The sequence below is a fragment of the Pollachius pollachius genome, assembly GCF_949987615.1.
Source record: "Pollachius pollachius genome assembly, chromosome: 14".
In the NCBI taxonomy this organism is placed as follows: domain Eukaryota; kingdom Metazoa; phylum Chordata; class Actinopteri; order Gadiformes; family Gadidae; genus Pollachius; species Pollachius pollachius.
Window position 1 is genome coordinate 14048769 of NC_136947.1, and position 139705 is coordinate 14188473.

General features: G+C 47.0%; 11 protein-coding genes across 21 annotated transcripts; 8 read left to right on the forward strand and 3 right to left on the reverse strand.

Annotated features, from left to right (window-relative positions):
* Positions 1 to 880: 880 nt before the first annotated feature.
* slc4a2a (solute carrier family 4 member 2a) lies at positions 881 to 16837 on the forward strand (the record flags this gene model as incomplete). The annotated part of the gene is made up of 22 exons (XM_079750615.1): positions 881 to 937; positions 2094 to 2250; positions 2662 to 2746; positions 3498 to 3610; positions 5544 to 5683; positions 6289 to 6342; positions 9106 to 9286; positions 9566 to 9701; positions 9853 to 10027; positions 10149 to 10249; positions 10393 to 10573; positions 10731 to 10941; positions 11440 to 11643; positions 12168 to 12316; positions 12856 to 13050; positions 13297 to 13506; positions 13844 to 13933; positions 14251 to 14417; positions 14701 to 14954; positions 15400 to 15569; positions 15970 to 16143; positions 16757 to 16837. 22 exons carry the CDS (start codon positions 881 to 883, stop codon positions 16835 to 16837), a joined length of 3285 nt encoding a protein of 1094 aa, XP_079606741.1.
* Positions 16838 to 19175: 2338 nt separating this feature from the next.
* On the forward strand, positions 19176 to 29146 carry ubtfl (upstream binding transcription factor, like). 3 transcript variants are annotated; one of them, XM_079750485.1, is made up of 20 exons: positions 19176 to 19315; positions 20559 to 20653; positions 20757 to 20932; positions 21308 to 21391; positions 21833 to 21988; positions 22263 to 22327; positions 22467 to 22587; positions 22708 to 22818; positions 23081 to 23208; positions 24535 to 24676; positions 25171 to 25212; positions 25669 to 25782; positions 25867 to 26025; positions 26377 to 26505; positions 26921 to 27006; positions 27158 to 27347; positions 27700 to 27747; positions 27883 to 27996; positions 28242 to 28349; positions 28594 to 29146. In XM_079750485.1, exons 2-20 carry the CDS (start codon positions 20596 to 20598, stop codon positions 28666 to 28668), a joined length of 2106 nt encoding a protein of 701 aa, XP_079606611.1. In that variant the 5' UTR covers positions 19176 to 19315; positions 20559 to 20595; the 3' UTR covers positions 28669 to 29146. The 3 variants fall into 3 exon arrangements, with proteins under 3 accessions (XP_079606611.1, XP_079606612.1, XP_079606613.1); XM_079750486.1 differs by having other exon boundaries at positions 28245 to 28349; XM_079750487.1 differs by having other exon boundaries at positions 26377 to 26487.
* A 961-nt stretch (positions 29147 to 30107) lies between these two features.
* Positions 30108 to 38611, reverse strand: fastk (Fas-activated serine/threonine kinase). 3 transcript variants are annotated; one of them, XM_079750945.1, is made up of 12 exons: positions 38470 to 38611; positions 37993 to 38081; positions 35629 to 36649; positions 34690 to 34993; positions 33859 to 34046; positions 33115 to 33263; positions 32490 to 32706; positions 31935 to 32094; positions 31462 to 31553; positions 30560 to 31211; positions 30358 to 30472; positions 30108 to 30207 (listed from the first exon to the last, which is right to left on the reverse strand). In XM_079750945.1, exons 3-12 carry the CDS (start codon positions 36605 to 36607, stop codon positions 30121 to 30123), a joined length of 2943 nt encoding a protein of 980 aa, XP_079607071.1. In that variant the 5' UTR covers positions 36608 to 36649; positions 37993 to 38081; positions 38470 to 38611; the 3' UTR covers positions 30108 to 30120. The 3 variants fall into 3 exon arrangements, with proteins under 3 accessions (XP_079607071.1, XP_079607069.1, XP_079607070.1); XM_079750943.1 differs by having other exon boundaries at positions 37993 to 38085; XM_079750944.1 differs by lacking the exon at positions 37993 to 38081.
* A 492-nt stretch (positions 38612 to 39103) lies between these two features.
* afg3l2 (AFG3-like AAA ATPase 2) lies at positions 39104 to 50045 on the forward strand. Its single transcript, XM_079750315.1, has 17 exons — positions 39104 to 39312; positions 40074 to 40173; positions 40302 to 40361; positions 40479 to 40612; positions 40827 to 40973; positions 41215 to 41286; positions 41813 to 41934; positions 42466 to 42742; positions 43258 to 43395; positions 44257 to 44410; positions 44996 to 45103; positions 45490 to 45615; positions 45738 to 45848; positions 46781 to 46896; positions 47473 to 47673; positions 48298 to 48492; positions 49091 to 50045. Exons 1-17 carry the CDS (start codon positions 39217 to 39219, stop codon positions 49331 to 49333), a joined length of 2400 nt encoding a protein of 799 aa, XP_079606441.1. The 5' UTR covers positions 39104 to 39216; the 3' UTR covers positions 49334 to 50045.
* Positions 50046 to 50664: 619 nt separating this feature from the next.
* On the forward strand, positions 50665 to 57612 carry klhl18 (kelch-like family member 18). The gene is made up of 10 exons (XM_079750674.1): positions 50665 to 50978; positions 52177 to 52307; positions 52601 to 52741; positions 53328 to 53526; positions 53685 to 53845; positions 54170 to 54306; positions 54832 to 55054; positions 55702 to 55806; positions 56111 to 56222; positions 56619 to 57612. Exons 1-10 carry the CDS (start codon positions 50844 to 50846, stop codon positions 57003 to 57005), a joined length of 1731 nt encoding a protein of 576 aa, XP_079606800.1. The 5' UTR covers positions 50665 to 50843; the 3' UTR covers positions 57006 to 57612.
* A 380-nt stretch (positions 57613 to 57992) lies between these two features.
* Positions 57993 to 63338, reverse strand: bfsp2 (beaded filament structural protein 2, phakinin; the record flags this gene model as incomplete). Its single annotated transcript, XM_079751605.1, has 7 exons — positions 57993 to 58301; positions 58624 to 58865; positions 59372 to 59497; positions 59941 to 60102; positions 60586 to 60742; positions 61238 to 61320; positions 62883 to 63338. The coding sequence occupies 7 exons, from the start codon at positions 63336 to 63338 to the stop codon at positions 58226 to 58228; spliced, it is 1302 nt and encodes a 433-aa protein (XP_079607731.1). The 3' UTR covers positions 57993 to 58225.
* Positions 63339 to 65800: 2462 nt separating this feature from the next.
* ccr9a (chemokine (C-C motif) receptor 9a) lies at positions 65801 to 67996 on the forward strand. 2 transcript variants are annotated; one of them, XM_079750863.1, is made up of 3 exons: positions 65801 to 65882; positions 66083 to 66190; positions 66459 to 67996. In XM_079750863.1, the coding sequence occupies exons 2-3, from the start codon at positions 66149 to 66151 to the stop codon at positions 67560 to 67562; spliced, it is 1146 nt and encodes a 381-aa protein (XP_079606989.1). In that variant the 5' UTR covers positions 65801 to 65882; positions 66083 to 66148; the 3' UTR covers positions 67563 to 67996. The 2 variants fall into 2 exon arrangements, with proteins under 2 accessions (XP_079606989.1, XP_079606990.1); XM_079750864.1 differs by having other exon boundaries at positions 65833 to 65882; positions 66149 to 66190.
* Positions 67997 to 70494: 2498 nt separating this feature from the next.
* tmub1 (transmembrane and ubiquitin-like domain containing 1) lies at positions 70495 to 75488 on the reverse strand. The gene is made up of 3 exons (XM_079750768.1): positions 75400 to 75488; positions 72817 to 73400; positions 70495 to 71667 (listed from the first exon to the last, which is right to left on the reverse strand). The coding sequence occupies exons 2-3, from the start codon at positions 73341 to 73343 to the stop codon at positions 71316 to 71318; spliced, it is 879 nt and encodes a 292-aa protein (XP_079606894.1). The 5' UTR covers positions 73344 to 73400; positions 75400 to 75488; the 3' UTR covers positions 70495 to 71315.
* A 1278-nt stretch (positions 75489 to 76766) lies between these two features.
* On the forward strand, positions 76767 to 98381 carry asap1a (ArfGAP with SH3 domain, ankyrin repeat and PH domain 1a; the record flags this gene model as incomplete). The annotated part of the gene is made up of 29 exons (XM_079750312.1): positions 76767 to 76825; positions 77845 to 77971; positions 80147 to 80219; positions 80440 to 80585; positions 81902 to 81976; positions 82294 to 82343; positions 82827 to 82956; positions 83396 to 83481; positions 84405 to 84480; positions 85525 to 85611; positions 87062 to 87162; positions 87289 to 87358; positions 87559 to 87646; positions 88621 to 88669; positions 89076 to 89248; positions 89367 to 89500; positions 90089 to 90180; positions 91123 to 91309; positions 91767 to 91852; positions 92037 to 92152; positions 92374 to 92441; positions 93446 to 93553; positions 93956 to 94193; positions 94641 to 94805; positions 94947 to 95043; positions 95194 to 95258; positions 95421 to 95848; positions 97692 to 97814; positions 98272 to 98381. The coding sequence occupies 29 exons, from the start codon at positions 76767 to 76769 to the stop codon at positions 98344 to 98346; spliced, it is 3372 nt and encodes a 1123-aa protein (XP_079606438.1). The 3' UTR covers positions 98347 to 98381.
* A 4203-nt stretch (positions 98382 to 102584) lies between these two features.
* Positions 102585 to 112331, forward strand: fam49ba (family with sequence similarity 49 member Ba). Of its 2 annotated transcripts, none has more exons than XM_079751313.1 (11): positions 102585 to 102690; positions 105912 to 105985; positions 106341 to 106462; positions 106645 to 106750; positions 106981 to 107117; positions 107694 to 107771; positions 107994 to 108113; positions 108221 to 108300; positions 109095 to 109221; positions 109470 to 109540; positions 110357 to 112331. In XM_079751313.1, the coding sequence occupies exons 2-11, from the start codon at positions 105913 to 105915 to the stop codon at positions 110424 to 110426; spliced, it is 984 nt and encodes a 327-aa protein (XP_079607439.1). In that variant the 5' UTR covers positions 102585 to 102690; position 105912; the 3' UTR covers positions 110427 to 112331. The 2 variants fall into 2 exon arrangements, with proteins under 2 accessions (XP_079607439.1, XP_079607440.1); XM_079751314.1 differs by having other exon boundaries at positions 107997 to 108113.
* Positions 112332 to 130459: 18128 nt separating this feature from the next.
* Positions 130460 to 134285, forward strand: LOC307085786 (uncharacterized protein). Of its 5 annotated transcripts, none has more exons than XM_079750647.1 (5): positions 130460 to 130525; positions 130618 to 131559; positions 132399 to 132689; positions 132872 to 132970; positions 133488 to 134285. In XM_079750647.1, exons 3-5 carry the CDS (start codon positions 132491 to 132493, stop codon positions 133703 to 133705), a joined length of 516 nt encoding a protein of 171 aa, XP_079606773.1. In that variant the 5' UTR covers positions 130460 to 130525; positions 130618 to 131559; positions 132399 to 132490; the 3' UTR covers positions 133706 to 134285. The 5 variants fall into 5 exon arrangements, with proteins under 5 accessions (XP_079606773.1, XP_079606776.1, XP_079606775.1 ...); XM_079750650.1 differs by having other exon boundaries at positions 132872 to 132949; XM_079750649.1 differs by having other exon boundaries at positions 132875 to 132970.
* Positions 134286 to 139705: the final 5420 nt, after the last annotated feature.

Consider the following 139705-nt stretch of genomic DNA (forward strand, 5'->3'; position numbering starts at 1 on the left):
ATTTAAGTTAACTTAGCCTAACTTAACTATCCTTTCCTTGAGTCTCTGTGCAGTAGTTTTGCACTGGTCTGGTACAGGCACTGTTGTGTGTTACAATCTGGACAGACGCTTCCTCTCCGCTTCAGCGATAGCATCCACACCAATCTGGGATTCACGTATTTACAATCGTCAAGGTCAGGGTGCTGGAACACAGACATCAGCCGTTGTACCTAGCAGGTCGAGAAAGAGCCCTCTCCAGACCTTTACACCAAAAGACCAAGTCTCAACCTGGCTGGAAGTAGCTACCTCCAGAACCTTTTGTACAGACACCGTTTCCACCTGTCTGGCTCTAATGTATCTATTACTCTGAGCCACACTGACACTGATTCAGTTTGCTCGTGGTGGAAACAAATCACTTGGCAGCGCATCCATATACACGGCTCCTTTATAATACGTTTAAAAAATGATCAATTACTTAGCGATTTTTTTTATATCTTTTGCAGAAATGCATCACCGGATATCGGTAGCATATAAGTGAGCAACCCCAAACACAAGGTTGAGAACAACAGATTCGGTCAAAGCCAGCCGATAAAACATGAAGAGAGAAATAGAAATGCAAAACCAAACATGTTCGAACAACACATAACATATAAAGTATGTGCTTTAACAGCCAGATCCATATTTTGCAGTGAGATAAACACACGCCCCCTTTCTTGAGAGTTGTGCCATAGGACTCACTCAATGAAACCTAGACTGGTTGTCTACTATAGACTGCCAAAGGAAAACTGATCCCAGAACCATGGAATGATGGACTCCCCAATCTCTTTCCTTCCAGGGGTCACAATCGATTCCTCAGGGGTAATCCACCATAACCTGCTGACCTCCGACCTTAACCAGAGCAATGAGCCAGAAGGACCCCGACTCCGCCGGCTCCACGGCTCCCCGGGGCATCACCATGGTGACGGAAACATTTAAACACAGATTAAGCCATACTGGAGACAGAGTGACTCATTCACATCAACCTGTTACCTTTTGTAGGTCTGTCTGGCTCATGACTGCTCTTCTATCTCTTCTTATCGACTCTGCTCCCCACTTCTGTCCTCTCCTCTCCTCTCTCCTCTCTCATCCTCTCCTCTCCGTCCTCCCCCCTCCTCTCTCCTCTCTTCTCTCATCCTATTTCCTTCTCTCCACATCTCCATATTTTCTAGTCCCTCTCCTCCTCCCCCTCTCCTCTCGCCTCTTCCCTCTTCTCTCCTCTCCACTCCTCCACTCCTTCCTTCTACTCCTCCGCCTCCTCTCTCCTCTCCTCCGCCTCCTCTCCCTCTCCCCCTCCTCTCATCCACTTTTCATCCTCTCCTCCTCTTTCCCATCCTCCCCCCACCTCCTCTCCTCCCTCCTCTCTCCTCTTTCTTCTCCTCCTTCTCCCCCCACCTCCTCTCCTCCCTCCTCTCTCCTCTTTCTTCTCCTCCTTCTCCCCCCACCTCCTCTCCTCCCTCCTCTCTCCTCTTTCTTCTCCTCCTTCTCCCCCCACCTCCTCTCCTCCCTCCTCTCTCCTCTTTCTTCTCCTCCTTCTCCCCCAACTCCTCTCCTCTCTCTTCTTTCTTCTCCTCTTCCTCCTCTCCTCTCTCCTCTCCCCTCTCCTCTCCACTCCTCCACTCCTCCCTTTTACTCCTCCCCCTCCTTCCCATCCTCCTTCTCCTCCTCCTCTTCACCTCTCTGCTCTTTCTTCTCCTCTTTCTCCTTCTCCTCCTCCTCTTGTTCTCTGTCCTCTACCTCTCCTCCCTCCATCCCCTCCTCCTCCTCCACCTCCTCTCCTCCCTCCTCTCTCCTCTTTCTTCTCCTCCTTCTCCCCCCAACTCCTCTCCTCTCTCTTCTTTCTTCTCCTCTTCCTCCTCTCCTCTCTCCTCTCCCCTCTCCTCTCCACTCCTCCACTCCTCCCTTTTACTCCTCCCCCTCCTTCCCATCCTCCTTCTCCTCCTCCTCTTCACCTCTCTGCTCTTTCTTCTCCTCTTTCTCCTTCTCCTCCTCCTCTTGTTCTCTGTCCTCTACCTCTCCTCCCTCCATCCCCTCCACCTCCTCCACCTCCTCTTCCTCCTCCTCCTCCTCTCTGACAGCCGTTCCCGACCCCCCCACACTCTGCTGTTCGTGATGATGAGGATGATGAAGAGCAGGAGCTGGATAAGACTCTGGGCCTGCCGTGCTTCCAACAGATACTCCAGACGAGCGGTACCCCCGAGAGATACAGAGCTGTTCACCCCAAAGACATAGAGGGTAGGAGGGCCTGTGTTCTCATTACTATTGGCATTAGTCCACAGCATGGTTGAATAATTGATTCTGATTGGTCCATCAAAACAGGATAACTCTGCATTCAGTTACAAATTAATTCGCTTCAAATTCAACATCGAAAACAACAGAAAAGTAAAAAGAAGATGTTTCCTTTACAACGTAAAAACAATGGGCTCAAAGCGCCACAGAAAAATATCAATGATATTTAATTCCATAATTAATTTTGAGTTTTACTCTGGTTGATGAGAATGGTTGAGGAGGTGGGGAGAATGGGGATGAATGTGAAGTCGATGAAGATGATGAGGATGATTATGGTAATGATGATGATGATGATGTGACGATGATGATAAATGATGATGATGATTTGATGGTGATGAAGGTGTCTTGTGTCCCCAGAGCATCGCCACAGCGTGCTCCATGTTCACCAGCCAATCGCCAGGCCTCCTGAGCAGAAGAAGGCCCGTGGCAGGGAGGGGGCGGGGTCACGCAGAGGCTCCGCCTCCAGCACCACGGCCCCCCCCATAGAGGAAGAGGAGGAGGAGCAGGTGACACACACACGCACACACAAACATACACGCATGCAAACACACACACATAAACACACACACACACAGATGCAACCGTCGGCACACACATTCATCCGCACACAAACACGCATACGCACCAAGAAACGCACAAATACATACACACAGACACAAACACAGACACAAACACACACACACACACACACATACACACAAACACACACCCACACAAAAACACACACACACAAACACACACACAAAAACAAACACGCACACACACACAAATAAATGCACACACACACTCACACAAATATGAAAACAATTGACAAATAATCTGTGTGTGTGCAGTTAACACACATGCGTGCACACACGCACACACACACACACTCACACAGATGACAATGTGTTTTTCCCCAGGCCATCAGTGCGTCTCCATCCCACCCGGTCACCGTGGCAACAGTGAGAGCACCAGGTGACCATCAGCCATTGAACAACAGACAAACTGAGTGAGTCGGACACTCAAAAACATCCCATAGTTCTAGTGCTATAAAACAGTCCAAGGTAACCCCACAAGCATGCTGATTTAGAGTAGGACAGGACTTCCAGATGGAGTCTGTTATACATACAGTGGACGAGCACTGACACAGCACAACGCCTGTTGTACTGGTCAGGATGCAAATCATATGTTCATGTTGTTGTGTCCTCCAGGGCAGCGCCCCCTAATGGCCGGTGTGGCAGCTACATGCTGCAGGGCAGAGAGACCTGGGGCCTTCCAGATGAGAGTGAGACCCTGGCCTCCATTGACCTGGATGGGATCAAGAGTGAGTCTCAACGTACATCAGGCAAACAGGTCAACTTGTAGCAGACAGTAGCTAGCAGGAAGCAGGTGAACTTGTAGCTAGCCAGTAGTGGCTGAACTTTTAGCTGGCAGTTAGGAGGTGAACTTGTTGCCAGCAGGTAGCAGGTGAACTTATAGCTAATAGAGAGCAGGTGAACTTGTAGATAGCAGGTAGTATGTGACCTTGTACCCAGTAGGTTACAGGTGGACTTATAGCTACCTGTTAGCAGCTAAACTTGTAGCTAGCTAGCCAGCAACAAGTTAATTCGTAGCTAGCAGGTAACAGGTGATCTTCGAGCTAGCCAGAGCGGCTAAACCAGGAGCTACCGGTTAAAGGGTAAACTTTTAGCCAACAGGTGAACGCGTGGCTAGCCAGTAGCAGGGGGATAATCTCATTTGCTGCCAAGCTTGAGGCGTTTTGTTGAGTGGTTTGTCTGTTGTTTGTGCATGTGTATTTGTGTGTTTTGTTTTGTGTGTCAGATGTTTGTCATATGATCCCTTGTTGAGAAACAATGGTCATCCTACACACTCCATCACAAGGACCTCTCTCATGCCTGATTCTGTTTGTGTAAGTGTATAGTGTGTGTGTGTGTGTGTGTGTGTGTGTGTGTGTGTGTGTGTGTGTGTGTGTGTGTGTGTGTGTGTGTGTGTGTTTGTGTGTGAGTGTTTCTGCATGTGTGCATGTGCGTGTACTCGTGTTTGTGTATTCATGAGTGGGTGTGTGTGTTCATGAGTGTGTGTGTGTGTGTGTGTGTGTGTGCGTTCTTGTGTATGAGATAGTGTGAGTCTGTGTGTGCCTGCGCGTGTATGCGAGTGCCTGTCTGTGTGTGTTTGTATTTGCACTGGGGACTAGGGCGGTCTTTCTGATTATGATTAAGTGGTGACTCAGCTCTGCCAGAGATGAAAACATGCAATGATCTATGAGACATTAAAGAGATTTGTAAGAACAAGTTTTTGCCCAGAGGGACGCCTAATGCTGTTAGTACCAGAATAAGTTCTGCTGGAAGGATGAGGCGTGTGCCTGTTGTATTCATGGCTTAGTAAACTGGGGATACCACATGTATATATAAAATTCCGAATGGTCAAATCTGAATGTTCTACAATCTGTAGTAAAAACTATTTTTGAGAAGGGATTCGCTCAAAGGTGAGTTCATGCTCCTTGTTTTCTGTGATGTTTGTAAGAAATGTTTAGCTATTTTCCTACCTGTCTGTGTTTCTAAATCTCTCTAATTGCATGCTTTTTGCGTTAAACGTGTTTTGGTTGGAGACTTGCTCCTAGACCTCGGCATCGGATAGGTCTCTTCTGCTCTCGCTGGAGCAGTCCCTGCGTGGTGTTCCGACCCGCGGGTTAGAGGGGGAAGAGAGTTTATATCCCAACCTTGTCCCTGGCGATGTGGGAATGTGTTGTCTGAGGCTTGGAGGTCCAGGCCAGGTCTTTGTGTCCGGAGAGATGCGTGTGAAAGGACAGATTAGAAGACCTGCGTCATCGTGGCTCAACGCTAAATGATGCTCAGCCAAGCCTGAGAACCACTCACCTGTCTCAGAACACCTTCCCATGAAGGGTGTGTGTGTTTGTTTGTTGCTGTATGTGTGTGTTTGTGTTTGTGTGTGTGTGTGTGTGTGTATTTTTGAGCGTGTTTGTGTGCATGTGTTTGTATGCGGGTACGTGTGCATTTGTGTGTATGTGTGTGTGTGTGTGTGTGTGTGTGTGCGCGTACATACACAAATGTTTGTGTGCAGTTTGTATTTGTGTTTGTGTGTGTGTGTGCGTACGTACACGAGTGTATGTGTGCAGTGTGTGTTTGTGTGAGTGTGTTTGTCTGTGTGTATTTGTATTTGTGTGTGTGTCTCTGTGTGTGTGGTCCTTTCTCATACCTTCCCACCAATGTTATCCCGGTTGACCTCATCCCGCCCAGGTCACCGATTGGATGATGTCTCGGCCATGCGACGTCACCTGGTCAGCAAGAGCGCCAGGGGACCGCTTGTTTACGTCTCCGGGGACCCCCGCTCAGAGACCGCCGGCCACAACCCCAAACCGGACCGCTCTCCGCACGAGGTCAGTCCTCCCCCCCCCCCAGCCCCGCCCCGAGGCCAAGATCACCTCTGGAATCGGCCAAATAGAGTGGTCTGATGTGGGATTCCAAGTCAGTTTGATTCCGAATCAGTTTGATTCCAAGTCAGTTACATTCCAAATCAGTTACATTCCAAATCAGCTTGAATATCCTAGCTTACAGAGTGTTCCTCAAGTTAAACAAAGTGCCGTGTGAAAGATTGCATTCTCCCAAAGCTAGCCCAATGTTTCCTATTCTCATAACGCCACCAACAAAGCAGAGATTTAGTTGGTGGTGTTTGGGTGCAGTGTTGAACCCTTCCCACCGGTGTTCCCCCTCCGGTTCCCACCTGATGGGGCGCTTGTTTACAGGTGTGAACGGGGGGGGGGGAGAGCAGGATCAAGAGTCTTAACCTGAGTCTTAAGCGGCTGAATAGGAGGTCTGGGTGGTGAGTGTCGGGTTGAGATGATGAGGGTGGGGTTCGAGAGATAGAGAAAGAGGAGAGGGGGAGATAAAAGTGGAGAGAGAGGCTAGAGGGGAGGGATAGGGGTCGTGTTGGGGTCCAAACCCTCAGACCCTGCAGGTATCTGGTCGGACTCACATTGTCCAGGGGTGGAAGATGGTCCAGCTGGATCAGCTCCGGCAAATGGCCCAGGACAGCAAGGTAGGCCCGCTGGAACCCAGTAGAACCACAGAGAACCCAGGCTCTGTCTGGGATATTAACTGTGTGTTATTGTTTGGTTGGGGGATGCTTGTTTGTAGTGTTTTAATCTCTGAGTTGTGTAAATAATTATTTTGTAGGAGTAAGTGTTGACGCCTAAGATAAGGGATTCTGAGCTTGTAATGCTTTTCAACTTTTCAAGTTGTTTCATGAATGAAATAAATTATCCAAATGATCTGAGTTATCTTCATGTGTGTTTGTGTGTTTTTTATGTGTGTGTGTTTGTGTTTGTGTATGTGTGTCTGTTCATCTGTCTATCTGGACGTAATTGTGCATGTGTATATCTCCTTTATGCGTGTGTTTGTTTAACTAAATACAGTATATATATATATATATATATATATACAGGGTGCGATTTGTGAAAAAACCAGAGGGGGGGATAATTTTGAGAAACATTTTAAAATGTTTCAAAATGAAGACGGACCCTGTGTATTTTGGTTGTTAATTATTACGATGTAATGGTGAAAATACTTTGGGTGGGGGGGATAATTTTTATTCCCACCGAGGATAAAAATAATTCAGCAGAGGGTAGGACGTGTAAACCAGAGGGGGGGATAATCCCCACCATCCCCACCGGCAAATCGCACCCTGTATATATATATATATATATATATATGTGTGTGTACTGTGTTTCCCAGGTGTTTGTGTATATATACAGTGGGGCAAAAAAGTATTTAGTCAGCCACCAATTGTGCAAGTTCTCCCACTTAAAAAGATGAGAGAGGCCTGTAATTTTCATCATAGGTAAACCTCAGCTATGAGAGACAAAATGAAAAAAAAAAATCTAGAAAATCACTGTCTGATTTTTAAAGAATTTATTTGCAAATTATGGTGGAAAATAAGTATTTGGTCAATAACAAAAGGTCATCTCAATACTTTGTTACATGCCCTTTGTTGGCAATGACAGAGGTCAAACGTTTTCTGTAAGTCTTTACAAGGTTTTCACACACTGCTGCTGGTATTTTGGCCCATTCCTCCATGCAGATCTCCTCTAGAGCAGTGATGTTTTTGGGCCTTCGCTGGGCAACACAGACTTTCAACTCCCTCCAAAGATTTTCTATGGGGTTGAGATCTGGAGACTGGCTAGGCCACTCCAGGACCTTGAAATGCTTCTTACGAAGCCACTCCTTCGTTGCCCGGGCGGTGTGTTTGGGTTCATTGTCATGCTGAAAGACCCAGCCACGTTTCATCTTCAGTGCCCTTGCTGATGGAAGGAGGTTTTCAATCAAAATCTCACGATACATGGCCCCATTCATTCTTTCCGTCACACGGATCAGACGTCCTGGTCCCTTGGCAGAAAAACAGCCCCAAAGCATGATGTTTCCACCCCCATGCTTCACTGTAGGTATGGTGTTCTTTGGATGCAACTCAGCATTCTTTCTCCTCCAAACACGAAGAGTTGAGTTTTTAAAAAAAGTTCTATTTTGGTTTCATCTGACCATATGACATTCTCCCAATCCTGTTCTGGTTCATCCAAATGCTCTCTAGCAAACTTCAAACGGGCCCGGACATGCACTGGCTTTAGCAGGGGTACACGTCTGGCACTGCAGGATTTGAGTCCCTGGCGGCGTAGTGTGTTAGTGATGGTAGCCTTTGTTACTTTCGTCCCAGCTCTCTGGAGGTCATTCACTAGGTCCCCCCGTGTGGTTCTGGGATTTTTGTTCACCGTTCTTGTGATCATTTTGACCCCACAGGGTGAGATCTTGCGTGGAGCCCCAGATCGAGGAGATTATCAGTGGTCTTGTATGTATTCCATTTCCTAATAATTGCTCCCACAGTTGATTTCTTCACACCAAGCTGCTTACCTATTGCAGATTCAGACTTCCCAGCCTGGTGCAGGTCTACAATTGTGTTTCTGGTGTCCTTTGACAGCTCTTTGGTCTTGGCCATAGTGGAGTTTGGAGTGTGACTGTTTGAGGTTGTGGACAGGTGTCTTTTATACTGATAAGGAGTTCAAACAGGTGCCATTAATACACGTAGCGAGTGGAGGACAGAGGAGCCTCTTAAAGAAGAAGTTACAGGTCTGTGACAGCCAGAAATCTTGCTGGTTTGTAGGTGACCAAATACTTATTTTCCACCATAATTTGCAAATAAATTCTTAAAAAATCAGACAATGTGATTTTCTAGATTTTTTTTTTTCATTTTGTCTCTCATAGCTGAGGTTTACCTATGATGAAAATTACAGGCCTCTCTCGTCTTTTTAAGTGGGAGAACTTGCACAATTGGTGGCTGACTAAATACTTTTTTGCCCCACTGTATATACCTGTATATTCATGTGTATGTGTGTCGCAGGCGTCTTTGTATATACATATATATATATATATATATATATATATATATATTCATGTGTATATGTGTATCCCAGGTGTTTTTGAATATACATATAGATATTGATGTGTATGTGTATCCAGGTGTTTGTGTATATATAGTGTATATATAGTATATGTTCATGTGTATACCCAGTTGTTTGTGTATATATAGTGTATATACAGTATATGTTCATCTGTATACCCAGGTGTTTGTATATATAGAGTGTATATACAGTATATGTTCATGTGTATGTCTGTGTGTACCAGGTGTTAGTGTATATAGAGTGTATATTCAGTATATGTTCATGTGTATGTCTGTGTGTACCAGGTGTTTGTGTATATAGAGTGTATATACAGTATATGTTCATGTGTTTGTGTGTATGTGTGTGTGTACCAGGTGTTTGTGGAGCTGAACGAGCTGGTGGTAGACCAGAACCAGCAGGTCCAGTGGCGCGAGACGGCGCGCTGGATCAAGTTTGAGGAAGACGTGGAGGAGGAGACGGAGAGGTGGGGGCGTCCCCACGTCGCCTCGCTCTCCTTCCGCTCCCTGCTGGAGCTACGCAGGACCCTCTCCCATGGTGCACTGGGGCAGTGGGCCGGGCGGGCTTAGGTTTGGGCGGGGCAGGGTTAGGCGCGGGGGTCATAAATACTACGACCCCAGATGCAGCTAAGGGCAATATATTCTCTTTTTTTTATTCAATGAGATGATGTAAATATCTATATCTAATAATTTATAAGGTGTGCTCATAGTGTAAATGAGTTCCTGTTTGTTCCTCATCCACTTCCTCTCATCCACTTCCTCTCATCCACTTATCACTGAGAGATTGATTAACAGGACAATGGTCCTCTGTGTGTAGGCGCGGTTCTGCTGGACCTGGACCAGAAGACCCTCCCGGGCATCGCCCAGCAGGTGGTGGAGCAGATGGTGATCTCGGACCAGATCAGAGCCGAGGACCGCGGCAACGTCCTGAGAGCCCTGCTGCTCAAACACAGGTACACGCAGCCTCCGTCGCCGGGGTTTTCACCAACTTGTTAAACTCAGCATCTCTTAGCATGGTTACATGAATGTGTCTGTGTGTGTGCGTTCGTGTGTATGTGCGTGTGTGTGCGTGTGTGTGCGTGCATGCATGTGTGTGCTCCCCAGTCATCCGAGCCGTGAGAAGGAGTTCAGCTCCTACAGCAGGAACGTCCCGGCGGCAAGCATGACCCCCCTCAAAGGAGGCGTGGTCACCCACCCCGACCCCTCCCAGAGACAGACCGGGGGATCTGGGGGAGACGGTTACCACGGAGACACAGAACTGGAGCCGGACAGGAATGAGGTGTCTGATGGCCGTCGATAGGGCAAGGGGGGGGGGGTCAAGGATGATGTTGTAGTTTGATACCTACCTTTGACCTCTCTTTGTGCGCATGTGTGTGTGTGTGTCTTTCTGTCTTCTCTAGAGAGAGTTCCACCCTTTGCGTCGCTCAAGGTCCAAACAGGAGCTGAAGTTACTGGAGAAGATCCCTGAGAAGGCTGAAGCCACCGTGGTCCTAGTAGGTACGTAACCACTATCTGCCACTGGAAGGCAACGACGACCACGCAACCGTATCTAGATGTGGTCTACACGTCACCTAGATGTTGCTTAGGTGCCCCCTCAGATGTGGACTGGAGATGTGTGAGCCTGGTCTGTGTCTCTCCAGGCAGCGTGGGCTTCCTGGACCAGCCCTCCATGGCCTTCGTTCGGCTCCAGGAGGCGGTCCCGCTGGAGTCGGTTCTGGAAGTTCCGGTTCCTGTCCGTTTCCTCTTCCTGCTTCTGGGCCCGCCCACCGCCAACATCGACTACCACCAGATTGGACGCTCAATCTCCACACTCATGTCCGACAAGGTCCGAGTCGTCAATCTCACAGAATTCAAGCTGTGTGGATTTGTGGATATAGTCAATACAACTGATAAGCGAATTACTAAATCTGAAGTGAATTTGCACAAAATCTACCACAGTTTATCGTATGTCAAAACCCCAGTTTTCCCCGTTTCTTTTGCAGAAGTTCCACGAGGCGGCCTACATGGCAGACGAACGGCAGGACCTGCTGACGGCCATCAACTGCTTCCTGGACAGCAGCGTGGTCCTCCCGCCATCGGAGATGGAGGGAGACGACATGCTGCGCTCCGTCTCCCACTTCCAGAGAGACATGCTCCGCAAGAGCATTGACGGCGGCGCGGCCACCAAGGAACCCGAAGGCTTCAAGGACGCGGGTGAGAAGAGATACAGAGATACAGAGATACAGAGATACAGTTCTCAGGTCCAGGTATCAGAGGTGACCTAGTCTTGAAGGGCTTTCAGGGGCCCTCCAAGTTCAAAGAAATGTAGGTGGTCTATCTATGTGACTTCTAGGGGTTTTCTAGTCTTAGATTAGTACAGGATTCTGATGAATGCCAAGAAAGGCCCAGATGTGGTCTTCTAGATGTGATCTTGATGTGGTCGAAGTGACTTTAAGATGTGGTTACGTATGGTCTGTCTTCTAGATGCAGGGATCAAATTCGGCTCAGCAAACAGGTTTCAGATCATTTATCACGTAAAAGCCTAATCCAAGCTCAGAGAGAATGTGTTCTAGAAGCCTTCTCGATGTGGACTCAATCTACTGGTCTAGAAATGGTCCAGTGGTCTAGTTTTCCTCAGGTACAGCACCGGTGTTTCCAGATAAACTCTCCACTCCAAAATGAACCCCTCACGGTCTACCCTCCCGTCCCCAGGCGCCCCGGACCCGTCCAAGCCCGGCGACGACCCCCTGAGGCGGACGGGTCGTCTGTTCGGGGGGCTGGTGAAGGACGTGGCGCGGCGGTACCCCCAGTACCTCACCGACATCCGGGACGCCATGAACCCCCAGTGCATGGCCGCCGTCATCTTCATATACTTCGCCGCCCTGTCGCCGGCCATCACCTTCGGAGGCCTCCTGGGTACGTATGGTGCGGCCGGGCTGGCCCCCGAAGGCCCTGGGACTGTTCCTCTCAACAGTCCACCCAGGGCCGGTACCCCAACGCACCGGCACTGTCCCGGTCCACATTCAGTCCACACAGTGATGGAACTCTTTATCTGCTCGTTACGGTTGATTTGAGCCCAAAGGAATGCGAAGGAATAGTCCTCTCTATGTCACTCCTCTGTCTTTCATGGAGGAAATATCACCTGGTCTGAGCAGCAGATTTAGCAGTTATCAAATCACAATCCGGGTGTAGAGTGTGTAGTGGCTCGTTGGTTTCAAACCCATGTAGACCAATCGCGGCCCAGCCAGAAGGATATGAGCCAGACACGATATGATGCAATAGACTTTATTAAACCGGAAATTTCAAAGATATTATCACATACGCATGACATAGACAGCAAGCATTACAGTTGGGAGACACACACGACCAAGACAAGATTAAAATAAATATGAGTATTACATCTATAATATTGTATTAATGGCATTCGGTCATCGTCACAGGTGAGAAGACTGAAGGGCTGATCGGCGTGTCTGAGTTGATCGTTGCCACGGCGCTACATGGCCTGGTGTTCAGCATCCTGGGAGCCCAGCCGCTGCTCATAGTGGGCTTCTCAGGGCCCCTGCTGGTGTTTGAGGAAGCCTTCTACTCGGTGGGTGCAGTACTCTATGTGGCGTTTGGTCGAAGCGACGTTTTTAACAACTTACTTATGGGAACTTCCAAAGAATTGTATTTTAAAACATTGTCAATATTAAAGAAATAGAATATTCCGGTAGTTGTTGCAAATTGTTTTTACCATTTGAATGCAAACACCTAAAAGTTGTGAGTGGGATCAGCCGTTACAAGCCGTTTTGAAAATCGGCCTTTTCTGACATCACAGGTGGGCGTGTCCACCTAGATGTTTGCTGGATGATTCATTCTACCAGCCTACCCAGTGTACTTTAGCCAAATTTGCTAATCTATTCAGCACACATCTAGGCAGACACGCCCACTTGTGATGTCAGAAGAGGCACATTTTTTAAACGGCTTGTTATGGCTTATCACACTCGCACCTGGTTGTGTAATATGTCACCTTTTAACCCTCGGTATGAACTAGTAGCTGATATTAACAAAACAATAACGCAAATACAACGATCTCCACCATGTGTTCACAATTCCACGTGTGAATTGATCTTCTCATGCCGGGTCCAGTTCTGCAAGCAGACTGAGATGGAGTACCTGACGGCGCGGGTGTGGATCGGGTTCTGGTTGGTCCTGATCGTGGTTCTCACCGTGGCCTTCGAGGGCAGCTTCCTGGTCCGCTTCGTCTCCCGCTTCACCCAGGAGATCTTCTCCTTCCTCATCTCCTTCATCTTCATCTACGAGACCTTCTCCAAGCTGGTCAAGGTGGGGTTTGATGGTTCTCATGCAGAGGCTAACCCGGGTACCTTGGCAGAAAGATGAAAGACACCAAACATGTCAGCAGTTTGACCTGTCCATCATTTCTAACCTTTTCCACAATTTCCACTGCCTTTATCATTATATGTTTCTGCGACACAGGGAATGAAACCACTAACCCTTAACCAAAGTGCAGCTAGTGCCTTGCTCAAACTCCTCGTATCTTCAGTGTGTGCTGGCCTATCTGGTCCCCAGATCTTCCAAGAGCACCCTCTGAAAAGCAACTGCTCCGCCCCCATCAACGAGACCTTGTACCCGTTCAACTCCACCCTGGATGTGAGCCCTGCTGGGAAGGTTGTGGGAGAGCCCAACACCGCCCTCCTGTCCCTGGTGCTTATGTCCGGAACCTTCCTCATGGCCTTCTACCTCCGCAAGTTCAAAAACAGCGTCTTCTTCCCCGGCAGGGTGAGTGAGGGGTTGGGCCCATTAGGTGTGTGTTCTGCAATGCTCTGTCCATAACGCGGGAAGGACAGTGCAGTAGTAGCTAAGGTGTTTCCCTTCAAGTCCCAGCCTATCTTCAATGGACCTGTTTGCATCCTGGAGGAAGATGCTCTAACCCCCTTCCTACAATGACGTTTACTAAATGTACTATAATGATGAGTTTGTTCACATATTATGTCGTAAAATGAAGCTTTAAGAATGGAGGTTCATAGGTACTTGGGCAGGATTCAGTCCAATGGTAACCTGACTACTAAATATTGCTTCATGATTTGAATATTAATATTGCTTTGTTGTTCTTCAGCTACGGCGGATCATCGGAGACTTTGGCGTCCCCATTGCTATCCTCATCATGGTGCTGGTGGACTGGAGTATTGCCGACGCCTACACCCAGGTGAGATGACAACATCTGCTCTGAATGTTTGAACCACAGTCCACGACATCATCAACACGCTGAAGGGGTTCCCCTCCTCACTCTTGATATAGATACTCCACAAAAACCTTCTTGAATCCTGGTTGAAACCATGACAACTCAATGGAAATGCTTTTCAATGCTACCTGGTTTGGGAAACGGAATGTAGAACTTTAAATGCCATTGAACTTCTAATGCATCGAGGTTGCCATGGTTTCCAAAGATTCTAGAACCAATATGGCCGCTATGTGAATAAGTCAAGGCAGTTTGACAGTATTTTTCCTGTTTCCTGTTCCCAGAAACTGAGCGTGCCCAGTGGCTTCTCGGTATCCACGCCGGAGAAGCGTGATTGGTTCATCTCCCCGCTGGGCTCCGACGGACAGTTTCCTGTGTGGATGATGTGCGCCAGCGTCCTGCCAGCCATCCTCGTCTTCATCCTCGTCTTCATGGAGTCCCAGATCACCGCGTAGGACCACACACACATTTAAACATCTACACATGCACACACACACGCACATCTACACACACACACACACAAACAGACACTTAAACAATCCTACAGTCACGCATAGGAACACACACACATATACACACACACACACACCCACACACACACATGCATGCACACACATTTGGATGCACACATTGTCCGACTTTGATATGCATATTTGAAAGAAAAAAAAACTGCTAACCACTGACAGCTTACCGTTAACCACTAACAGCTAACCCGCTAGCGCATGTCTCCCCAGGCTGATTTGTAGCAAAAAGGAGCGCATGCTTACCAAGGGGACGGGCTTCCACCTGGACCTGCTGATCATCGTGGCGGTGGGCGGGATCTCCGCCATGTTCGGCCTGCCCTGGCTGTCGGCCGCCACCGTGCGCTCCGTCACGCACACCAACGCCCTAACCGTGATGAGCAAGGCCGTCGCCCCAGGAGACAAGCCCCGTGTCCAGGAGGTCAAGGAGCAGAGGGTGACCGGGTTCCTGGTGGCCGTGCTGGTCGGTGGGTCTGCGGTGCCGTCGCTAACGAGGGGAACCATTAGCGCTGTGTTCTGTTGTTGTCATCCATATCTAATAGTCATGAGCGATGCATGCTGAACGCCGTTAGCTGAAGATGCTCCGAATGCTCCAAGGGATCAGAAGAAAGAGCTCAGTACAATGCAGTACAATAGAGTTAAACAAAATACAGTGCAGAGCAATAGAATACATTACAATATAGTGCAGTAGAGTAAAAAAATTGCATAAAATAGCTCAGTACAATACAATACAGTGCATACAACACAAGCGAAAACCACCAAAACCAGAATGTGGTTATTAAAAAGCTTTGTTTGTAGTCGTGTTTGTAGTTTAAGAGGTGTGTGTGTGTGTGTGTGTGTGTGTGTGTGTGTGTGTGTGTGTGTGTGTGTGTGTGTGTGTGTGTGTGTGTGCGCGTGCACGTGCATGCGCAGGCCTGTCCATCGTCATGGGGGAGGTCCTGAGACAGATTCCTCTGCCCGTCCTGTTCGGGATCTTCCTCTACATGGGGGTCATGTCGCTGAACGGCATCCAGCTGACCGACCGCTTGCTGCTGCTCATGATGCCCGCCAAGTACCACCCTGACCTCAGCTATGTCACCAAGGTCAGACCCCCCCCCCCAGCCCTGGAGCCTGAAACACTGGAGCTTAGTGTTGGGGTGGCGTTTGTGGTCGTATAAAACAGACTAGTCTGTGTGTATCGAGAGTATATATAGTACAGTGTGTGTGTGTTTATATGTGTGCATGACATTTATGTGCTGTGTGTATGTGTGTCAGTGTGTTGCATATGTGTGCATTGAGTGTGTTTGTGTTGGCGTGTGTGCGTTGGCGTGGTTGTGCTTGCGTGGCATGTATGTGTGTGTGTTTACGTTGAGGTAGTTCTTCATCATTACACAGTACATGTGTGTTTGAGTCTGTGCTGTGTCTGTGCATGCCCTCTCTGTGTAGATGTATATGTACGTGTATAAACGTGTGTATTGTGTGTGTGTGTGTGTGTGTGTGCAGGTGCGGACGGTGCGGATGCACCTGTTCACCTGCGTGCAGCTGCTTTGTCTGTCTCTGCTGTGGGTCGTCATGTCCACGGCCGCCGCACTGGCCTTCCCTTTTGTCCTGCTCCTCACCATCCCTGTAAAGAGATTGCTGCTGCCCCGCATCTTCACCCACCGCGAGATACAGTGTGTGAGTTACACACACGCATGCACACACACTCATGTGTCTTCACCCCTGTGAGATACAGTGTGTGAGTTACACACACACATACAGACACACACACACACACACACACACACACATCTGCACCTCCTGTGAGATACAATGTGGGAGTTACACACACACACACACACACACACACACACACGCATACACGCATCTTCACCCCCAGGGAGATACAGTATGTGACTTGCACACACACACGCACTAATACGCATCTTCGGGCGTCAGTAGCTAAGGAGGTAGACTTGTAACCGTAGGGTTGCTAGTTCGATCCCCGGCTTTTCCTGGTGGAGTGTCAAGGTGTCCCCTGAGCAAGAAGCCTCCCCCTAACGGCTCCAGTCGAGCTGTCTGTCGCCCTGTACGGTTGACGCCTCCGTCGGTGTGTGAATGTGTGTATAAATCGCTTTGGACAAAGGCGCCTGCTAAATACCCTCAATTTAAGGTTTAGATATTCGATACATCTTCAGCCCCCTTGAGATACACTGTGTGAGCTACACACTCACAAACACACACCCTTGCTGGTCCCTACCACAGTGCTGTCTGATATTGACCCTTGACCTGCTGGTCCTCTGTGTTCCAGCTTGACGCGGACGACGCTGAGCCTCGTCTGGACGACCTGCAGGTTCAGGACGAATACACACAGATGCAGATGCCTGTGTGACCTTGAACCCCCAACACTGCTGCTGCTCACTGTGGATTAGTTACACACACCTTGTCTTGTGAGGACCACTTATTGGGGACTGCGTTGTGGGGACCGAGGGCGGCTGACAGACCAGAGGCTCCCCCCGTCACAGATCAAGTTTAGCTCCAGACTGCACTGGGCATTTTCTTTTTATTTAGAAGAAATTTACATTTAGTGGAACCGCGTATATATATGCTATTTTTGTTAGAGAATCACCTCACCTTGAGGATATATTCTGTTTGATAATAACCCTTGTTCTAATATGTACTACAAATAAATATTCAAAGTCAAATTTCCTGTGTGAAGCGTGCGCGTTTACCTCATCACAGCAAAATAACGATTCCTGCAAAATGTGGCATTACATGGGGCAAAATTGTTGTGATTATCCTCCTGGGAAAGATTTGTATTCTACATCTTCATCAGAAAAACATTAAAGATTTATTCATTAAATACTAGCTAATGGGTCACTACGGTTTAATGGTGTCGTTCTCTCTGTCAACGACTTCCTAAATAATTTACTGACAGCAGATAAACTTCAGCAAGTTTCAGTCAATCTTGAGCTGTCGTTACCTATTTTTAGCAAGAGATGGCGCTGCCGCTCCAGTCTTGCTTTCTGACGGTTGATATTAGCGATGAAACGCAAAGCATCAGAAAGACACTTTTCTTCACATGTTTTAATCTTATGAACTGGGATTTGGGGGCTTGAGTTGGAAGAAAGGGTAGAGGGTGTGTGTGTGTGTGTGTGTGTGTGTGTGTGTGTGTGTGTGTGTGTGTGTGTGTGTGTGTGTGTGTGTGTGTGTGTGTGTGATGGAGCTAGACAAGGGGCAAGACACAATCACAGGAAGATTGGTCTATCTGTAAGGAGGATGGGGGGAAAGGGGAGAAGACCTTACAGGATGCTTTCTGATCGGCTGGAGAGCAACTGTATAACCAAGGAGGAGCCAGATTACCACGGGTACGTTTAAAACGTTTATTAATAAAAATCTAAAATATATATATTCAAATATTCAAATGTTTGGAATAAGTAACAAAAAAAACCGCTGCATTCCTTAAACACAACATGCAAGTAAAAACAAGCACACAAATAAACGTCATCAACCCAATAAAACCCACAAGTAAACCCCAAAGACAATAAAAGCTTAAACACACTACATGCAAAATACGAAATATAAAAGCACATTAAACATGGTATAAAACCAGAACAACCACCCATAGCCTACGTCCACCTTGCGAAATATTCAGCGAGCCGATCTGCTGATAAGTCAATAAAGAAAGATACATCTATTCCTTTGATTAGATATTTAAAAGTGTGGAATGGAAATATCCACAGAAAAATTGCACACACAATCTAATATAATATTGTGTGTGTGTGTGTGTGTGTGTGTGTGTGTGTGTGTGTGTGTGTGTGTGTGTGTGTGTGTGTGTGTGTGTGTGTGTGTGTGTGTGTGTGTGTGTGTGTGAGAGAGAGACAGATGGAGCGAGACAAGGAACGAGGCACAATCACAGGAAGAAGTCGTTTGGTCTTTTCAGCGAGCCGATCTAAGTCAATGAAGAAATGTACTTATTTTAGGTTAATCTGTCCCATTTTTCTGTGGAGCACATCTACAGACGAATGAAATATGTCATGGTTTTATTGATTGATTGTGTGGAAGGCTTGTCCACGCGTGGTGGGGTGGTCGTGTTGTGGAAGAAGGTGTGTGCGTGCGGAATGATGGCCCTCCCCCGGTTCCCTCGGCTCGGATTCCCCGGGAACATCAGCGGCAGTTCAGCCTCCACCCTTTCTGAGCGGCGTGTTGCTGTCACTCGTACCTTGATAAACATCTCATCCCACTCCCACGCGAGAATATCGCCTCTCAGGATGAAATCCGTGACGGGGAAACCTCTTGTTGAAGCCGACAAGTCTCATGATTCGTGGACATTTCTCCAGTGGACCCGGATAGGGACAGAAGGAGCCCACGGATGCAACGGATGTCGAACGCCGCATCACCTGATTTCTCGTGCCCGCTGACAGACCATCCCGCGGTTGCTTCTGTCGCCCGGTGTGGATGTTCCCTCGCCTGTTCCGCATCTGGAATCGACAAAGGTTATAATAAACATTCATGGGACTTATGTAGCGTAACTATTTAAAAACTATAGTGTTATTCAAGTAAACGTAGTTGGAAAACCCTTAAACCCCGATGTGATTTTTTTTTTAGCCGGGTTTGGTTGGTCTTGTCCCGCTGTCTCTCGTTTCAACCTCCGCCTCTGTGCTCTCAGTCGCATGTTTTCCCTCTGAGTTCCTCCCCCTGCGGCGTTGGGCGGAGTTTCATACCGAACTAGACGCTCCTTTTGTCGGATCCGTTTCGATCTGGCTCCCCGGGGTTTACGACTGACAAATATCCCCCCTAAAACCCCTAAATAATAAAAACAATTCCATAGTTTTGCAGAAATACTTCTGGTTCATATTTGAAGCGAAGGGTGAGTACTAAGCCGTGATTTCAATCCGATATAGACGGTTTTCTAGTTGTCTGTCCCCGAGTGTTCACAAAATTCATGGCGGCTTTGCAGTGAGGGCTTTTGGGCGACAGCAAGTTAGCCAAGGCGCCAGCTGGCTTACTAGTTGGATTATTCAATGATTTTCCACTATTTTCACATTGTCATTTTGGCCACTATCTACTCTTTTCCCTGTGCATATATATTCGAGCAGCTTTGAGCAAAGCATCAATAATTTTACGCGTTTAATCAGTTTTGTTATAATGCGATTATTTGGCATTCGCACGTGTCAAATAGAGCATGACGCTCGGCTACTGTTGAAGTGGTCGTGTGGATAGGTGTGTTTTATGGTGTCTCGTTCAATACAACGTCGTGTTTTTCGCGTGTTGTCGAGAAGTGGCTGGGTCTTGCTGAAGAAGCCCTTGAGTAGCTTGCCAACGGAAGCTGCGTCGGGACTACTGCCGGAGTACGGGCGCCATTACTGGGGCAGCTAATGCTGGGCTGCTCGGCAGATGTCTGTGGCGTATAACCCGGCCACAACATGCCTGTATGTTCCCTATTAAAAGGGCTCAAACTTTTAACCAGCTGGCATTCTTAGAATACACGATTCCCTTTCAACTTGAATGTGCATTAAAGTTGACATTTACAACAGAAAGGGACGTTAAATGTAAACAAACAGCCCTTCGTTTGACCTTCGGGCATCGATGACTGTGCACACCAGGGAAACGTTGCCTTGGCCGGCTACGCAGCCGCGCCTCCCCCCGCTGCACAGGCGGGCGGAGAGAAGCCCGCACACCGGCGGCTCTTAGCGGGTAGCTCAGCCACACATTTAACCGGTTCCGAAACACTACAGCCGCTTTGTATGAGAACACTTCTTGTTGCTTGTTTGGCGTGACAGCTGACAAAGATTCGTGATGCATTTTCTTGACGGCTGCATTAAAACCAGTTTTTCTTTAATCAGACAACAAGAACGAATCCCTGACAATCACGTGAACCTTAACACTCGGGACTGACCAATTCTAATTAAAACAAAAGCTGTCAATATAAACGTTACATCGTTACTCCAGCGTTGCTCTTGTCTGTTATCTCATGCCGTGAATATCTCGGACCAATTCCAGCATTTGAATGAAAGTCTCATGGCATGTTTTGGAACGCGGCCCGGAGGGAACGCAACAGATGGACCCTCAATATTGCAAATTACGATAACAGTTGGTTTATGTTCCTATAGTGACAGCGGACGGCGGGGGCTGTAACCGGTCGTCAGCATGAACGGCAGCGGAGTTTCCACCGCTTCGCACAACTCACGGCTCAAAAACCAAGAAGGTATTCCTACAATAATGGTCCGATTTCATAGTGTTTAAGTAATGTGGGAAGGTAGCAGTATCTTGGTGTATTTTCTTTATAGCCTACTGTGTTTGTGTATCAGATGGGTGGAGCAAGGAGGACTGTGTGGCCCTGTTAGAGAGGATCAGGGGTATCCTCCCTGAAGCAGACTCCATGAAGTACAAGACAACGGAGTCCCACTTTGACTGGGAGAAGGTGTGCTTTGGGAGCTACACCAGCGACATGTGCAAACAGAAGTGGCAGAAGGTCTCCACAGAGGTATGAGTTCTTTAAACACACACAAAGACACATACACTCTTCCACTCATCCTCTTCTTTCTCCTCCTCCGCCTTTATTCTGTCTTCTTCCACATCCTACTGTCGTAATAAACCAAGGGTACTTTGGATATTTCTTAAACTTCTTGTTGAAAATGCTCCATCTAAAGTTGGCTTGTTATGATACAAGTGTGCTGCTATATCTCACCCACTAAGGCGATGTCTAAAGAAGCATTTGTATCTAAAAGTGTGAGGAATGTATCACGTATATTCTAGCACTAGTTGTTCACACACCTTGTCAGACCGGCACACTCGGTTGGATATGACTCTAATCATGGTTGATGGAGGAGGGTGATGAAGGTGGTGTTTCTGTGTGCAGGTGCGGAAGTACCGTACCATGACGGAGCTCCTGGCGGATGCGATGGAGTTTGTGAAGAACCCCTACAAGGGCAAGAAGCTAAAGGTCAGACCGACCTCCTCGCCTCAAGACGAGACCCCTCATGGTGCTGGGGGGACTGACTGTCCACGGTTAGGCCCACGCGGAGGCAACACAACTCTGGGCGTTGTCGATCAGATCGCCGCCTGGAGCTTGAATCATGATTACCTCCGAGGTTACGAAGCGTAGCAGCACTCCGTTTGGGAAGAGGCGCAGAGGCCTCTTGGACACACGGGACAAGCTCTTAGGATCAGCTTGAAGTTCATGGTGGTCGAAATGTCTAAAGCAAAACGTTACAAACGGCACAGACACTAAAGACCGAAAAGGATAGACGATGACCTAACTCCATCATTTAAGACACAACCATTTAGCGGGGCGAGATAATCCAGACTTTGAGATAGAGGTTGCTACCCTTGGCCGATGGGGATGGCGTCGCTCATTTATTATTCGCTGTTGACTCCCTCCCAGACCCACCCAGAATTCCCCAAGAAGCCCTTGACGCCGTACTTCCGCTTCTTCATGGAGAAACGAGCCAAGTACGCCAAGATCCACCCGGAGATGAGCAACCTGGACCTCACCAAGATCCTGTCCAAGAAGTACAAGGAGCTGCCCGAAAAGAAGAAGGTCTGTCTCCCTGCCTGTCTGCATGGTTTGTCCTGTCTGTCTGTCCATCTGGCTGCATGCAATGCCCTGGCATTCCTGCCTGCCTGTCTGTTGGTCTGCATGCTCTATCCTGTCTTTCTGTCTGCCTGTCTGTCTGTGTTTCGGTTTCAATGCTCTGTCCTGTGTGTCTGTCTGCCAGTCTTTATGTGTGTCGGTTTGCATGGTCTCTCCGTTTCTGTCCGTCTGTCCACCCATCTGAATGATGAGCTGAACTCAGTTGTTATCCTTTCTACAGCAAAAGTACATCACAGAGTTCCAGAGGGAGAAGGAGTCGTTTGAGAAGAACATGGCGCGCTTCAAGTACGTCTGGTTCACACCGCAGGCTAATACTCGCAATCGATTGGCTGCTTGATTAGGAACCTCCATTGGCTGCCTGATTAGGGCAAGTCCAATCTGGGAGGGGGCCATCCTATGTTTAATGGGCTGTATGTGTGTGCAGGGAGGACCACCCCGAGCTGATAGAGGAGAAGAAGAAGTCAGACCTCCCGGAGAAACCCAAGACCCCCCAGCAGCTGTGGTACAACCACGAGAAGAAGACCTACATGAAGCTCCACCCGGAGGTACGCACACTCCCACACACACGTGTGTGTGTGTGTGTATTGATAATGTATAATATAAACAGTATGTGTGTGTGTGTGTGTGTTTGTGTATTTCTGTTTAATATAATTTGTGTGTTCCAGGTGAGTCAGAAGGAGCTGAAGGAGGCCCTGAGGAGACAGTGGTCTCAACTGCTGGATAAGAAGAGACTCAAGTGGATCAGCAAGGCTCTTGAGCTACAGAAGGACTACGGGGTGAGAGAGCACCACACACAGAGAGAGAGAGGGCATCACATTCAGAGAGGGAGAGCGGGAATCACATGAAAGAGCATGGGCGAGAGAGAGAGCGTGGGCAAGAGAGAATGCGTGTGAGTGATGGAGAATTTGAAATTAAATGAAACCAAAAACATTAAGTCTGAAAGTCTTTCGAAAGAGAGAGAGAGAGAGACAGACAGTGAGACTGATTGATAGAAAGTGGGATGGTCTAACTGTGTGGGTGTGTGTTTGTGTGTTCCAGGACAGCATGAGAGTGTACCATGAGGCCCACCCAGATCTGACCTCGGAGGAACATGTCAAGTCCGTCCTCACCAAGGCAGAAAGGCAGCTCAAAGACAAGTTTGACGGCCGGCCCACCAAACCTCCACCGTAAGCCTGCAGCTTTAATGCTTTGCCCTGGGTACGACCTCTACTGTGACCCCCCCCCCTCTCCACTAGTCCTCCTGCACCTTTTTTATTGCTTTCCCCTGGGTAAGTCCTCCACATTGAAGCCAGAGTCTTGTCTCAAGGCTCATTACATGCTCTGACCTGGCCGTCCTTTTTTGTTGTCGTTTTAATTTGGTTTTTTATTAAAGGTTTTATGGGTATGATTCTAAAGAGTGAGTAGAAACGGAGAGAAAAAAAATCTCCTCCCTCTCTGCTCCCTGCCTTGTACGCTTCTCCTCTATTCATACGTGTTGCGTTCAGGCGCCTGATTGACAGGAATTATAAGTCAACCGAACCAATCAGAGAAGAGATGCCCTGAAGCCTAAGAAATAAGCCAGGAGCGGTCTAGCATCTAAATGAAGTCTCACACAGAGGCAGGCGCAGTCAACTAGAAACGGATATTCTCACAGTGCTTTTCACTCACTAACAGCTGACAGGTGGCTACGGTCTTACACAATTACTAAAATTAGAGCTCTTAAATCTTGCCTATAGCCCTTTTTTTCTAAGGGTTGTAACACAGTAGATTATGGGCCTACATTTCAGACACTGCTAGAACTCTGTCTGAGCCTACGTCTGGAGCCTTGAATTGCTCTCCCAGATGTGTTCTGTAGTTGAGAAGGTTCTGTCCTGGATGTGGTTCTGTCTTGGATGTGTTCTGTAGTTGAGAAGGTTCTGTCCTGGAAGTGTTCTGTTGTTGAGAAGGTTCTGGATGTGTTCTGTAGTTGAAGGTTCTGTCCTGGATGTGTTCTGTAGTTGAGCAGGTTCTGTCCTGCATGTGTTCTGTAGTTTAAGGTTCTGTCCTAGATGTGTTCTGTAGTTGAAGGTTCTTTCCTGGATGTGGTTCTGTCCTGGATGTGTTCTGTAGTTGAGACGGTTCTGTTCTGTTCTGGATGTGTTCTGTAGTTGAGACGGTTCTGTCCTGGATGTGTTCTGTAGTTGAGACGGTTCTGTTCTGTTCTGGATGTGTTCTGTAGATGAGACGGTTCTGTCCTGGATGTGTTCTTTAGTTGAGACGGTTCTGTCCTGGATGTGTTCTGTAGTTGAGACGGTTCTGTCCTGGATGTGTTCTGTAGTTGAGACTGTTCTGTCCTGGATGTGTTCTGTAGTTGAGACGGTTCTGTTCTGTTCTGGATGTGTTCTGTAGTTGAGACGGTTCTGTCCTGGATGTGTTCTGTAGTTGAGACGGTTCTGTCCCGGATGTGTTTTGTAGTTGAGACGGTTCTGTCCTGGATGTGTTCTTTAGTTGAAGGTTCTCTATGGGTCCTTCAGGAACGGCTACTCCCTGTACTGCGCTGAGCTGATGGTGAACATGAAGGACGTCCCGAGCACGGAGCGCATGGTGCTGTGCAGCAAGCAGTGGAAGATGATGACCCAGAAGGAGAAGGACATGTTCCAGAAACGCTGCGAACAGGTTAGGGAACACTAACTTACTAACTACCAACCCACCTGCCCGCCACAAAAACAACCAGCCACTGACGGCCACCTCCATAAGACTCATTCTTGCCAAATAGCTTTAGACAATGTTTTATTTTTACGAAATAGCTTATACCTTCTGATGCTTTAACTTACTGGCACATCCGTACGTTTTTGGTATTTGGTATTTTTCTGTTTTAATTTAGTTGTTTTATATTTGCTTTTCAAAGGTGACATATCCGAGTTATTATTTATTATTACAATTGCCCAAGTTTTGTTATTACTGTAAAAAAATCTGTTTATCTGTTAAAGACATCTTAACTTTTTTATCTGAACATATTTGAGAAGGATGCATGTCATTAAGGATCGGCTAGACTGGGGACATTGGGCCTTTAAACCCAGAACATTTCACTGGGAGTCCAACCCCTCACCACCAGGCCATCCTGCTGCTATCTCTGGTTTCTGACGTCCTGTCCCCCTCTCCCTCACCAGAGAAAGAAGCAGTACGACGTGGACCTGCAGCGGTTTCTAGAGGTGAGTGCTAGCCTCTGGTCACACGCTATCGGACTAATGCTCCCAGCATGCAACACCTTGGCTGCCCCGTTCAACTAAGAGAGACAAGCCTTTCTGAGTAGGAAAATAACCCACTGGAGTCGATCAGAAGGAAGCCTGTCAAGTTGGCTCTGTCCAGCGCCATCTAGTGATCTAGTAGTTCACCATTGTATCCCACGTGATTTACATTCAATTGTAAAGATACACTTCATTAATGAGCAGGTAGGGTTTGACAATCCGGCTCATGTTGGCCTTCAGGTAGACGCAGGTATTAGGGTTCAAACCCATAACTTAACGTCTTCGTCTCCGAGTCACACACACCATCACTACAATAGCCTGTCCTAAGCCTGTATGGTTTATTCAATAGCTAGCACAGCAATGGCTGACGTGTGTCTGTGTGTGTCTTTGTGTGTCTGTGTGTGTCTGTTACCTCTCCAGAGTCTTCCAGAAGGAGAGAGGGACCGCATCCTGACAGAGGAGAAACTGGGCGGGTCCAAATTGGGTATGGGCGTGGCCGGCAGCCCCCACCGAACCAAAGCCCTCACCGCCAAGGTATGCTTCCTCCCTCCGGGACTCAGGTGAACCCTTTATAGAGCGTCTGGTGGGGGCCAGACCTGATGGTTCTGATGGTTCCAGGAGCGCAGCCGGGAGCCGGAGCCGGAGAACTGGGTCCAGGGGACCACGGCCAAGGAGCGCCGGGAGGCCCGGAAGAGGACCAAGCTCCCGGAGACGCCGCGCACTGCCGAGGACCTGTGGCAGCAGAGCGTGATCGGAGACTACCTGGCCAAGTACCGGGTGAGCCCTCCTCCTCCTCCTCCTCTTCCTTCTATTGCAGCATATTACTCAGCTCCTCCACCTTTTCAGTTCTTCATCGCATCTCCACCACTAACACCTCCTCCTCCATCACTACTATCCCCTCCTCCATCATTAATATCCCCTCCTCCTCCATCACTAATATCCCCCTCCTCCTCCATCACTACTATCCCCTCCTCCATCACTGATATCCCCCTCCTCCTCCATCACTACTATCGCCTCCTCCTCCTCCATCCCCTCCTCCTTCTCCCCCACTACCAGTACTGTCCCACTATAGTAACCCTACTGGTTCACCACAGTAGTAGAACAACGGTGCTGTGTGTCCTGCTGCAGAGCGACCGCAAGAAGGCCCAGGGCGCAATGGAGGGGGCGTGGAGGTCCATGGAGAAGAAGGAGAAGATCCCCTGGATCAAGAAGGCTGCTGAGGACCAGAAGAGATACGAGGTTCAGTATCAAGCTGTGGTCAGTGACCCCCCCCCCCCCCCCCCCCTCCCCTCCCTCCTCCCTCCTCCACCTTCCCCCCCTCCCCCAGTCCAAATCTCCCCTCTCTCCGCGCCGTGGTAGCACTCGTCGTTTCGGTGCGACTTGTTCACCCCTCTCTAAATAGTTCCTAAAATGTAGTAAAACATTGAGCTAGGCGTGGAACGCCCCAGTGTATTCGGACCACATCGGGGCTGCAGCCCTGCAGGTACGGTCCCACACCTGGCGGTGAATGTCACGTCGTAAGCCCCGCGCGTCACCCCCAGCGATGGGACACTCCCCGTGCGGTCACTCTCTCACATGAGGCCGGGGGCCTCGGGTCAGTTGCTGATGTGCTGGGGTTCTAGTGAAGCGGTGTGTGTGTGTATAGTGTGTAACCAGTCCTTCCGTCCTGCAGAGGGAGCTGCTGGAGAACAGGACGCCTGCTGGGGGACAAACCAACAGGAAGCCCAAGTTTGAGGGGGAGCCCAAGAAGCCTCCTGTGTAAGTGAAACGTGTGTGTTTGTGTGTTTGTGTTGTGGGTGCTGGGTGTGGTGTTTGTGTGAATAACATCTGTACGTGTGTGTGTGTGTGTGTGTATATATATATAACGTGTGTGTGTGTGTGTGTGTGTGTACTGCGGTGGCTCTTTTAGGAGCGGCTACCAGATGTTCAGCCAGGAGCTGCTGACGAACGGGGAGCTGAACCGGCTCAGCCTGAAGGAGCGCATGGTGGAGATCGGGAAGCGCTGGCACAAGCTCAGCCTGGCCCACAAGGACAAGTACAAGAAGATGGTGGAGGAGCAGCAGGTGGAGTACAAGGCCGAGCTGGACTCCTGGGTCAAGGTACGCCCAACACACACACACACGCACTGTTACCAAACTAAAAACATAAAGTTGTTGTATGTAAGATTTAAGAGCCTTTAGTCAAGTCTGATTTGTTAGAAGTGCCGTAGCAATCCGTCAGCGTTGAGTGAGTGAAATGCTCTAAGAATACCTCTTCGGTCCGGCTGAGACCGTTTAGATTCCAGGCAGGGCATTTTCTTCTTAACCAAAACAACCCATGCACCCAAATATAAGCGTACATTATTCTGTACATATTTGAGCATTTAAAGACAAGGATCTGAACCTCAATGCTTCGCCCTGCACGACTCTATATATTGTATGTTAAGCGACCCTCCCCCTCTCTCTCCACCAGTCTCTCTCCCCCCAGGAGCGGGCGCTCTACAAAGAGTTCTCGTCCACGGTGAGTAGGACCTGCACCTGTCCTCTCTCACCACGCAGCCTCCGTCAGCCACACATGCTACCATGACCTCAGCCGGCGTGGCGGTGGAAGGTCGCCACATGTCTCACTCACTGTGGGTGTGTATGTGTGTTACAGAAGCGGAGAAGCAGCACCAGGGTTCAGGGGCCCGGGGCCAAGGTGCGGGTCACGGCCAGGGGTCCGGCCCCGGGGGTCGCCGTGGGGAAACGCTCTATGGCGTACCGGGCCAAGGTAAAAAACACAAGCACGCTTTCCCAAGACTATGCTTACAGAAGGACAGGAAGCCACACACACTCAATACTATATATTCAACATGTACACCTTACTCACCAGCCATGTGTGTGTAGTACGGCGTCATAACAGAAGGGTCTCCAACAGGTGTGTGTTGTGTAATTAAAAGCCCACCTGCTCATTGGTGAGCTGGTCAAACAGAAGGGTCTCCTACAGGTGTATGTTTTCTTCAATGTGTTCTCCAGCAGGACACGTCTGAGTCGGACGAGGATGACGACAAGAGCGACTCTTCGGACTCGGACGACGACGACGAGTCGTCAGGAAGCAGCGACAGTGACGAAGACGACGACGAGGTGGGTTCCTCCACCTGTTGCCGGCGGTTTAAAGGGGCCCCGTTTTGAGTGTGTGTCTCATGATAATCTGAAGCTCTGCCAGACGTTCCAGCGTTTTTTCACCCCGAAGCTCTGCCTCAACCAAGTCAGACTAGAACCCCTGTAACCAGATTAGACTAGGCCAAGCCGATGGCTGGCCACCAGACCTACCAGGTCTAGTGTGGCCCGTTATCGTAACCTCTCCCCGTCTTCCTCCCGCCCACAGAACGACGAAGACGACGAGGAGCAGTCGGGCGACAGCAGCTCCTCGGAGGAGAGCAGTGACTCGGACACGGACTAGCAGCACAGGACAGGAGAAGTTGTGCAGGCCACGCCTCCTCACAAGCCATTTTTTGTTTTGGTTTTTCCGGCGGACCAATGGGCAGCGGCGACACCAGACTGCCGTGATCCTGGCCCCGCCCGCAGGACCTACGTTACGCTAACGTTCCTGAAGGACGCTCTGCGCCTCTCGCGGGGGTTGTTACATGTGTTCCCCAAGTGTTTGTTGGGCGTTACCGTTTGTTTGGTTTACATTTTAAGACAAAAAATGGCCTTTAACCTTGATGTGTCACTATTTTTTATCATGACTATAAACTTTAACAAGCGCGTTTAAGCTTTTTGATTTAGTTTTTTTTAAGACTGGGATTTGTACAGTTGAACAGGAAGGGGACTTTTGAGGTCCCGGTTGCTGACTGGTTGTCCAGGGTTGGGAGGAAGTTCTTCAGTTCCCACTCAACCATTTTGGACAAAACGTTAAGAATTAAAATGCACTTTTCTCATCCGGTCTCGGAGGTTTTTGTAATCCAAACGCTTCAAAGCGGCATCACGCCTCAAGGAATGACAAGACACCGGGGTTAGATTTTTATATTTTATATAGACATTTGAGGTCGATAGATTTATATATAGAATATAAACAAGCTTTCCCACATCTGGGCCCCCACCCACCCCCCCTGGCCCGGTACCACAAATAAATAGATTTCCCCCCCCGGGGAGACGGCGTCTTTACCATAGTAACGTCATCCATCCCCCAGCAACAGTGGAACGCAAGGGTCACTCAATGATTTACAAGATTCGTCTCCACACACACATGAATGAGCCACATATAAACCCCCCACATTGATGGATTAGTGTCCCATTGGAAACCCTCTTCCCCATCCAAAGATTACCCTTAACCCAACCCCCCCCCCCCCCACCTTCCCCGGACATGCATCAGCGCGGCGCTAGTTTGCCAGCATGATTAGTCAAAAACCTATTTGGTTGTCCCCAGGTGAAAATTCCTCACGCTTTTTTTTCCCCCAAGCAACCCACAGTTTTGTTTTTTGTCCCTAGAATATCAAATACATGTTTGTTTTTTTATGTCATGAGACTGAAAATGGTTTACCTGTCACGTTAAAAACTCCCAGCCACAAACGTTAGTTTGTCGGATTATTGAGCTGCGAGGTTCCGTCGCAGACAGACGAGAACGGTTTGTGCTACGCTAACCGCCGCCGCAGTGCTAATCCGTCTCGGACCCGCTGTCTCTGGACAGGATGGCGGTTAAAACAAGAAAGCCTATTCCTTTTTTTTATATCCCCCCCCCTCCCCCCGAAAATAACATTTCTACTCGGCTGAACACAAGATAGTTGTCGACTATCTAGAAAAATGTCACTCTAATTTAAGAGTATGATTCTATAAACCCCCTTTAATCTCAAATTCAAATTACCACCAGCAGCCCCCTCATCTGTTCCCCCCCCTCCCCCCGGCCGGTCTGCTGTCATAAGGGCACCGAGAGCAGCTTCTTGTGGAGGTACTGCTTCACCTCTTCGATGCCGTTGAGCTTCTCCAGCTCCTGGTAGGGCAGCTGCAGAGAGGAAGACAGAGGGATGGATCATGCCACTGGGACCCGTTCGGCTGCAATCGGTTAACACGGTTCTAGAATGATCTGCTGCTTCCAGAACCACATTCTGACCTGTTCCAGTGCCTTTTGTACTGGCTACCAGGTGTGTGTTACCTGTAGGATGATGTAGCCGAGGAGCTGCAGGTGGCGGTCCCTCATGGCGCGTGAGCCCACCAGCACCACCGAGTTGTGACAGTAGTGCCACTTGTCGTTCACAGACATCACCACCCTGCACAAACCAGATGCATTGTGGGAAAGGGTCCACCAAAAAGCACCATGAGACCAATGTAGGTGACACTGGGATGTTCCAGCCCACCTGCGGATGGCCCGTAGGTCGCCGGCGGCGACGTCCGCATCGCTCCTCTCCGCAGGGTGCCCCCCGGAGAGGGGGGCTGTGGCCGGCCCCTCGGAGGCGGAGCTCTCAGAATAGGCCACGCCCTCGTAGAACCCCTGCAGCTCGCAGTCCGCCTCCTGCCCGGGGGGAGGAGCCGCCACTCCCCCTGACTCCTCCTCCTCCAGGATCTGACCGATGGAGAACTGGAAGAGGGAGTCGGGCCCCGGGGCCCCGGGCGGCGGCAGCGGCGGCGCCAGGCTGTCAGAGGGGGGGCTGCTCAGCGTGGAGCTGTCCTGGCTCTCCAGGGAGGCGTCCGTGGCCAGGCCAGAGTAGTAGTCGGGCCCCGAGGCGTAGTAGGAGCCGTACTCCGCCAGGCCCCCGGCGCCGTTGGGCCCTGGGGAGCCTCGGAGGTGCGGCGGGAGGAAGGGCTCCGGGACGGCCCCCTCCGTGTCCGGCCCCTCCCCCTTCAGCGGGCTGAACGGGGAGAACTTCTGGAAGTCCGAGGTCAGCGTTGTCAGGGAAACCGCACCGTCGGCCTTGGGCGTAGCCACGGCGATGCAGGTGGGCGGGGGCACGCCGGCTCCGGGCCGAACGGGGAGGATTCGCCCCGACGCGTCCATTAAGATCAGGAAGTCTGCAGGAAGTGACATCACCACACACGAGTGGACTGAAGGCGGGCCCCGAGACGATTCAGATCAGGCAACTTTTAAATATAAATGCATCCAAAGAGCTTTATAATTAAACTGGCATGAACAATCAGCACTATTAACTACCAGACTACTAACGGTAGCATTCATAGTACTAACGATGGTATTCCCAGTACTATCCGTAGTATTCACAGTACTGTTAGTAGTACTGCTCTACTACCCGTATTGGCAGCGTACCTGTGTAGTATCCTGGAGCCAGCACCTCGTCCTGCTTGTAGCTCTGTTCTCCCACCAGCTGCCTCAGCGCTTCAGCCACCAGACCCTTATAACTGACACCCGCAGCAAGCAATCAGAACCCACACACACAACAGCCAATCAGAGAGCAGACACAACATAACAGCCAATCAGAGAGCAGACACAACACAACAGCCGATCAGAGAGAAGACACAATATTGTATTTAACGTCCCTAGCGTACCTGTGTGTTGGACCTCCCCTAGCCTACCTGTGTGTTGGCCCCTACCTGTGTGTTGGCCCCTAGCCTACCTGTGTGTTGGCCCCTAGCCTGCCTGTGTGTTGGCCCCTACCTGTGTGTTGGCCCTCCCCTAGCCTACCTGTGTGTTGGCCCCTAGCCTACCTGTGTGTTGGCCCCTAGCCTACCTGTGTATTTGACGTCCCCTACCATAGCCGTGACCTCATGCCCCCGGCTCACCTGTACTTGCGGTTGACCTCGTCGGCGGTGAGGGCGTGGTCGAACATGAGCACCTTGTGGGCGTCCTGCAGGCGGGGGCCCGTGTAGTCCCGGTACTCCAGCTGCACCGTGGCGTCCAGCAGGGACAGGTAGCGCCGCACGATCAGCGCGTACGGGCTGTCTGCAGGGGGGCGCGACAGGGTTAAGGGTTGTGACGCGGTGTTTCTGCCCGGTGGCCAGACCAAAGCGCTTTACTGTTGGTGCCTCACATTCACCCGTTCATACACACATTCATACTCGCATGCAGAAACACATTCATTCACCCATTCATGCAAGGCGACAGCCAGCAGCTCGGGATCCGTTAGGGTGTCCTGCTCAACACTTTGGTGTATGCATGTGTTGACTGGTATGTGTACTGCTGATTTGTGTAACTGTGTGTGTGTGGTGGTCTGTCCTGCCTGGTGGTCTATCCTGTGTGGGGGTCTATCCTGTGTGGTGGAGTATCCTGTGTGGTGGAGTATCCTGTGTGGGGGTCTATCCTGTGTGGTGGAGTATCCTGTGTGGCGGTGTACTGACTGGTGACGTTGCTGATGAAGCTGGGGGAGAAGACGCGGTGCAGCACCAGGGAGGGGAAGTGGCCCAGCTGGAACAGGGACATGAGGATGTTGACGGTGGCCAGCGGCGAGCTCAGCGCCTTCAGCTCCAGCACCACCTCCAGCTTGGAGAAGAGCTGCTGCTCGTTGGCCGGCCGGTAGCTCATCCTGCTGAAGGGGAACACCAGCTTCTGGATCACCTGGGGACCCATCAGAGAGGGGGTTCAACAGCCAATCAGAGAGGAGGTTCAACAACCAATCAGAGAGGGGGTTCAACAGCCAATCAGAGAGGGGGTTCAACAGTCAATCAGAGAGAGGTATCGACAGCCGATCAGAGAGGAATCCACATCCAACAGCCAGTAAGATTTGCATTTTCAGGAAGAAAACTAACCCAAACAGGTACACTGTTTTGAATCGCTTTGTCACAATGTTAACACGGTTATATCACTTGCATTATCTTTTAATAATATTACGATGATGATTATATAAAAGGGCATATAAATGATACATGACCCAGTTTTAAATTGCTTGGCAACAATGTTAATAAGGTCCCATCAGTTTATACATTCCCACAACAAGGGGTCGTTCCGGGGGCTCCGGCCGCTCACCTTGCTGTCCAGGTACTCTGCCTTCTTGACCAGGAAGTCTGCGATGGTGTCCAGCAACTGGGTCTCCCGCAGGCGGTGGCGGGCCACGTACTTGGCGATGAGGGCCATGGTGTAGGGTGTGATGCTGTCCACCTTCTTAGGAAGCTCCTCTGCAGGGAAGGGCAGCAGACACACAGTCACCTCCGAACGCTCGCAGCCGGCTCCTATTCTCTGCACCTTAACCTAGGCTTCTTCCTGTGCGCAGTGTGTTCTCAACCGGCCAGGTTCCTTGTTCTGAACCAGCCAGGTCGGTGGTTTACAAAACGCGCGGGTCGTCCATTAAGTAGGTCACAGCAGTTGAAAGGATGGCTTTACACAACGATTTGATTTCAAAACTGCATCCGCATGTCTACATGCCTCGTCTGTTCCTATTTCACCATGTCTATGTTTGAAGTATGATCTCACTTTTCGGGTTTGGTAATGAGAACTTATGTGTCCGTAATAATCCTTTCACTGCAAACTTTTCTTTGTTGCTCAACGGTGCCCCCCTTTCAGGGTCGGACATGGCAGGAGAGAGTTTGAGAACCCCCGGGATTAGGTGAACCCACAGTGGACGATGCTATGATTCAACCCTACTAGCCTTCTGCACCACATCCTAGCTATGTTGCGTGTGTGCGTGCGTGTGTGTGCGTGTGTGTGCGTGCGTGCGTGCGTGCGTGCGTGCGTGCGTGCGTGCGTGCGTGCGTGCGTGCGTGCGGTCCGTACTGGCCAGGCTGGCGATGAACCTCTCCTGCCGGTTCTGGTAGAAGAGGTGGGAGCTGAAGATGAGCTCCAGGCTCTTGTTGCTGGCCTCACGGACGCACGCCGCCAGCATCTCGTCCAACAGCGCCATCTCCTGCTCCCGCACGCCGCTCACGCTGCCCAGCGTGTGCTTCACCAGGCGCAGGGTCTTCCTGCGCGGGGAGGGAGGGCGTGAAACGGAGCACGTACACGCACACACACACACACACACACACACACACACACACAGCTTGTATGTAACAAAGTACTACAAACTGACACACACTCAAAGCGCAGAAACAGAGTTCTGCATACTGACACACACACACACACAGTAACAGAGTACTACATACTGACACACACACACACACACACACACACAGTAACAGAGTACTACATACTGACACACACACACACAGTAACAGAGTACTACATACTAACACACACACACACAGTAACAGAGTACTACATACTGACACACACAGTAACAGAGTACTACATACTAACACACACACACAGTAACAGAGTACTACATACTGACACGCACACACACAGTAACAGTACTCCATACTGAAACACACACAGTAACCGAGTTCTGCATACTGACACATAAACAACACAAAACAGACAGCACCAGAGTATGTTCTGACACATCCACCCAACACACGGTAACATAGTGACGTAGTACGTTCAGACACACACACGCTGAGTCATATAGCACCAGAATAGATACTGACCCAATACATAGTATATACTGACCCAGACAGCCCACGGAACCACATCGCCAGCGTACCCAGTACTCCTCCTCACACCCACCTGTTAGCTAGCAGCAGCTCTGGGCTGGAGGCCGCGGGGCCGTTGGCGCCCTCTGGTGGCTGCAGCGTGCGTAGCTTCAGCCGGTAGTAGGACAGCAGTAGGAAGAGGGTCTGGGGGTGGCGCTCGCGCTCCAGGTTCTTCTCCAGCGCCGCCAGGCAGGCCTCCGTCAGCGGGTGCTGGCAGCCCAGGTGGAGCTTCATGCTGGAGCTGAACACCATGGACACGTCCTTCTGGTTGAACTGGCCCAGCCGGGCCTGGCACTCGGCCTCCAGCACCTCCACCACCCTGCAGTCGCTGGGCAGGCCTGGGGGAGCGCACCACCACACAGCGTGTAACGTACACACTGACGTAGACCAGTACAGAGCCACAGAGACCAGTACAGGCCTGAGACAGACACATACAGACCAGTGCATAGAATAGGCAAGGTAGAGGGATCGATAAGGGACATCTTAACTTAGCTTTGCATATGAGATGGGAACTGCGAAACATCTCAGGCCAGAACTAGTGATCTGGTTCCAAAACAGCAATCGCCTACAGGTAGGCTGTGCAGCCTGCGCTCATTGGGGTTTTGAAGCCAAATACACTAAACCCTGCACTGTCCTTCCTTGAGTAGTGACGTGTTGAGCTACAGTAACAGACTCATATCTCTCATCCCTATGTCGTGTGATTTTAATCTCTTAAACTCGAGGTTCCCCAGATTTGGGAAGACCGTGATCACTCTCGCAGCAAAAGGCATACAACACTGCCCTTATTATGTAGAAACAGTCATATCGAATTAAACATGAGAAACTCCGCTACAAGCCCATATAGGTCCTTTTTACACACACCAAACACAACTCAAACACCAAGCATAATAATTAGACAAATTAGACAATTAGAAATAGGCTGGGGCTTAAGAGGTTAAATCTGAGTGCAGTGAGGGCGGGAAGGAGGCCTCACCGAGGGCCGCCACGGCGTACAGACAGTTGACCACGCTGAAGTTGTCGAACTTGGCGCAGTCGCCGATGATGTCGTCGCATAGTGTCTGGAAGTCCTGCTGCTCCAGGATGTCCCGCCCCTCGCCCTCCTCGGCTCCTCCCCCTCCGGGCGGGCACGACGCCACCCCTGCCGGAGCCCCGCCGCCGTCGTCGGAGGCGGCGGCGGCGGCGGCAGTGGTGGAGGTTCCCGTCCACGCCGCTGGGCCGCTGCCGCCGCCGCCGCCACCGGCCTGCAGCAGCTGGCTGATCTTGTGCAGGGCGATGGGGTAGTGGTTGTGGGAGATCTTGCCCGGGTTCTGGGTGACCCAGCGCAGCACCTCGTCAGGCCGGTGCGAGCGCTCGATCAGCCGCTTGAGGGTGAAGAACGTGTCGTAGCTCATCTTCTCCTGGATGAAGTTCCACGTCTTCTTGCGCCCGGAGGCCAGGCCGCCGCCGCCCTGGGCGGGCCCGCCGGGCCCGTGGCTGTAGTGGTGGTGGTGCAGGTGGGCGTGCTGCTGCTGGAAGTGGTGGAGGTGCGGGGGTGGAACCAGGGGAGGAGCCAGGTGTGTGGGCGGGGCCAGGTGTGCAGGGGGCGGGGCGTGGTGGGGTGGGTGATGGCCGTGGAAGTGGGGCCCGCGGTGAGGCTCTGCGCGGCCCTGGTAGAGGGGGTAGGCGGGGCTCTGGGCGGCGGGGTGGTGGTGGTGGTGGAGGTGGTGGTGGTGGTTCTCCATCAAGGTCATAGCTCCGCCTCCACCCGCTGAGAGCTGTGTCCTGCGGGCCGGCTTACCCCCGGCTGGCCCACCACCCCCACCGGCGCCGGCGGAGCTGTAGAGGCGCGTGGTGTACATGGCGGCCAGGGGGAGGGTGCGGAGGGAGGCGGGGGAGGAGGGGGAGGAGGGGGAGGAGGGGAGGTGGAGGCTGCCGGAGCTCAGGAGCTTCCAGCCAGAGAGGAGACGCAGCATAGTCCAGAAGCTGGCCCAGAGGGGCAGCAGCACTCACTACACCTGCACACAGACAAACAGACAGACAGCGAGAGACAGAGATGGAGAGGGTTATTGTGTTGTGGTTTGATCATTTCCATATTTGAAGCCTAATTTTCTTTTTTATACCCATGCTGAATCACCCGCTGCATTGAATTGAGAGAGGAACACTGACAGACAGTTAAGACTAACAGGAGGAGGTGGTTATATGGCTAAAGACATTTAGACAGAGTCTGACAAACAGTCAAGAGGGAATAAATGGTTGAGAGACACTACATCCTGACAGTCAAGAGGTAGTAGAGATTGCGAGAGGCATTGTGATAGAGTCAGAGAGGGTGAGACACACAAAACAATAGCGAACGCAGCAGGACAACAAGAAGAGTACAATAGAAACAGTCATTAACCTGGCAAGTAATCCATTCTTGGAAAGCAGTCCACCTTTCAGCAGAAGATTCAAACACTAATTATGCAAATATTTCCTGTATTGGCTCTAGTATTAAATTGTATTATAGGTTGCTCTGCATTTGTATGTCAAATAACTTGAGTTATAGGATTAGAGTTGATCTTCAGTTGAAACTCTACCATGAAGTCTAATCAGCAGTGTTACTGGTAAAGGATCTGACGTTGATGTTAATGCTGTTAACAATAGTTTCCAACAAAGTATGCTAAAGTATCCTCCTGTTTCCTTATGTTACTGAATCTGGAGATTGAAAGAAGTGGTCCGACACCCACCATGGCAACAGCATCATGGCCACCACAAATCAAATATTACTAAACACACTTATGGTAAACGAGTACCTACATGTCTATGCATTCACGGTTGTAGCTTCTCATATACCCTTCCTATGCATAATCCTCCCAACCAACCGGTATGCATTCACAATCTAGCAACATGTTTCAACACGTATGCATGCATAGATCTCTATTCAATGTTTAACAAAGTCCATTCAAAACCCAAAAATCAACGCGCTGTACTGGGAAAAGTAATAACTAATAATTTGGCTTAATACACATTATTATCGTTCATACAACTCAATATTCGTAATAGACCCCAGGGCGCAGGTCTTTTAATTCTTGTTGGACTAAAGCTGACGTCATTCACTGCAATGAAACACGCGATCGTTTCCATCGGATGGATCCCCTCAACCCCAACCACCGCAGGGTCACATACAGGGTCGATTTAAAATCGGATGTATGTGAAATGATTCACGCTGACAATCAAGGCGTTGGCTGATGCAAGTGAACGTTAGCAGTGAGCTAGGGGACTTAAAGACACAAGTCAAGGAGCTTGACATTTCTGTTAAAGTCATATGTGCAAAGGTAAAGAGAAAAGCGATGCAAAGTGAGCATGTAATGAACATACTTACATTTTTCTCTAAGGCAATCTGAGGTGCTCAACTAGAGAAACGAAGCCTGAGTGCAGCTACTGCTAGCTCGCTGCTAGCCCTGGGCCATTCTTTCTGAAACGTTTCATCAGATTGTTAGTCGATCCAAGCGTGAACTCGAGTTTCTTTGCAAGTGGCACCCACAGCTACAATTCCATTGATGGCCTATTTTTAAATAATTGACGTTTAGCGTCTCTAACTACGTTGGCTCCTTGGTCGTGCAGACTTGTGCATCTTTTCACATTACAAAGTTTCCAGATCCACCCTCCAACCTGGGTCAACAGCCGTGTAGTCATGATCCATTGTGTGGACAAAACGAGTTTGGTTTTATTACTGGTTACCCGGTCTAAAAATACACGAACTGACTTTGGGTTGGAGTGGCTAATGGGCTTCCAGCGGTCGGACATAGGTCGCTGGGTGTCGGTATAGTAATGACAGTGTGTGTTTTGAACAGATTACCTCATAGTTTGCAAACATCCGCACTCGTAAAATGTTGAAGTACGATAGTCTGGTTGCTTGCTATATGAGTAATGAACGGACAGAATAGCCCCGATGACAGCAGCTTCACTTCTGGCGAGCAGCCCCGGCGAACGCCATCTTTTCCTTCCCGAAGTGCAACTGCAACAGCGAACTTCTTCGTCTGGTGTCTTTAGTAGTTTCACGCCGCCGCTTGTCGCCCCCTGCTGGCTAATAGATGAACTGGCACAGTTAGTATGTAACATGTCGGAGTACTTTCACCACCAGAGGGCGCTCTAAAACCATCCATTCTATATAACAGTCACACATTGTTCTACATGGGTAGCAGTGTGTACATGAGTGAATATAGTGGTATGTGTAAAATTAATATCATAATGATGATAATAATAACAATAATAATAATGCTAATTAGAATAAGTAAATGTATTAATAGTAATATGTTTGCTTTAATTTTCTTGATTAATTACCGCTCTTCAGAATTTTCTCACAAAAGTGGCAGACACACTAAATTGTATAACAAAGTGATTCACAAGAGTGTAATGTTAGGTAACAAATGGTTTACGTCACATTGCATACGTCATCGCGCAGCTCACGTCTACATTCGATAACAGTAAAGATGGCGCAGGAGTTGGGCCATGGAAAGGGACTTTTCCTCGGTGTTTGACCGCGACCGTATTGCTCCTGTTATCAAAACGTCTCACTCAAATTAAACAATCTTGAGGGTCCACGATGGCTCACCGGTACCTCCGGCTATCGGAGGGGTGCAGGCACCTGCTGAGACGCCTGCCGCCCCAAGTCGCAGCGGCTCCGAGCACTGCGCGCCTGGTATGTGTCTCGCACGTTTTGAACGATCCGCTTAAGAAATCAAGTGTCCCGTGAATCTAAATGACCCATACCGCGTGTCCGTATTACGGTTACAGCCTTTGCAGAGGTCTGTGTGCGGACGAAACAGGACTTGGCGTGTCCGTGACTTTGTGTTGTCTCGCAGCGTGCTGCCGCTGTGGACCAGAGGCCCCGCATTGACATTGATGCTGTTGTTTTGCTCTGACAAGTGAAGCTGGGTTACACAACAAATGGCCACACTAGACCTGAGATGTGTAATACTGTCTTTTTTCACTGTCAGCAGACAAAACTGCCTATTTGGTATCACTGACGTCTAGTCGGCTCAATAAACATCATGACCTCTGTTAAATAACACCTGTAATACCTGATCTCTGAAATGTTGGAGGACATTCACATTATGATCATGGGGTCGTGTGGTTTCTCCAAGGTAAACGCTGTGTGTTCGCTTCCACCACAGACCGGTGCTCAGAGTGTGACCAGTCATTCATTTTCACATAATGACAGTTGTATAACAGTTGTAACAGTACATTGGCAGGTGTGCAGACTCCGTCTGCAGTCTGCACACCTGCAGTGACTCGTCGAAACGCATGGCACAGCTAATTGTCGACACCTGTCGCATGTGTTAACGTTTTGGACCATATTAATTGACCAGTCTGTAACCTAGAAGCACCTGTTGTGAAACACAGGCGCTTTATCATGGCTATCTACAGAAGGTAACGTCTGTCTTGCGGTGCGGCCCGTAGGTGCTTAGTCCCACCGGGAGCCAGGCCGTAGCGGAGGGAGATACCGTGCTAGCGGCGGTACTAGGAGCTGTGAGACGTTTCTGCGCCAAACCTCCGAAAGGTACGACCCCCACGAAAGGTGGCGGTTTGCCCAATACCTGTGTCTGCCTGCATATGGCTGTTGCCATGACTACACGAGTCGACATTGTTGTCTCTACTGAGGTCATGCTGGGTCTCTTCCTGTCTCAGGGTTCGAGAAGTACTTCCCCGAGGGCAAGAAGACACCGTCCAGCGCTGAAGCGGCCAAAGGTACCCCCCCCCTCAACCACCTTTTTATGGTCTTGCTAAAGACTGCTTCTCTCCACTCTGAATACTGCTTGATGACATACTGACACATACCCCATCTGCCCCGCCCCCTCCCCTCAGAGGCCAAGCCAAGCAATGGGCAGAAGAGCTCTGGGAGATCGGGGGGAGGAGGGGGAGGAGCCTCGGGAGGAGGTGGAGGAGGAAAGAGAGGAGCCCGGAAAGAGGACTCCACTTGGCAGAGTCGTCTGCAGAAGGTGAGACTTCTGAGAGGGATGACGTCACTAGGGCCAGAGTAATAGTGGGATGATGTCATTAAGAATGTAATGATGATGGGCCACGAGGGTCAGAAGGTTAGAGGGACAATGACCCTGTCCCTCAAACATAAACATTAATTACACGTTTATTAACCTGAGTGCCGAAGCTTTGGCCGATATCGTGGCATTGACGCCAAAACACTGTTGTTGCCAGGGTGATGTGCCTTGGGACGACAAGGAGTTCCGACTGGTCCTCCTGAGCGCGGTCGCTTTCGGGGGCACCGTCACCTACCTGCTCCGGGACGGAGGCCGCGAGGTCACCTGGAAGGACTTTGTCAACAACTGCCTCGCCAAAGGAACGGTAAGGTTCCCACGCCCCTTCAAAACCGAAGGCTTTGTCGTGACGCAGTGTCTCATTCTGTTTTAATTCGTTAGTACAATTGGGAGTGGAGCCACCCAAACCACTCATTAGCTAGCCCCTTTCTCACGTTGGAGCTGTGTGATTGGTTCATTTCGTACCGTCTCTAAGGACCATCACTGTGTTGCCGGGCAGGGTTGAGCCAGTTTGTTTCCAGTGATTAACTGGTGTGGTGTCTCCACAGGTGGAGCGGCTGGAGGTGGTGAACAAGCGCTACGTCAAGGTGGTGTCCACTCCGGGGACGCCCGTCGATGGGGTGAGTGATAGTTTCAATATGAGAAGATGACGATGATTAAGATGATACTAATGCATACATCATTGTATACATTTTACCAAGCCTTTTAGGATTTTCCAGGTCACAGTTGTAGAACAGTGTGTGTGTCTATCTATCTATCTATCTATCTATCTATCTATCTATCTATCTATCTATCTGGTAAACATATAAAGTTAGAAGTAATGAGATATGACATCGAAGACACTCTTAAGCAGAAACCAACAGGAGTAAACGGATATAAACAGAGCAGACGGGATACAAACAGAGTTAGATTACTTGTAGAAATTGGGTTTGATAGAGATTTCTTTTGCTTTTTTAAGTAGTGAGTCTCATTGATGGAGGTGTGTGTGTGTGTGTGTGTGTGTGTGTGTGTGTGTGTGTGTGTGGGGGGGGGGGGGAGGGTCCCAGAGCCAGGGTGCAGATTAACCGCATGTCCTACAGCACCCACGGTCCCAGCATCCCTCTGATATACTTTTCCTGTGTTGTTGTGTTGGTGTGTTTCGTCCAGTACGTGTGGTTCAACATCGGCAGCGTGGACACGTTCGAGAGGAACCTGGAGACGGCCCAGTACGAGCTGGGCATCGAAGGGGAGAAGCGTCTGCCCGTGGTCTACTCCACGGAGAGCGACGGGTGAGGAGGCCACTACCCTACTGACGGCACCAGCTGCTCACTACCTATTACCGTCCAGCGGTCGCTTTCATCCAGAGCCACGCTCAGATAGACAGATACACCTCATCCAGGAGCCGGTAGGAGTTAAGGTGTATCGCCAAAGGAGTGTGGACACGGGGTATCGAACCCAGAACCAATCTGCCACTACACTACCCTGCCGCCATACACCTACTATCATTTAATCTTAAAAAGTACCAGACATGTTTGTCCAATACTCACTTACAGTTAATTGGGATTCATCCTCAACTCCGTCCTAAAGCAACAGGTAGACATTGGGGTTCGATCCCAGTGCCTTATGGCCGAGAGGTTGAACCTACCCTAGCCACTGCACTGTCCTGCCACACATGCGCTTCCATCCAGCACTGTAAACCAACCAGCACTGTCAACCTTTTCCTGTCATTCCTACTGGTCCTACTGGTCCGACCGATGGAACTGGATCCAATGATCTAACGCGTGTTCCTCTCCTTCTCTGTCTCTCCGTCTCTCCTCCAGAACGTTCCTACTGAGCATGCTCCCCACGGTGCTGATCATCGGCTTCCTGCTATTCATGGTGCGGCGGGGGCCGGGCGGAGCCGGGCGCCCGGGCCGGGGGGGGATGGGCGGGCTGTTCAGCGTGAGCGAGACCACGGCCAAGGTGCTGCGGGAGGAGATCGAGGTGAAGTTCAAGGACGTGGCGGGCTGCGAGGAGGCCAAGCTGGAGATCATGGAGTTCGTCAACTTCCTGAAGAACCCCAAGCAGTACCAGGACCTGGGGGCCAAGATCCCCAAGGTCAGTCCAGGCCCCACCAACCTCATCCTTGTTTAGGGAAGGGTGTGTGTGTGTGTGTGTGTGTGTGTGTGTGTGTGTGTGTGTGTGTGTGTGTGTGTGTGTGTGTGTGTGTGTGTGTGTGTGTGTGTGTGTGTGTGTGTGTGTGTGTGTGTGTGTGTGTGTGTGTGTGTGTGTGGGGACGGGGGGGACGGGGGCATGTGGAGAGACCAGCTGAAGAGTAAGCTAGAATTTTTTTCAATGTATCAAACCCAACAAAAATCCCTTGAATCCGGCCTCCTTCCAAACCCACTCCCCCTAAACACGGACTAGCTCGCTAGCTTTAGCCGCAGGTCTGCCGGGCCTTGTGGTAGACCTCTGTCCTGTGCGATGAGCGCTCTGGCAGTGTGAGCTCATGTGAATTAAAAGTCGCTGTGTTCTTTGGACTTCACCTTTGTTACTCTCGGCTAACGAAGCTCTTTCTTTCGTTCTTTCTTTCTTTCTTTCTTTCTTTCTTTCTTTCTTTTTCCCCCTATCAGGGGGCCATCCTAACGGGGCCCCCCGGCACGGGGAAGACCCTCCTGGCCAAGGCCACGGCGGGGGAGGCAGACGTCCCGTTCATCACCGTCAACGGCTCAGAGTTCCTGGAGATGTTTGTGGGCGTCGGCCCCGCCCGGGTGAGTAGGGCCCCTGTAGCCTCACATCACCACACACACTGTACTATTATACAATATACACACTGCATTATAATGCAATACACACACTGTACTATTATACAATATACACTGCATTATAATACAATACACACACTGTACTATTATACAATATACACACTGCATTATATGGTAACACACTACCACATACACACACACACTGTACTATTATACAATATACACTGCATTATGTGGTAACACACTACCACATACACACACACACACACACACACACTGTACTATTATACAATATACACTGCATTATATGGTAACACACTACCACATACACACACACACTGTACTATTATACAATATACACTGCATTATAATACAATACACACACTGTACTATTATACAATATACACTGCATTATGTGGTAACACACTACCACGCACACACACACACACACACACACACACACACACACACACACACACACACACACACACACACACACACTGTACTATTATACAATATACACTGTATTATATGACCACATACACACATACACTGTACTATTATACAATATACACACTGTATTATAATACAATACACACACTGTATTATTATAAAACACACACACTGTATTATTATACAATACACACACTGTATTATTATACAACACACACACACTGTATTATAATACAATACACACACTGTATTATTAAACAACACACTCACTGTACTATAATACAATTCACACATACTGTATTATAATGCAACCCAAACACACACTGTATAACAACAAACCACCACATATACACAAAGTATTACAACACATAATCAATATACTTATCTTATCCCTCCGCCATTTCCTTCCGTCAGGTCAGAGATCTGTTTGTCCTGGCGAGGAAGAACGCGCCGTGCATCCTCTTCATCGACGAGATCGACGCGGTGGGCCGGAAGAGGGGGAGGGGGAACTTCGGGGGCCAGAGCGAGCAGGAGAACACCCTGAACCAGCTGCTGGTGGAGATGGATGGTAGGACGGTCCCCCTCACGCCCACACCTTCAGAGAGTGCTTGCAGAGTCCATGACTTGGTGCTGTTCACTAACGTCTACCTAACGAAGGGATCCATGAAGAGCCGCACAGATGTCCTTAAGGATTGATTCCAACTATGCTACATCGTTTCCCCCAGCACTGTGTGGTTAACAACAATAGGGCCCCGCCTTGACTACCAATGTATACTCTTTTTTTTTTTTATTATAATGCATTAAGAAAGTACAAAACTCTCAGGGAAAGAGAACATACTCCCATCAGGTACAAAAAATAAAGATAAATAATGCATTGGTAATACTGTTCACATCAATAGTCGTGCCATAAAGCTTTTTGATGGAATAGAAACGGCGGCATCAGGTGGTTGTATATATTATTGCGAACTGAACCCCCCCCCCCCCCCCCCCCCCATGTCCTGACCTAAAGGCACAAAATGTCCATCATAAACAAATGTGTGTGTGTGTGTGTGTGTGTGTGTGTGTGTGTGTAAAAATAACGAACCATTTGATGCGTGGATACAACGATAAAGGCAGAGCTAGAGAGACCCTTATCTCCTCGTGTTCTGCTCAGGCTTCAACACGGCCACCAACGTGGTGGTCCTGGCCGGGACCAACCGACCTGACATCCTGGACCCTGCGCTGATGCGGCCCGGACGCTTCGACCGGCAGATCTACATCGGTGAGGAGCCAGGGGGCTAGCTAGTGAGCTGAGACGGCCGCTAGAACCTGCCGTGGCATTTCAGGAGTGAGATCTTGCATCTAGGACAGATAAGGATCCTAAATGCAAAAAAGCACACAATAGTTGTAGAAGTGAACTTATTTAATGTGCTCCTACACCAGTCTCCTCTCTAGCAGATCTCAGAATACTGTTTCACAGAATGGGAATACAGTTTCATCCCCTCCCCACAAGGCACTTATCCCTACAGGAGGGAGATGTTTACCTAAAGGCCAGAGGCCCCTGCGTCGTTGCCAATACACGCAAACTCCATTTGTTTGTGGTCGGCAGTAAGGACAGAACAATAAGACGCACAACAAACCTTCTGCCCCATCTCTTCTGTCCCTCAGGCCATCCCGACATCAAGGGCCGGTCGTCCATCTTTAAGGTCCACCTCCGGCCTCTGAAGCTGGACCTGAAGATGGACAAAGACGCTCTGGCCAGGAAGATGGCCGCCCTCACACCTGGGTTCTCAGGTAATCACCTTCGATGAGAGGTGGAGTTGGAAGACCGCGTGCTTCGTCCTGGAAGGTCTTTGATCTAGAATCTTTCTAAATGTGCTCTTCTTTCTATATATTTTGTGTGTGTGTGTGTGTAGGCGCTGACATCGCCAACGTGTGCAACGAGGCGGCGCTGATCGCTGCTCGCCATCTGGCGGACTCCATCGACCAGAAGCACTTTGAGCAGGCCATCGAGAGGGTGATCGGAGGTGACGCACTCATGGAGGGACACACAAACATGGACGGACCCACACGTACTGACACAAACACGCATGCATGCATAAATGTATTGAACCAAACACATATATGTACTGACACACACACATGTACTGACAGACAGGACACTTCGATGGTTCTGGTTTGTACTGGCTCCTAATGGTTCTGGTTGATACTGGTTCCTGATGGTTCTGGTTGTGGTTGGTACTGGTTCCTGATGGTACTGGTACTGGTTGGTACGGGTTCCTGATGGTTCTGGTTGGGACTGGTTCCTGATGGTACTGGTTCTGGTTGGTACTGGTTCCTGATGGTTGTGGTTGGTACTGGTTCCTGTTGGTTCTGGTTGGTACTGGTTCCTGTTGGTTGTGGTTGGTACTGGTTCGTGATAGTACTGGTTCCTGATGGTTCTGGTTGGTACTGGTTCCTGATGGTTCTGGTTGGTACTGGTTTCTGATGGTTGTGGTTGGCACTGGTTCCTGATGGTTGTGGTTGGTACTGGTTCCTGATGGTTCTGATTGGTACTGGTTCCTGATGGTACTGGTTGGTACTGGTTCCTGATGGTTCTGGTTGGTACTGGTTCCTGATGGTACTGGTTCCTGTTGGTTGTGGTTGGTACTGGTTCCTGATGGTACTGGTTCCTGATGGTTCTGGTTGGTACTGGTTCCTGATGGTACTGGTTGGTACTGGTTCCTGATGGTTCTGGTTGGTACTGGTTCCTGATGGTACTGGTTTCTGTTGGTTGTGGTTGGTACTGGTTCCCGATGGTACTGGTTGGTACTGGTTCCTGATGGTTTTGGTTGGTACTGGTTCCTGATGGTACTGGTTCCTGTTGGTTGTGGTTGGTACTGGTTCCTGATGGTACTGGTTTCTGATGATACTGGTTGGTACTGGTTCCTGATGGTTCCTCTCGGCCCTGGTTGTGCAGGTCTTGAGAAGAAGACCCAGGTCCTGCAGCCCGAGGAGAAGAAGACGGTGGCCTATCACGAGGCGGGACACGCCGTGGCGGGCTGGTACCTGGAGCACGCCGACCCGCTGCTCAAAGTACTCACTCACTCACTCACTCACTCACTCACTCACTCACTCATTCTGTCCCACACACACATTCACTCACTCGCTCCCTCACACATACTCGCTCCCACTCATTCACTCCCATACACACACAAACTCAATCACTAACTCACTCTTACACACTCCCGCACTCACTCCCACCCTCACTCAGTCACTCCCACACTCACTCACACACTCTCACTCACTCACTCCCACGCTCACAATGCTCCAACATACACAGCGATACCACTGCACAACTCTTCTACGCTTACCCTTCATCAACACACTTGATACTACATGACCCTTGTACATATTGCTGCATCGCGCCACACATTCTTGCCAAACGCAACTCTTCTACACGCGTCGTTACACAAACGTTGATTAGACAGTGCCTCAACAAGCCACACCAGCCACGAGTAGGGTCAACCCTCCTTTCAGGCTAATGGATAGGAAAAAAGACATGTAGGTGTCGCTTTGCTGCCGGACTTCCTGTTTGATTTTGTTTCCGACGGACTCTCAGACTGACCAATGAACTGTGCTGACCGCGTGCGTGCGTGTGTGCGTGCGCAGGTCTCCATCATCCCGCGGGGGAAGGGTCTGGGCTATGCCCAGTACCTGCCCAAGGAGCAGTACCTGTACACGGCGGAGCAGTTGCTGGACAGGATGTGCATGGCGCTGGGGGGCCGCGTGGCCGAGGAGATCTTCTTCGGACGCATCACCACCGGGGCGCAGGATGACCTCCGCAAGGTCACGCAGAGCGCCTACGCCCAGGTACGTAGTACTGATATATACTTTACTAATATACTGTCTATTATCTTATACTCTATGGTCACCCAGAGCGCCTACGCCCAGGTACGTAGTACTAATCTATACTTTACTATTATACTGTCTATTATCTTATACTCTATGGTCACCCAGAGCGCCTACGCCCAGGTACGTAGTACTAATCTATACTTTACTATTATACTGTCTATTATCTTATACTCTATGGTCACCCAGAGCGCATACACCCAGGTCAGTAGTGCTATTGTACGATATTATGTGTTTCCCCTACTCCAAGGTCAGTAGAATGATTATATATCATATGTAGTGTTGGCATTCTTCAGGATCTGCTCTGTCTGTGATGTTATGAAGAGTCCCATGCTGATGCACTATGACCATGCAGTCAAGGTGTAGAGGAGATCATGGTGTTTGTTCGGTGTACATACTTATTGTGAGGATGTAGTTAGGGAGTGGCTAAGTTGGAGTTATGATGAAGAGGGCGTCACGGTGCCAGGGGCCGATGTGCGTGTTGAAACGGTTCCGGTGCAGGTTTGATGCCCTGGCTTCATCACTACTGTCAGAGGAATACTGCAGGTAGCTGATCCATGGGAGGGTTTGGTGTTCCTTCTCCAGATCGTCCAGTTCGGGATGAACTCCAAGGTGGGCCAGGTGTCGTTCGACCTGCCGCGGCAGGGGGAGATGGTGCTGGAGAAGCCCTACAGCGAGGCCACCGCGCGGCTGATCGACTCGGAGGTGCGCGGCCTCATCAACGACGCCTACCAGCACACGCAGGCACTGCTGGTCGAGAAGAAGTCGGATGTGGAGAAGGTGAGAGCGTCTTCTGGTTCCACTGGTCGTGGAGGAGGTGTTCGTCATGCCCTGCACGCCCGCACAAAAGCACACTATGATAAGGGCTCTGGGTACCCTAGAGAAGTGCTATATAATACAATATATTAATATAACGGTATTATGACTTAATTGTTTAACAGGCCAAGTGACTCAAACTGGATTGAGGCTGGTAATCTTACACTTTTCTTTTTTTTGTATACTGTTGGACAAGGATCAGGGTAAAACTAACTGAACCAAGCAAAGGTCATGCAGGTTAGCTTACGTAGCAGGGTGCTAGCAGGTAAAGGGACATTCAGCACTCAGTTAGCCTAGCCTGTGCAAACGATGTCTGGTTCTGTGGCGCTCTCCGTCTTACAATCAACTCCTATTTAAAAGTGAATCAGAGTCCTTGTAATGACCAACCATCGGCTGCCGTTGAGACCCTTTCTATCTCAACCAAGCAATACAACGGTGCCTCGCCAGCTGACCTCTATTCAAATCTTTCCTAAAGAGGAACGCTCAGATTAGGCCCGCCTCCGCCAGGTTCTGTTCCCCTCCCGCTATACACGCTGACGCGACTGCCCCTCCCCTCCCCCAGGTGGCGCTGCGGCTGCTGGAGAAGGAGGTGCTCAACAAGGAGGACATGGTGGAGCTGCTGGGCCCACGGCCCTTCGCCGAGAAGTCCACCTACGAGGACTTTGTGGAGGGGACGGGGGGCTCGGAGGAGGACACCTCCCTCCCGGAGGGCCTGAAGGACTGGAACAGGGAGAGGAAGGAGGAGCCGGAGGAAAGCCAGGAGGAGCAGGTTGCGCGGCAGATCTCCAAGGACATGCCCTTTTAAAGACCCTCCCCACGCTCCTCCACCAATCAGGAGGCTGCGGACATCACGGGACACCTTTTTCATGAGGCCGGGGCGCACGGACTGGGAGCTCCAGGAAGGACTGGCCCAGTGCTCTCGCCTGCCGCCCAGAGACAGAGCGAAGGACTGGGGGAGCGAGAGAGTCAAGCCCCCCCCAACACCACCTCTTCCACCTCCACCACCTGCGTTCGGCTAGAGTTTGTACCAGAGTGACTGATTCAGATGGTGCCATGAAAGCTATGAATTAGTGAGACTGATGCTCTGACACATGAAATACTACTCCTTCTCCTCTTCTCTGGTGGTGGAGGAGGCTTTTAAGGAGATTCTCGAGGACATGGATGTTAACTGGTGACCAATGAAATCTATGGAAAAGTTGGTTGTATTTTGAAGTCAATTTTCAAGTGTACCAACTTGTTGAATTATTGGCTTTCTATCATCAAACCATTATTTTTCATCAATCATATATAAAAAAAACTGTCGTAAATGCAAAAAGAATGTCAACCGTTCTCCAGGCGGTTACATGGTTGTCTTTGTGTTGTACGTGGTTTAAGTTTAATGGAGGAATCGCCGTGAAGAAGTTCTTTGGAAAGCTGGGGCTTGCAGTAACCTTTAAATGTTTCCCACCTGGTTTGCTCTGGTACTGCCATAAAACACTTATATGACAGCTGCGTCTGTTCTTGCAATAAACTGCTGAAAACACTGACATTTGCCTAGTAACTCTTATTCTTATTGACAATAATACTCCCTATATATGTGAGGTTTTTGGTCTATGCAGACTTCGATGCACACCCTGTGATAATGTATTTGCGTGGTTGGTCTTGTAAGCAACACTAGAGAGGTACATAACCCAACTCAAAGGTTTTTACAAAAACGATTTAACAGATCCATGGACGTTTTTAGGTCTTTAAAGATTACAACTTCCAAGCATCGCTATCTGCTGACGCATAAATGCTGATGACATTCGTTCAGACTGAACTGGCACCAGGAGGCTGTTGTGAGTGTTGATTGGGTCAGCCCTCGAAGCCATGCCCACCATTGATGAGAACGGGCTTCGATTGGAGTAAAACGCATTCCAATCATGCTATCATCAGGTGTTTGAAAGGTTGTTATGGAATGTCACTGGGCCTGTCAATTAGGGTTGAGGTTAGATTTGGACGCCGTAAATAAGTAAACCGATTTGATCCGGTTGTTAGACATGCTCAGGAATCTAGAGATCGTTTAAAACAAGTGATCCTCCTCACATCAATAGTTGAATACAGTAATAAATACAAGGCTCAATCATTTGTGTATCGACAATATGTCAAAAAGTGAAAAGCAATGGTAGAACGACTGGGAAACGAGTATCGTTATAGTGTCGGCTATGCCTTTACTTTGAAACCCCTCTCAGCTGGCCGGTGTCGTTCTCGGCGCTTCCTGTCTTCCTACGGTGTAGCGTCGCGGCCACTCTGCCCCTTGCTATGCGCGTACGAGATCCGCTGAACCTGTTACCCTCATGACGATGGGAGACGTTATATGCGAAGAATTGGAGGATCTAGTACACTTCTCGGTCCATGATTTGCCCGGTCGCGGATATGCTGTCATGGAGGAGATCCGACGGCAGGGGAAGCTGTGTGACGTGACGCTCAAGGTAACCAGAGATACAAGAACTAGTAGATCCTGAAGGCTAGTTAGCTAGCCACCAGTTTACACCCCGTCTGCACACACAAGCTAATGACGCGGACTCACCAGCTCGTACATAATCACCATTCCTGCAGGCTTTTCATTTAATTAACGCTAAGGTTTTACGGGGTTACCATGGTTACCAGAGGGCTTGTCATGTGGAAGATAAAGTATGAGATCAACCTGAACGGGATAAGTGTCAAACTGGTCACATTGTAGTCAGTGGCCAGCACATCCCTCAATTCAACTTATGCGTTAATTATTCGCTGTCATTACGCCGGTAATAATTCATTATTAAATTGACATTTAACAGGAACTGGCCAATAGTCAGGAAACGGAAACAACTGGGATGTAATTTGGAGAAACGATTGAGCCTAAATTTCCTGTCAGCTGAGTGGACAAAGTCCCCTGTCCACACTTCTTGTGCAGCCCGTGTTGAGCTCTTCCATTGTTACTTCACTAGAGATGGCCAGTGGTGACCAAATCCTAACCTAGCTAGTTAACGTCCCTAAAGATGACCTAAACAGGATGCAATGGGTTCACTTTCACTGGACCACTATTGGTCAACAGCAGTAAATTCGTACACATATTGGCAAATTATTAAGCACACAATTCGCTTTATTAATTGACTGTGTTGACAGACAGTATATTATCATTATCATTTTTACTTTTGTCAAAAGAAGACGTCGTGAGAAAAAACAGGTGGAATACCTCTCTGATAGTTGGGTGTTCCCCGCCTGGAATGGAAAGCTTTACCGCTGACCTACATATTATTGTAATCAGGATTATGCTCGATTAAATCAATGGTTTATGGGGGGGGGGGGGAGGATTTAACATCAAGCAGCTCTACCGTGTGTCACATAATCAATGTCAACCAACCAATATGGATGTGTGGTTTTATCAAGTTATCATGAGTTAGGTGTCCACTGGTATTCATTTCCTTATATAAATACAGCATGAGATTGAATTATGTTATTGATTCATGAAAAGTGTCAATTTCTCCATTAAATCTTCATGAGATCTAATGATGCAATACGATACATATCGGCAGTGGTAGTCGTTTTGGTAGTCCGTTTTTCTATGCAGCCCTTGCATGGGCATAAGTACATCAGGTTCTGCGTTAGCTACATTGAGTGGAAGTGACGTTGGTCTGTCTCCTTCGGCAGGTCGGGGATCACAAGTTCAGTGCCCACCGGATCGTCCTGGCGGCGTCCATACCCTACTTCCACGCCATGTTCACCAACGACATGGTGGAGTGCAAGCAGGACGAGATCGTCATGCAGGGCATGGACCCCAGGTGAGCCCAGGCACACGATACACTCACCGTACACCACTGATGTTCGTACTGGGCCGCTCCCAGTGCCCACCAGAAGACGACTGGTTGTACTGGGCAGCTCCCCGCGTGTCCACCAGTCAAAGACTGGGGTTGGACTTGGCAGCCTGCCAGTGTCCAACAGTAGAAGACTGTGATTGTACTGGGTAGCTCCCAGTTTCCACCAGTAGAAGACTGTTGTTGTAGTGGGCATCTCCCATTGTCCATCAGTAGAATACATACTGGTTGAATTATAAACGTTGCTATTCTCTCCCCAGTGCACTAGAGTCTCTGATAAACTTTGCATACAACGGCCACGTGGCCATCGACCAGCAGAACGTTCAGTGCCTGCTGATCGGTGCCAGCTTCCTGCAGCTCCAGAACGTGAAGGACGCCTGCTGCTCCTTCCTCCAGGAGAGGTGAGCCGTCCTCCCTGTTTGTCCCACTCTCTGCCCCCACAACCAGTGAGGGAGTGGTGTTAGATACGGTGGACGAAGGCCATGTCCACGCCATGACGGCCGAATGTAAAGCCAGCTACTTTAGCATGCGTTCGATATCTGTTTCACGTCGCAATCATCTGTCAGTGTATTCAAACGCCCTCCGTTTGCGTGCGTACACTACAACATCAGTTTCTGAATGTCTTTTAAACAGTTTTGTGGAAGGAAATTCCGTTTTGGTTTAGGTGTTGATGGAAGAGTACACAATATCTGAACAGCATCTTTTTTGGTGTCAAATTCAACTACATCTCCTTGTTTGAGAAATCAAGTATTCAAATCAAGCGGTACCGCTGCAAAACTTCGCACACACAAATGATTAAATATCCTGATGTAAAAGACTCTCATTAGGGCAGATACGTTGATAATATTCTGTACGTTGTCCGGATGGACACTGTCATACATGATAATACAATTACAGTACTATCATTCCATGCTGCCCGACCAACGTGTTTAAGCAGCCTTAACAGAAGCCTTCCGTCCTCCCCTTCTCCTCCATCCGCTTCCGAAGGCTCCACCCAAAGAACTGCCTCGGCGTGCGGCAGTTTGCCGAGACCATGATGTGCACGACGCTGTACGACTCGGCCAACTGCTTCGTCCACCAGCACTTTGCGGAGGTGTCCCTGTCGGAGGAGTTCCTGAGCCTGCGGGGGGAGGAGCTGGTGGAGTTGGTGGGCTGTGACGAGCTCAACATCAAGGCGGAAGAGCAGGTGGGGTCAGGGGTCAGAGGTCAGGCCTTTGACGCGCGAAGATTGAAATATCGCTAGCTCTCATTTGGGTCTGAACTTAACGCGCGCGCGTGTGTGTGTGTGTGTGTGTGTGCGTGTGCGTGTGTGCGCGCGCGCGTGTGTGCACCCGCATCCCTTAGGTGTTTGAGGCGGTCTTGGCCTGGGTCCGGCATGACCCGAAGGAGCGAGAGGTGCTGCTGCCGGAGCTGTTGTCCAAGATCCGTCTCCCGTTGTGCCGGCCGCAGTTCCTAGCGGACCGCGTCCAGCAGGAGGAGCTGGTGCGCTGCTGTCATAAATGTCGGTGAGTGACGTCACCGGGTGAGGATTCACTTCCCCGTGAAAGGGTGGGGCCGTGGCCAGACCAAAGTGACTGGGCTTGATTCACATGTCCCTAGGGGGTCCCTATAGCCTATCCCTTCCTGACTACCTGTAGGATCCCTTGAGAAAGACGCCGAACGTTAATAGCTTTGGATAAAGCATCTGCTGAATTACAGAATAGCAGGTCAAATGGCGTCTGGATTTTCGGCGATTTCGTTCAAAATGTCTAACTGGCAGTGGCTTTTGACAGGCTTTTAACCTGGGGCTGACGGTGTGCGTCCGCCGCTGTGCTTCCTGTTTCCTCCAGAGACCTGGTGGACGAAGCCAAAGACTTCCATCTCATGCCCGACCGCCGGCCCCACCTGCCGGCCTTCAAGACGCGCCCGCGCTGCTGCACATCCATCACGGGCCTCATCTACGCAGTGGGAGGCCTCAACAGCTCTGGTACGACCCAGCCTGGCTGGCCACACTGCTGCCCTGTCCTCCCTGGGCACTGACATGTCGGGGATAGTCTTTGATCCATCAGTGAACTATTTGTTATAAAACACAGCCGTTTCATCTTCGGTAAAACTTTAAGTACAGTATGTTGATGGATCACGGACAAACTGTTTTAGAACACGGCTGTTTTTATCCTCGCTGTGGCTTCACATGTTGTTCATGGTATGTTGATGGATGACGGACTATCTGTCGATCATGTACATAGATATTCCATGTACATAAGCAACAGATTGTCTGTAGTTCTTGCTCTTAAACACATGAATTTCCCTTCTGGGATTAAGAAACCAGTGTTTTCTGTTAATTGTAATTTGTTATTCGGTTCAACTGTTAATCTCTAATTTAACTAAAATGGGAGTTTAAACGACACATTTAACATATTGGCAAATAATGAGAGAATTGCCTCAACTATTTCAAATCAATAAATCACCTCAGGTGGAGACATGCTGAGTTCTGTTTCTCTTCTTCGTTCAGGGGACTCGTTAAACATCGCGGAGGTCTTTGACCCTATCGGAAACTTTTGGGAGCGATGCCAGCCAATGAAAACGTCACGGAGCAGAGTGGGCGTGGCTGTTGTCAACGGGCTGCTGTACGCCATTGGGGGATTCGATGGCCAATCGCGGCTCAGCACGGTGGAGGTCTATAACCCGGAGACGGACACATGGGCGCGGGTTTCCAGTATGAACAGCCAGCGCAGGTCGGTGGAAACATGCCTTAGTCAGTGTGCAAGATACTGTCGACGGGTTTAGAGAGTAGGGCTGACGTGGTCTGCTGCACACTCGTGTCGTCCATCTTGTGAAAGTTGGATGACGGCAATTCCTTGCATAGATTTGCATGATTTTATATAAATAATGTATTTTAAAGCTGTCAAACATTCTTAAAAACATGTCATGTTACATTTCCTCCTTTTCAAACAAACCTTTGTTGTACGCAAATGGGCTTCACTGGTTCTTGGATGGGAAAGTTAAGGAAATTTGGAGAAACCAGTAGCTGGATTCGGCTAGATATTTGAATATCATTCCTCTACAGAATTCCAGAAGTTTGAGAATTCCTAGAAAAGGTTTCATGAAAATAATATTAATAATAATTAATTAAAGGTTTCATGAAAATAATATTAATAGGCCTTGTTTTTCTGATTTACGGTCTTGTTCTTGTATATTAAGACCTTTTGAGTCAACTCGACCTGTTGTCTTCGTTACTAGCAGTTGAGGTGGAATTGACTCAAAAGGTCACAATGTCTCTTCATCACAAGAAAGAATACACTTGGACGTGAACATGATGCGTTGTAAAGCAAGAGGTACTTGGGTTCCCCCCCTCTCATTCTCACACTCTCTTTCTCTCCAGCGCCATGGGAACTGTGGTGATTGACGGCCACATCTACGTGTGTGGAGGCTACGACGGCAAGTCTTCTCTGAACTCAGTGGAGTGCTACTCCCCAGAAACAGACCGGTAAATTGAACTTTTGACTCATCAAGGGTACTTGGGTTAGTTATTCTCCGAAATAGGTCACCTAATGGGGAAATACCGGGGAAACGGTTTGAAAGCGACAAAGAAGAAGCCCAGGCAATGTCCCTTGAGCAAACACACAAGAGTGTTTAAGTATATAAATGAAAAGGCAATGAACATGACACCACTTTAGAAAACCGTCACACGCCTTCACGTTCTAGAGATCTCTTCATTCCCCTGAACAGTGAACTTTCAACTGCAACAATGACAAAGTCATCGGAAGGGTTGTTTTGTTGTTTTCTGTCAGGTGGACGGTCGTCACGGAGATGAGTGCTTGTCGGAGCGCGGCGGGCGTTACCGTGTTCGACGGGAGGATATTCGTGTCGGGCGGCCATGACGGGCTGCAGATCTTTAACACGGTCAGTTTGGATGATGTAAACTTTGTGATACGGACACACAGTGCTGCTACAATTCTGCAGTACTAACACCATAACACCAGTATTATGTTAACACATCCGTGTAATTATTACGTCCGAAAGAGCTGCTATTCGTTAAGCTGCACTTTACATTGTTGGAAGAGAACCAACACGTTCTCCAATTTGAGATCACAGACCAGGGCGGTGTCGTTCAGGGCAGATGCCCGGCAGGTCATTTGCATCGCTGCTCATTTGCATTGTCCTCTTCCCAGTGCACCCACGCCCAGGCTTAGCTCCTCCCACCCAGCTCCATTCAAAACGAATGGAGCCTGTTGTTGTTGTGTCTCCCGGTGTCACCTCCAGTCTCAATGAGCTGCTGTTCCTTCTGCCCGCCTGCAGGTGGAGTTCTACAACCACCACACGGACTGCTGGCACCCGGTGTCGGCCATGATCAACAAGCGCTGTCGCCACGGCGCCGCCGCCCTGGGCAGCCACATGTATGTCGCCGGCGGTTACGACGGCTCGGGCTTCCTCAGCGGGGCGGAGGTGTACAGCGCGGCCGCCGGCCAGTGGAGCCACCTGGTGGCCATGAACACGCGGCGTAGCCGGGTGTCGCTGGTGGCCACGTGCGGCCGCCTGTACGCCGTGGGCGGATACGACGGCCAGTCCAACCTGAACTCTGTGGAGACGTTTAACGCAAACACCAACCACTGGGCCTTCCTGGCGCCCATGGCGTGGCACGAGGGCGGAGTCGGCGTGGGATGCGTGCCGCTTCACCCTGCCTAGCTCGACGACGACTGGACCTCCCAACTTCTCCTCCTCCCCCCCCACTCATCATCTCAGCCACTGGCACACGGAGAGCCGGCGGAGACGTGTACAAACTGTCGATTCACACACATGTGATGTCTCCATGGCGATCTGAGTAGGTACTCGCTGGGAGGTCGACGCCCTCGCCGAGGGCACGGCCCGACGGCAGCCCTTCAGAGACCTTCCTGGTTAGGAAGCAGTTGGGTAGAACTGTGGGATTCTTCATAAAATCTTTAGTGGCCTTTTGTGGGACTAGTTGGTGTTCTGCATATGTTTTGACTGTAATTATTGATTTTACATTTGACTGTATTGACCGGAATAGCAAGAGACTGTTGTTTGGAAAAGAAATGAAATGAGACTTGAATAGGGTGAACTGCTTTGAATCTGTTTTTAAACAGTCACGTCCTTATGGGAAACCTGCCTCTGAATCTATTTATTTTATCTACACACATGTCAACACAGAACTATGGGGCCGATCACACCACTGTTGAGCTGGGATTTTAGAAACGCCCGCTGCACTGCTGTTGTCCAATAGGACAGTGGGACTGCTGAGCTCCTTCCTGTCATCTTCCTCACGTTTTTTAAACTGTGCATAAAAGTTACAATATTTATAACTGTTTACAGCCATTCCCTGCTTGAGAAATCAGCCATAAGTTTATGTATCTGAAAATAGTACACTGCTTTGGAAAAAAATGCAATTGTAAGGGCTAAATAGAAGTAAAAAGTTACATAACTTTTATTTCAGCAATTTTTCTGACATCCCATAATAATTGCATTCAGTCATTTCAGACGACCCAACATGCAATTACAGTACAATTTGGTATTTGGTACTTTATTTATTTTTTTCAATGCATTACATTTATTTCATTCTTAACCTAATCATAAGGAAAGGAACAGTGCATTCAGTTATTATTCCATCAAAGGAAAAGGTAACAACAACCATGTATTTCAGAGTTCAAGGTAAAAATGAAACTGTAAACCTGTAAATGTTTTAAAATATAGCTAGTACATTTTAGATTTGAGTAGGCCTACATGCCACTAAACACGAGGTCCACACGCCCCCCCACCCAGAACTATCCTGGGATATTCTGTCGGATAACGGTTCACTATTTAATCAAGATGTTGGTGCTCAGGTTTCTGGATTCACAGCAGAACTTGTAAACCAGGTGGTGGTCCTCGTCTTGATGTCTGGGGGGTCTCTATTGTGCAGGGCTGTCATTGGAGATTTGGGTTGTTTTTGTGGCGCCTTGGGTCTCACAGGGAGTGGCTGAGATCCTGTCGGGAGGTTTTTGTTATTCATTACAGATTCTCTACCAGGCTTATATCTTTCCATAATAACAAAAAAAATAATGAAGCTACCAACTTCATTACCACATTTATTATCTTTTTTCAAAATATAAAATCAGTTTTGTCACAAGAGACCAACACCTGTGCCCCATCTGTGGTTTTAGGCTACTGTACAAGATTACAGAAAAACGGATAAAAGAAATAGAATGTACAAACTTTATTTTACAGAACAGTCACTCTAGCTAAGTTCTGTAGGGCCAGCTTACCGTCGGTCAAGCTAACCACCGTTCTAGCTAACTGCGTGTCTCACGTGGCGTGGCAGGGCTGGTAGCGTCTCTCCTCCCAGTCCAGGATGCCGTGGTAAGCGCCGATCTCCTGCTCTAGGCGAGTCTTGTTGCTCATCAGCGTATCGTAGTCGCGGCGCTGCTGGTCGATGTCGCCGCGCACCTCGCTCAGCTCCGCCTCCAGCTTGCCGACCACCGAGCCCAGGTTCTGCAGCTCGATGTCGTGCCAGTGCCTGGCGTCGCTCAGCGAGTTCTCCAGTCCTCGTTTCTGTAGAAAGCAGACTTTTAGAGCTGGAAACTAATGTCATTACATTGCATTCATTTAGCTGTCGCTTTTATCCAAACAGACTTACTATAAGGTCATGCATGAAGAGCATCTTGCTGAACGATCCCTTGGCCTATATGTAGGTTATATGTATTTTTTAAAAATAATATGCATTATTTTAAAACAAATACATTGCACCCGTTGGCTAGAGTGACATACACCGTGTTATGTGTTTAGTCAGTTCAATTCCTCAATGCATGAACTGATATATTGATTCTTTTGCTCAGGGACCCCCACCACCAGGCGGAGCCAAGAACCCCTCATTTCCCCGTTAATAATTCATATAAATGTTGATGATCTATTTTTTTTAAACGTAAACCAAAAACATTCGTTGTACCCTGGACATCCACTGTTGGGTCATGGTGGCATGGGTAGCCCTCATTTTCGGTTTGTACAGTGAATGTATATTTCTAGGCCTCGCAGAGTGTGCCGGGGGGTGCTGTGCTCACCAGGGCTCTGATGGACTCGGTCTCGGCCTGGAGAGACTGGATCTTGCAGCCCGACTCTGAACACTGGGTCTTCAGGCCCTCCATCTCCTCCTGCCCGCGACTCATTTTACCGCCCAGACCGTCTTCCTGCTGAACACAAACATTAGATTATGGTATACTAGCTACTCTTCTGTTATAGTATAAGAGTGACTAGATTGTATACTGTATTAGTAGTCTGTACCCTAAATACTAGTTAGTAATCTGTATCTTGTAAATTACTAGTCTGTATTCTATGTTGTGGTCTGTATGTATTCTAGGTAGTAGTCTGTATCCTGTATTCTAGGAAGTAGTCTGTATCCTGTATTCTAGGTAGTAGTCTGTATCCTGTATTCTAGGTAGTAGTCTATCCTGTATTGGAGGTAGTAGTCTGTTTGTATTCTAGGTGGTAGTCTGTAATGTTTCCTTATTCTAAGGAGTAGTTTCTACCTTGTATTCCAGGTAATAGTATGTGTCTTTTATTCTAGGGAGGAGACTGTACCTTGTATTCCATGGAATAATCTGTATCCTGTAATCTAGGAAGCAGTCTGTACCTTGTACTCCAGGTAGTTGTCAGTCTCGGCGCGGTTCCTCTCAATGACCTTCTCCCAGTGGGACCTGATGTAGGCCAGGATCTGGTCCAGGTTGGTCTGGATCGGAGCCTCTGACTCGTCCACATCAAGGCCGGCCATCTGGTGGTACAGAACCCTGACGTCCTGCAGACACGGGATCAGAGGACTGGATCAGGGAGCATGTGGGGCCATCCAGACTGACGCATGGCAGGAGGGGCCTCATTGACTACCTGCAGTCGAGGATGTCTACAGGTAGTCTGCAGACAGCAGTGCTGGAACCCAGAACATTTCAGTTGGGATTCAAACCCCCTAACCACTGGACTACCCTTCTCCTTTAAGATCCTGTTTGTATGGCTATGCTATACATACTATATGCATAATTATGATATAGTGGTTGTAATTCTTGCAGTTACATTGAACTGACATTCATTTGTCAGTTGCTTCCAACCAACACCTACTGTAGTTAATCAACTAACAAGGTGTTGGTGACTATAAGAGATCATTGCCTCATACACATGTATGGAAAAAATCTTCTGGTACTGCAACATCAATTCAACATAACTCGCAGCATACAACCCCGGGTCGATGGTGTCAACCATCCCGCTTCCCCGGAGGTTGTGGACGCACCTCCTCGTGGTTCTGCTCCAGGTCCTGGATCTCGGCTCTCATGTTCTCCATCTGCTGCTCCAGGTCAGCCTGGGTCTCGCGGGCGTCCTCCATCACCTTGTAGAGAGAGCTGATCTCCTCCTCCACAGCCTTCCGGAAGGGCTGCTCGTTGTCATACCTGGAAACACGCATGCACACACAGGCACGCACACACCCACACGGACACGCATGCATACACACGGGCACCCATGCATGCAGGCATACGTGCATGCACACACATGCACGCGTGCAAAGATAGAAATTACAAAGGTTAGACTACAACATGAAAATAAAGTTTGGTCCAAAGAAAAAGGCACCCAAGGAGTTTTTGGGGTTTTTGTGATCAAATCTGTTTTGTACTCGAATGCTTCCTTTTTCAGACATAACACAACACAATAGGGTTAGAGACTTCATTTCCTCTTGTACAACATCTTGTTGCTCGGAAAAGGACAACCATAATCACAACATCACTGACGTTACAGCTGACTGATGGGATTGAGACACCTAGTCTGTTTCAGATGACCAGACTTGAGGTCTGTTTGAAGTTTACAGCTTAAAGCTGTTGGCAGTGGAATAGTGGGTTCAAGTTCGGTACGAGTCCACATGGAACGGTGCCATGAGACGCTCATCTCACCTGTCTTTGAAGTCCTCAGCGCTGGCTTGGACGTTCTCCGTCTGCAGCATCAGCCTGGCGTTGTCCAGAAAGGCCTCACTCACCTAAGGAGACAAGAGACCCTGCTAAGCACCTGTCTCCAGTCCGGAGGTCACTGCAGAGACAGCTTTAAGGGAATGTTTTGTACACACATGAAGTCCTTTCTACCTGTCCCTCGCTTTCTCTTTCCATCTTTTCTCCTACCGGTCTGTCTTTCTGTTAAAAATCAACCTGTCTCCAGCATGTCTCCCTCTCTTGTCTTGTCTCTCTATCCTACCTGTCTCTCTGCTCCTGTTTGCACATCTACCTATCTTCTCTCTACTCCCTGTCTGTTCATCTATCTACCTGTGTCTCTCTCTCCTACCTGTCTCTCTGCCCCCTGTTTGTTCATCTACCACTATCTATCTCTCTGCTCCCTTTCTGTTCATCTATCTACCGGTCTCCCTGCTCCCTGTTTGCACATCTGCCTACCTGAGTCTCTCCGCTCCCTGTCTGTTCATCTATCTACCTGTGTCTCTCTCTCCTACCTGTCTCTCTGCCCCCTGATTGTTCATTCATCTACCTGTCTCTCTGCTTCCTGTCTGTTCATTCACCTACCTGTCTCTTCATCTATCTACCTGTGTCTCTCTCCAACCTGTCTCTCTGCCCCGTTTTTTCATTCACCAACCTGTCTCCCTGCTCCCTGTCTTTTCATCTATACCCGTGTCTCTCTCTTCTACCTGTCTCTCTGCTCCCTGTCTGTTCATTCACCTACCCGTCTCTCTACTCCTTGTATGTTCATTCACCTATCTCTGCTCCCTGTTTGTTCATTCACCTACCTGCCTCTCTGCTCCCTGTTTGTTCATTCACCTACCTGCCTCTCTCTCCTACCTGTCTCTCTGCTCCCTGTCTGTTCATTCACCTACCCGTCTCTCTCTCATACCTGTGTCTCTGCTCCCTGTCTGTTCATTTACCTATCTCTGCTCCCTGTTTGTTCATTCACCTACCTGTCTCTCTCATACCTGTCTCTCTGCTCCCTGTTTGTTCATTCACCTACCCGTCTCTCTCTCTCCTACCTGTCTCTCTGCTCCCTGTCTGTTCCTTCACCTACCCGTCTCTCTCCCCTACCTGTCTCTCTGCTCCCTGTCTGTTCCTTCACCTACCCGTCTCTCTCCCCTACCTGTCTCTCTGCTCCCTGTCTGTTCCTTCACCTACCCGTCTCTCTCCCCTACCCGTCCCTCTGCTCCCTGTCTGTTCCTTCACCTACCCGTCTCTCTCCCCTACCCGTCTCTCTGCTCCCTGTCTGTTCCTTCACCTACCCGTCTCTCTCCCCTACCCGTCTCTCTGCTCCCTGTCTGTTCCTTCACCTACCCGTCTCTCTCCCCTACCCGTCCCTCTGCTCCCTGTCTGTTCCTTCACCTACCCGTCTCTCTCCCCTACCCGTCTCTCTGCTCCCTGTCTGTTCCTTCACCTACCCGTCTCTCTCCCCTACCCGTCCCTCTGCTCCCTGTCTGTTCCTCCACCTACCCGTCTCTCTCCCCTACCCGTCTCTCTGCTCCCTGTCTGTTCCTTCACCTACCCGTCTCTCTCCCCTACCTGTCTCTCTGCTCCCTGTCTGTTCCTTCACCTACCCGTCTCTCTCCCCTACCTGTCTGTAGACGTCCTCCCAGTCCCTCCTGAGGGCCCCCCAGGACCCTGCGCTGGAGGCCTTGCGGTCCAGGCCCAGGCGGATCTGCTCCTCCAGCTGCTGGTTCAGCTGCTCCAGGGCCCGCACCTTGTCCCGGTACTCCATCAGGCAGCCGTTGAGGCCCTGTGAGGCCCCGGCGTGGGCGCGCTCGCCAGCGCGCGGCACCACCGCCACGGCGCTGCTCCGCATGCCCTGCAGGAACACGCTGCTGATGCCCAGGGCGCGGCGCGACACCCGGGTCCCCAGGCCGGAGGACGCCACGCCCATGTGGGGCGCGCTGCCCACAAATACCCCCCGGGGGGCCGTGGTGCCGCCCGCCGCGAAGCCCATCCTGCCGGCGGCGGCGCTGGTGCCAGTCGGGGCGCTGGGGGAGGAGGGCTGCCCCAGGAAGGAGGATCGTCGTCGAGGAAGAGGCATGGTGTGGTGAGGCTGGAGGTGTGATGAAGAAGCTGCAACGACCTGTGTTGTAAACAGCCAGAGAGCTGCTGCTCCGGGCCCTTTATGGTCACCAGGCCTTCTGGAAAGCGGCAGCTCTTTGTTCTGCAGGGGTGTTTGTGAGCGGGGTGGCCGTGCTGGGCCTTCTAGCGGCTGCAGGGGGCTTTGTGTTTTGGGAGAGCTGCCTCAGCACTGAGGCTCTGTCAGGAAGGCTCCATGACGCAGAAGAACCAAGAGCCTCTTTCATACCAGCCTTCTGTACCTCCACCAGCACCACATGGAGACTGAGAGATGGGTATACACACATAACTATGTATGCATGTATCTATGTATCTATATATGAGTGTATGCATAATATGTATAAAGATTTAATTTCAGTGTGTGTGTGTGTGTGTGTGTGTGTGTGTGTGTGTGTGTGTGTGTGTGTGTGTGTGTGTGTGTGCGTGTGTGTGCGTGTGTGTGTGTGCTTTAGCACAGTAGCACGTAGCCTACCCAAGTGTCTACAAAGGGTTGGCGCACTCATCCATTGGCTGGTCTTAAAATAAAAGTTTCTCAAGAGTGAAAACGTGTGAAAAACATCTGATAAATTTCTCTTTGCATGCAGTCACGAGGTGTTGCGTGAGGCTGTCTCTGTGAAACTGGCATGTGTATTTCCCCACCACATTAGTTGTCTAGTCACGCCATCCGTGAACTCAGCCTAACGACAGTTGAAAGCGGAAGTTGAAGAATAATAAACAACTATGCGTTTGACTTGTTTTCGTAGTTAAAAATGTTACAGTTATTTATTATTATCATTATTGTTATTATTAATATTAATAATAATAATAACAATAATAATAATAATAATAATAATACATAAGAGGTATATAGCGCTTTTCTAAGACTCAAAGACGCTTGACAAAATGAAATGTTATATTTACAAGATGATCGCACCAAATGCTTCCTAATAAGGATAGCGTTATTCAGAGGCTGTTGTAAATAACAGAAGAAGCAGAAAATATAAAATACTCGGACACAACTAAGATATGAGCAATATTTGAAGCGCTAATCGACACCCCGGCCCGAACGATGCTCTCAGATGATGGGCCGCCCGATGACAGCCAATCATCTGACTGGGACCACGCTTCGCATCGTTTTACCCAAACTGCGCGTGGCAGCATGCACTCGCGCTGGACGTGTGGTCTCTCTACAGGAAGTGGTTGAAAAGGGACATTGTTTGCCAACAGAGACGCACAAACCCACACTGCCCTGCTCGCAGACCAAAGTCTTCCCTTTTTTTTGGTGTCAGTGTGAAGGTGCGTCATAGTAACCCACCAGTCAACTGTCTACCTTATCACCATGGCAACCGCCCAGGCAAGAGTGACGTCTAGATGATATATACCTACACAGTCACGAAGTTATTTAAATAAGGAAACAAAGGAAAAACCTGACATAATAGAGAGGTACCGTTCCCTTCATCTCTGAATATAGAGAAGTTATCAAAATCTACAAGCTTATCTTCACCCCAGGTCACGATGCCGCCTCCTAGTTTCACTCAGAGCACCTGTGGAGCTGGTTTGGTCGTTGTACGTCATCAGGTACACACTCGCTTGTGAAATCGTTCCCTATCACAGATATATTGCACTATAGGGTGCTCGCCATTTTGTAGTGGTGTCCGAATTCTCAGTGGTTTATTTCATTCACTATACAGTGGACATAAAATACCCCAAATTTGAGTGAACATACGATGTTCCCTACATGTTACTCTTAGAAATGTTCAGCGTAGTGTCGAACACTATATAGGGAACACTATATAGGAAATAGTGAGTGAGTGAATAGGGAACGATTTCGAACACAGCTACTGTTGGCACACTGTCAATGTTGAAGATACAAAATATAATATGCTGAAGATACAAAAAATTATACGCTGAAGATACATAATATATTGTGTTGAAGATACATAATATAATATGCTGAAGATAGTTAATATAAATCGTTGAAGATACAGAATATGTTGAAGATAGATCAAATGACACATAAGTTAAACACGATCATAGATCATTGAAGCATGAGCAAGAAGATATAGAATATGTCAAAGATAAATAATATGTTTTAAGACGATGAAGAGAATATGCAAAAAAAGAAATAGGAGAATAGCATAAGAAGATGCTCTAGAGGAAAAGGGCAGATGGCCTTAAAAAGGTCTGGGTTCAAACCCCAATCACCCCTTCTACCTAACAGGCGTCCTTGAGCAGGATGCCTAGCCCCCTCCATGCTGCTTACAGACCCTGTGAGGCCCCTAGGGCCAAAGTGCTACTATGGCTAAATTACTAAATCACAGTAGTGATACGTCAGAGTCTGAAGGGGGGCAGGTAGCGTGAGATACTTCTACTTTTGTCTTCCACCCACAACGTCACCTTAGTGTATAACCACAGTTCCCTCCCCAGTCTACCCTCAGACTTTAGACTCTCAGACTTCTCTAAGTCAGCAACACGAGTATCACACACCGCAAACTCTACTTCTGACATATGCCTGCTCAGCTCAAACGTAAGTGTACCCTTTATATGTTCACATTTATATATAATATATAAAAACAATACATATTATTGGTGCAATAGTAATGTTTTGGTCCAACTTTACTGTCATTATTCATGTGCTTATTCACTCACACTCTGCATGAAAGCCTAATCAAGGACATTGATAAGAGGATGCACTTTGTGACTTAATTGCATTTTTGTTTTGTAAAGTGGAAATATCAAAATATCTTTGGGTATCCCCCCTCACTCCGAGCTTGTTCACATCTTTCTTCAAAGATGACATCAACTGCTGAAATGAGCACAGTTTGGGCGATCCAGGTAGGAAACCAAATGATTTCTTATTGATACCCCTTAGTAAATGTTTGCTAAGAGCGGTCACTTTTTAAATTCACATGAAGGGGTTAGGCTCTAGATGATTACTGGTATATTGCAAGCCATGGAAATCTAACCCAGTACCTTTTTTTTTGTTCCTAGAAGTAACTAGCCACTACACTAACCTGTCCCAGTGTCTCCACTCTTTACCATCTGATTATCTCTTTGTCTGGATGATTTTAAACGGCAGTCTGTGTTATTCCTGTTTCCCCAGGATTCTTCTACTCTGGACTATACGTCCATGGTGACATCAACCATGGACTATGCCTCCATCACTACAACAGACGAAGACTGGGATTACTCAGAGATTTACTGTGACCGCTTCGCCGCCAGAGTCTTTAGAGCCCAGTATGAACCCCCCCTCTACTGGACCATCGCCGTGGTGGGTGGGCTTGGCAACCTGATGGTGGTGTGGACCTTCCTTCACCTCCGCCAGCGTCTAAAGACCATGACGGACGTGTACCTACTGAATCTGGCTGTGGCCGACCTGCTCTTCCTGGGCACGCTGCCCCTCTGGGCGACAGAGGCTGGACAGGGTTGGACCTTCGGCCTGGGCCTCTGCAGGGTCAACTCAGCCCTGTACAAGATCAACCTGTTCAGCAGCACAATGCTGCTCACCTGCATCAGCGCAGACCGCTACGTGGTGATCGTAAAGACGACCAGCGCACAGAACTCCAAAAGCCAGCGGCTCTGCTACAGCAAGCTGGTTTGCGGTGTTGTGTGGCTGCTGGCTCTGCTCCTGGCCCTCCCAGAGTTTATCTTCTCCAACATCAAGAAATATGAGGACACAAAGTTCTGCAGGATGGTGTTCCCTGGAGGGAATGAGAACAGAATCAAGGTCCTGGTACTGGCTGTTCAGATTATTATGGGTTTCTGCCTGCCCTTCATCATCATGGTGTTCTGTTACTCCATGATCGTCTACACTCTTCTGAAGGCCCGCAACTTTGGCAAGCACAAGGCCATGCGCGTCATCCTGGTGGTGGTGGCGGTGTTTGTCCTCTCCAAGATGCCGTACAACTGCAGCCTGATGCTGGAGGCCACACTGGCCAACAACGTGACCATGGCCAACTGCGACCAGATCAAGCGCCTTGACATCGTGGGGCAGGTCCTGAAGAGCCTGGCCTATGTGCATGCGTGCATCAATCCCTTCCTCTACGCCTTTGTGGGGGTGCGGTTCCAGAAGGACATGGTGAGGGTTCTCCAGGCGTACCGGTGTTGGCCGCCCACGCGTCCACTCAGTAACCTCAGCAATAAAGCCCCTCTGTCGCGGGCCTCCATGCCATCGGACCCGGACAACACCCACACTCTGTCACTTTAAACCCTTTCAGGACAGTCCCCTTCTCTCTTGACCTCCGGGCCAACATAGTCTATTCAGCGACAGGCTTCTCTGGTGCAGGTTAACACTGACACTGTTGTTTGTGTGACTGTGGACATGGTCAAATTGGGATAGACGAATAGAGGAACCTCTGGTCCCGCTCTGTTTAGTTGTGAACTCATCTTGGTTCTCAAAGTCTCTAGTGTTTTAGGTTCATTATGTATATATTGCTGGACATCTAAAAACATGAAAGGGTCTATGTATTACTTAAAAGTGTCTTTTAGGTTCCAAAATGTAAATGTACATATGAATGTAGGCTGTGTCAAGACGTATCCCATAATATCTGAATGCTGCCACTTGTACAAAGCCAAACAAAACCAAACCTTTTTTGTTCAAAAAGTTTGATGATCTGAGAATAAAAGATTTTTTTAAAAGGTGACACGATTCCATATTCTTCAATGGTACTGCCGTGTTTAAAAACAAAACACAATTCATGCTTATACCACAGTGGAATTGACCTTGAGGCAGGTCTGGAGCTCTACGGTCCAGACTGGGGTCTAGGGGGGAGGACTATGGTCCAGACTGGGGTCTAGGGGGGAGGACTATGGTCCAGACTGGGGTCTAGGGGGGAGGACTACGGTCCAGACTGGGGTCTAGGGGGGAGGACTACGGTCCAGACTGGGGTCTAGGGGGGAGGACTACAGTCCAGACTGGGGTCTAGGGGGGAGGACTATGTTCCAGACTTGGGTCTAGGGGGGAGGACTATGGTCCAGACTGGGGTCTAGGGGGGAGGACTACGGTCCAGACTGGGGTCTAGGGGGGAGGACTACGGTCCAGACTGGGGTCTAGGGGGGAGGACTACGGTCCAGACTGGGGTCTAGGGGGGAGGACTACGTTCCAGACTGGGGTCTAGGGGGGAGGACTATGGTCCAGACTGGGGTCTAGGGGGGAGGACTACGGTCCAGACTGGGGTCTAGGGGGGAGGACTACGGTCCAGACTGGGGTCTAGGGGGGAGGACTATGGTCCAGAATGGGGTCTAGGGGGGAGGACTACGGTCCAGACTGGGGTCTAGGGGGGAGGACTACGGTCCAGACTGGGGTCTAGGGGGGAGGACTACGGTCCAGATTGGGGTCTAGGGGGGAGGACTACGGTCCAGACTGGGGTCTAGGGGGGAGGACTACGGTCCAGATTGGGGTCTAGGGGGGAGGACTACGGTCCAGACTGGGGTCTAGGGGGGAAGACTATTGTCCAGACTGGGGTCTAGGGGGGAGGACTACGGTCCAGACTGGGGTCTAGGGGGGAGGACTACGGTCCAGACTGGGGTCTAGGGGGGAGGACTACGGTCCAGACGGGGGTCTAGGTTCAAGGTCTCTAAGATAACACAGGGTTAACTGGAAGGAGTTTTGATCCCCTTGTTGTGGTTGGTGGCGTGTCTGCTGAGCTGTGGTGTGGCACGGTGTACTCAGAACTGGAGGAGACGAAACCACACAGTGATCCACTTCCCGTTACAGCTATCAGATTGTTTACAACACACACATGCACACTTTCATACCTTCACACACGCACACACACACACACACACACACACACACACACACACACACACACACACAAACACACACACACACACACACACAGCTAAATGAAACACACACACACATCCATATAGATATATAGAAAGAGAGATGCATATTGATTATGTTCATATCCTACTTCCAATGATTTTGAGGCCCCCCAAGAACAGCCCCCATGTGAACATAATGTGTTTAGCTATCGTTTGAATCTCAGAAACCAGAAGCTATAAGTGTCATAGGGTTTTTTTTTTTTACCCTCTGATCCATGAAACCTGCGGTCACACAGGTGTTGTGAAAATACCTTTTCCTTTCACATTTAAGTCACACACTTGTCGGCCAAACATACACTTTTTAACAAATTAAACGTGTTAAAAAACACACAGACAGACACGCACACACTCTGACTTTACCAGTCAATTTTATACACAGCATTTACACTTTTGTCAATTGATTATTGACCCAAACTGTGCCCTTTATGGATCTAAGATAATAACCCGTCAACTATTAGACTGTTTGGACTGCACTGCCACCCTGTGGCGACCACATATACCACAGTAGGACCTACTTCTACCTCACAACGGGCAGGTTCGTCAACATAAACTGCTTGTAGGTTCTACAAGCAGTTTAGTTTCAATGCCTCAAGCTTTACTAGCCAGTATTATATTTCTACAACGAACGTTAAAAAAATAAGGAATTTGAGCGAAAAATTTCAAAAAAAATTTCTACAAGTTATGAATGTTTTTAATGGTCGATTCTTTTCTGCTTGATTATAGGTTGGCTGCACCAGCACGGAAAGACATTCGCGATCCCCTCCATGTAAGTCACTTTGGATAAAAGCGTCTGCTGAAGGTCGAATAGACTTTGCCCATTACGCATAACGTGTGTTTAGTAGGAGCGCCCGTAGGCGCTGGTCTGTTGACAATTGGGAAGAGACCCAAAATGGCCTTCCAACAGGGAGTATCCACTACCAGGGATGTACAGACTTTTAATTTGTAATTCTACACCTCATTATGCTATTGATGAAACAAACTATTATTGTCTTATATACTACAGAGTGCTGTGCTCGGACCTGCAGCTGACCTCTGCCCCAAAGTGGTACCACCAGTGGGAGTGTTCCCCTGGATGTTTTTGGTACAGTCCACTGGTTAGACTAACCCTATCAATTACAGTCCACGGGTGAACCCGCGCACGTGTGATGTCACTAAACGACGACTTCCCGCCCCATGGGATTCTGGGAGAGTAGGCACAACCGGTCCCAGTCAACCACCATGCTATAATCAAACACTCCTCGATTATTTGTTTCTATTTGGAAAATATCCAATGTTTGGCGGTTACATGACAAAAAAGCAAAGACGACAAGTATAAATAAAAGAAATATTTAATATAACTAATTTTTCTTCAAAAGTGTTATTTTACACTAAAGATTTTACACTTCCATAATGGCAGACAAACAGTCCCTCTGTAGATTATCCTAGTATCAATGAGAGAGAGAGAGAGAGAGACAGACAGGGGAGTTGTGGAGAGGGGTGTGCGGGGGTGTTCATCAATTAGTGAGCAGACTGATGGACAGAAAGACAGACAGAAATGCTCCTGTGCTTACATGCCAGCCCGGTCTGGGCTGGACGACACAGGCAGCGACACCAGGCACCATGAGTCAACTGTAATCATCTAAATAAACCAAACAAAAACGCTAATCTCTCCAGCTCAGTCGTCACGGCAACGTCTCCCCTCGAATACCGTCCAGCGTAGCAAATAGGGGGGGGGGGGGGCAAGCAGACTCTTAACGGCAAGCCGGAGCAGTCTTTCTCTCTGGAGCTCAGAGGTCCACAAGGTCAGAGGTGTGGGGCTGCGGAGGCGGGGCTAAGGTCAGGATACAGGAAGTTGGTTTGGGTCATAGCGCAGCCGCTCCTGCGTGCGTTCTTCTGCATTACGGCAAACAGGCAAAGATGCATTTATAGCAAAGTAGAAAGCAGCCTAGCTAGCTAGCGCGAGAGAATTGCGGGAGGCATTGGCTGAGAGCAGGTAGGGGGCGTGGCTTCATGGAGCCTGGGGTGTAGCTTGATGTGGAGGAGCCTGTTATGTGGGTGGGGCTTGAGGGAGGGGGCGAGGCTTGAGGGAAGGAGAAGGCATGTGACTTCATGGGGATGGGCACGTCTTTAAGGGAGGGAGGGGGTGTGGCCTTCAGCGGCGGTAGACGCTGAACGCCACCAGGCTGAAGAAGATGGTGACACCCACCAGGGAGGCGGTGGCGGGCGCGGTGAAGAAGTGCCGGTACTGGATCTGGCAGTACCACAGCACCGACAGCATGAGCAGGAACAGGGGCACCATCAGGCTGCCCACGTTGAGCGCCACCTGAACCTGGTGGGTGGGGGGGGCTCCCACCGGCGTGCTGCGCGCTGCATGCTGGGAGATGTGGCAGTGGAGCACGCAGTTGTGGGCCAGGTTGAGGGAGGCCAGCGTCTGGGCGTCGTTCTGCAGCAGCTGGCCCTGGTAGATGAGCCGCACCTGGTGCTCCTGGCCCGCGAAGTATGTCCTGGTGGGGGAGGGGGAGGGGGGGAAATGGCGGTCAGGTCGATCCTTGTTCAAGAGACCCTTTTTCACAGAGGCGTCACGTTAAGAGAAACACAGGTGTGGCTCCTAACACACTAATTATGGGTCTGCTTGTATGCACCAGGGCACAGGTAGTTGTCTAAACTAGTGAAGACAACTGTATATATGCCTATGTGGTCCACGTTCAATTTGTGCCATCCTCACGAGCTTAGTTCCTACCTGTGAGCGACGCCGGTGTTTGTCCTCAGGCGACACCTCTGTGACAAGTGTTTATTCCAAATTCAATTGTTAGTCAATCACTTGGCGATGCTCTAGATAACAGCTTCTGCTAAGTGACTAAATGTTATAATAAAAACAAAGTTGTATCTCTAAAGACCCTAATCACAAACTGGAGTTATCTAGTTTGCAACAATCTTTGCTTATCCTGTCTGCCTGGGCATTTCCTTGTTGCTGGGAAACTAGGGAAGTTAAAGGGGAGGTGAACAAGAGGGAGCCTGGAGACGAAGACAAGGGGAGGACAACTGAGTCCGGCCTCAGAGAGGATAGCAGAGGAGACTTTAAATGAGGGAAGAAGATTGGAGGCTAGACTATTTGAAGTGAGAGGATCACAGACTACATTATTTGAAATGAGAATACTGCAGAATATAGCATTGTATTAGATAGTACAGTAGTGTGAGTTCTACAGATTATAGTGTAATGTAGATGGTATAATATTTTTATTGAAGGGTATAGTATTGTTTTATACACTAGTATAAAACATAATGTATTATATAGTATTCTATATTGTATAAAATATTATAGTATTGTATTAGAGTATAGTATTGTATAGCAGTATAGTATTGCAATAGAGAGCATAGTAGTGTGTACTGCAGGTTACAGTATTGTATTGGAGAGAATAGTGGTGCGAGTACTGCAGGCTCTGGTATTGCATTAGAGAGTATATTATTGTGAGTACTGCAGGGAATAGCTTTGCATTAGAGAATAGCGGTGTGAGTACTGCAGGGTCTAGTATTGCATTAGAGAGCAACTGAATGCTGCAGTGAATACTATTGTATTACAGCGTATAGTATTGCATTAGAGAGTTTAGTAGCGCGAGTACAGCAGGGTACAGTGTGTAGAGTGGCTGCGGTACCGTTTGATGTATCCGATAGTGTCCTGGGGCTCAACTTGGGCCAGCCTCTCCGTGTCGTTGAGGAACTTCAGGCGGACCACCATGTTCCTCTGCCCTTGGCCCTCCCCGCCTGCCTCTGGTGTGGCGACTGCCTCTCTACGCCTCAGCCCGTCTCCCAACACGCTCCTCTCTCCTCCGTCCTCCCCCGCCTCATCCCCCTCTCCGGCGGCATCTGCTCCTCCTCCTTCTCCGCCATTTCCCCCTCCCGCACTCCTATCCCCCTCCACGCCGTCCGTCTTGCCCTCCTCTCCGGGAGGCGGGGCCAGAGTCTGTGAGCCAGCGTCGGAGGAGACGGTGGTGGCGGTGGTGGCAAGGGCGGCGTGCTGTTCCAGAGAGGAGCTGGCGCTGGCAGCGGTGGGGGGGCTGAAGATGCTCTCTGCGGTTTCAGCGGTGTGGGTGGAGGCCCAGGCCAGGACCAGCACCATCAGGACCAGCAGGAGCCCAAACAGCAGGGTGACCTCATCTCCCACCCCCTCGATGAGCGCCATGGCGGCGGGCCCCCGGGGACGCGGGCTCTGGCACTAAGGCAACGCAGGGCTCAGCAGCTGCAGGGTACGACACCATCATATCACCATCATGTCTCCACCATCATATCACCATCATGTCTCCACCATCATATCACCACCAACACCATCATATCACCCCCAACACCATCATCATATCACCACCAACCCCATCATATCACCATCATGTCTCCACCATCAAATCACCCCCTACACCATCATATCACCATCATGTCTCCACCATCAAATCACCCCCAACACCATCATATCACCATCATGTCTCCACCATCACATCACCCCCAACACCATCATATCACCATCATGTCTCCACCATCAAATCACCCCCAACACCATCATATCACCATCATGTCTCCACCATCAAACCACCCCCAACACCATCATATCACCATCATGTCTCCACCATCAAATCACCCCCAACACCATCATATCACCATCATGTCTCCAACATCAAACCACCCCCAACACCATCATATCACCATCATGTCTCCAACATCATATCAACCCCAACACCATCATCATATCACCCCCAACACCATCATATCACCATCATCATATCACCCCCAACACCATCATATCACCACCAACACCATCATATCACCATAATAACACCATCATATCACCATCAAACCCATCATATCACCATCATCATATCACCCCCAGCACCATCATGTCACCACCAACATCATCATATCACCATAATTACACCATCATAACACCACCAACACCATCATATCACTCTCATAAACCAGCCAACACTTTCATATCACCACCAACACCATCATGTCACCACCAGCACCATCATAGCAACACCAGTACCATCATGTCCCCACCAACACATATCACTACCAGCAGGCACACAAACATACATATCACCACCACCATATCCCCACCAGCATCAGCTGTAACACCATCATTTCACCATCAGCATCCACAGCAACACCACCATATCCCCACCAGCATCAACACCATCATGTCAACACCGGCATCACAGCGAAACTTCAAGAGCATCAGCATCACAACCAGATCATTACCGCCACTACGACATCACCAACAAAAACACGACATCACCGTCACAATCACGACATCACCATGACATCACCATCAGAACCATGCCATCACCATCAGAACCATGACTTAATCGTCATAACATCACCATTTGTCAAACAGTTGCATCACTATCAGAACCAAAACGTCTCCATCTGTCAAAATGCACAGACGGGCACTGGTAGAACAAGAATGAAGACAACGGTTATCAGTTTGGCTGGCGTCAGGCGTTATCGTTCTACAGTCCAGCAGGTAAGCTGGTAGTCAAATTTTCAACCCGCTGTACTTCAGAATAAATCTGCAATCGTGTTATAACTAGGAGATCCTTGTAATAAAAAATAAGACATTAAAACATACACACGAGGGATGTTTTGCCCGACATATATGATAGTCTCAGGAGGAGTTTGGTAGAGCCGGCGATGCACCTGTAACTGATGACTCATAAAAAGACACGATGACACAAGATGCATCATTTTAACGGGGAAGTAAACTGAGGTTACTCATCATAATAGAAGGTCTCGTTCGGTAGTTTATACGCCAAAGGGTTGGTGTGTTTGGTTTCCCATCCAAGAAGGATAGCGTCCATTATTCTAACCTGTAGGGTCAATGCTCCTCTTGTTATTTAAGTAAAGCTTTCAGCTGACGCGACACTTAACATAGAAACATATTGTCGCTTTATAAATTCTGCTTGCACACGGGAAGGCAATCGTCACTTCTATATCAATGTGCAAAATATATCTGCCCACTAAAAAGCTTCAATAAAAACACGTGTTGACTGGACGGAAAGGTTTGTATATCGCGTAGTTTGGACCAGTTTCAACAACCTGGTTAGCGAGTTCGACTCCAGTCCGACTGCTGGTGTTGCTTCACCATCGCAGAAGAAATCCCTCATCTACTATACTCGTCGGTGTCACGATGCGAAACCATCCGATTTGTAATGGTTTTTCGAAACAAATAAATGATCAAACAATCTTACTGTTAGTGTTAGAAACCACATTGTAGTTGACGTTAGCCAGCTGGCAAAATATTTCTGGCTTCCACTTCGCAGTTCACACTTCCGGGTTGCTGGTCGGACCGGACGTCTCACCGGTTTAATGCGCTGCTGGGAAAAGTAGTTTTCTCTCTTTTTGCTTTACTCCAAAGCCACTAATCGCTGCTCACTGTCTTGGCCAAACTCGTGGGACTGACTGTAAAAAGGTTCAGCCTCTTTCGTATGGACCTGTCACGGACACATGGCCTTTTATTTTTTCAGGATTAAAGGGAGCATCGTCTCTACATCGTGGATTCATGCTCCACATACAGGCCGTCCAAACTGGACCTCAGTCATAGGGCATACACTTGAGATCTGATCGTGAGTTGATCACTGAAATGGTTCTCAATAATATTGTATTCAGCGTGATTTTTTCATTTGTGCATATGGATGCACATACTATCGATACAATTTCATAAAAAATATGAGATATGATGAAAATATGAAAATAAGTCAACTAACCTTCAATAATATGGTATAAGTATATGTGAAACTTTTTTGTATCATATATGATCATAAAAAGGTCCATTCCATCAACCAAATCTGCACTCCCAAATAATGTGTTTTGATGAACAGCTCATCAAAACTTTCCTGAACTTTAATGGACTTTATTGACTACAATATAAACCACTGTCTGAGCCCACGTTAGAGGACAAGTGCGAGAGGTCTGAGGACATGATCAGAACCGGTGAGCCTTCTGTTAAAGTGGACACCGTTTCAGAGATTCCCTCCCACACGAACCCACCACAACCACCACCCCACATGGCCACTGGCCGTTTCCTGTCCACCCTGAGACGAATCTGTGCTGCTCAGATCCAGAACAGCCTCCCCCATTCTCGCGGTCAGATTGTACCTATACAGCCGTGTATGATAGGCCCACACTGCCAACAAGACTGGCAGTGGCTGCCGCAATGTAGGTCTTAACGACTCTGAAGATGCAGGAGTTTCGGATATAAAAGTCAAGGATACATTCAGCTCAGTTAAAGTTTAACGTCTAAAAAGTAGCGGTTCAGTTGCAGCAACGCGCTTTATTTGGTGAGTTGGGCGTGGCTTGCCTTTTCCACACAACTTTCCCTGTGGTAACTCGCTGCTGTATTATTCCTTTGGTTCTGGACTCGGACAGATTTGCCATCTAGACCTAACGGATGTAATAACCGTGGTATAGGTATAGTGATATATTTTATCATTGAGTCGGCTCCTATTGTCCCAATAAACTCCTCTTTTGATTATAATTTGTTACCCAATTATGTGGTGTTTGAAGATTTCTCCCCTACTGGACATTTCAGGGACTGATAGTGAGCCAATATGCCGAGATGAGAGCGTCTTCTTCCCGACTCTCCAGCTTCCCCTCCCGAGACTCCCTCTGGAGCCGGTAAGTTAATAACGCCGTTAAGGCATTTGAATTCCACAAACCTCTCACTATTGATGCACACACATGATTAAACTGTATGTTACATACCCAACACAATAGGCAATCCATGTACGTCCCACTTATAACCTTCCCCTAAGATAAAAAGGGTTCGGAATACAATACCAAACACCACCAGTAGGCCACGCTGTTGTAACGTATAGGCGATATCACCGTTAATGTAATCGAAACGTGACGTCATCGTTAACCTGTTTCACATTAATGAATGCATTCTCTTTCTTTCATTAATGACGTTAGTATATTTAAATTGCTCAGATATCATAGCAAATTGCATACGGGTTCTAATTCCATTAAAAAAATACAGCTTTTTGTCGTTGAACCAAACAAACACAAAGCGGACGCAGATTCCTTTAAATCCTCTACACTTTCTATAGACGGAATAACGGAATGGATGGGCTGCAGCATATCCTTTATGGATTCACCAGAGAGGAGGGGGGACGGGGGGACGGACGCATGCGCACGGCCTTGTTTCTCCCCTCGTCTGCGCAAAGAAGAGCGTGCGTGCGTGTGTGTGTGCGAGCAGCAGACAGCCGGAGGAGAAGAAGACACTAGGGGGATAGGCAGAGAGGGAAGGCGGCACAGCGGCTGAATCATCACTTACAAAACACTTCGCCTGGTTTTGTACCGTTTCACCCGTCGAGCCATAGATAATTGCACGTCCGCCCTGGCGACGTGATGAGGACATTTATCTCCGGTCCGCACCGTTTGGAGACAACCGAACCGTTGTTTTTACAGCTGAGAACGTAATTAGCGCACAGAGAAGGGCGGGCTCGCAGGAATTCAGCTATTTTGACTGCTGTCACCGGCCGCCTTTTGCCCCGAAACACACACCTCTGGCCCAGCGGATCTCCGCTTTTTTCTCAGTTTCATGTGATATATGCAATCCGCTCTCTCCCCGACCGCTACTTGTATCTTCTACCGGTTTTCTCTCCTCCCGCCCGGGACCAACTCCGCCGTTGAAGGATGCCGGATCAGATCTCGGTATGCGAGTTCCTGTCGGAGACCACAGAGGACTACAATTCCCCCACCACGTCCAGCTTCACCACACGCCTGCAGAGCTGCAGAAACACCGTCACCGTGTTGGAGGAGGTGAGGCCCGCCTGTCTTGTTTTTAGTCAGCGCCGACGAAAGACCACAAAAAAAAAAAAACAGGTTAAATTGAATTACTAGCTGTTCCTCGAGATTGAGAGAATGTTTCTACGACCTCTCCCTGTGGTGTGATAGCGGTCTGCGGTAAAGGTCCCTGGGCCTATCGATCTCAGACTGCACATCGCATCTTTCCACGAAGAGGCATTGGAGATACGGGCTAGTTCCAGTCCGTTGGTCTATTGTTGTGCTGGGAGGCTGAGGCTGGGATGCTGCTCTGCAGGCCGCTCTTCCTCATGTCCGTACAAGATGATTTGATCTATGTTCAGTTCGCCGCGGTGTACAATATAAATTATAGTTACTTTATATTGACTACAGCTTCACATAAGCTGGAGCTATAGTATCTGTTTATAACTAATCAAGTATGAGGTTTAAATAAGTCTAATAAGTCTTAATTGTGGGCAAATTCTCGGCGGTTTTGCTTGTGGGTTTTGGGGGTGTCAGTCACACATTTGGTTTGATACGGAGACCTGTAGAGTTCGGGGTCTTTATTGCTTTGGACTTGAGAGCCACATCTCAGTGCGACATCTGACTTTACAGTCAGTAGGAGCTGCAGATGCATGACGGGAAAAGATAAAGGTGTTGCTTTGCCTTTGAGGGTCACCAGTAAGCTATCTGGTGCTAAGTGGAAGCGTCTTTCACCTGATGTCAGCAGGTGTCTTATTTTCTGAACATTATTAGAATCCTGAAACACCACCTGATGCTATCACAGTGAAATTCCTATTTTGTATTTCTATTTGGGAAGACTGACCTGAATGGAGCCAAAGTCAGTTGGTTGGGTGAGAACAACTCAAGTGATGATCGGTGTGTGGCGTGGCATTGATCTGTTTACGAGGCTCAAGGACGCATTGTTGTTGAGTTTAGTCTGGTGTTTTTTTCTGCCCAGTAACATCTTAATTACTGCAGTCCAAGCTATACCGACCGCGTCTGGCCCAAAACACCACTGTGGGTCGAAGACAGATGCTATAAATGTCTGTATCTGGGTCCTCCTGCCTTGTCCTGGTTTCTCCCTTCTTCCTGCTGTTCTGTCTCATTGCCATCGTCTTTGCTTGTTACCTTCACATTATGTCCATCTTACACGCCTAGTCATTCTAGAAAGTCCCTCTGATATTATCATCTAAAGTTGTCTTCCTTTTCTTGCTGTGTGTTTGGGAGTTTTACAGACTATAACTGGTATAAAGTCCTACTTATTGTGATACAGGTATTTGAGACTATTGCTCTGATGAAGGACATACTACTAACTGTGATACAAGGCCATATAAATGTGATAAAGGACATACTAACTGTGGTAAAGGTATTTGAGACAGTAACTGATGAAGGTCTTTGAGGCTGTAACTGTGATAAATGGCTTTGAGACTAACTGTGATAAAGGACTTTGAGACTAACTGTGATAAAGGGCTTTAAGAATAACTGTGATAAAGGGCTTTGAGACTAACTGTGATAAAGTGCTTTGAGACTAAGTGTGATAAAGGGCTTTAAGACTAACTGTGATAAAGGGCTTTAAGACTAACTGTGATAAAGGGCTTTAAGACTAACTGTGATAAAGGGCTTTGAGACTAACTGTGATAAAGGGCTGTGAGACTAACTGTGATGAAGGGCTGTGAGACTAACTGTGATAAAGGGCTTTGAGACTGTAACTGTGATAAAAGGCTTTGAGACTAACTGTGATAAAGGACTTTGAGACTAACTGTGATAAAGGGCTGTGAGACTAACTGTGATAAAGACCTTTGAGACTAACTGTGATAAAGGGCTGTGAGACTAACTGTGATGAAGGGCTGTGAGACTAACTGTGATAAAGGGCTTTGAGACTGTAACTGTGATAAAAGGCTTTGAGACTAACTGTGATAAAGGACTTTGAGACTAACTGTGATAAAGGGCTGTGAGACTAACTGTGATAAAGACCTTTGAGACTAACTGTGATAAAGGGCTTTGAGACTAACTGTGATAAAGGGCTTTGAGACTAACTGTGATAAAGGGCTGTGAGACTAACTGTGACAAAGGGCTGTGAGACTAACTGTGACATTACAACAACAATGTGCGTATTATCTATCAGTTGTTTCGGTTTGAACCCTAAACCGGACTGGTATCTCTCTCTCTCTCTCTCTCTCCTTGCGTTAGGCTTTAGACCAGGACCGGACTGCCCTACAGAAGGTCAAGAAGTCAGTGAAAGCTGTCTACAACTCTGGCCAAGGTACTACTCGTCATTCCCTATTGCTTCAGTATTGTGAGATACATTTGTTGTATGTGTCAGTGCAATCTACATTTGTCTCCTAAGTGTTGGAGCTAGGATGCCGTCTACATGTTTTTCTTCACCGGCAGCACTAACATGCCCTGTCTAATTGCTGTACAGTGTCTTTCTTTCTCCTAGCATCGGGGCTAATGTCTCTTGTCTGTGTGTTGTTTTCACGCAGACCACATCCAGAACGAGGAGAACTACAGCCAGGCTCTGGATAAGTTTGGCGGAAACTTCATGAGCCGGGACAATGTTGACCTGGGGACCGCCTTCATCACCTTCTCAGGCCTCATCAAGGAGCTGTCAGTGCTCCTCAAAAACCTGGTGTGTCCCCCTCCTCTGGTTCTAAGCGACCATCTTGGTTCTAAACGTTAGCGGGATGGGGTAACACCCAGATAGCGGTTAGCAACAAGATGGAACAAAGATCACACAATGACTTATGTAATATGACATCATATAAACCAAGTGTCAAGAACATGTTTCATTCCCGATTTTGCACGCGTACACATGCTTAAACAAACCCGCACACACACATGCACACACGCAGGGGATGGGAATCAAGCCTGAATCCTGTTCTCAAATCAGTTCTGAATTACCCTACAGGGAGTGTGGGGTAAGATGAGCCAATTTCTACTCATGTTGTCCTCTAGGCAAGGAAAAATAAGACAGAAGTCAAATGAAGATATCTACCTTTAATTTAGAATGTCCCCTGTCAATTAAAATGATAACAATGCATCTATTACATAGGTCTGTGAAATTATGGTAAATGGATCAATTTACTTTTTCAAGTTGAATGCATTTTCCTTCTCCAAAAAGTCGTATTTATTTGTTTTATGTAACAGCTTGTGGCTCACCTTGCTCCGCAGCCATGATTTTGGAAAAAACTGCCTGGATTAAAAATTCAGGCTAAATAATTCCCATGGTTTTATAGCTTGGCAAAATCACCAACATGTATGATATTTTTACGCGTGGATACATTTGCTTTGACATAGCAGTCATTATACCTGATATGTTAACAACCTACTTTGACAAGCATTGTGAAAAAAACGTACCTGCAACTTTACCACGTACCATCTATCACAGATTCTATCACAGCCAGACATAAATTATGTGTGCTTCCTGAATTGTTGGTCAAATGACAACAAATGTGTACGGTTGCCTAAATACAGGGGGTGGGTCAACTTACCCACTGGCTCTTCTTACCCCACCTCTGCCCTATATTAAAAATGCCATTATATGTATTATATATGCTTTATGAAAGATTGCAGCATTGACCTTATCTTAGACCTGAGTGCCCCAGCTTCTGCATCCTGTACAGATAGTGCTTTTCCTCAACATTAAATGTATTGATTGTAGTTGGACTAATGCATTTAATATAGTGTAAAATCTATCTTTTAGTCCATCTCTGCCATTAGGCCTGTTTTACACAAAAGCTAAAAAGTCACTTGTTTATTAATAATTTATAAATGGTCTTCTATCTTCTCCTATCTCTTCTCTCCTATTATATCCCGTTCTCTCCTCCCATCTTCTCTCCCTACCATCCCCTCTCCTCTCCTCCCCACTCTTTACCAACCCTTCTCTTTCCTCTCCTCTCCTCTCCCCTCCTCCTCTCCTCTCTCCTCCTCCCGTCTCCCATGTAGCTGCAGAGTCTCAGTCATAATGTCGTCTTCTCCTTGGATTCTCTGTTGAAGGGAGACCTGAAGGGTGTGAAAGGGGTAAGAGCATCCTGGATTATATCACATTAGATGATATCATATTAGAGGATATCACATTAGATTATATTGCATTAGATTATATCACATTAGATTACATTATCTCACGTTAGATTATGTCGGACTAGGTACAACTGTTAACTTATCTCTTACATTTTGCTCTGTAAAGCCTTTACTATAAAATGTGGCGTTGTGGGGATAGATTATTTTAGATTTGATTATTCAATTAAAGTAAGTTAATGTCCAATAAGGTGTATTCAATCCCCTTTTGTCAACACAAGTGGAACGCAGACAGTAACATTTTACTTTCTGGCCTCCAGGACATCAAGAAACCCTTTGACAAGGCCTGGAAGGACTATGAGACCAAGTTGTAAGTTGTCTGTTTACTTTTTGTTTGTAAAGCAGCTTTGTTGTATTATTTCTGGTTGAGTGGTAACCATGTGCTAATGTAACATATTTTTATCTGTCTGTCTGTCTGTCTGTCTGTCTGTCTGTCTGTCTGTCTGTCTGTCCCTCTGTCCCCTGCCTCTCTCTCCCTGTCTCCCTGTCTGTCTGTCTGCTGATTGGTCTTTCCATCTGTGTGTCTGCTGGTTGGGCTTACTGTTTGTCTGCACTGTCGGCCTTGTCTGTCTCTCTATCTTCCTGTCTGTCTATCTGCTGTGCTGTTTGTCTATCTCTCTGTCTATCTGTCTGTTTCTCTATCTCTCTGTCTGTCTATCTCTGTGCCTCTCTCTCTGTCTGTTGGTCTGTCTACCTGCCTGCCTGCCTGTCTGTGTGTCTGCTGATTGGTCTTCCCACCTGTCTGTGTACCTGCTGGTCTGTCTGTCTGTCTGTCTGTCTGTCTGTCCCTCAGCTCTAAGATAGAGAAGGAGAAGAGGGAACATGCTAAGCAGCATGGTATGATCCGTACAGAGATCACTGGAGCCGAGATCGCTGAGGAGATGGAGAAGGAGAGGAGACTGTTCCAACTGCAGATGTGTGAGGTCTGTCTGCCTGTCTTTCTGTCAATTTTTTCTGTTTGTCTGTCTTTCTCTCTGTGTGTCTGTGTGTCTATGCCTGTCTTTGTCTTTGTGTCTGTCTTCATGTCTGTCTGCATGTCTGTCTGTCTGACTGTATATATGTCTGTCATGTTGAAGTTATAGCTGTGTGCTACTGGTATATGATATGAGCTGTATTTTGGCTGCAGGATTTGAGCAATCTGATATGTAGCTGTATATTAACTACATGATCTGAACTATATGATGTTTAACTGTACCTTAGCTACATGATGTTGGATTTATGATATTTACCTGTATCTTAGCCAAATTATATTAAGGTGTATGTTAGCTACATGATGCTAGCTGCAGGGGGTTAGCCCTAGCTTAGCTACATGATGCTAGCTGGTGTGTGTAGTGAGACCCGACTCGTTTCTCCGTCTAACAGTACCTCATCAAGGTGAATGAGATCAAAACCAAAAAAGGGGTGGACCTGCTGCAGAACCTCATCAAATATTACCACGCTCAGTGCAAGTAAGAACCACATCTAGCACCCATCCAACACACTTCCAGCTGTTTGAGCTGCTTTACGGCCACTGCTGGTGTATGCATTTTATTTAGGAGGCATTTTTTGTTATATTGGTTAAATTATCTTTACATCCTGAAAGCAATCAGTTCATCAAATGCTCTGAAAAAAATAAGAAAGAATCCGGTCTCTGTGGTTGTCGCAGGCTTGTATTAAGTCAGTCCAATCCTTTCTTTCTGCCCCAGTCCGTCTCACTACCGGCTCGGCTTTATGCGCATGCTCTGCCCGTGTGCTCATTAGGCATGACCGGAGTCTTCCACAAGGCTAGGTAGACCAATGCTGAAGCTAGCAAGCTAGTCATGTGTTTTGGGGGAGTGCTTTGGAGGTATGCCCGAAGGGAGGGGTGGGACTCTTTCAGTTGGATACTTTTAAAATCAAGCTTACTCTTTCTTGTTTCTCAAAATTCCCTTGCCTAGCTTTAAAGAGCCTAACTTAAAAACAAGTTAGCCTTAATTTGTCATCAATATGTAGAGGAATCCTATTCTTGATTTTCAAGTTCAAAGGTAGTCCTCGCATATTTTCGAAAATAGTCTTGTGTGACAATTTGGGTTTTAGAAAGTAGTTATTTCCATAATGCAGCATGATTTAACTAAGACCTCGTAAGCTCTGCGGACCTCCGATGACTAACCGCTCATTTAATATTTTGGACAATTAGTCTTATTTCATGTCCAAGCACACAAGGGATCTAAACATGTTGAGATATGAGCTCCTCGACGGCACAAGATGTGAATGTAAACAAATTGCAATGGTCATCTAGATTGAAAATAAAGAAAAGTATCTAGATTCACGTTACTTATATACATCATATGTGATATTCTATGCTCTACACTGTTCTATTCTGCATCTCATTCTTGTCTCCTTGTCTTTATAGTTTTTTCCAGGATGGTCTGAAGACGGCTGATAAGTTGAAGCAGTACATTGAGAAACTGGCAACCGATCTGTCCAACGTAAGCATCAATCTCTTACTGCAAACAGTCAATTTAAATCCCTAGTTCTTATATTGTTAAATGCAGCTCTGTAATTAAATACTGTATATTTGGGGTAACAATAGTTGCTCCCATATCACTGCGGGTACTCAGTTGACCTTGACAGTTGTTTAGAGGCTCACCCCTGCAAAAATGTGTGGGAACCACTGGTGTAGGACATTCCCCCTGATGCAGGCCTGCTGCATCTGTCTGTCTGTCTGTCTGTCTGCATGTCTGTCTGTCTGGTGCAGGCCTGCTGCGCTGGCATAAAGCCGGGGACTCAGTGGTCTTGGGACGCGACGTCCCTGACACATGATAGCTGGAGAGGAGTTGAACAGAACTAGTACCGATACCAAATCAAACTCCACACAAATTGAAACATTTCTACACAACTTTTTGTTTTCATCACTGCTAGATTTTTTGAAATGTCTTCATGGCCAATGTTTGGTATGATAAGATTGGGAAAAAAAGATTGAAAAAGGTGAAATCTTTGAGAAGGAACACCCATCCATCTTGGGAATTGCTTGGAAGTGATGGATGACTTCCTGGAATGTTGGTATTAATTATGGATTCTGTTTCCATTTGCCTTGCTAGACTAACAGCGGGAAGAAATCCATAAAGAGTCCCCTCATCTACTTTAAACAACAACATGATTTTGCTGCGAGTCCAATTTGTTGCAAAATATTTAGTCTGAATACTGCTACGGTTTACCTTTACATAAACCTTGTATCTGATTCCTTCTTTTTGCATATCAGGTTTTGAATGTAACTGTTTTAAAGAGGAAAACTAAAAAATGGGTAAACTTTTGCAATAAGCGATAACAATAAGGGATCACAAAGTAAGGTTTGTACAGAATGGTAGTGCAAGAGAAGATGTGTCTTAACAGAAGGTAGAGGTGGAGGAGAAGTTTTGTCTTAACAGAAGGTGGAGGAGAAAGTGTGTCCTAACAGAAGGTAGAGCTGGAGGAGAAGGTGGGCTGAGGGAGTAGCAAGGTGTTGCTTCATGTCTGATCTGCTCCATCCCCAGATCAAGCAGAGTCAAGACGAGGAGAAGAAGCAGCTGACCGCGCTCAGGGAACTCATCAAGGACTCCCTGCAGCTGGAGCAGAAGGAGGTAGGACATCCCCGGACACCCCCAAATACCCAGGTGTACCCCCGGATACCTCCAAATACCCAGATGTACCCCAGGACACACTAGGATACCTCCAAATACCCAGGTGTACCCCAGGACACACTAGGATACCCCAAATACCCAGGTGTACCCCAGGACCCCCCCAAATACCCAGGTGTACCCCGGGATACCCCAAGATACCCACAAATACCCAGGTGTACCCCAGGACATCCCAGGACACCCCAAAATACCTGGGTGTATTCCAGGATACCCCAAAATAACACAATGTACCCTAGGATACTCAAGATAACCTGGGATAACCCCAAGATACCCCAAATTACCCCAAGACGTGTGTGTGTGTGTGTGGGCAGGGGGGTGGATGTGTTATCAGAACTGGATACACAGCCGCCATTCATGAGAACGAAGGTGCTTACAGTGGAAACGGCAGTGGAAGTGTTGCATTTTCTATGGCTGACATTATGCCTGCATGTCTGCCTCTCTGTCTGTCTGTCTCTCTGTCTGTCTGTCTCTCTCTGCTGTCTGGGACTGTAGTCGAGGAGAGTAAGTCTTTAAGGATGGACTTCATCAGCTTGTTGTTAGCCTGTTGGCGACCGTTGGTGTTGTATGTTGCATGGAGCTCGCAGCTTCACGCTGCTGGATGTGTATGTATGTAAATGCACTAAATGTGTGGTCAAATGAGCACACCTGCAGAGGGATTGTTTTTTGAACAGGACTGTTACTTACTTACTTTTCAAGCTAATAGTCCTGTTTGCTTTGACAGAAATTATTTGTTAAAAACTAGCTTGAGTTCAACCTGCATTTGGTAAAAACAACACTTAAATTAATGCTGCGTGTGTTTATGTTGCCGTTGTACACGTCATGTGACAAAAAGTGCTGATGCTTATAGCATGCTTTGTGTGTGTGTGTGTGCGTGTGTGTGTTATTTATGTACATGTGTGTTGTAATAGTGAACACACATTTATATTATAATATATTCTTCTTCTTCTTAAAGTAATGCCAATATACTGTTTGTCACTACTTTGAATGTAAGGTGTTAATATTTTACATTTTGTCCGCTATAACCCTGCTACTATGCATGGCTGTGCCGTGTGATTGGTTGAGCATGTGGTTGTCATGGTTACGTATCGCCCTGCCTCTGTGACAGTTTGTCGTCGCTGCTCTCTCTGCTTCTACGGTACTGTGCCCTTCAGATTATACTAATCAAAACATTGTTTCATCATGTATTCCATATGATGAGTTCCCATAGCACAGCACTGCATTTGAAGAATACTTTTCATTCACGTTTCCTAAAAAAAACAATTATTTTGTGGCTACAATAGTGTTGGTTTGTGTGTGTTCTTGTGTGTGTTTGCGTGCTTGTGCGTATGTGCATGCTCGTTTCTTTGGCTGTGTGTGTGTTGGTGTGTGCGTGCTTATGCGTGTGTGTGTGTAGGACTCCCAGAGCAGACAGGCTGGGTACAGCATGCACCAGCTTCAGGGGAACAAGGAGTTTGGCTGTGAGAAGAAAGGCTACCTCTTAAAGAAAAGTGATGGGTAGGCCTGTATACAGACACACACACACAGAAACACACACACACACACACACACACACACACACACACACACACACTCACACACACACACACACAATGTGACTCATAGCTTGTTTCCCCACCCTAGGATAAGAAAGGTCTGGCAGAGGAGGAAGTGCTCCGTCAAGAGTGGGATCCTTACCATCTCCCACGCAACAGTAAGAACTACATCTCCCACAATGCAACGCTCTTGCTTTCAAGACTATAACGATTTGTTGTTGTCCTTTTTGCATAATACTCTTGCTGGAGAAAGTAACTGGTGGGGATTCTTATGTATGTGTGTGTGTGTGTGTGTGTGTGTGTGTGTGTGTTTGTGTGTGTCTGTTTTTGTCTATCTCTCTTTCTCTCTGTCCTCCAGTCTAACAGGCAGCCTGTAAGACTGAACCTGTTGACCTGTCAGGTGAAACCAGGCGGGGATGACAAAAAATGCTTTGACCTCATTTCCTGTGAGTAGGCTGCGTGCATTCCTTCCTTCCATAAAGCTTGGGTAGGCAATATAGTAGGAGATCAGCCTTCCTTAAAGCTAGGGTAGGCAATAGTAGGAAACCAGCCTTCCTTAAAGCTAGGGTAGGCAATAGTAGGAAACCAGCCTTCCTTAAAGCTAGGGTAGGAAATAGAGTGGGAAACTAGCCTTCCATAAAGCTAGGGTAGGCAATATAGTAGGAGATCAGCCTTCCTTAAAGCTAGGGTAGGCAATAGTAGGAAACCAGCCTTCCTTAAAGCTAGGGTAGGAAATAGTAGGAAACTAGCCTTCCATAAAGCTAGGGTAGGCAATAGTAGGAAACCACCCTTCCTTAAAGCTAGGGTAGGAAATAGTAGGAAACCAGCCTTCCTTAAAGCTAGAGTTGGAAACCAACCAGAGTCAGCTCCGGTCATGTGCAACAAGTGCACGGCCAGAGTGCATGCAGGTAGCCAGGTAGCTAGGTAGACAGACAGATGGGCCATCCAATTATTCCATTGCAGCCGAAAAAAAGGATTGGCCGGGGTTATTACAAGGCCTGGGACATCCACAGATAGATGATCTTTATTTTTATTCTTTTAGAACATTTAATTAAGTGATTGCTGTCGTGATACCCGTAGCTTTAAGGGAGATTTATAGTCTCAACAGCAGTCCATGGTCCAAAACAAAGCCACTGCCTTTAAAATCGCCTTTTTGTTGCTTGTCAATTTGTGCACTCTGTTTGTGAACCATAACATTTTCAGATGTGTGCGACACACACACAAAACACTGTATGAACAGTGCTCACGCCGGTGAATCAGTTCAATCACGGCAACTATAAATGAGGTTTTAGCTAGCTAACTGAATACTTATCATCTGTTTGCTAACTCCCCGATGCCTCCTAATAGTTGAGAGATTAGTTAAATAATACTGCCTATAAACGACTGAGCTCTAAGTCTTGTTTTGTTCCCGTTGTTCCAGATAACAGAACGTACCACTTCCAGGCGGAGGATGAGCAGGAGTTTGTCATGTAAGACGTGTCCTCGCTCACAGTCCTACTCAGGATTTGTCATGTGGATGGAACACAGTGACATTCAACACAAATCGAATCACTACTCCCTGCTATGTCTCTCTGTCTGTCGCTATGTCTCTCTGTCGGTCTCTTTGTCCGTCAATCTCTGTCTCTCTGTGTCCTCCTGTCTGTCTGTCTTGTCTGTTTGTCTGTCTGCCTCCCTCCCTCCCTCCCTCTGTCCCTCCAACCCTCCTTCTTTCCCTCCCTCCCCCCCTCTCTCCGTCCCTCCTTCCGTATTTCCCTCCCTCCCTCCCTCCCTCCCTCCCTCCCTCCCACCCTTCCTCCTTCCGTTTCTCCCATATTCTCCCTCCCCCTCCCTCTCTCCCTCTCTCCATCTTTCTCTCCCGCCCTCCTCCTTCTCCAGTTGGATCTCGGTGCTGACCAACAGCAAGGAGGAGGCGCTGAACGTGGCGTTCCAGGGGGGAGGAGCTCAGAGCACGGCGGGGGACAGCTCCATGGAGGAGCTGACCAGGAGCGTCATCGAGGAGGTGCTCAGGATGCCCGGCAACGACTCCTGCTGTGACTGTGGCGCGGCAGGTAGGATCGCACCAGGGAACCATTAGCAGTGTTTTACCATGAAGGAGAGCGAATGGTCGATGCCGGGAAGGGAGCGGGAGTGTGAGCGATGGGTGAGGTTCTTCCCCCTGCGTTGCAGACCCCCGCTGGATCTCCACCAACCTGGGGGTGGTTACCTGCATCGAGTGCTCGGGCATCCACAGGGAGATGGGCGTCCATGTGTCCCGGATCCAGTCCCTAGAGCTGGACAAGCTGGGCACCTCGGAGCTGCTGGTACGTCCCGCCGGGTCCCTGTCTGACTGACGGGGCGTCTGCCTGTCACCTGTCTGTGTCCTCGTCCGTCTGTCTCTCTGTCTGGCTGACGGGGCGTCTGCCCGTTCACCTGTCTGTGTCCTCGTCCGTCTGTCTCCCTGTCTGACTGACGGGGCGTCTGCCCGTTCACCTGTCTGTGTCCTCGTCCGTCTGTCTCCCTGTCTGACTGACGGGGCGTCTGCCCGTTCACCTGTCTGTGTCCTCGTCCGTCTGTCTCCCTGTCTTTCCGTTCACATGTCGATTCTGTTTGTCTGTCTATCCGTCTGTTTGTTTGTTTATTTGTCTGTCTGCATGCATGTCTCTATTTGTCTGTGTTTCACACGGTTTGTGTGTCTCTATATTTAACCTGTCTTTTTCTCTGACCTCCTGTTCGTGTGTTTCTCTGTCTGCCGCCCTCCGCCTGTCTGTGTCTGTCAGACTGTATCTCAATGTTATTACCAAATTGTTTACAATGATTTGAATGTCAAATTCAATAAAGGGTTGATGCAGGAAAATAACTGTATTAATCAATAATAATGTTTTCTTCTTTCTAAATCATCTTCATCTCAGGTTGCTAAGAATGTTGGGAACAGTAGTTTCAATGAGATCCTGGAAGGAAACCTTCCCTCGGCATCCGCTAAGCCCAGCCCCTCCAGCGACATGTGAGTAACAGTCAGCAACAAGTACAGGAGGAGAAACCAGCAAGTTAGTAACCAGTCAGCAACAAGTACAGGAGGAGAAACCAGCAAGTTAGTAACCTATAAGAAACAAGTAAAAGAGGAGAAACCAGCAAGTTAGTAACCTATAAGAAACAAATATAGGGGGAGAAACCAGCAAGTTAGTAACCTATAAGCAACAAGTACAGGAGAAACCAGGAAGTTAGTAACCTATAAGAAACAAATATAGGGGGAGAAACCAGCAAGTTAGTAACCTATAAGCAACAAGTACAGGAGGAGAAACCAGGAAGTTAGTAACCACTAACCAACGAATACATGAGGAAAAAAGGAAAAGGGCTGCACTAATTTTTAATTAATTTTAAATAGCCAAACATTGAACAACAGAGTAACCTCTGAAATAACCTAGTTAATGAATTCAATTAAAAAAACAACAACAACTAAGGTAAACATTTTCCTCCCATTCTTAACCGTGTAGACACTTGAACACATTAGGGTTAACCTGAGAACCTCTCGCTGGGCGTTCAGGGGTCCTAGCCCCGGTACAGCCCCGTAACAGAAGCCCAAGGACCCCTTTATCCAAACCCTTTAACTAACATTAGATCACTTTGAACAGCATCGTTATTAATGTTGCAAGGGCCAAGGCCTTTAAAATGGAAGAAGCCATTAACTATTTCTGGTCTTCTCTTTATTAGCAAACACACAACGCAATATCCATCTGTTCACGCATGCCCCCCCCGGAACCGACTTACGTGACGATAACAATGACATAACAAAGACATAGGGCAGAAGAAAACACCACCACATAAACACAGCCCTTATCCACCAACATTTAACGTTCATTTAAACTCAAAACATTCCGGTTGAAGGTTCTTATCAAGATATTCAGAACGCAGATCCTCCTACAAAAAACTGCAAACTCCTTCCCAGGTCTGTGAGGAGGGAGTACATCAACGCCAAATACATCGACCACAAGTTCACCAGGCGGACCGCTGCCATGGCGACGGGCCGGGTGGCGGAGGTGTACGATGCGGTGCGCTCTCGAGACCTGCTGTCACTCATCAAGCTGTACGCAGAGGGGGCGGAGCTATTGGAGCCACTGCCCGACGCTGAGAAGGTGTGGCTGGTGTAGCTAGCGCTGTGTTAGCATGTTCCATTTAATCACTTAGTTTCTTTATTCTTTATTTCATGTATAGCCCCTTGAGATGTACCATCTCATTTTCGAGTGGGTCCTTAAAAATAATGATAAACAATTTTATTGTTTATTGTTTTGGTTTAGCAGTAAGATTCAGTGAGCCTGTTGTGTTAGCATATTCGCTGAGCATGTTGTGTTAGCATATTCAGTTAGCATGTTGTGTTAGCATATTCAGTTAGAATGTTGTGTTAGCATATTCAGTTAGCATATTCAGTTAGCATGTTGTGTTAGCATATTCAGTTAGAATGTTGTGTGAGCATAGTCAGTGAGCATGTTGTTTTCACTAGTTAGCATGTTGTGTTGGTTTCAGCAGTTTTATTGTCCTGCTAGCATGTTTTGACGAGGCCTCCACCGTGTGTGTTTTTTGGGTGTGTTTCAGGAGTCTGGAGAGACCGTGCTTCACTACTGCGTGAGGACCTCGGACCACACTTCCCTCCACCTGGTTGACTTCCTGGTCCAGAACAGGTAGTTACTGGTTCTTAATAAGTGTCTGTTCCGATGGAAGGACCTCAATTATTTTTTTAAAACAAAAAGGCTGTTGGAGGCTGTGGCCTCTAAACACCCCTACCTATGGAGGACACACAGACGTGTCCTGTCGGTTCCTGTGGTGCGGGACTGTGATGCTGTGTCTCTGTGTGTCGCCCCCTAGTGGCAATCTGGACCGCCAGACGGAGAGCGGGAACACGGCCCTCCACTACTGCTGTCTGTACGAGAAACACCAGTGTGTCAAGCTGCTACTGAGGGGCAAACCTGCCATTGACGTCGGTAGGATATGCTACACTAGGCTATAATATGCTAGGCCAGGCTATGCTTTGCTATGTCACCCTAGGCTGTGTCAGAACATGCTATGCTAGACTGTTTTAAACTAGTCCAAGTCATGTCTGAGTGGTATGGATTTCAGGAGCGATGGTATTTATCTACAAATGAACTGGAATGATTACATGGTCACAATGAATTGAGGACTCACTGCCCCTTTCTCCTCACAGCCAATCAGAGTGGAGAGACGGCTCTGGACATCGCCAGGAGACTGAGGAATGGCCAGTGTGAGGAACCGGTATGTACCCACCCTAAGGAACCATCAGCGTCTCACCCTAATCAGCTGTGTCACCACTTTGACTTTATCTACATGTCTCTCTTTCTGACCTATGTCAATCTCTGCCCTATGTATCTCTCTCTCAACCTCTCTCTGCCCTATGTCTCTCTTTCTGCCCCTATGTCTCTCTCTGAACTATCTCTCTCACGCTCTCTCTTTCTCTCTCTCTCTCTCTGTCTGCCCCATGTCTCTCTCTCTGACCTCTCTCTCTCTGCCCCTATGTCACTCTCTCTGAACTATCTCTCTCACTCTCTCTCTCTCTTTCTCTTTCTCTCTCTCTCTGCCCCATGTCTCTCTCTATGTCTGCCCCTATGTCTCTCTCTCTCTCTCTCTCTCTCTCTCTCTCTCTCTCTCTCTCTCTCTCTCTCTCTCTGTCTGCCCCTATGTCTCTCTCTGTCTCTCTGTCTGCCCCTATGTGTGTGTCTCTCTCTCTCTCTGTCTGCCCCATGTCTCTCTCTGTCTCTCTCTCTCTCTGTCTGCCCCATGTTTCTCTCTCTCTCTGTCTGCCCCATGTCTCTCTCTCTCTCTCCATCTGCCCCTATGTCTCTCTCTCTCTCTGTCTGCCCCTATGTCTCTCTCTCTCTCTCTCTCTCTCTCTCTCTGTCTCTCTCTCTCTCTCTCTTTCTCTCTCCCTGTCTGCCCCTGTCTCTCCCTCTCTCTCTCTCTCTCTCTCTCTCTCTCTCTCTCTCTCTGTCTGCCCCATGTCTCTCTCTCTGTCTGCCCCATCTCTCTCTCTCTCTCTCTCTCTCTCTCTCTCTCTCTCTCTCTCTGTCTGTCCCTATGTCTCTCTCTCTCTCTCCCTGTCTGCCCCTATGTCTCTCTCTCTCTGTCTGCCCCTATGTCTCTCTCTCTCTCTCTCTCTCTCCCTGTCTGCCCCTATGTCTCTCTCTCTCTCTCTCTCTCTCTCTCTCTCTCTCTGTCTGCCCCTATGTCTCTCTCTCCCTGTCTGCCCCATGTCTCCCTAGCTGCTGGAGGCTGCTTCTGGCAGGTTTAATCCACACGTCCACGTGGAGTTTGACTGGAACCTCCGCATGGAGGAGCTGGACGACAGCGATGACGAGCTGGACGACAAGGTAGAGGCAGGGACAGGTTGATAAAGTGTTTATGTACACCGTATGTCAACCCTCTCTTCTTCAGTCAAGAGATAGTTGATGTACTATAGTCAATGTATTATAGATGGTGTATGTATAAAAAATTCACAAAGGTGCATATATTAAAGATGGAGTGTAGGTCTATGTATTAAAGGGGGTGTGCGTATCATTCCTACGTATCATTCCTCAGTGTGTCCAGTTAGGAGATGGTCTATATAATATAGTATATGTATTAAAGATGGAGTGTAAGTCTATGTATTAAAGGGGTGTGCGTATCATTCCTCAGTGTAGTGCAGTGAGGAGATGGTCTATTTAATATAGTATATGTATTAAAAGTAAAGTGTGCGTCTATGTATTAAAGGGGGTGTGCGTATCTTTCCTCAGTGTAGTCCAGTGAAGAAGGACCGCTCCCCCCGCCCTCAGAGCTTCTGTCAGAGCTTCTCCTCCAGCGGGTCCTCACAGGATAAACTCGGTCTCCCAGGAGGCTTTGCCCCCCACCGGGACAAGCAGCGGCTGTCGTACGGCGCCTTCGCTAACCCCGTGTTCAGCAGCTCCACCGACAACCCTCCCTCCCCCGGGCCCGACTCAGGAACCCCGGCCCCCGTCAGGAACCTGGGGAAAGGTAGGAGCAGAGGACCTATATAATGAAATAACACAATGGTCCTAATACATGTAATAACACAATGGTCCTAATACATGTAATAACACAATGGTCCTAATACATGTAATAACACAATGGTCCTAATACATGTAATAACACAATGGTCCTAATACATGTAATAACACAATGGTCCTAATACATGTTAGAACAAAATGGTCCTAATACATGTTAGAACAAAATGGTTAGAATACATTTACAACACAACGTTCATAGTACAATAACAAAAAGGATGATAATACAACATTTACTAAGAAATAAAGATAAGAAAGTTAAATAACTAAATGTACAAAAGAATAATGATCAGTTTAAAAGTTGCGTTAATGAGCGTAGCATAAATGTTAATCATAATGTGCAAATATGTTGAATAATACAGACGGGGTTTGTAATAAATGGCCCCGCCCCCTGCAGGTATCCCGGCTGACCCGCCCACCTCGCTGCCGCTTAGCTCCGCCCCCTGTGGAACAGCAGGTGGAAGCTCCACCCTCAAGAAGAGACCACCACCACCCCCGCCCGAACACAAGCGCACTATGTCCGACCCCCCCAGCCCTGTGATGCAAGGTCACCACAGCAAGGGTGTGTGTTTGTGTGTGTGTGTGTTCAAAATAAATCTTTCTTTTTTTAAGATGAACTCACACTCACACACAGACACACACAGAAACAGCCTCGGACCTTTGACCCCATATGTGACTAATGTTGTCTCTCGTCCCTCCACAGGATGTGACTTCACTCCCTCAACAGGAAGTGACTTCTCCCAGACAGGAAGCAGAAGCTCACCTGGTAACAAGTTTGAGGGACACCAGCAGCAGCAAAGGTACACACACAAACACACACAAGCATGCATGCACACACACACACACCGAACGTACGTATAGAGTTTTAAACAGAGAAATAGGAGACTTTGAAGTAGACTGTTTTAAGGCCTGTGATGTACACTTGACCTTTAACCTTTTGTCTGTCACAGCGCCAACACTAGCAACACAAAGTCCACTCTGGGACCACGGGTTCTTCCCAAACTACCTCAGAAAGGTAACCTCTCTAAGTATCATTATCTCTTTATCTGTCATTCTCTTTCACTCTTCAATATACTACATAAAGTTAATCCATCTCTCTCTCTCTCTCTCTCTCTCTCTCTCTCTCTCTCTCTCTCTCTCTCTCTCTCTCTCTCTCTCTCTCTCTCTGGTGTTCCAGTGGCTCTAAGGAAGATCGACACAGTCCACCTCCCCTCGTTGGACAAGCCCTCGCAGCCCACCCAGAGGCCCTCCCCCTCGCCCTCCGACCCCGCCCAGAAGTCCCCGCCCTTCATCGACGCCTCCCCTAAGCCCCCCCCCACGCCTGTCGACTCCACCCAGCAGAGACTCCCATTGGCCGAGAAGCCCTCGCTGGCCGACCTGCCTCCCAAACCCCAACTGAAAGACCTGCCCCCCAAGCCCCAGCTGGCCCAGCGACCCCGGCTCTCCGGCCCACCCGCTCACGCCGCCGTTACCACGGAGACGGCGAGCTCCGGCGGGAATGAAAGCAAGTCTTTCCAGCAGGGGGAGCCAGAGGAGCAGGAGACCAACGGAACCACGTCGGACGCCGTGGAAACGCCCATCCCTCTGCCACGCAAACTCAACACGGTGAGAGGGAGCCACTTGTTACCATGGATACCGTTAAGGCCACAGATATTTTGGGCTGCTGAATGCATTCACTTGATGCAGCGGAAATGAATCTCAATATGGGACAATATTAAAGGTACACTGTGCTACTTGGCTTTTACACACTGTACCTGGTAGATGCTCACTTCAAGGCTACAGCCATCCAGGCTAATTGCTCAGATTCTACAGCAGCGTAGAGAAATCTCATGGGACATTTTGTTTCGTTGGCCTTGCTTTTAGAGGGTGGGTGGGGCTTGGAGAGAGGGAGGGGTTTAGAGAGAGTAGGGAGATGGAGGGGTGAGGAGAGAGTAGGGAGATGGAGGGGTGAGGAGAGAGTAGGGAGAAGGAGGGGTGAGGAGAGAGTAGGGAGATGGAGGGGTGAGGAGAGAGTAGGGAGATGGAGGGGTGAGGAGAGAGTAGGGAGATGGAGGGGTGAGGAGAGAGTAGGGAGATGGAGGGGTGAGGAGGGAGTAGGGAGATGGAGGGGTGAGGAAAGAGTAGGGAGATGGAGGGGTGAGGAGAGAGTAGGGAGATGGAGGGGTGAGGAGGGAGTAGGGAGATGGAGGGGTGAGGAGAGAGTAGGGAGATGGAGGAGTGAGGAGAGAGTAGGGAGATGGAGGGGTGAGGAGAGAGTAGGGAGATGGAGGGGTGAGGAGAGAGTAGGGAGATGGAAGGGTGAGGAGAGAGTAGGGAGAAGGAGGGGTGAGGAGAGTGTAGGGAGATGGAGGGGTGAGGAGGGAGTAGGGAGATTGAGGGGTGAGGAGGGAGTAGGGAGATTGAGGGGTGAGGAGAGAGTAGGGAGATGGAGGGGTGAGGAGAGAGTAGGGAGATGGAGGGGTGAGGAGAGAGTAGGGAGATGGAGGGGTGAGGAGGGAGTAGGGAGATTGAGGGGTGAGGAGGGAGTAGGGAGATTGAGGGGTGAGGAGAGAGTAGGGAGATGGAGGGGTGAGGAGAGAGTAGGGAGATGGAGGGGTGAGGAGAGAGTAGGGAGATGGAGGGGTGAGGAGAGAGTAGGGAGATGGAGGGGTGAGGAGAGAGTAGGGAGATGGAGGGGTGAGGAGAGAGTAGGGAGATGGAGGGGTGAGGAGAGAGTAGGGAGATGGAGGGGTGAGGAGAGAGTAGGGAGATGGAGGGGTGAGGAGAGAGTAGGGAGATGGAGGGGCGAGGAGAGAGTAGGGAGATGGAGGGGTGAGGAGAGAGTAGGGAGATGGAGGGGTGAGGAGAGAGTAGGGAGAAGGAGGGGTGAGGAGAGAGTAGGGAGAAGGAGGGGTGAGGAGAGAGTAGGGAGATGGAGGGGTGAGGAGAGAGTAGGGAGATGGAGGGGTGAGGAGAGAGTAGGGAGATTGAGGGGTGAGGAGAGAGTAGGGAGATGGAGGGGTGAGGAGAGAGTAGGGAGATTGAGGGGTGAGGAGAGAGTAGGGAGAAGGAGGGGTGAGGAGAGAGTAGGGAGATGGAGGGGTGAGGAGAGAGTAGGGAGATGGAGGGGTGAGGAGAGAGTAGGGAGATGGAGGGGTGAGGAGAGAGTAGGGAGATGGAGGGGTGAGGAGAGAGTAGGGAGATGGAGGGGTGAGGAGAGAGTAGGGAGATGGAGGGGTGAGGAGAGAGTAGGGAGAAGGAGGGGTAAGTAGGAGAGCGTTTTTTCCCGCAAAATTTACAATGGAGCTATCTTGAAATCACAAAACGCGTATATTGTACCCTTTAACTTAATACAAGGTCAGTGTCTTTTTTGTAATTTGCTCGTTGATACAGAAGCTTTAACTGGTGGGAGGACTTGTCGTGGAGTATAGTAACGTTACGGTGCCCCCCCCCCCCCCCCTGGCTGCAGGGCAAGGCCAAGACGCGCCGCGTGAAGACCATCTACGACTGCCAGGCGGACAACGACGACGAGCTCACCTTCGCCGAGGGGGAGGTGATCGTGGTGACAGGGGAGGAGGACCAGGAGTGGTGGGTAGGTACCAGCACGCACACACACACACACACACACACACACACACACACACACACACACACACGGACGAAGGAACACACATGGATGAAAGAACGCACACACACAGAGACACATATTAAAGGTGGTGCACATGTTTGTTATTAAATCTTTGGTACAGCGTGTGTTGATGTGTGTATGCGTGCGCACGCCGTGCGTGAGTGTGTGTGTGCTTGTGTTTGTGTGTGCGGGAGTTGTTGAGTGAGTGATTCTGAAAACTTGAGTGTACAGTTCCATGGATTGTAAAGCGTAAAGTCATGTTTGCAATAATGATGTCTATTATATTCTTCTAGATTAAGCTTATGTTTGTGTTTATGTTCAGGTGAGAGGGGAAGTTGAGGACGTGGTTAAAGTCAGGCTTATACATCGGGGGGGGGGGGCGGAGGTGTAAGCAATGCATCATGGGAATAATCTCTTCCAGATCGGGCACGTCGAGGGCTACCCGGAGCGCCGCGGCGTCTTCCCCCTGTCCTTCGTCCACATCCTGTCAGACTGACAGACAGCTCGGTGGTCGCCTCCCCAAAGCACAAGCCCCGCCCCCGATGACCCCCCCCGCCCCCCCTCCCCTGGGCGGTTCCGGCCCGGTTCTGTGTAAATAGCTGCTGTAGCAAAAAGAAGCCGGCTGGATTTGTCCCTGCCAGTGTGTTCCCATAGTAACCCAGCATGCTCTCACTGGCTGGGAGGCTCTGTAACTGTATAGCTAATGTATAGCTACCAAGACATCTCTTATCTGTGCAGACGTATACCCCACCTGTACATGTACAGCCTTGTGTACATAGCAAGGAGAGAGTGTGTGTGTGTGTGTGTGTGTGTGTGTGTGCGTGTGTGTGTGTGTGTGCGTGTGTGTGTGGGTGGGTGTGTGTGTGTTCAACCCATCTAGATCTCCACAGTATTATATATGTCTATGTCTCAATCCACCCCCTCCCCCCGGAGGATTTCCTGGAGTAGCTTCTGGAAGATATTTATTCCATGTTCCGTAGTAAATGAATCAAGTATCGGGCTGGAGTTTAGGCTGCAGTAGTGAGAGGGAATTGACTGGATTTCACTGGACTTTACCAACACAATAGTACTTCCTAGCAGACTTCTGCTTCTACACATCCCATAATACAAGGGGGTTGCCTGACAGTATTATATCTTGAATTACAGAACATTGTGAGGAAATTCTGTCCCTTGCAACGCTGCACACAATCCGTTGTCAAGGCAATGCTCGATAACTCCTGTAGATGTCATTAAGTTAATATGTAGTATGATGTATGGTGTGTTTAACGTCAATATGTTTATTGGAATCCAAGCTGAAAGGTTCTTTATTCAATCCCCTTGAGTCTAACCCCCACCTGCTCCTTAATGACATGTTTCCGTACTGTCCTGCATCTACATGCTCCTTAATGACCTATCTCTGTATATTCACTGTCTAACCCCTACCTGCTCCTTAATGACCCGTATCTGTATTCACTGTCTAACCCCTACCTGCTCCTTAATAACCTGACTCTGTACTGTCTAACCCCTACCTGCTCCTTATTGGCCTGTCTCTGTATTCACTGTCTAACCCCTACCTGCTCCTTAATGACCTGTCTCTGTACTGTCTAACCGCAACCTGTTCCTTAATGACCTGTCTCTGTACTGTCTAACCCCTACCTGCTCCTTAATGACCTGTCTCTGTACTGTCTAACCCCTACCTGCTCCTTATTGGCCTGTCTCTGTATTCACTGTCTAACCCCTACCTGCTCCTTAATGACCTGTCTCTGTACTGTCTAACCCCTACCTGCTCCTTAATGACCTGTCTCTGTACTGTCTTACCCCTACCTGCTCCTTAATTACCCATCCCTGTAACCCCTGTGAAGGGGGTCTTGGATGGCAGAATCAGTGCTACCTATGGGCTCTGTCCTATGTGTTACTTGGTGCTTGACTTGGTAGCGATCCACTTAAGGCACGCTGCATAAAAGTGTTTCCTCAATGACTTGGAAGACATTGGGGGCAGGGGCGGAGGTCGGGGTAGTGGGTGGTTCATAGGGTTAAGTTAGGGTTATTGTAGGGTTAGTGTCCGTGTTTTTTAGAAGTGCAGGGTTATTCTAGAAGAATGGTGTTACTGCACCCCCTCTACCCCATGTCAGACCTAAGTCCCACCCCCTTTAACCATTAGTGACCAATAAACAACGTGACCCTCTTTGAAATGACGTAGAAATCGACCAATCAGAACACCCGACATCACAACGTCTTTGGTTGCTGTTGTGGTTGTGTGTTTGCTAAAGAAATGTGGTGTTGTTGTGTATAGTTTGAATGAGCAGTGACCACTGTGGCTGACGAAGCTGGTCATGTGACCAGGAAGAGACTATTTCATTGGTGCAGAGTGGATGTGACCTCATCTCTCTAGGAAGGATCATGACTTGAAGATATAATCCGTTACATTGTATTGAGAACCACTTCACTATATATCTACGGTGATATCACAGGACGGAATATTTGAATGGCCCTACGGGTCTACGGGTCGTGTGTGGAATGGTTTAATCTCCAGGTTGAAATAAGGGTTTCTAATACTTGTGTACCAAGTAGAGGTCTGAAGATGCTGTACAAGAACCAAGCCCAAAGGGACCAGGCACTGTCTTATATAAGGCCCAAGACCGCAGCAGAGTCTGAAGGACCTCCAAGCGACCTCCATCCAGAAAAAAGCAGTTATATAACTAACTGATGAAAAGACACACAGCATGTGCTGTTTGACTCACCATCTAATCTCGTTACCAATCATTTGTTTGTGCTATAATCTTTATTGGATTACCTTGAATGTTTTTAGACATAAAATAATTTATAATAATTATAATAACGATAGTCAAAAATAATTTATTAAAGTTGAAGGAAAAAAAAACTCAAACCGCTTTTGGGCCCCAGGGGTCAGATCAAAGTTTATCGATGCTCAAGACCCATGGCAGTCAGTTCAGACCCAAACCCGATCAGAAGTAGATTACTAGACAAGACTGTATCCAAGAACCCATTTGGTTCCGATCCCACACCACCAGGTTGGTTTCGGCTGAGCTTGGCTGGGGTGGTCCAAAGACACCTCATTAGAATAGCAAGCAGCTAAAGAAGAATCTACTGAGGGCAGTTACCGCTCTTTAAACGGTTTCTTAAGTCATTCCGTGCATGTCCTCCGCTGCTTCGACGAAAGACACGCATCGCAGCAACGTCGCCATGGAGACGGGCTGGAGAACGAGGACCAAACGAAAAACGCAAAGCACATCACTGGAAAGACTGGATGGGGGACGGCTTCTGGCGCCCCCTGCCGCTGGCAGAGTGTAACGACGCGAAAGAGTCGCTTCCTTCGAGTTCAGCCCCCCCCCCCCTTCCCGTTATCGCAGACACGCAGGAAGCCGATATTCTTCATAATACTGTGATAACTGTTCCTGTTTAAATGTTATATCAGATCTGATCAATAAAAAGAACGAATGGCTCATCGTCTGTTACGTCTCTCATTTTTCAGTTCAAAACCAGCTGTGATGTGGTGACCCCCTGTCCCTCGGGGGGCGACACTCAGAGACATCGTGGAAGGCGGGATGGGAGGGGTGTTTTTTTTGGGACAGCAGTTGCTTCGTCTGTATGCAAAAAAATAGGCATGCAATTCAGCTGCATTACATCGGAACAAACGTGCATAAATGTGCTAGTTTAATAACGCTGTCGTCTTGACTTAATTTACAGATTAATTAACATTCTATTTAATTACATGATTAGTGCAACTAATTGACATGAATCAGTGTTCTGCAACTATAAATGTAACTAAATGTTTGTGCAGTCAGCGGTAGACACCGCACAGGAGCAGTAAGACAGTGCCAAGATGAACGAGAAGTGAGCCTTGGGGCTACATAAATGTGTAGGGTTGAGAGCACGGCTCCGAGGCAATCACAGAGAGTACGAACTACTCGGGCAGCAAGGGCTGCTTAGAGACCGTCTTGGCGCTACTCGGCGGCTAAAAGGGTCAAATATAAACTCCTAATGCACTGTTGCTTTGGTTTAGCCCAGCTCGTTTGTCAATAAGTGTCACTTCCTCCTCAAGAAATCAATTCCTTTTATAGTTATGGGCTGCCTCTCCCCGTTCTCAAACTCACGCGCATAGAGCACTGTGAAGCGCGTGTGCGTTAGAGCCAAGGCAGCATCCGGTTGAATTAAGTCTCCAACAATAAAGGTCTATTTGGAGTCTATTTTGTTATGGTCGGTAGAATCCGTTATTTTTGCATCGGTTGCATACAGTAATTCGGAATTGTAGTATAGAATAAAAGTGATTTTAGAAGTATGTCATACATATATGCAACAGACGCTGTTACGTACTATGTCATTAAGCAAATCCATACCAACCATTTTTCATGGTTATACATTCATTCACACTATAGATATTGTAAACGCCTTACATGTTTTAACTGAAAAAGCCTGCATGCTGCAGTGGGCAGGTCGACAACGTTTAAGGTCTAAGAAAAATAAATGTGTATTTACCTTAATTTATTTGATCTTCAATGTATGTATTTCTCCACATAATATGTGGCGTCGGAGAAGGAACCACAATATGTAATTTTCTAATATATAATTGTCTTACTATTGATTTAACTGTCCAAAAAAGATAGACCATACCTTAAACCTTAATAAAGTTTAAACACAAGGGCCTTTATTGTGAAGATAATAGATATCTGCGTGCCGGAAGCCAGGATACATATTGCAGATTTGTTTTGGCTTGACGCGTCTCTCTATTTTCCGGGTTGAACCAACATGTAAAGAACCAACGGTACGACACACCTGGTTGACTGGTGATAACGGAGACTTACGACGTCGATCCGAAAGGATTTTGTAAATCTATTAAAAGGTTAGCACTCACTCATCCCATCTTTTCGGTGCACAGTTTTCGTTTGGGTGGTTTGGTTCAGGGGGTAAACTTTAACGGCACTCCGACTGATGCAGGTAAGTGGGGGGCCGTGCAGGTGGGCTGGCTGCCCTCAGGTACCGCGGGAGACCATCGCTCATTCTCTCCGTTTTCACTTCGGACGGATTTGACCTAGAAAGGAGTTTGCGTTTACGGTTGGAAAGGGTAAGCATTCATGTACTTTATGTTACTGGATGGACATTTATCCAAACAGTAAAGCGCTCTTGGACAACTTGTGTCCACTTGAACCGAACTAATAACCGAACCACGAAGTAGGAGGAAAGCGGCCGAACGCCTGCCGCCTTTGTACGCTTCCTCTTAGCGCATATAGGCCCAACTTTCATAAACAAATTTGACACTTCCTCATTTAAAAAAAACCCGCATTGGGGCTGAAGTTTGACTGGAGAACGACAGGCTTGTAATTAGTAGCCCGTACGCATGCGTACACATAATCACAGAGTCTGGCCTCCTGGGCGTCAATTCATTGCGGGGTTTGTTGAGTAGCTAAAATGCAAAAAAGTGGAGGAAGGTTTTGTGTTAAGGATGACATGGACACTTGTTTAACTCTGAAAAACAGAAGTGTCTGTGTCTGTCTGTGTGTGTGTGTGTGTGTGTGTGTGTGTGTGTGTGTGTGTGTGTGTGTGTGTGTGTGTATGTGATTAATAGCAAACTCATATTTTGGCAACACAAATCGGATATCATGTATGGTACTTAAACGACCATACTGGTCGTGGTGCTGAACGACGTGATGGACATCTGAATCTCTTGACATTTAATGGAATTAAAGACCCTGTATGTTGTTGGACTTGGATACATAGATATGTCAGAGCAGCCCCAATCTACCTGCAAGTCACTCCTCCACCCATCTCCCTCACCCACACAGGTACTGTGTCAAAGTTCCCTCATGCTGTTTACCTCAACAGACGGTCATTCAAATGGTTGTTTCTTTTAGTTTTGGTTTGCATGTCTGTCCTACAGCTTCTCCATGGAGACCAGATTCACTCAGTACTGTGAACACAGAAAGCGACAAACCATCAATGTTGTTCACTCTCAGGGGTCAGAATATGGGTTCCCCTCTCTCTCAAACCCGCTGCCAGGGCTCAGGTGCCGCGCCCCGTAGTTGATGCGCAAGTCTTCTGTTCACTCGCCTCTTGATTGGTTTGGGTTTTCTGTTTGTTCATTTAATGGAGGAAATCTAATATTGTTTACACCAAGCAATACTAACCATTTATTGTTGCTTCAGATCGTAGCAACTGCTTTTATCCAAAGCGACTAGTGGCTAGATTGTTAAGGCGCAGGTAGGGGATAGGGCATGGTTCTCCAGGATGCCAATTGGTCTTCTGTGGGCATTGGGGTTTGAACGCCCCTAAACCACCACAGCCTCCTGTCCCCATCTGAACCATGAGCCTGTACGATGACGAGCACCAAACTTATCTGTGTGTTCTTGTTTGGGTTTGAGTGCTGAATCCTGTTCTGACCAGGTGTCGTGCATTAGATAGACTTCCAGTGTCTGGTGGTCTCACACGGTGATGACAAGCATCAGGGTGACCATTGTGGCCCATGCACAGCAAACTATGTAGATGAAGATTTCGGAATATGATTATTTTGGTTTCGTTCTCACCTTAAGGAGGAAAATAAAAACGCATTGTTTTGAGTTTGTCCATGTGATGTAAGGTAATGATGAAGCCCAAAACAACGATTTGTTTGATTCATCGTGGTTTAAATTTGGAATCCACTCTAGACTCAATGCTACAGGAAGTGTTTACCACTTCCTGTGTGCTGGGTCGTCCTGCCATGGTTGGTTTACTTGTGACTGCTTCAGTGGGTGTTTATGCCAACACCTTAAATTATGTTTACTGTTATGATATGAGGATATCATTAGACATTAACAAACATCCTGTGTGTGTGTGTGTGTGTGTGTGTGTGTGTGTGTGTGTGTGTGTGTGTGTGTGTGTGTGTGTGTGTGTGTGTGAGAGAGAATAACACGACAATCAACACAAACCGGATATCATTTTTCATTTATGGGACTTTTTATTGACCATACTGGTGGTGCTGAACGACATCTGATGGACATCTGAGTCTCGGGTGTGTGTCTTTACTGAACATGTCAAATCTTGTTTATGTCAGCTCTTGGAATTTCTTGAGTGCTATCGCCCTCTGGAGGCTTGTAGGTGTGTTCCAACAGACAGGTTATTAACTCTCAGAGATTGCGTTGAAAGACCATGGTGTTAGCCTAGCGGTGGACTCCTGCCGTGTTGACCAAACTGTGCTTTGGTCTAAAGCTGCTCCCGCCACAGTCATGGCGGGTCGTTTCCCTGTAGACAGTGTCGGTTTCACTACCTGTTGTGGTGCGAGCCACAGGCAGCTCGTTCTCAGTAGGAGTGAGCTGCTGGGAGAGACTGGATGCTGCCCTGCGGAACCCGCTGCCAGCGCCTCGTCCCTAACCGCGTCACTGAAGGGTCCAGAGCGCCCCTCGGCTGTAATGTTGTGAAGGATGTAGGATTAAGATGTATCCATATTTGGCTGTGAATTCACGCCAATTATTATTATTTTTTTTCAGTTAGTCTTTCATTGTAGATGCACAGAACAACACAGTCAGACTAGGCATTGGCAAGTACCGATACCTATTAAGGGCATGATATACTACAAGATAAAATGTGCTAGACAAAATAAAAAAAGGCGAGATTTATATTTACTAGAAAGCTTATTACAGGGTAGTAATTTTATTGACAAATTAAACGTATCAGTCAATAATATTGAGATACTTCTCGCATTGGACCTGACTCGGCAAACAATCAGTACTTGAAGAAGGCCCCAATATTGCATCAATATTTCTGTATGTCTGTTTTCTATTGTCTTTAAATGCATCCTGTTTTTTTAAAGGATAAATCTGCCTACCAGTTGGTCCAGTCGATCAGTTGATCAGTCTGGTAGGTCGATCCATCCATCGTACATTTTGGTGGACAAGCCCACCTGTGATGTCACTTTAGTGTCCTAGGTTAATTAAGGGATCCAGTCATCCTGCAATTCACTCTCCACCCAGCAGGGGGTAGCATTAGCCATTTATGAGAATGGGTTGATATTGGGAGGAGACATAGTATAATAATGCTGCATGTTGTGGGATGTACCAGTATAGTAAACATTGTGTGTGTGTGTGTGTGCAGAATGGGGAACCTGATTAAGGTGCTGAGCCGAGACATCGACAACAATGGTGGAAACTTCTTCCTGGACTTTGAGAGTAAGACACACTCATGCAGACATTGACTCCTACACGCATGCATATATGCACGCACAGAAATGGGCTTGCACATGCACATAAACACACACACCCCACCACCGCTTGGTTGAGCTCCGTCTAAAACAATAGATCTACAATGTTTTATGAGAACCAAAATGGTGCTGATCTACTGATACCTGTTCTATTTAGGCCAGCTCTGTGTTGACGATCTTATATTATATTCATATTTGTATTACTGACTCTGCGTAGACCGGCTCTATGCATACCGGCTCTATGTAGACCTGATCTGTGTATAACGGTTCTATGTAGACAAGGTCTATGTCGACTATGTCTTTAAACCCTGGTGGTCCTTCAGATGCGCAGCCCTCCCCTGCGGAGCGGCAGGTTTGGGAGGAGGTGAACGAGGTGCTGACGGAGGCGCTGGTGGTGCTGACGGAGCTGCAGGCCTACAGCGGGGCAGGGGAGGAGATCAGACAGGTCAGTGGCTAGAACTCAGAGCATCACAAGCTTTACCAGGGTCCGTCTGACTCCGTCAGGCCTGGGGACCTAAAGTGTGTGTGTGTGTGTGTGTGTGTGTGTGTGTGTGTGTGTGTGTGTGTGTGTGTGTGTGTGTGTGTGTGTGTGTGTGTGTGTGTGTGTGTGTGTGTGTGTGTGTGTAGGCCATCCAGCGGCCGGGGGAGGAGCGAGTGCAGGAGCAGGCCTGGGCGGCGGTGGTTCCCCTGGTGGGCAAACTGAAGAAGTTCTACCAGTTCTCCCTGAAACTCGGTGAGTTTCCCCCCCCCCCCCCCCCCCCCACCCCCATTCCTCCTCCGCAGGATTGACTGACACGGCAAGAAAGGACCGCCAGGGGAAACCGCTGCTTTCGTTTACAGTATTATAGTAGATGCCTATCCAAGAAGACTTTGAACAGAGCCTTAGCTGTGAGGTTGTTTGTGGGTGTTCTGGGTGGCTAAGGCGATGTTGCCCTGATGTGTGTGTGTGTGTGTGTGTGTCAGAGTGTTCCCTGCGGTCCCTCCTGGTGGCGCTGACCCGGTCGGGAAGCTCCCCCACGCAGCACCTGGAGCAGGAGCAGGCCCTGGCCCGGCAGTTCGCCCAGATCCTCCACTTCACGCTGCGCTTCGACGAACTCAAGGTCTTCCTCTCTCCTGTTCATCCTCACATCATCCTCCTCTGCCGCTCCTCTTCCTCGCCTTCATCCTCGCCTCCTCCCATCTCCTCATCATCCTTCCCCTCTTCACCCTCACATCATCCTCCTCTGTTCTTCCTCCTCTTCATCCTCTTCTCTTCCCCATCTCCTCATCATCCTTCCCCTCTTCACCCTCACATCATCCTCCTCTGTTCTTCCTCCTCTTCATTCTCTCCTCCTCCCCATCTCCTCATCATCCTTCCCCTCTTCACCCTCACATCATCCTCCTCTGTTCTTCCTCCTCTTCATCCTCTTCTCTTCCCCATCTCCTCATCATCCTTCCCCTCTTCACCCTCACATCATCCTCCTCTGTTCTTCCTCCTCTTCATCCTCTCCTCTTCCCCATCTCCTCATCATCCTTCTCCTCTTCATCCTCACATCATCCTCCTCCTCTGCTGCTCCTCCTCCCCTCTTCCTCTCCTCTACCTGCTCCTCCCCTCTACATGCACTCACACACCAGCCAACTCTCAGCTCCTGTGTCCTCCTCCTGTCCTCCTGCTCACGTTGCATGCTCTCCTCCAGATGACCAACCCGGCGATCCAGAACGACTTCAGCTACTACAGGAGGACCATCAGCCGCATGAGGATCAACAACCTGTCGGTGAGCGAACGCACACAGAAGCACGCGCCCAAAGTCGACACACTATTGATGGACAAACACATTCTATTTTATTTTTTTGTCGTCATTTATAACGGTCGATCTGGGCTTGTTGTGTGTCCCTTGTTCAGCATTTTGTATTGCCGTTTCTGCACAAACGTATAACTTCTTGTTCGGTGGAATCTGGATGCCAGTTGGTCTCTATAAATAAACGCTTTGATTCAGCAGGCGGATGAGGGGAATGAGGTCAACAACGAGCTGGCCAATCGAATGTCTCTGTTCTACGCCAACGCCACGCCCATGCTGAAGACCCTGAGCGACGGCACAACAAAGTTTGTCTCGGACGTAAGTGGAGGCTGCCCGACTCTGCTATGCGGAAGTCAACATACTTTTTGTAACAAAACATTACAAAGAAGGCTCATGAGGCTGTTTTTGATTGGTTGGTTGTGCAGAATCCGGAAGTGCCGATCGAGAACACCACGGACTGTCTGAGTACGATGGCCTGCGTGTGCAAAGTCATGCTGGAGACGCCGTGAGTCCTGCCTCCGTCTGTAGGGGAAGAGAGAATTAAGGCTTACTTTACAGGTTTTGGGCTAGGCTAGTCTAACTTTACAGACCTGCAGACAAGATAAACTATGGAATTACTTGGATTTACAAGTATTTTGTATCCTAATGTGTGTGTGTGTGTGTGTGCCACTGCCTGTGTGTGTGTGTGTGTGTGTGTGTGTGTGTGTGTGTGCCACTGCCTGTGTGTGTGTCACTGCCTGTGTGTGTGTGTGTGTGTGTCACTGCCTGTGTGTGTGTGTGTGTGCCACTGCCTGTGTGTGTGCCACTGCCTGTGTGTGTGCCACTGCCTGTGTGTGTGCCACTGCCTGTGTGTGTGTCACTGCCTGTGTGTGTGTGTGTGTGTGTGTGTGTGTGTGTGTGTGTCACTGCCTGTGTGTGTGTGTGTGTGTGTGTCACTGCCTGTGTGTGTGTGTGTGTGTGTCACTGCCTGTGTGTGTGTGTCTGCCTGTGTGTGTGTCACTGCCTGTGTGTGTGTGTCTGCCTGTGTGTGTGTCACTGCCTGTGTGTGTGTGTGTGTGTCACTGCCTGTGTGTGTGTGTCTGCCTGTGTGTGTGTCACTGCCTGTGTGTGTGTGTCTGCCTGTGTGTGTGTCACTGCCTGTGTGTGTGTGTGTGTGTCACTGCCTGTGTGTGTGTGTGTGTGTCACTGCCTGTGTGTGTGTGTGTGTGTAACTGCCTGTGTGTGTGTGTGTGTGTGTGTGTCTGCCTGTGTGTCACTGCCTGTGTGTGTGTGTGTGTGTCACTGCCTGTGCGTATCCAGGGAGTACCGTAGTCGCTTTGCGAGTGACGAGACGATACTGTTCTGTCTGCGCGTCATGGTCGGAGTGATCATCCTGTACGACTACGTCCACCCTGCTGGAGCCTTCGTGAAGACCTCCGGGATAGACGTACGTGCACCCCCAGATACTTCTGCTTTCAGCTCTTGTCTTACTTCTTTACCCCCCAAAAATGCAGCGAGCGACAAGGTTTTGCATCCAATAAAGTATCGATTTTTTTTTTCTTTAATACATTAACAATACTGATCTGTAAGACTTGTATCTTCTGTCTTTGTTTCACTTCAAGATGGAGGAGTTGAAATGTAGACATGAATATGAATTTATCGTCCAGATGATATGAACGTAGGTTTGTTTTCCAGATGAAGGGCTGCATCAGAGTCCTGAAGGAGCAGCCTCCAAGCAGTGTAGAGGGCCTCCTTAACGCTCTCAGGTCAGGACCTACCTTACCTGTATACCTTTGTCTGCAACACCCCCACCGGCCACACCCTCACCTGTAACACCCTCACCTGTAACACCCCCACCGGCCACACCCTCACCTGTAACACCCTCACCTGTAACACCCTCACCTGTAACACCCTCACCAGCCACACCCTCACCTGTAACACCCTCACCTGTAACACCCTCACCTGTAACACCCTCACCTGTAACACCCTCACCTGTAACACCCTCACCTGCCACACCTTCACTTTTGAAGGTGAATTGTTCAATGCCGACAGATCCTTTGTCCTGTTGACGATGTCACTGCAGTTTGTCTCAAATGTTGAAACAGAATCTTGGATTCAATTTCATTGTTTACCTTCGAACCAAATAGGTTATTTATGATTATAATGTAGCATTCCTAAATACTTTATCATGATTGGTCAATAAGGTTAAAAGTGTGCGTTATCTTTCAATAAGGGGAAACCACTGCCTTTGAACAGTTTCATGTCAATGCGCTACAAATCCAAACCTGACACTCCAGCAGAACTATCTACCAGTTTCCTCGAACACGCAAATCAATATGTAAAAAAGCACCCCAAAAGAACATTACAATTTCAGCTGATGAGTCGATAAAATAACCAATACCTTTTTATAGCTGAAAGTAATAAGTCTCTAGTAGTTGCGGGGTAAATCACGGCGGGGTCCCGTTAGTAGAGAATAAAATACGATGGGGGTTGTAATGTGGACGAGGAGAAACGGAGGGAGCTTACCCCCACGCTTGGGGGGACACGGTGTGGTTTATCCTAACTACCCTTTTCCTCCCCAGATATACCACCAAACATCTCAACGATGACACGACCTCGAAGCAGATCAGAAACATGCTGCAGGTTAATTGACGAAGCAACCCAAGAAGAGTCTCTGACGACTCCTCATTTCAGGAGCTTTCTTTTCATCATATCTACGGTCGGGCTGGGCGGTGAAGAAGACTTTTGTATCGTAATATTTATGCTGAACTTTGAAATGGATACATTTCCATGTCTCAAAGTTCAGTATGATGAACCTGATGGCCTCATTCAATAACTCTAGTAATTTAGTGTTATTACTCGTATTATTATATTTGTGTTATGATACAAAGCAAATACACGCATATGTTAAATCCTGTGATGTCATCATCCCATTGAAAGACGATATACGATAGCATTGATTATCGCCCAGCCCTTCTTAAAATATTTCTTTGTTTTTATTTCGTTTTTTAATGTTCCAATGCATTTCACAGGATCGGGATGGTGAGAGTATTTTGTTTGTAGTAGTACTCGTAATATCGCAACTCTCTGCATCCCGTTTGCTTGCGGTTTGACAATCCCTCTGCTTATTTTGACTGAATGCTGCTCAGACATAGCTAGCTGGCAGGCTAGCTAGCTAGCTAACCTGCTAAATCCTTGCATGACAACGTTTTGGGGCCTACATTGCTGTGCTAAATATGATGTAAATTATTAGATTTGCGGTGTAGGAATTTTTCCATCTTTCTCGGCCCGCTATGACTACTAACAAATGAATGCGCCAATCCCATCAATGCCGAAATAATTTGCCTTTTGTTGCACGGTACTTTTCAACCCAGTCGTGTGACTGTTGGTTTCTTGAGCTACATCCAAAAAGGCATGACATCATCAAACTGCAGGGCCAGAGTGGACGGAAGAGAAAATGTTGCGGGCACAAGCCGAGCACACAGTCATAATTTTTACATTCCATTTTATAGTAAACATGTAGACACGTTTTATATACTTACCCTTTTTTTCATTACAATTAACCCTTTCCGCCAATTGTTCCTCTAAAGTTGTAATAAATACAATTCTTTGCCAACAACGGGTTTAGGCTTGGAACTCAACTACCAACCAACAGGCTGCATCTTTAACTGTAACTAGGAAATGAGGGTAGGGCTGTATTCTCGTCAGGCATGGGGAGAACAGTCAAGGGGAAGTTTTTGCCAGTTTGCCAAATTTCTCCATCGCTTTAATAGCTAAAATCATATGCGCATCTTTTTCTCCACCGATGGGAATCGGTTCCTCTATCAGGAAGGGGTGTACAGCTCTAGGGCCGTTTGTCGTTTTGTTTTAGTAACTTCGGTTTCTCTTGACTACCTCTTTGATAACCAATTACCCTGGAGTCGAAAAACACTTCATGAGGTTTAAAGAAGTAAGGCACCACCCACCATATTTACGAAAAGAAAAATTGGCCAGTGTATTTGGAGTCATTTTGAATAGTTTGTTGAATATTGACCCAGGTTCTGGTTGTATACTGGACTTAAAGACGGAAAACTTTTTTTAAAGTAAAACATGCCTATAGGGTGGGACCAACGGACACGTGAATCATGATGTGGTTCTCTCCTATTCTCCTAGCAACTGTTTTTATTGGTTGGAATGGGATGCCTTGCCCGTGTGGACTTGATGCTATCAAATCAGATAAATCAAAAATATTTTTTTAAAGGATGAGGAAGGTGATGAAAAATAAGGAAAGGGCATAACAAGGTTGAAATTGGTACAATTTCATTTGATTTTTCTCTTAACTATTGTGTAAACTGGGACTGACCGAATGAAGAAAGACTGCTGTGTATTCTTGTTCATGTCACTGGAATTATTGACTGTTGGATACAACCAAATAACCAACAGTTACGGCTTTTAAAGTACAATTTATATCCGTAAGCTTTCAATGTTACCTTAAGTATTGTATTTTAATAGTGTTTTTTTATGAATCTGTTTTGCCCGTTTTTGATTTATGTATGCCAAATAAAGTTTTAAATTTTTCACTGTTGAATTCTCTTACCTCATTCCTTTCTGGCTACTTTGTTATATAATTATATATTATCTGAAGATGGTTTGTGGATGAAATCATCCCATGGGCTTCTATTTGGATAGTTTATCCAGTGATTAAAAAATATAATCACTGGACAGGTCAGCAGTCTTAAACATGATTGTGAATTTTACTGAACAGAGACCGTTTAAAGGGGACATCTCATACCCCCAGGTGTGAGTGTGATTAGCCATTCCAAGCAGGTTTGAAAATGTGCAGCATTGTGACATCACAGGTTGGCGTGTCCATCTATCCGTCACACATCTAGATGGACACGCCCACCTGTGATGTCACAATGCTGCACATTTTCAAACCTGCTTGTAATGGCTAATCACACTCACACCTGGTGGTATGAGATGTCCCCTTTAAAGGCTCAGGAACCCTTTTCTGGTGTTTTGGATTAGTTAGCTTTTTAGAGTGTGACACTTTGGGCTTACGATATTGAACCTTTTCACAATATTCTAATTTTTGGAAAATTTGATTTTGAGGTTTTCATTAGCTGTAAGCCATAGGTCTCATCAAAATTATAACAAAGGCTTGAAATATATCACTTTCCATGTAATGAGTATATAATTTATTAGTTCCACCTTTTAAGTTGAATTACTGACATAAATGAACTTTTGCACGATATTCAAAATGTTCGAGTTTCACCTGTAGGCCTAATAATAGGCGAGTTTCAGATGAGGCATGCAGCTTTGTTTGCCATACGCCAGAATGCATTCTGGGATGAAAAACGTCAGAAATACCTGTGATAACTTCTGCTGCGACAAGTCACCTGGGGCATCTTATGAATTCTCTTTGTTGCATAGGAAATTTCCTTTCCTATGGAAGTGCTTGGAGGAAAGGTGGCTCGAATTCTAAAAATGCTTAGGAAAGGAGCATCGATGCTTCCTTTAACCCTCCTTTAGCATAGGTTACTCCAGGGGCCTCTACGAATTCTGTTTTTTGCATAAGAAATTTCCATGCCACTGACGAAGTTTACCGACACTACGCAAGACGCATGAGACGCGGTAAAGCAGAAGAATAGAAGAGAAGAAAATACAATTGATAATAATCAGTGTTGCCACAGTTACCTTGAAAAAGTAATCTGATTACTGATTACTAGTTACTCCTTAAAATAGTAACTTAGTTACTTTACTGATTACTTGATTTTAAAAGTAACTACGTAAGATTTTTGCCAATGCTAACTTTCCCCCCCCCCCCCATCAACAATTGCTTCCCCCCGTCAACAATTGTTCTCCCCCTCGGTCAACAACTGGTCTTCCAACCCCCCCCCCCCCCCCCCCCTCAACAATTCTGCGCAGGGGGCTGGTGGGGGGAATTCGGGGGGGGGGGGGGGGCATCAGTACCTCTTGTATACAGGGCCCAGAGTTTGGTGCTACGGCCCTGGGTGCACACACTGACACACGGCTTTCAACCGCTTCCGACAACTTTTAATGCTTAGACAAAATATCACCCCGCGCTTTACGGGGCGATCACCGGACGCAGCTCCACACACACACACACACACACACACACACACACACACACACACACACACACACACACACACACACACACACACACACACACACACACACACACGCAGCACCGCGCGACTAATTCCGCCGCTAATAACAACTGGTGGCGCGGACTCTGGAGAGTCAAGGTCGACACTCGCCTCTGATAGATTGAAGTCTTTGGAGACTTACGCTTCACACGCACAATTCCAGAAAGATAATTATTTGAATATAAATGAATTCATTTATTGCTGGTTAGTAAGCACAAAAAATACACCGTAAGAAAATAAAATGCCAACTTCACATTTAAGAAAGACTACTGGGGGCAGTTAATTTCAACATCAACATAAGTTTAGCCTCTTTTTTTTGACATGTGAATTGGAATTCAAGTGGCCTAAAATATTCCCGTTGGCCAAGTCCGACCTAAGTGATTCTCACTGTTGGCGATAACCTGAATGAAATTAATACGACAAGAACGCATGGACCAAAGAGCGCTTGTTTTAGTCAATCTTCGGAAAATTGTAGTTTCACACTAGAGACGTTAGAGGTCAGCATTACCCGCCGTCGCGCAATGACGTCGGATAGGAAGAGTGGAGTTGAATTCATTTTAAACAGTGCTGTCTTTTCCTATGTTCAAAAGGAAGCACGTTTCATCTCTCCTTGACCCGATGACGCAAAGGTTAAGGAAAGGAGGCATAAAGGTTAGGAGATTTGACTATTCGTAGAGGCCCCTGGCTTTCAAAACTCGCGGTAGTTTCAGGAAAACAACTTCCGCCTGCTTTTCTGGGCATTTGCTCTCGAATAATTGCGGACATAAGACACTCCCTTCATATAACGTTGCCCTGGTTGGTTGGAATTACCACATGGAATTTCCAACGTGAGAAATGACATAACTCCTTTCAGAGAGGCGTGCCTGGTGCCCTCTGCCAAATGCATATTAAAAAAAGACGCTTTTGTGAACTTTCACTTCATCACTCATCATGTTTTTTTTTATTTTGAATGAGGAGATTGTTTAATATGAAACTAAAATTGGCGACCAATTTCCCTTGGTTGCAGAAAATTCAGCACCTTTGCTCCTCAGCCTGCATCAATAAGGGGACATCCATTGCGTTGAATTCGTAGACCGAAGAACGCAAGCGCCACTTGGAATGCCTTCCTCCTTGTTGACGAGAAGTTCACCTGTGCCCGCCTTGACGTGATGGGAACTTGACGTGATTATGACGAGCTCCGCCGGATCTTCTCAAGTTTCGTTGATAAATGCGGTCCAATGCAGACGATCTGAAACTCGCCTGTATATATTGGCCCCGCCGATGGGTGCTCTGTCCACCAGAGGGCGGTCCATCCTACAGCTGATATCGAGACGCCATCAGTCGGTTAAGTTTGCTCTAAAGAAATGTTATTTTAAATGTAGTTTTTATAGAAAAAACATTGAAAAAACTTTTAATAATATATTATATCGATTTTTGTTGAATGTTTTCTGTATTGGTAGTTTATTGCTGACAGTCACTATGACTAGCTTTTAGCCTTATGTGGTTAGTTTAAGTCGACTTGTGTAGGCCTATGTCAACCATCAATAGTGGCGAAGTCACGCCCCGTCTGGTACAGCCCATGGGACCTATATGAGATCGAAAAATATGAATGGGTTTCAATGGAGAGAAAGTAATTATCTTCTGGTCCCAGTCTTTATATTCCCCGGATTACACATATGTTGTTTGTGGATTTAAATGATAATTTTTCATGTCAAGAGTTTGACCGTTTGTGCAATTGTTCAGTTAAAGGCTGTAGAGGAAACACAATAAGAATACACGTCTCGTATATGACGTCACGCTCCCTGCGACTGGCGTGGACAAGACCGACAATCTCCCCATCGGCATAACTGAAAATCACCACATGGCCCGATTTATAATGGTTTTCACGGTCTTTCGATGCTTTTATCCCCCTCTTGGAAAAAAGCGGTAAAATGGAGCAGAGAGGTCGCCATGTCTGTACCGGAGTCCCAAGTGCGGGTCGTGACGTATATCATTCGCGTCGAGAGCCGCGAAGAGCTGTAGTTCACAAAGCGGCCTCACACAAAACCTAACATTATCAAACTTCTTCGCGAAATATTTTAGTTTTCTTTGCATGAAAAAGTATCATTTAAATCCACATACAACATATGTGTAATAATCCAGGGCATATAAAGGCTGGGACCAGAAAATAATTACTTTCCCTCCATTGAAACCCATTCACATTTTTCGATCTCATATAGGCCCCATGGGCTCTCCAATGGGAGAGCTGCATGCAGATTCAAAGATGCTGATTAATTAGGTTTATACATGGCTGGAATGCTAATCTACGGAGCCCTTCAGGGGGTCACATAGTTGAAAAAAAAACAACCTTGATGTGTAAATCCGTGCGAACGGACCGTTCCCTCGGATTCCCAATCCGTGCGCATGAATTTGTTTCGTTCTACGCTGCAGAAGTACCCCATGAAGCATTTTGACGGCTTTGTGACACAGGCTTAATGCATGAGTAGGGCTAGGCTAGATAAGATATATTTAAGATGAAGCCAATCATGCTTTATTATTATTATTTTTTTGAACAAACATTCAAATATCATCATTCAAAGAACTCAACAAAATAGAAAAAATACAAAAACAATGTTATAACATAAAAATATTTGGTTTACTATGAACAGATATATAGGCTACGGAGCCCCTCTGGGGTCACTCACATGGTAAGTGTGTGGGCCTACATTTTTGTGTAAATCCGTTTTGTAAACCGTTCCATCGGATTCCGAAATCGTGCGCACGGTTTTCCCAATCCGTGCGCACAGGGCCGGCGCTCGGCATAGGCGACCTAGGCGGTCGCCTAGGGCGGCAAATACGTTGGGGGCGCCCTCTGGTGGCGCCCTTAATTAGTCAATAAAAATATACGAAAACGGAGAAGGGAGGGGGCGCGGGCGCAATTGCCTCCCCCCGCTGGGAAGACCTGTCCAGGGCACAAGTTGATGTCGAGTCGCCTAGGGCGCGGAAACGGCCAGCGCCAGCTGTGCTTAGACCTATCCACAGTGATAGATATAACAGAGTGGCGACACTTCCATTGGACTCCGTTGTAGAGTTTTTTGCCACCTACTTCCGGGGTTTGGAGCCTCGCATAGTTCCAAAACATCCATGTACGGCGTAGGAGATCATTCATTTCCATTGCTGGCCATCGAGTAACTTCTGAGGTAAGTGCATTAAATAGCTACCTCTTTTGAATTGTCAACTGTCTATATTGTATCAGAGGCCCTTTATGATGCATATACTGATAATTATTTGTATATGTGTAGCCGAGCTAAATTTAATTTGATTTTGTTTTATTTTTTTATCATTGTTCATACCTTTTTTATTGTGAACTCCACCAAATATTGGTTCCTAAGTAAGTTGGTTTCGTTGTTTCCTATGGCATGCCTTTTGTTTCCCTGGGGAGTGGTTTTGCGTTGCACCTGTGTGTCTAGCGTCAGTGAGCGCTGATGCACGGAGCTGGTGAGTTGCGTTTGTGTCTCTCTCCGTTAGATTTTTATGTTAACCCCTTGTTGGTTGCCCTTGAACGGTTGTGGTGGTTCACACTGCTTTGCGACATGCTTTTAGGCACGCGGGAGAAACTCCCTGGTTCGTAGACATTTTTTTTAGTCATTGAATTGTTGGAAGGGTGGCAGGGGCGATTCTAGGGTCAGAGCTTTAGAGGTGCTGAGCACTCAATGAGCCCCACTGCCACACCACCCACCCTTTTTTCACACAAAAACAAAAAATATTTCTATTGAAAAATAACTTCATAATTTTAACATTGGTTCAACTAACTCAAAAGATTTTATGTTTTGGACATTATTTAACAATTTCAAAGACGAACAAATATAATTTTTAGAATAAAATTTCTTACTCCCAAGTTTTAGGGGTGTTGAGCCCCTTTTTAGGGGTGCTTCAGCACCCCTAAAAATGGGCTAGCCTCGCCCCTGAAGGGTGGACTTTATAACTTTTAACTCGTGAACTAGCTTGAGCTGGTGTTAGCTTACTACGGGGTTTCCCGGCCGCGTGAGATTCGGCATGGGAGGAAGATCGCTGTATTTCCCGCGTTGATATTACAAATGCAGTTGTGTGATCCAGTATGTGTGGTCAATTGTTTGCTTCCTTTATTTTGTAGAGTGGAGAGAGATATCCCGGATTGTGTGTGACGCCTGTGTTGTTTTGTCTCCTTTTGAAAGGTATGCCTGTTATGTGTTTTTGTTTATGGAATAATATGTAAAATGAGTGTGAGAGGAAAATGACAATTCTTTATTATATTTTATTTCCTTTATCAGTGTATATATTTTATATACTGTCTTTTTATTTAAGATCATTTTATGCTTTGTTTACATTTTTATAATTTATCCCCTACATGTATTCATTGAAAGAGAGAGATATCCCCTACATGTATTCAGTGGAGAGAGATATCCCGGATTGTGTGTGACGCCTGTGTTGTTTTGTCTCCTTTTGAAAGAATAAACCTCCATCACTCGACTCCTGTGTGTGTGCCTCACTCAAAGATACAAGACACAACGCAGAAACACATCGGTTACATATGCACAGCGTAGTTATGTATATTTTTATCTTTGTAGACGACGGATTGCCTGCTAGTTTGTTAGCTCGACTTCGCCATCTTTGAAGGTATCTCCGGGGGTAAATTGATTAAATTGCTACCTCTTATGAATTGTCAACTCTCTATATTATATCAGAGAGCCTTTATTATGCATATACTGATCTTGTATGTGCACAGCGTAATTATATATTTTTTTTTTATCTTGGGAGACGACCGATTTTCAGTCATTGCCTGCTAGTTAGCTCGATTTCGCCAGCTGTGAAGGTATCACTGCACCAGAAGTTAAGTAGTGTATCTCTGACAACTTTTATTTCGGTAGTTATTGATGTGGGATTACTAGGATCAATAAGGTTGATTAACGACGGGTTTAATCTGCTGAACCTGACGGTGTTAGCTACGGTGTTGGAGTACTGTGTGTCTGATGCTATAGCTAGTAGAAATAAGGTTGCTTTTGTTTAATTATACCCTTGAAAAGGCTGTTGGATTACATATATGAATAGAAATTATTCCACGCAAAAAATATATGCCATAACGAGGAGCTTTGAAATGTTATTACACAGACAGTAGTGTCATTCTTTTTTTTCATAATGTAAGCTTCTGTCCACCCCTTCCCCAACTTGGCAGCAATTTGGCCATGTGTGGGGAAACTCATTGACCTACAGGCTATTCAAGGTCTTGTCTGATTATCTTCACTCTCCTGCAGGTGGTGGCTACTGGTGCTGGTGGCTGCTGCTGCTGATGGTGGATGCGGCTGATGGTGGCTTGAGCTGGCTGGTGCCGGCAAACCCTGCTGCTGCAGGTCGCTGCTGCTTGAGGCGATGGCTGCTTGGGCTGGGTGGTGGCGGCTTGTGCTGGTGGCTGGTGCTGGTGGTGGCGGCGACTGCTGCGATTGTTGTCCTTCCTTTCGTCCTGATGCACTTTGCTATCCTTAACCTCAGCCTGATGTATGTGGAGTATTTTCTTTGTTTATTAATAACTTATAATATTCCTCTGTTCCTTCACTTTGTTCTTGTTTTACAAGTTAGATATACACGCACACCTGTTTACACATTTGTTGTTCTTGTTCCACACATGGCTAACATTGTTTTATTTATTGATAGCCCCTGGCTCTACTTTGCTGTTCACACTTACTGTATGTTTGCTTCGTTGTTCTTAGTCCTTGTTCCCACTTGTTTTTGGTTCCACAAACCTCAGCCTGATATATGTGGAGAGGATTTTTTTCTAAACACTCAGCACCTCAAACACTGGGTCCAGCTTTACATGGTGCATCCTACTGTTGGGCAGTGGAATCTGCATTTGCTGGAGGGTTTTATAACCAGTGGTCCATTTTACTTGTATTGCTTTTTTAATTGTCTCCTTTCCTCACCGTATTCCTCACTTATATACAATATTCATCCCTGTTCCTTCACTTTGTTATTGTTTTTCAAGTTGGATACACACACATTATTGTTGTCTCACCCATTGTTTAATAAAAAAATACTATTTCATTCATCCAACATTCATTTGTTATTCTTTAATATATGGGATACTTTGTGTATGGCTTAGTCTTAAAAGTATCATGGTTGTGTGGAAGAAGTTGCCTGGAAACTAAATGCTAAATGGACTGTTGCTTCTCTGCTTTCTCAATCGCTCTCTGACCAAGGGTAAGTGAATCGGAATTACAAGCAAAATCAAGAAAATCCAATAGTCCAGTTGCGCAAAAATGAACATCTTGAATTGTCTTTGATTTCAGAACAGATGTAGTAAGGTCAAGCCACTAAAGTCAGTAGCCTAGTGCTACCCATGCTAAAACGAACGTGAAGCTTTCCCTCAAACTTATAACGTACGTATCTAAGTAGCTTGCAGTTGTCACCCTACCACTCCAAATGTAAACCTGACATTTACAAATATGCAACAATAGTCAAAAGTACTTGGGTATGTGTTTAATTTATATTTACCATTCAATATTGCAATCGCTGCTGTCAGTCCCATTGAAGAACTGGGCAGCGCGGCGTGTTTTGGAATTATACAGGTTTACATGAACCACGTGACAACCCTGCCGGCGAGATCAGAGTGTCGCAACTCTTCTCTCTATGGCTCTGGACCTATCTATAAACAGGCTTCCCCCTGTAACCTGTTAAAATATGGTTGTTGCGAAGCACAAATTTCATTTGTAAAGCTAATTGGTTAAAAGTTAAAACACTTATTTTTATTGTAATAACGACTCAGAAAGGCAAACTGCAATATCACGTTAGTGCTGCGTGGAGGAAGACAGTGGCTTTGGGATCCACTCTCGGTCCGATTCCGAGTCTTCCGACCCTGTATCGGCAAAGCTTTGACGTAAAGCGAGACTCGCACCAGACGAGGCATGGAGCGGGGTTTTGAGCAATGCTGGAAGTTAAAGCGTGGCTCTATGGCGGCGCCAGTGTGAGCGCTCTGTTTGGAAACATGACCAAATTAAGTTTCAATGAAGACAGTGCTTTTAACATTGAAATAATAAAAAGGTTTTTGTACATTGCGCAAAGTTTCAATGAAATTGCACCGCAGCACATGTTGCACACTTGAAAATAAACTCAAGCGTGACTTGAAGAGTAGTTTCTTTAATGAGTTCTGTAAACATACACAAGCAAGGTACACATCTGGTTACGACACGCTCTGTCCGCCATGTCTCAACACTGCTCTACAGAATGTGTAGCTTTCACCAGACAGAGTGCACCAATAGACCAACGCCACTCTGTGGCGGAAATTAGGTACTACATGCATTACATTATATGGGCGTAAAGGAATATGGAGCACAATGTTTACAAAATGAAACAAAAACAAGAAGAATGACTGTTAAACAAATTATGGTAAAATGGGGGCGGGGGTGTACTTATCTAACACGCTATTCTCACATTCTCCCCTCCAAAAAGTGATGTCGTCCCTGACATTCTATTACCAAACCCCATTATGATTTCAATAGTCCACATGTGACATCTATGCATAGAATGTAGGAAAGTTATTTCCAAGGAGTCAGAGTTCATGTGTCCATAAAGATGCATGACTGTCCACAGTCCCAAATATGACATATATCTCCTGTTAATGCCATATGTCTGCAGCAGGTGTATTTGTGCACGATAACAGCCCACTGCCACCTCGCTATAAGCGAGGACATCTGCATCTTCCCTGAGAGTAAGGTACTTTACCCAGGAATAACCTCCTATCTAAGCCAACATGTGGTACACTTCCTTTGATAAAGTCTGTCTTAGTGTCATACACTTTTTACCCAACAAATTAGTAATCATTACTTGCTAAACATTAACAACTGTATTTCCACCTTGCTCAAGTATAACTTTACTATTAACTGATTATAAATATTTTGCTTTTACTCTGAACACAACAGCAAATAATTCCTAACACATGCTCAATCTTTCCTTATGCATTATCTTTGCACTTAATCATGTGACATGGTAGGCTGCCCTAACTTATGATATGTAAATATCATTTTTGGTTTTCTTGCTCTGAAAGGATACTTATTCTCCACGGCAGGAGGATCAGCAGGATCTTCATCCTCATCACTGGGTGCAGATTCAGGAGACCCCTCTTCACTCTGAGTGTCAGATATCTCAGTGTCCTGCTCTGATGCCCTGATTTCCTCTCCATCTGATGCCAGGTCTTGTCTTATTCCATCGTCTTCATTGTGTTCCATCTCTGCTGCTTCTCCGTTGCTTGGATAAAACTCCGGTGCCTCCACATTCAGATGATCTTCACCATGTCCACTGGCTCTTTGTTGTAGTCCAATAATGGATGTCCATCCATCCTCATTTTCATCCTCTGAGCTCTGTTCTTGCTCTTTGTGGTTGCTCCTGTTGTGTCTCGTTTTCCTTTTTCCAGTTTCCAGAGGTAAGTCCACTTTTTCCACAGGGAGAAAGTCGCACGGCAGCAGAAGATTCCTGTGCAGGATCCTACAACGTCCCTTGCCGTTCTCTGGTTTGAGCTCATATACTGGACTGTCTGGATGTTTCTTTTGTGTCACAACATACACTTTATCTTCCCAGAATGATCTCAACTTTCCCGGACCACCTCTTTCAGTCAGATTTCGAACCAGCACCCTGCATCCAAAAGACAACTCTGCACCATGAACTTTTCTGTCATAGAGGACTTTACCTCTCAATGCTTCTTTGTTTGCTGAGTTGGAAGCCAGCTTGTAAGCTTCAGTCATTCTTGCCCTCCATTTCTCAGCGTAGTCGCTGTGCGATGAACCTTGATCTTTTGGTGTAATGCCAAACATAAGGTCAATAGGGAGTCTAGGGTTGCGACCGAATAAGAGGAAATAAGGTGCATAGCCCGTGGCCTCACTGCGAGTACAGTTAAATGCATGAACCAATTTTGCAAGTGACGTTTTCCAATCTGCTTTGGCAGTCTCTGGTAAGTTTCTGAGCATGGCCAAAAGTGTCCTGTTGAATCTTTCAACCTGGCCGTTCCCCTGTGGGTGATATGGTGTGGTTCTGGACCCCTTAACCCCACTGTATTCTTGTAGTTTAGCAAACAGCTTGTTTTGAAATTCCTTACCCTGGTCGTGATGAAGGCGTGCAGGGAACCCAAACCTCAGTGCAAAATCTCCAAATATCTTTTCTGCGGCTGTTTTGGCAGCTTTGTTGCGGCAGGGGTAAGCCTGGGCGAACCGCGTGAAATGATCCATTACAACAAGGATATATTCATATCCTCCCTTACATTTCTCCAGATGTAAGAAGTCAATTGATACCAACTCAAAAGGATACGTGGTGATGATGTTGGTGAGAGGCGCTCTGGTTGGTTTGTTTGGACGCTTGTTTTTAAGACAGCTACACACCTGTGTGATGTAATGCTCAACATCTTTCTGCATATGCGGCCAATAAAAGCGCTCTCTGATGAGATTCACCACCCTTTCCACTCCAAGATGTCCCATATCTTCATGGAGTTCTTTGTAAACCAGCCGATGGTACTTTTGAGGCAGGAGGAGCTGTAGTCTGTTTGTTGTTTCCCTGTACAGCAGTCCTTCATCACTAAGGTGCAGTTTATGTTTTTGTCTTGCCAGTCCAGCTACTTTGTTACTTTGAAGTTGTTTTCCACACTTTGGCCATTGTTTTGATGCCATGTATTTTAAGACCGGCCCAATCACTGGATCATCTCTTTGTGCCTCTCTCAACTCTGTTTTAGGGATTTCCCCCACTGATGTCACACCATCATCGTCTTCAGCGATAGCTGTCGATATGGTCACTGGACAAAGCCAGGGCTCACTCTCTTGTGACTGAATAGCTACAGCCTGGATCATACTGTTCATAACTTCAGGCAACACAGCTTGTGTACATGTTAGCATGTACTGCTCCATGTCTAAGGGCATGCGCGACAGTCCATCAGCATCCCTATTAGCTTTGCCTGGGCGGTACTTAATAGTGAACTGGAAGTCAGCTAGTTCAGCTATCCACCTATGAGTAGTTGCATTAAGCTTGGCTGTGGTGAGCACATACGTGAGAGGATTGTTGTCTGTATAGACTGTAAATGGTGGTGAATAATAGAGATAGTCTCTAAACCTCTCACATATGGCCCACTTCATGGCTAGGAACTCCAACTTTCCCGAGTGGAGGTGGTAGTTTCTCTCAGGGACAGTCAGCGTCCTCGATCCATATGCAATCACCACCAGCTTCCCTTTCTGCCTCTGATAAAGCACAGCCCCGAGCCCCACTTGTGAAGCATCGCAGTGTAAGGTGAAGGGTTGTTCATAGTCCGGATACCCTAACACTGGTGGCTCAGAGAGAAAGTCAATAAGACTGCAGAGTACCTGTTGGTGATCTGGAGACCATGTGATCGGATGAGATGATGGCAACTGACCTCCCCCACTTTGTTTCTTCCTGATTTGTCTGGTTTGTTTCGGCTTCCCTTTTCCACATTTGTCTGCGGTGAGGAGATCATACATGGGCTTTGCAATGGAAGAAAAGTTAGGGATGTAACTACGATAGTAGGAAATAAATCCCAGTAATTTTCTTAACTCACCGATGGTGGTGGGTTTCCTCTGCTTCATGGCCTGCACTGGGGCAATATCTGCAGGGTCCATAGTGTAGCCTTCTTTAGTAACCAGCTTCCCAAGAAATCTCACCTGGTTTCTGAATACTTCACATTTTCTGGGAGTCAGCTTTACTCCGTGGCTTTGGTAACGGTGCAGTACCTGCCTCAGATCATTCAGGTGGTGTTCAAATGTCTGAGAATGTACAAGATTATCATCCAAGTAAGGCAAACAAACCTCATCCCTCAGCCCAAGCAAACACTCCTCCATAGACCTTTGGAACTCTGCTGGTGCGGATGATAAGCCAAAAGGGATTCTTACCCACTCGTACAGTCCCCAGGGTGTTATGAATGCTGTGAGAGGACGGCTTGATTCTTCCAGGAAGCCTTGGTGATAGGCCTTTCCTTGGTCAAGGACTGAAAACCAGGAACTTCCTTTGAGGCTGTTCAACATATCTAATATGCGGGGTATTGGGTGTCGATCAGGAATGGATTTCTTATTCAGCTCCCTGTAATCACAACACAGTCGGAGGCTTCCATCTTTTTTTCTCACACACACAATGGGACTGGAGTAAGGGGACTTAGACTTTGTTATCCAGCCCCTGTTTAACAAATCCTCCAAGTATTCTTTTACCTCCTTATGAAGCGGCTTTGGCACTGATATGTATGTTCGCCTTACAGGTGTGGGGTCGTTAAGACGAATCTTGAGCTGCAGTGAGGGGATGGTCCCTACATCATGTTCATCCTTAGCAAAAGCATTACATTCCTTTCTGAGAAGTTGTTTGACCTGCTGCTGTTGTGATGGAGTAAGGTGAGTAAGGGGGACTGGGGGATCCCAATTCTCCTCACTCTCTCTTCCTTTAGTGTTTTCTTTAGTCTTCTCTCTGTTTTCTATCACCACTGTTTGTGTGTTTTCCGTGTCTGGGAACTTTGCCTCTGACAGACTGATGTCTACGGGTTTTGTATCTGCTGGATACATGGTTTTAACCCTCTGTGTTTGTCCCAGTATTGTTTTTGGTGGCAATAGGATATCATGACTAGTGCTGTTTGTGACTGGAATAGCAACACGTGACCAGCTACCTCTCTGTAAGCGAATCACACTTTCTTCCATTTTTAACCCTTCTGGTAATTCTGCTTGTGAACAGGGTTCAAACAACACATCTTGGTGGTCTGGGAGTGGGCCTGCCCTCACAGTGCACTTCACCGTTTTAGTTTGACCAGCTGGAATAGACTTCATCTCTCTACCCACTTTAACTGTAGCTTCACCTATCTCGTCGTCACCACGCTTCATTACTTTCAGAAATACTTCAGCTTTCTTACAGTCAAATGAGAATGCTGCACTGACTGCTTCGGTGACAGCACATGGTGGCGCTATACCCTTCGCTAACACCTGCTCAATTACATTATAACCGATGATTGGTTGTTCTGCCACCCCATCTCCATCAGCTACAAGGACTGGCACAGAGAGCTCAAGCTGTTTGGTGCTGTTTGAGGGTAATTTGAATGTGACCTCAACCCATCCAGAAAAAGGAATAGGTGTCTGGTTTACTGCCCTCCCATCCAATCTATCTGTTCCCAGAATCTCAGCTAGATTCCTGACTGCAGCATGTGGAATGTTTTGTTGTCTCCATGTCTCATTGATTAGGCAGACCTGTGATCCAGTGTCCCACAAAGCTTTAGTTTCTATGTCATCTATCAGGCAGGTAATGACGTATTTCTTGCCAATCAGACGGAGTAACTCTGTTCTTCGTTTTGGGGAGAGGAAACTGACACTGACCGCTTCCTCCTTTTGTAGGGTCATATCTTGTGTTTTAGCTGCCACTTTAGCCTCTAAGTGCTGGATACTATCTGTGATTAACTTGTAGACATCTCTGAGCTGTTCATTCTGATTGTTTTTGTCAACAGGTGGCGTTGGTGCAGCTGTAACAGTGCTAGATGACATATCTACCTGTCCTTGTTTATCAGTAGGCCTCCTTCCACTTCTACATCCACGTGATAGATGTCCACTCAGCCCACATTTGAAGCAATGGTCGCAGTTGCCTCCTTTATTGTTCTCTTGGCAATTTCTGCAGCCACGTTTCCTGCTTGTTCGCTGCTGGGCAAAAGATCTAGGGGACTCAGACATGACCTTTTTAATTTCTTCCACCTCTCCTCTCAGCTGTTTTATTACAACGAGTAGTTCAGATTCTGTGTGAGTCATTGCCAGTGGTGTTCGATTCACTTTACCTTTTGTGAATGTGGAGGATGCCCGTTCTTGTCCACCAACTGCTCCGACTGATGCCTCTGGGACTGACTGGGTTTCAGCATGGATTTCTCTCACTCTGGGCTCTTTACAGTTTTTCTTGAATTTTTGTTGTCTTTCCCACTCAAGAATAGCTGCTTCGTTGCTTTTCACAATCAGAACCTCGTCAGTGACCGCTGGGTCATCCAAGTAAGCTTTTAGCTGGTATTTTATATTGTCACTAATGAGTCCTGTCTCCAAAGCTCTTAGGAACTTTTTCTGAATGAGTTCCGGGCTATAGTGTTCATCTGAACCGAGTTCTCTGGATTTAACTAACAGCCTCTCTTTTAGTTCTATTGCCCTAAAAAGGAAATTCTGGGGTGACTCATTACTTTCTTGAGTGACATTGAGGAGCCGATGATAAAGATCAGTGGAACTGTCCTCCTTGTAATGTCCCTTTAGGATGGTGCGCAGTTGAGAAAGGGTGAGGTTTGCTTTTATTTCTAGCATGTCACGTAAGGTCAAGCCAGGACTTACGGCTCTTACAACTGCCTCAACTATTTCCTCCTCACTGTGTTTTTTTCTCAACCCCATATCAATCTGATGGGTCAGATTAGAGTGTGACAGCTTGTCTTTCTGGCCCCTTTCCCCAATTTGACCGCTTATTTTGAACTCCCTTCTAATGGTCACTTCAGATGGCTTGGTAACTGAAGAGGAAGCTGTTGATGGGGTAACTGAAAAGGGGGTTGTTAGTGGTAAAACAGGGTTGCTTGGTTCCTGACTGGTCATTTTATTCGTCAACCTCATTATGTCTCCTTCCATTTTCATTGTAGAGGCTTGAAAACTCAGTTGCAGTGCGGCATATTGTTGCTGCAGACTAGCTAGTGCTCCAACATTGCTAGTAATATCGTCACTCAACTGTGGTTGTTCATTTATTTGCATCAATTCCTTTGCAGTTTTTATTAAGCGGATCAGAAACGCAGATGCTACTTGCTCCTCTTCATCTTCTACAGCTTTCTCAGCTGCTTCAATTATTAATCTGATCAGCGTATGCTTTTTGGTCTGCTTTTCCGTAGAGATTTTTGCTTGAAAACACACCTCTTGTAGCTGTTCCCACTGCAACTGCACCAAGGACTCGGCCAGTTGATCTTGCAGACTCTCCAGCTCCATTTTGTGTTTGGACACTGCAATCTCTCTCTTCTCAGCTCACAGAAGCACCGCTGATCCCACCGCTGCCACCAAATTTGTTGCACACTTGAAAATAAACTCAAGCGTGACTTGAAGAGTAGTTTCTTTAATGAGTTCTGTAAACATACACAAGCAAGGTACACATCTGGTTACGACACGCTCTGTCCGCCATGTCTCAACACTGCTCTACAGAATGTGTAGCTTTCACCAGACAGAGTGCACCAATAGACCAACGCCACTCTGTGGCGGAAATTAGGTACTACATGCATTACATTATATGGGCGTAAAGGAATATGGAGCACAATGTTTACAAAATGAAACAAAAACAAGAAGAATGACTGTTAAACAAATTATGGTAAAATGGGGGCGGGGGTGTACTTATCTAACACGCTATTCTCACACACACACTCTATTTAAGAGCATGCGAAGGAATGCATTTATGGTTAACGGATCGCCAGAAAAAAAAAATCGTAATTGGGATCATATAACCCGATTAGCAGCCTGTTATTATGAGAAGGAATTTGATAGGGGGATGAGTCGCAGAGTTGGTTTGTGAGGAAAGAGATGGAGGCGCTGACGGTTAAATAGGTCAAAGAGCCATATCAATAGGCTATATAGCCTATATGTAATAGTACAATTAAAGGTGAAAAAGTGTTTCAAATAATATCAAAACAGTATTAGACACTGGTTTTAGGCTAATCAATTAAGGAATAATGATGCTAAAAACGTCATTAAATGTATTTTCTGAGAAATAATAATTTACCACAAATCTAATAATTAAACAAATGCATACCTCTTACAGATAGATTGACCAAATGTACATATGCCTACCTAAATAAATTGAAAGATGAATAGCGTTTTGGTCTTGGCTTGCTCATAGCTTTGGTCTTTGTCTGTTGAGTCTGTTGCCTGCTCACATAATTTGGTTATAGATGGAAAAATGTAAAGACCTCTGAAAGTATTTGTACCACATATTAAATACTTTAAATTATTAAATGTAGAATGCATTTTCAAATGAATAATACCTTTTGTGATGCATCTTTTCTTAATTTATTAATAATTATCATATGAATCGAATAAAGCCACACACCCCAGCTCGATCCCTCCGCTCAACTACCTCAGCTGGACGTCTGGTACCGCCATCGCTAAGAGCAAGTAAAGGTCGATCAACAAAGTCACAACTTTTCTCTGTTTTGGGACCTCAGTGGTGGAACGAGCTCCCTGCCGATGTCAGGATCGCAGAGTCGCTCACCAGCTTCCCCAAAAGACTCAAAACTCACCTGTTCAGAGTTCACCTCGACTCTGCATAGCTACCCAGACCCTTCCGGCCTCCATTGTATGTTGTACGTCCAGGCACTTAATGTACGCACTTATTGTACGCACGACATTGCACTTATTCATAGTACTTAATTGTGTAGCATCTGCAGTAGCTGCTATCATTGCTGTACATGGGGAATGGGTTAGCCTAGCGATTGTTAGTACTTGCACTTGGTTCTATGAACATCTTTACTGTACTGACAGCGATATATTGTTTCACTTCTTATGACAAATATACTTATTGTAAGTCGCTTTGGATAAAAGCGTCTGCTAAATGCCCTAAATGTAAACGCAAATGCAATGTAAATGTAATAATGGTAAATCAATAAAAAATCTGATCACATGTAATGTCATCAACCTATCTGCATCAGGATGCAATATAATCTAGGGCCGTAGTCTGTTAAATGTCAAAAAGGTTGAAAAAGCCCTTCATTTCATTCCTATACTCAGTTGGTTTGGGCAATTACCCCTGCCTTTGTCGTAGTGGTTGTCGGATCGGATTTGTGCAATTATTTATTTACTTTCATATATTGTATTTTTTATTTAATGTCTATATTCTTAATTAGGCTAGACGTTTGAAGTTATGCTCTAGAATTCCTTTGTCTCACAACAAACATTTCAATATAAAGTTGTCCTGACATATTGTGCATAATAGTTTCTATATCACTGAAGTTGTTTTTTAATTAATGGATGTGAACTCTATAATAATGTTTTATTTGATATACGCGTTCAGGCCTTCTCTTCTCTCACCACAGATCAGAGTCTCTCCATTTCCAACGATACCTCGGTCGTCAAGGAGACGACCATGCTGCTGTTTTGATTGACAGCTCCTCATCAGTGCTGGGGAACAGGATGTGGTGCTCTGAGATGTTTGTGGTCTGTAGCCGTTGGAGGCGGAGCTGATGGAGGAAACAGATGCAGGTCTGCACTAATACAGAGAACCTGAGCTCATCTGATCTCCTAGCAAAGACACAATCACACACACACACACACACACACACACACACACACACACACACACACACACACACACACACACACACACACACACACACACACACACCAACTCCACTGCTGCTGGGGAAGGAAACCACCAGATATGTCATTCTGAATCACGTGACACACAGGCACCACGCCATTGGTTAAACTGACATGTCACTCAATAGCAGCCCTCGAAGTCCGCCCCTTGGGGCGGTGGGCTGGCGTTGAGGACCTATTTGAGGACCCCCTGGTTCACCCTGGTCTCAGTGGCAGCCCCTCTCCTCAGCTTCTCCTACAGACCAGATGCCTCTACTCTCTAGGGCTGCCTGGAGCTCACTGTGTTTAGGTGACAGTTTCCCACCAATCACAACTCACCACACATCAGGTTTCGTCCATCCCAGAACACGGATGCTCATCCATGTGCTCTTGTCCCTACAGCGGTGGTTGCCATGGCAGCAGAGCTGACTCAGAACCAGGTGTCGTGGACCAGGAAAGAAGGGGAAAACATCTCCTTCAGATGTACAGACACTGACCAGTGTGGTCTTATCTACTGGTACCAGAAGAAAGAGGGGGAAACATTAACCGTGATTCTTTCTTTTGAAAAAAGTTTGGGTCAATTACAAAAAGGATACAACCATCCTCAGGAAGATGACTTCTCATCAGTCTTAAAAGAGGAAAGCTGGGAGTTGTCGCTTCAGAAGGTGAAAGCGTCCCATTCTGCCACCTACTACTGTTCCTGTTTGACAAGTGGTCGCACACAATGAGATGTTCTCCTTCCTGCCCCTACAAGAACTCTGGTGATCACATGACCTCACAGGTCATGTCTCATTGGCTGTTCGATCTACAGCATGACGTTGATGCTAATAGACATGAGCAGGGAGATCTGGGTCAGTCACTGTTCTCTCTGTTAGATCACAGCCTGGACCGTCCTGTCTGTAGTTTAGGCTTCAATCCAAGCCTTGATCTCTCCTTGCTAAAAATACAACAATCTAGTAAAATACTGAGCTCTGTGGTATTGAAGCACTCTCTGAAATGTCTTACATTGTTGCCTTCCATAGGAAGGAAAGAGTCTTCAGTTGTTACAAAGCCTTCGATGAAGAGGTATGAAGACCTTGGAGTCATTTCTACTAAACACAAGTAGTGACATCAAGTCTCCTGATTTACTCTGCAGCCTCTTACAAAGCCCTCCTCTCAGGACAAGATCATTAATCCCCACACCTCCCTGGTGGCGGTGCTGATCATCTGTAGGTGATCGATGTGATCAGCAAGTTATTGATCAGCGCTGACGGCATCACAGGCGGTGAGCAGAGGTTTATGATACAGGATATTTCACTGTGGGCGTCTGGATCTTTGGTTGCGGCACCACCCTGGTTGTTACAGGTAAGATCACTGCTTCATGGTTTCTCTGGCTTTGTGTTTCATTTTATGTTGGGGAGAATATGAGTGTATTAATATTTCCCGTTGGTTGTTTGACCTCTTTGAGTTGTGCTGGAGAAGTCAGTGTTGTCTGGATATGTATGTCTGTAAAGCTTAAAATATCGCTAATGCCATTAATAAACTATGAATCAGTATGATATGTCAGTGTATTAGGTAATTAATGATTAATATTTATAAACATATTGTGAATAATCATGATGGGGATTAAAATTGGCTCTGACAATTTTCAAACCACCAATATATTTTGTAACATTAATTTAGTCAGCAGTTGGCCAACATTAATTAAAGCCTCCTTTTCAGTTTCTATTCTATTCTATTATGTAAATGTATAATCTTCCTGCTTAAATACAACTATTGTTTCACGCAGTAGAAATAATATTGTAATCATAATAATAGTAATATAAATAATTTTTTATCTACATATAGGTTTGATATTTCATTGAGATATATTGTATATATTACATAGTTATAAATGTTAATATGTATTATTCTATTTTTTTTAGATCGCTGATGTAGTTTCTTTAAATAATTACAAAAATTAAATATTATTATGATTATTATTTTTAAAATAATTATAATATTAATAATAGTAATTATAATAATAATAATTGTAATAATTGTACACAAATTATGAAATGATTGCCTCACTTCATATTATTTTCATGATTGTTTATTACTTAACATATTTCATAATATGTAATATAATACTGCTAATATTTCCACAGTTTTGACACCATGTGACTTGTGTTCTGTCTCCCGATTGGTTCTTCTGTTAAACTCAGACAGGCCAGTGGAGCGGCCCAAAGTGAGCGTCTACCCAGCGACGGGAGCTGATTTAAAGGGCCGGCGCTCCCTGCTGTGTGTAGCCAGAGACATGGTCCCTGAGGAGGTCCGGGTGTCCTGGAGGAGGAAAGGGGGGGGCGGAGGGCAGGGGAAGGACTGGGAGCAGCTGGAGCTCAGAGGACCGACATACGCTGCCAGCATCCTGGTTATTGATCCGGGAGAAACCCTCAGAGATCCATACATCTGTAGAGTTGAGCATGAGAGCGGTCTGCAGGAGGACATCCCAGCAGGTAATGAAGAACTACAACCCCTACACAACCAGCTTGTTGTCTATCACTAACCCCACTGGCTATCACCTTGGACATGTAGTCTCAGTCATACTAACCCCACTGGCTATCACCTGGGACATGTAGTCTATTAATAACCCACAAACACTGACTTTCAACTCTGACTGAAACTACCTTGACGTCAGAAGGCCCCGGAATGACAGAGGTTACCGTAGCGACGGCAGTTACTACGGACCCCCGGCGTCCAGGGAGACCCAGAGAAGGTACTTCAGATGAAACACACCGTAAGATCAGCTGCAATACCTCTGAACTGCTGTAGGAATCTCAAGTGGTTTCTGGATAAGCAGTGTGGTATTTCATCAAGAATACATTAAAGTATGAATGTATATACCAGCATCATGTTTAAACCAGTATAAGCTATTATAAACCATTACAACCAGTGTAAAACAGTATGGAGTGTACAAGCCATTATAAACCAGTATAAACCAGTATGGCATATAAACCAGTCTAGACCTCTATGGTGCGTGTAAACCTGTATAGAAAGGTATAGACCACTATGGATTGTTTAGGGTTTTATTGGTTAACCCTAACCAGTAAAAAATAGTTTTTTTAAACTGCAAAAACTAGTATAGACTGCCATGGTGTGCACATATAACTATAGGCCAGTATAAACCATTACTTTACATATTAACCAGCAGTCACCAGTATAGACCACTATGATGCCTATAAACCAGCATAGACCTCTATGGTGCATATGGACCAGTATAAACCAGTATGGGCTGTGTGTTGGTGGGGTCCCAGAGTCCTTCCAGGTGCTGTCCAGAGCCAGGCTGGCGTCTGTGCTCTACACAGTGATGGTGGTGAAGAGTGTGCTCTGCTGCTGTGGCCTGGCTCTCCTGCTCCTCCACACCAACAAGACCAGCAGGACGCCCAGCCGGCCCACACAGAACCAGCACCACCACAGCCCTGAACCGACGCTGCTGTCCCCCAGAACCAGCACCACCACAGCCCTGGACTGACGCTGCTGTCCCCCAGAACCAGCAGACCCACCTCGTACAACCATAAGAGGTCATCATGTCATCATGCCATCATGTCTTCATGTCACCATGTCATCATGTCATCATGTCACCTTGTCACCATGTCATCATGTCGTCATGTTATTCATTTCTACTGTCCACGTTCTTCTGCTCTTTTCCCTCCACTGTTCGGACCAGAAAACTTCATGAGTGTTTTACGGTTCTCTGTTGCTTGTTTCTTAGTGTGTACCGTCGCCCATGTATATTCTAACACACTCCCTTCATTTAAACAGGCCCTCAAAACCCACCTTTCCAAGATCGCTTTTAACACATAACCTCCCTCCCTTCTCTACCCTCCCTCCTTTTAGACTTTTATGCCTATTTATGTATTTTAGATACCTATTTTTTCCCTATTTTATCTTTTTACTTATATATGTTATTATTAAATGTTTTTATTCTGTGTTCACTCTGTTAAGCGACTTTGAGTATTTATAAAAGCGCTGAGCTGAATGTATTGGTATTATTATTATTATTATTATTATGTAAGAACATGCATTTAAAATAATAAAAATCTCAAATGTAACGTTAGCTGGTTGTCTATCAATGGAGTTGTATTCATAAGGTGAATTATGTCATTTTAAAGAAGCGGATTTTCTAGATCTTTCGGAACAACGATTCTGAACAAAACCTTTAGATGAACTAAGACCATTGAATTACTCCACTAAGTATGCTTCAAGCCACAATGGAAATCGATTTTAACTTTGCTCTAGTGTAAAGTTAACTTTGAATTAGAATGTAATCTGCTACTTTCTAGACGTTTATAAGTCTAGTGTACGCTCAGGGTGTTAAAGTTCAAGGTGTGATAAAATTTGATGTCCCCGAAAATTGGACGTCTTCATAGGTGAGCAACACATTTCCTTTCTTAATAAACCCCCTCCATGCTTGAAAAGCTTGAATCGGCAGAAAACATAAAGAAAAAGCTTTGCACCATGTCAACTGATTGATTCCATTTGTAGTTCTGAAAGAGTTAGGTGGGTTTACCGTAGTTTTATTTTTTTTTTAATTGTAGTTCTGAAGGAGCACCATTTTGTGATTCAGAATGAGTTCATTGTAAATCAGAAGTAGTTTATTGTAATTCTGAAATATTTCATTGTAGTTCTAAAGGAACACCTTATGACGAGTGTTTCTTTATTGTTAACACCAGAGTTATTCAGGAAATGGCTGCCCATGATAATTATAAATCCAACCAGTCACAGTTTCAATTGTTGTTTGTCTTTGTGTAGTTTTTGTTTCTTCCTCCAGATGTCCTCAGCTATTCTTTTCCTTCCCATCCTTATCGTTGATTTTCTTCCACCTGTGTTGATTTGTTAATTGTGTCCTCATTTGTATTCAAGCCCTCCGTTTGTTATCCATTTGTCTGAAGCTCCTGTCTTGTAGCTAAGCAAATCTAGTAATTTTCCAAGTAAATGATTAAACATTTGTTTGATGGCAATCAATGTTTTTGATAGATCTGCAGAGATTAAGATCATTTTGGTTGAACCTTCTCAACCTCAGTTTGAGTCTCCTTTTGAGTCTGAAACCTGATCTTATACAGACAACAAATATCACAGCCCATATTTATTTATGGACCAAATATTGTAAAGAAAGTGGCAGAAATGTGTTCAATTCTCCCAATGTTCCAGTAAATGAAAATATAAAAGATAAATATTAGAGAAAATAGAAAATGATGTGTAAAACTGCGCAGTGGGGCTCACCTGGTAGAGAGCGTAACATTGAGGGGCCAGTCCTCACCGCAGCGCCCCGGGATGATTCCTCCCCTGGTCCTTTGCTGCATGTCCTCCCCTATCTCGCCCATAACTTCTGTCTATCTCACTCTATCATAAAGTAGGCAAAAAAAAACGCTAAATGAGCTGAATATGTTATTATTATTATTATTATTATTATTATTATTATTATTATTATTATTATTATTATTATTATTATTATTATTATATAAGAACATGCATTTAAAATAATAAAACTCTCAAATGTAACATAAGCTGGTCTATCAATGGAGTTTGACTCATGAGGTGAATTATGTTATTTTATAGAAGCGTATTTGCTTAATCTTTGAGTCAGTCTGGATGGCTCATGGTCCTCTGTTGGGACATGTGTGGTTGAACAGGTATTGAAGGAACATTATAGAACTGTAGGATAGTTTAACTATAAGAATAAGAATGAACATGACAACGATTCTGAATAAAACCTTTAGATGAACATCAACTCCACTAAGTATGCTTCAAGCCACAATGTAAATTGATTTTAACTTTGCTAAAGTGTAAGGTTAACTTTGAACTAGAATTTAACAGGCTAGTTTCTAGACGTTTATAAGTCTAGCATTCGCTCAGGGTGTTAAAGTTCAAGGTGCGATAAAATTGGATTTCCCCCAAAATTGGACGTCTTCATTGGCGAGCAAAACACATTTCATTCCTTAATGAACCCCCTAAATGCTTGAAAAGCTCAAATCTGCAGACAGACATAGTGAAAAACCTTTGCACCATATCAACTGATTGATTGCCTTAGTAGTTCTGAAATAGTAAGGTAGATTTACTGTAGTTCTAAATATTTGTTTAGTTTTGAAGGAGCACCTTATTGAATTTATTGTGATGGTGAAGGAATTCTTGGTAGTTCGGGTGTAGTTTATTCTAGTATATTTAGGTAATTTAAGGTAATTAAAAGAGTATCAAAAAATGATAAAGTTAGTGTTTCTTTATTATTTACACCAGGGGATGCAGAAAATGGCTGCCCATGATATTTATACAACCAACCTGTCACAGTTTCAACAGTTGTTTATCTTTTTGTAGTTTTTGTTTCTTTCTCCTGATGTCCTCAGTTATTCTTTTCCTTCCCAGTAATCGTTTTCTTCCACCTGTGTTGATTTGTTAATAGTGTCCTCATGTGTATTCAAGCCCTCAGTTTTTTATGCATTTGTCTCAAGGTCCTGTCCTGTAGCTAAACCAGTCTAATAAGTGTCCTAGTGAATTATTATAACCTTCTCAACCTGAGTTTGAGTCTCCTTTTTAGTTTAAAACCTGATCTTTGAGTTACACTGCCAACAAATATCACATACCATATTTATTTATGTAAGCTACTAAATATTGCAAGGAAATGGACAAAAAGATGTGTAAAGCTGTGCAGTGGGGCGCCCAGGTGGCTCACCGGGTAGAGCGCGTGACATTTAAGACTCAGCCCTAACCGCAGCGACGCGGGTTCGATTCCTGCCCGTGGTCCTTTGCTGCAAGTCCCCTCTCTCTCTCCCTTACCTTCCTGTCTTTCTCACTTTATCATAAAGCATACAAATAGATCTTAAAAAAAATCAATAGATGCGCAGTAAAAAAAAAATCATTATCTTGGTACATGAGTAGATGGATTGAAATCTTTAGCATCGCTTTACTGTTGTTGTTAGTCTAATATTTTGGTTTAATTTGGAATTTTATGTAATTGAATAGACTTATTTAAAAAGTAAAGTGTTAGTGGATACAGTTTCCAATTCAGAATACATTTCATGGTGTGTATCTAAGTGTTATGTATGAATTTGTCTTTATATTTATAGATTTATTCAATATCATTTCCAATAAAAAAAATATTTATCTACATACAGTGGGGCAAAAAAGTATTTAGTCAGCCACCAATTGTGCAAGTTCTCCCACTTAAAAAGATGAGAGAGGCCTGTAATTTTCATCATAGGTATACCTCAGCTATGAGAGACAAAATGAAAAAAAAAAATCTAGAAAATCACATTGTCTGATTTTTAAAGAATTTATTTTCAAATTATGGTGGAAAATAAGTATTTGGTCAATAACAAAAGGTCATCTCAATACTTTGTTACATGCCCTTTGTTGGCAATGACAGAGGTCAAACGTTTTCTGTAAGTCTTTACAAGGTTTTCACACACTGCTGCTGGTATTTTGGCCCATTCCTCCATGCAGATCTCCTCTAGAGCAGTGATGTTTTTGGGCCACACGGACTTTCAACTCCCTCCAAAGATTTTCTATGGGGTTGAGATCTGGAGACTGGCTAGGCCACTCCAGGACCTTGAAATGTTTCTTACGAAGCCACTCCTTCGTTGCCCGGGCGGTGTGTTTGGGGTCATTGTCATGCTGAAAGACCCAGCCACGTTTCATCTTCAGTGCCCTTGCTGATGGAAGGAGGTTTTCACTCAAAATCTCACGATACATGGCCCCATTCATTCTTTCCATCACATGGATCAGACGTCCTGGTCCCTTGACAGAAAAACAGCCCCAAAGCATGGTGTTTCCACCCCCATGCTTCACTGTAGGTATGGTGTTCTTTGGATGCAACTCATCATTCTTTCTCCTCCAAACACGACGAGTTGAGTTTTTACCAAAAAGTTCTATTTTGGTTTCATCTGACCATATGACATTCTCCCAATCCTGTTCTGGATCATCCAAATGCTCTCTAGCAAACTTCAAACGGGCCCGGACATGCACTGGCTTTAGCAGGGGGACACGTCTGGCCCTGCAGGATTTGAGTCCCTTGTGGCGTAGTGTGTTAGTGATGGTAGCCTTTGTTACTTTGGTCCCAGCTCTCTGGAGGTCATTCACTAGGTCCCCCCGTGTGGTTCTGGGATTTTTGTTCACCGTTCTTGTGATCATTCTGACCCCACAGGGTGAGATCTTGCGTGGAGCCCCAGATCGAGGGAGATTATCAGTGGTCTTGTATGTATTCCATTTCCTAATAATTGCTCCCACAGTTGATTTCTTCACACCAAGCTGCTTACCTATTGCAGATTCAGACTTCCCAGCCTGGTGCAGGTCTACAATCGTGTTTCTGGTGTCCTTTGACAGCTCTTTGGTCTTGGCCATAGTGGAGTTTGGAGTGTGACTGTTTGAGGTTGTGGACAGGTGTCTTTTATACTGATAAGGAGTTCAAACAGGTGCCATTAATACAGGTAACAAGTGGAGGACAGAGGAGCCTCTTAAAGAAGAAGTTACAGATCTGTGACAGACAGAAATCTTGCTGGTTTGTAGGTGACCAAATACTTATTTTCCACCATAATTTGCAAATAAATTCTTAAAAAATCAGACAATGTGATTTTCTGGATTTTTTTTTTTTTATTTTGTCTCTCATAGCTGAGGTTTACCTATGATGAAAATTACAGTCCTCTCTCGTCTTTTAAAGTGGGAGAACTTGCACAATTGGTGGCTGACTAAATACTTTTTTGCCCCACTGTATATTCAATTTTTTCGGGTGAATTTTAATATGAAAACTAAAAGCCAATATTTAGCTGATTCCTATGAAACAAATTCAATGATTTCTATCCTTTTATTCCTCTGAATATTTTAAATATTTTGGGCATGATATATATAAATATATTTTTTGAAATTCGATTTGTGGATTTATAGCCCCTTTCCTGTTGCTAATATACTTGTGCTTAGGATACTTCTGAATCGATTATTAATTAACTTTATGTAAACTCTACAATAATCGGTGTGGTTTTAATTTGCAGTACACAATCAAGCATGCTCTTCTCTCACCACAGATCAGAGTCTTTCCATTTCCACCGATACCTCGTCGTCAAGGAGACGACCATGCTGCTGTTTTGATTGACAGCTCCTCATCAGTGCTGGGGAACAGGATGTGGTGCTCTGAGATGTTTGTGGTCTGTAGCCGGTGGAGGTGGAGCTGATGGAGGAAACAGATTCAGGTCTCCGCTAATACAGAGAACCTGAGCTCATTTGAACCCCGACAAAGACACAATCACACACACGCACGCACACACACCAACTTTACTGCTGCTGAAAGAATGAATCAACGGCAGATATGTGGTTATGTTTCACTTCAGCTACAGGTTCAAACACATTCATCTGAAATATGCCTCTTCTACATTTACTCACATGTCAATCCTGACTCTGTGCTGCCATTGGTCCTCAGAAACATGTGACACACAGACACCACGCCATTGGTTCCACTGAGCTGTCGCTCAAAAGCAGCCCTCCCACT

Bases quoted from the DNA above. Each gene is read 5' to 3' on its own strand.
- ubtfl (XM_079750485.1), top strand. From the start codon at position 20,596: ATGAACGGCAGCGGAGTTTCCACCGCTTCGCACAACTCACGGCTCAAA. The intron at 20,654-20,756 runs GTATTCCTACAA...TTTGTGTATCAG, and splicing joins ACGGCTCAAAAACCAAGAAG to ATGGGTGGAGCAAGGAGGAC. The intron at 27,007-27,157 runs GTAAGTGAAACG...TGGCTCTTTTAG, and splicing joins GAGCCCAAGAAGCCTCCTGT to GAGCGGCTACCAGATGTTCA.
- fastk (XM_079750944.1), bottom strand. From the start codon at position 36,607: ATGCTGCGTCTCCTCTCTGGCTGGAAGCTCCTGAGCTCCGGCAGCCTC. The intron at 34,994-35,628 runs GTGAGGCCTCCT...GCGCTCCCCCAG, and splicing joins GTACGCCGTGGCGGCCCTCG to GCCTGCCCAGCGACTGCAGG. The intron at 30,208-30,357 runs GTAACACACACC...TCCTCTCTGCAG, and splicing joins TCGGCTACATCATCCTACAG to CTGCCCTACCAGGAGCTGGA.
- afg3l2 (XM_079750315.1), top strand. From the start codon at position 39,217: ATGGCTCACCGGTACCTCCGGCTATCGGAGGGGTGCAGGCACCTGCTG. The intron at 40,362-40,478 runs GTACCCCCCCCC...CCCTCCCCTCAG, and splicing joins CAGCGCTGAAGCGGCCAAAG to AGGCCAAGCCAAGCAATGGG. The intron at 46,897-47,472 runs GTACTCACTCAC...GTGCGTGCGCAG, and splicing joins ACGCCGACCCGCTGCTCAAA to GTCTCCATCATCCCGCGGGG.
- klhl18 (XM_079750674.1), top strand. From the start codon at position 50,844: ATGACGATGGGAGACGTTATATGCGAAGAATTGGAGGATCTAGTACAC. The intron at 50,979-52,176 runs GTAACCAGAGAT...CTCCTTCGGCAG, and splicing joins TGTGTGACGTGACGCTCAAG to GTCGGGGATCACAAGTTCAG. The intron at 53,527-53,684 runs GTGGGGTCAGGG...CGCATCCCTTAG, and splicing joins ACATCAAGGCGGAAGAGCAG to GTGTTTGAGGCGGTCTTGGC.
- ccr9a (XM_079750863.1), top strand. From the start codon at position 66,149: ATGACATCAACTGCTGAAATGAGCACAGTTTGGGCGATCCAG. The intron at 66,191-66,458 runs GTAGGAAACCAA...CTGTTTCCCCAG, and splicing joins GCACAGTTTGGGCGATCCAG to GATTCTTCTACTCTGGACTA.
- tmub1 (XM_079750768.1), bottom strand. From the start codon at position 73,343: ATGGCGCTCATCGAGGGGGTGGGAGATGAGGTCACCCTGCTGTTTGGG. The intron at 71,668-72,816 runs GTACCGCAGCCA...CTCCCCCACCAG, and splicing joins ACTATCGGATACATCAAACG to GACATACTTCGCGGGCCAGG.
- fam49ba (XM_079751313.1), top strand. From the start codon at position 105,913: ATGGGGAACCTGATTAAGGTGCTGAGCCGAGACATCGACAACAATGGT. The intron at 106,751-106,980 runs GTGAGTTTCCCC...TGTGTGTGTCAG, and splicing joins CCAGTTCTCCCTGAAACTCG to AGTGTTCCCTGCGGTCCCTC. The intron at 109,222-109,469 runs GTACGTGCACCC...TTTGTTTTCCAG, and splicing joins TGAAGACCTCCGGGATAGAC to ATGAAGGGCTGCATCAGAGT.
- LOC307085786 (XM_079750647.1), top strand. From the start codon at position 132,491: ATGGTCCCTGAGGAGGTCCGGGTGTCCTGGAGGAGGAAAGGGGGGGGC. The intron at 132,690-132,871 runs GTAATGAAGAAC...CCTTGACGTCAG, and splicing joins GCAGGAGGACATCCCAGCAG to AAGGCCCCGGAATGACAGAG. The intron at 132,971-133,487 runs GTAAGATCAGCT...GTGGGGTCCCAG, and splicing joins TACTTCAGATGAAACACACC to AGTCCTTCCAGGTGCTGTCC.